Raw genomic sequence first — 143,102 nt, forward strand, 5'->3', positions numbered from 1 at the left:
CTGACCATGTCCTCTTTGAACAATTACTGTGAAACTTCTCACTATCGTCTCCCAAGTTGGGACAGATGATTTTGAGGGCATTAGCTTGCTGAGGCCCCCTTTGCCTGACAAAGCTATTCTTTTCTACTTCACCCAAAACTCTGTCTCCAAGATTCAATTCAGCACTGGTACACAGAGAAGCTCAGCTTTCAGCATCACTGGGTCTGCCTGACTTACCCCTGCCTACTGCCTCCCAGGGCCTTGGGCTCTGGTGGACAGTCACCTGGGCTCTACATTCTCCAGAGTGCCCCCCAACAACAACAATGCCACACACATATGGCCCCCAGGTGGCTGTGTGCTCCCACAGATACTGTGCATCCTTAGGGAACACCCCTTCTCCCAAAGCACTGCTTGCCTGCAGGCCGGTTGCCCCTCTTCTGGCCCTTGTGAGTCAGTCCAGCTCTGCCTGAGGCTTGCTTTCCTGGCTTCCTCTCCTATCATCTCCAGGGTCTCCATCTGGGTTGTGAATCTATTAACAAGCAGTGTCCTGATGGGTCCTTGACAGTCCTCAGGCTGGAGTATGTATGTTCTCCATGTCAAATAAAATAATGATAGCTTTTCCCCAATTAACAGAAAAAGTTCATAAATAGAACTCTCCGTTAAGTCCTGCTGCCATTAAACTTTTGACATCTGTGACCTCAAAAAAAAGAAAGAAAGAATAACACATTTGACATAAAGCATCTAGATTCTAGCATCAGTTTGTCACCCTTAATCTTCACATTAAATTTGCTACTGTTTATTTTCACCCCACTGACACATGTCAGAGTGAAATGGTAGCATGGGGACCCTCCCCACACTGATGCAATGGATTCAGGGGCCCATTCTCTCAGAAGTCATTCAAGAGCATCTCTGCTGTTACCTAACCAGGGATACGCCTGATCTGAGTATCTGGGGAGGCCTGGCCAGGTGGATGCCTGTCCCCAGCACCCTGACTTGGTCCAGAAAGGCCCTCAGCTACCTAGTGCGGCAAGTTGCTAGATTTAATGAGTAAAAATAAAGAGCACACAGTTCAATGTGAATGTCCAGTTAACAATGAATAATTTCTTAGTATAAGTATATCCCATAAGATATTTAGGATATACTTATGCTTAATTAAAAAAAAAAAAACCACATGTTTGCTGGAAATTCAAATTGAACTGGGCATTTGGCATTTCGTCGGAGGACCCTAACCTGGCACCTACATCATGGTGTGTGTGCCAACCAGTGTCAGAGACTCTGCAAGCAGCTTGTAACTGGCAGTCAGAACTGAGCTTGGTCAGTGATCTATGTGTGTGGGCAAGTGGAGGCCTCTCCTGGCATAATGCCCCTCTCTGAGGTTCTAGAAAGCACATACAGCCTCTAGCCAATCTTATGGGTGCCCAGATCCTCAACCCCCCAGAGGTCACTCCAGCACATCAGTTTATGCAGTGGTCACCAAACACGTATGCTCTGGGTTTATGTTTCCATCATCTTTCTCACTTTTCTTTCTCTTTTTTGTGCACTGCTATAGGTTGAATTGAAGAAAGAAATGGCAACCCACTCCAATATTCTTGCCTAGAAAATCCTGTGGACAGAGGAGCCTGGTGGGCTGCTGTCCATAGGGTCGCACAGAGTCAGACACGACTGAAGTGACTTAGCATGCATGCATGCATAGGTTGAATACTGTGCCCCTCAAATTCATATATTGACACCTAACCCTGGCAGTGATGATATTTGGAGGTAGGGCCTTTAGGAGGCAATGAAGTCATGAAGGTGGAGCCCTCAAGAATGGGATTAGTGCCCTTATATGAAGGACCCTAGAGAGTCTCCTTTCCCCTTGTGGGGACACAGTGAGAAGACACTGTCCATGAACCAGGAATCTGCCAATGCTTTGATCTTGGACTTCCAGACTCCAGAAATATGAGAAGTAAATTTCTGTTGCTTATTAGCCACCAGGCTATGGTGTTTTGTTATTGCAACCCAAACATCCTGTGTTATTTTTTTTTTCTGAACACATTTTTACAAAGGAAGAAGGCAGCATGACAAGAGCCCTCAGCTCAACATCATAAACACAACAGACATGGAGATCTTCTCTGTGACTGATTCCCACGTGAGCTCAGAACTGGACATTGTCCAGGTTAACAACACTGCTGTATGTATCTATAAGTGAGATAGACACATTTTCACTATTCATCTTCAGTAGCATTTTCAAACCTTCTTAATAATACTTGTGGATTGCAGATATACAAATGGAATCAACATTTATCAAAAAATATTCAGCATTTGAAACTTAGATAAATTATTCACTTTTCCTGTGAAGAGTCACACTTTAGGCTGGTGTTTACTCATACACTTGTGAAATACTTTGGGATGATTGCTCCAAAAGACAATGTCTGTAGCAAGCTCTGTCCCACGACCTTGCATGGGTTTCTGGGGAGGTGTCCACGCCCTGGTCAGCCCTGGGAGGGGTGGAGGGCTGGGTTCCTGCCCCTCCCCAGCTTCGAGGGGCAGCAGTCACATTTCCCTCGACATCAGTCTGTGCTAAAATTGTTGGCAGGTTGACTCCTATTTCTTTTCGTCATGAGTTCCCTGAAGATGCCAGGTCATGAACTGCGTTGGATGTTGACAGAAGGAGTGGGAGAGAGTGGAGCGGCACTGCCTTTTATTTGTGGAGGCAAAGGGCCAGGATGGGAGGGTGGCAGACCCCGGCCTTGGCTGAGTGGTGAACAGACTTCCTGCTTGCTGTGCTCCGGGGGCTCTGCTCCAACAAGTCACTTAGGCATCTGAGCCCGGAGAGGAAAACCTGGGCTCTGACTTCGGGCCACATGGCCCAGTGGGGCAGCTCAATCCAGTCCCATCCAGCATGCTCCAGGTCTGCCTGGCTGGCCTCGGGGGCAATAGTTATCTGCTAGAGCCACACATGGGGAGTCTTCTTAGGCCAGGGGCTGGGAGTCATACTGCCCAAGGAAGGGACCACATTCGGTGAGATGCACTTGGCATGAGTTTAGCCACATGAACTTTAGCATTTTTGTAAATGGTTATAAATTTCTTTCTAACTCATTCAAAACTAGAAAAATGTGACATCAAACTCACCGGTAATCATTTATGATACTGTGACAGGCCGTAGAATGATTTCTTTAACCTCTGCCACGTTGTCACGTTGTGTGTGTGGCTATTTGATGCAGATGGCTTTGTCTGCCCAGCAACACTGTGACCTCCTTACGGGGAGGGCTGTGTGGTGACAGCTTGATCCATAAGGGGAAGCAGGCATGAAAGAAGCAGAACTGGGCGAGATCTTCCCAACTCTCAGCTCCAAAAAGCAGGGTTATTTTACAAGTTGGCGATCAAATCAGTTCATTAAAAACATCTTTCATCTGCCTTTCAATAAGAGGCACCTGGCTCACATCCCTGACCCTTCTTTATTGTTAGTCCTCATCCGAGGCCCCAGATCTCCTGAGGTCTGAGAATGCGGGGTGCATGGCACGAGGAATCTACAAGGGGAGGAACACCTGCACAGTTGCCAGGAGACACCTGCCCTGGCAGATTCCAGGAGCTGCAGATCTCCAGAGAAGGAGAGGCAGCTTTATGTTCATCTGGGGGGCTGCCATGGGCTCCCTCTGTGGTGTGGCCGCTGGAGGGATGGCTGGGTTGGCTGAGTACACAGGGAGCCGTGGTCAGGGATTTTCATGTGTGTGTTGGTTCCATGTTCCATGTTCCTTGGCAGGATGTAAGAGGATTTGTTTTATGCCCCATCTGAGAACTTTAAAAAGGGAATGATTAAAAGAAACAGGAAAAACTCGGTTTAGATGAGAGCAGCCAGGATCGCGTCAGATTTCTTGGAATGAACAGATTATCCTGGAGTGAACGCATTCATTCACTCAACAAATATTTATTGAGCATCTTTTGAGTGCTAGGCAAGGATCCAGGCACTGTTCCACAGGCTCTAGTAAAGTGTGGCTGTTTTGAGTGACTGAGTCAGATCTGGGTCAACCCCTGGCCTGCCTCAGCGACTTCATACATTCATGAGCACATGCATGCCCGCCCTCCTTACTAGGCAGATGTGATCGGCTCACGCTGCTGTGGGAAACAGGCAGACCCTTGGCAAGGGCCCAAGGTGAAGTTCGTTTATTTAGCCCCTCGGGCAGATGCAGGGCAAAGAGGAAGGAGCCTAGCAGCTCTGAGGCTCAGCCCTGCGGATGACCCTGGCCTCAGTATTAGGCTGTCCTTACGTTCCTATAGCAAGAATATGTGCACTCTGATTCCTCTTCGGGGTCACCTGCCCTGCGTGGAGAGTCCTCTGACTCTCAGCCCAGAAGTGGGTGCTGGGGATGGAGCTCAGGGCGTTAGAGGAAACTGAGGGAGAATTCTGAACGCAATTACTAGATAACATTCTTTAGGTCTCTGCAGAAGTATGCCTTGGTGTGCTCTTAAAACACAGAAGATGGGGCAAAGAGAAAATGCAGTGGAAAAAAGGAAGGTCTGAGTCTGACCCAAGAGCAGGCAGAACACCCCCTGATGGGCATCCCTGCCACTTACCTCCACTTTGAGCACCAATAATGACCTATGTTCTAATGCCTATGTTCTGTTCTCTAGCCATAGCAACAATGACTAGGAATAAGTTGGAAAAATGAGCCAAGAGTCAGTGCAAGCCAATGCCAAAGGCCTCACTGCTGTGAGCTGAGCCCAAGTGGAGCCAGAACCTTCCCCAGCTTGGGTGGCAGGGGCCCACTTTGCGATGAGCCTGCTATATTCACTGAAGGGCTCAGGCCAAGGCTAACTTTACTCTATAAAGCGGTGGTTCTGAAGCGTGGTCTGTGGCCCAGCAGCAGCAGCATCACTCAGGAACTTGTGAAGTGAAGTTGCTCAGTCGTGTCTGACTCTTTGCGACCCCGTGGACTATAGCTTACCAGGCTCCTCCATCCATGGGATTTTCCAGGCAAGAACACTGGAGTGGGTTGCCATTTCTGTCTCCAGGAGATCTTCCCAACCCAGGGGTTGAACATGGGTCTCCTGCATTGTAGGCAGACGCTTTACCATCTGAGCCACCAGGGAAGTCCAGGAACTTGTAAGAGATGCAAATTCTTGGCCCTTCTCAGATCAACTGCATTAGAATTCCCCCTGGGTGTTTAAGGAGTATTTACCATGAGGATGCCAGGAGGGAGCCTAAGAAGCAGTTGAGGTGGGGACAAGGGAAGCAGGAAGGGGTGGTGTGTAGACTAAACTGAGAGCAAATTCCCATGAGCACATGTTCGAGGCTGTGGAGAGCCTGCCAGGATCAGGCATCCAGGGAATAAGTTAACAAGGTCCCTGGTGCTCTTGTCAAGAGCAATCCATTGTGATGGTATAATCCCCAGGCCAGTGTGCAATGGATTGAGGGAAAAATAGAGACAATCTCAGGAAGCTTAACCATAAAAAAGGACAAAAGACAGGGCAGGGGCAAGAGGCAGCCAAGAGGTGGGTGATTGTTCTGTTATTAATGTGGGGAAATATGGAAACATAAGCAAATTTGCTGGAGGAAGAGGTTCAAAAGAGAGAGTTGAGGCTGCAGCAGGGAGGGGAGCAAATTTGAAGGAGCAGATTACTGCCCAAGGGAGCAGAAAGGGATGGACTCAGGGCACAGCCTAAGGGTTGGTCACTCTCGGTCGAGGAGATGGCTAGCCCTTGCTGGAAATTCTCTGGGTTCTAAGCTAGAAGGAAATAGAAGTAGGTGGGGACAGATAAATGGGCGAATTGAAGGTGTTAAGGTGCTGTGTGATGGTGAAGTGTGAGGTCAGCTGCAGTGGGATGTGCCAGCATAGAGTGTGGGCATTCCAGGGGTGCAACAGCGCCCAGTGGAATGAGGCAAGGAAGGGGCCGCTGGGGCCTGGGCTGGGTGTCCGTGCTTACAGAAGGCAGGGCTCAAGGGGCAAAGGCTTGGAAGTGGCCTCAGGGACCCAAGAGAAAACCTCCAGGTGGCCCCACGGCCACCGCCTGGCCTTGAATTTTGGAGAATGAGCAGCTTTTCCCAGGCAGTGGGTCCTGAGGGCAGTCAGTCCCACAAGGTGCAGGCGGAAGGGACAGAGGGGCAGAGGCTGAGGAGGTGGGGAGTGAGGACCTCAGACCCAGGGTTCAAGGTGGGCTAGGCTGGGCTGAAAGGGGTGGGATGGAGGGAGCAGTTGGGTCTAAAAGGAAACAGGAGGGGCTCTTGGAATAGAGGAGGAAGAGGATCTGACTCCAAAGACCTTGAGTTCGGGGCCATGTCCTGGGCCAGGGTGGGAGCATACCTGCTGGACTAGGTGGGCACAGGCTGAACCACAGGGGCCCAGAGGTTGCCAGGGCCAGCCGATGCTCTGCAGGCTCTGAGCCTTAAGGAGGAGGCAGGGACGAGGGGGCCGACATCCCATCCCCTGAGTCCGCAGGACCTGTCCCCACCAGGCTGTGGTGTCGCCTTTGATGGCCTCTTCTCTCACTCTGCCCAGATTAACACATCCCAGTGAAGCTCCCACCTTCTCTACAAGCCCTCCCTGATCACCATGATGTATAGTTTCATGTACACGGACGTACAAACAAGATCATATGCCAATCAAAGAGTTATCGCCTATGTTTTATAAGGATGTCACTATAGAGTATGGGAGTCCCTGGTAGCTCAGTGGTAAAGATTCCATCTGCAAGGCAGGAGACACGGGTTCGATCCCTGGGTGAGGAAAATCCCCTGAAGGAGGGCATGGCAATCCACTCCAGTATTCTTTTTTTTTTTTTTTAATTTTTTTCATTTATTTTTATTAGTTGGAGGCTAATTACTTTACAATATTGTAGTGGTTTTTGCCATACATTGACATGAATCAGCCATGGATTTGCATGTGTTCCCCATCCCGATCCCCCCTCCCACCTCCCACCCATCCCATCCCTCTGGTTCTTCCCAGTGCACCAGCCCCGAGCACTTGTCTCATGCATCCAACCTGGGCTGGCAATCTGTTTCACCCTTGATAGTATACTTGTTTCAATGATATTCTCTCAGAACATCCCACCCTCGCCTTCTCCCACACAGTCCAAAAGCCTGTTCTATATATCTGTGTCTCTTTTTCTGTCCTGCATATAGGGTTATCGTTACCATCTTTTTAAATTCCATATATATGTGTTAGTATACTGTATTGGTCTTTATCTTTCTGGCTTACTTCATTCTGTATAATGGGCTCCAGTTTCATCCATCTCATTAGAATTGATTCAAACATATTCTTTTTAATGGCTAAGTAATGTTCCATTGTGTACATGGACCATAGATAGCTTCCTCATCCATTCGTCTGCTGATGGGCATCTAGGTTGCTGCGATGAACATTGGGGTACACGTGTCTCTTTCAGATCTGGTTTCCTCAGTGTGTATGCCCAGAAGTGGGATTGCTGGGTCATATGGCAGTTCTATTTCCAGTTTTTTAAGGAATCTCCACACTGTTTTCCATAGTGGCTGTACTAGTTTGCATTCCCACCAACAGTGTAAGAGGCTTTCCTTTTCTCCACACCCTCTCCAGCATTTATTGCTTGTAGACTTTTGGATATCGGCCATCCTGCCTGGCGCGCTCCAGCACTGTTACCTGGAGAATCCCATGGACAGAGAAGCCATGTTCTGAAGGGTCACAAAGAGTCGAACACAACTGAGACCCTGAGCACACATGCAGTGTGCAGGATATCATGTTTATTATAAACGCTTAAGAGCGGAAATGAAAAATTATTAGAAAACAGCTACAAATAGAAGGTGTGATGTATTCTGCCTGTTCCTTAAAAGATGACCCAGCACCGCTCAGGCTGCACACATCCCGCTTTGAGACAACAGGGCTACAGTGTGAGCTGCCGGGGTGTGCTGATAACTCAGATTTTCTCCACGTCTCCTTTGTGAATAAGAATTGTGTCATGGGCATAGTAGGTGGTCAGTAAATATTTGTGAAAGAGACAAACAAGTGACCCAGGAAGGCTTTAGAATAGAGGCTGCGTCACATCATGGCCAGCGGTGTGGACTTTGGAATCAGATGGATTGCAGTTCAAGTTCCAGCTCTGCCCAGCCCTGACACTGAGGGCAAATCCTTAGGTCTCCTGGACCTTCATTTTCTCCCCAGCGAAAGGGGCACAATGCTCAGAGCTCCCTGAAGGCTGCTGTGGGCTGGAGCTCACCATGAGGGGGACTACTGCCAAGCAGCGGTGTGATGTGAGTCCCCTGAGTAGCCAAGTTTTCATAGGAGGGCACGGGATGGGTGTGAATTTTGGCCGAGGTCAGTGACTGGAACTTGAGCGTCAGGGGAAAGTGGCCAAGGCAGAACTGGACCAAGAGTAGCTTCCCTGATGCCTTCTCAGACAAAGGATTGGTTTGGTTTCAATTCTGAAAATGGTCCTTATGGAAAACTGCTATGTGACCAAGTGATTTTCTGTTTTTTTCTTTAAATAAAGCTTATTATATTTGCTTCATTATAAAGCAAATTTATCAAGGAAATGAGAAAGATGTAGAAAAAATGAGATGACAAAACTCACATTTCCACCATGGAAAGATCATCTTTTTAACATCTTGCTATATTTTCTTTTAGCCTTAAAAAATTCTATGCCTTTTGAAAGACATAATTGTGAGTATTATATAAATATATATGTGTGTGTGAGCTATAAATTTGTCCTATTTTTTATTTGACATCATGACATAGCCTTTTCCTCATTATTACAGATTCTTTGTGAGCATGAATTTTAGTGACCATGTCCACCCACGGAACTGTTTTACCACGTGTTTCTGGAGCCTCTGCAGCTCGGCTGTCTCCTTCGGTGGTGGGCAGTCCAGCCTCCATCCTCGTGTCTTCAACGTGCAGGGCCTGACTCCAGCATGGCTTTAGGGCTCCGTGGCACGAGACCCAGCAGAAGGATGAGGTCTGTGTTCAGCAGACACAGGTGCCAAACCACACTCACCTCCGACCTTTACTCCTCTACTTCTTCCGAGTAGTAACAACGAGACCTGCCTAGCAAGGCAACTTCGAGTTTATGTGAGATTCTGGCTCTGAGGCCGCGCTCTGAATTGCCTGGTGTTGTCCAAACCTTGGCTTATTGGATTCGTCAGCGTACTTTACCTGTGAGCAACAGGAAGCCAAGATCAACACAACTGCCTCACAGGATGGCAAAGTCCAGATGCTGAGGTCCAGCGGGACCCAGAGCCTGAGGGACACAGTCACAAGCCTCAGTGACCTTTGTCCCACATTCCTGCTCCTTCAGTGGTCACATCCTGGGGCAGATTCTCCCAGAATCTGCGCCCTCCCCCACTCCCGCATCCAGGAAGGCGTCCCCACTGCTGGAAGCCCCCGAAGAAAGCATGCTCTCCCGACTGCTTCAGCAGATGCCTGGGCCCCATGCCCTTTGCCCCAGTGGGGCCCACCCACCTAAACTCATAACCTGAGAGTGGGAAGGGGGGAACCAGGAGATATGGGGAAGGGCCAGCAGGAGATGCCCACTTTGCTGGCCATCGTTCCTGCCACTGTGGCCAGAGTGAGGTTCTCAGAGCACCTCAGTGTCAGGGAGCTGTGGACTCCCCGGGTCTTGGGTTTGAACAGTCTGGGTGGCCCTCCTCCTCCTCCCCCATTGGTTTCACACGGAAGCAATCAACATTCTCTTCCCGAATTCCCAGCAATGGGGCCACACCCCCCTGGCGCTCCCGGCTGGTGACCCATGACCAGGGAGGAGGCCTCACGGAGAGGAGATCACTGGAAAGTGACCTCATCAGGTGACTCAGCACCCGAGGAACAGGGCCCAGGGTGTGTTAGGGACCCCGGCCCAGCTGAAGGGCCCCACAGAGCTCTGGAGGCCCCAAACACCACTGAGAAAGCAGAGCTGTTTCTTCCTGGAAGGGCGGGGGTGGCAGAGGACAGAGTAGGGAACTGTCAGAGGAAGGGTTGGCTGCATCAGGTCAGGTGCCCCAGAAGGCCCAGGTCTGTTTATCTGGGAGGTAAGGTCTGTGTGATGGGGATCCCAGGTGTGGTGGGGGCACTCCGCAGACAGCAGGGCTCCTGTTCAGTCTCCTGGGGCATCCTCCTATCTCTGTGTGTTTGTCCTTGGTCCCTGCCCCGAAAGCTCACAATCCACCTGATATGGGGTCCGTCCAAACAGCGCAGAGGGTGTGTGCCCAGCCAGGTAGGACCCATTCCCTCTCAGAGGAGACAGAAGCAGGCCGCAGAGAACCCTTGGGAGCTATGGTGGGTGGGAGGGAAGGAAAGAGGAAGCCAGAGGCCTTTCCGGTGAGGAGGCCCCAGGCCTGGACAAATCCAGGAGGAGGAGATTTGGGTCAAGAAGCAAGACTGACAAAAGAACCGGACTGCCTTCAGAAGCCAGGTGGGAGCATGAGGCCAGACCTTGACCCAGAGCCTGACGGGGAGCAGAGCAGGATCTGGTGCCCCGGGGGACAATCAAAATTGTTCAGGCTGGGTGGGAACTTTCAGAAATTCGAAAAGTGCTTAGCACACCCTGCGTTGGGGCCCCCTTGGATTGACCCTGCTGTGGACAAGTATGCAGATTCAAGGAGAGGGCGGGGTGAGGAAATGTCTATGTGTCTGGGTTGCAGCCCAGGCCTCCGGCTCCCAGGCAGGGGGGTGGTGAGGGGGTAGAATTCCAGGGCGAGGACTGGGACGCCCAGTCTCTCCTAGTGCACGTGGAGGGGACGAGGGGAGGCTTCAGTGGGGAGAGGGGACCTGGGAGGGTGCCTCACCCTGCAGTGCCCCTCCTGGACCCCCAACTCCATCCCCAGCAGCAGGAGAGGATGGGGCTCCAGTTAAGCCCTTAGGGACAGGCAGGCTGGGCCTGAGGTCAGCCACCTTGGGCCTGGGTGACAGGTGACCACCCCCCAATCCCGCACGCAGCTTCCACAGCGGGGGCTGGATTAAGGGTCTCCCAGTCTCCTCTAAGAAAACATTTCTGGAGAAAGGAGGCCTCCTAAGGAGAAAAGCAGGAAACAGCTGAGGATGGAACAGGGCCTAGGAGGGAGCACTGCTGAGCCTGGAGAAAATAACCACGCTACCAGTGGTGATCATGTCGAGGGCTTGTGAGTCCCGCTCACGCTTCATGGACCTTCATGGAGAGGCCAGTGCTGCGCTGAGAGGTTGAGCGACTTGCCTTAGGTGACACAGCCAGTAAGCTGACAGGGCAGAGAGAACAAGGGGTCCCTCTTTGGACCATACAGGTGCGGATCAGCTCTTTCTGGGAAGGTGCCCACACAAGGTCTGTGACCTACAGTTCTTTCTCCAGAGCTGGGGGAGGGGGAAGGAGTTGCAGATCAAAGCAGTCACATCACCTGGCACCTGTGGATCAGCCTGGAGGTGTCTCTCTCAGTTCTGGGCCTGTGTTTGAGCTGCTGGAGACAAGAAAGACCGTAGGAGGTCCCCAGGACCTGGGTGGACTTTAGAGCAAGTCAGGCCATTTCCCCCAGGGGCCGGCCACCCTCTACAGGGGCCAGGAGGGGTGTCATTGGTGAGGAGAAGAGACCTAAGTGGTAGAAATATAGCAGGAGTCATAATTTTGAGTATCACAGAGAAAAATATCTAGCAGTGTTCAAATGACACTGCTGGCCATCAGTCCTAAGGCCAAGAGTTTTTTTGCAAAAAGTTATTCATCAAGTCCCTGTGTATAAAAGACAAAAGTTAGAGACACCCCCCACATTCAAAAGCAGTGGAAGGCTTAAATAACTCCTGGTTGCCCACACAGCCATTCGAAGAATGGTGACAAGGCCCTCTCAGCATGGAAAAATGCTTATTGTAAAAAGTAGGAGCCAAATGGTACACTGTGATTTTTCTAGGTAAAAACATGCTTGTTGGAAAGAAACAGGAAAAATAGAAAAGTCAGTAAAGGTTTAATAGCGGTGCCAGATGATGGGTGGGGTAGAGTTCAAACACAGTTAAATTATTTTTGAAAGACTATAACCTAAAGATTAACAAACAGTTCAAAAACAAATGCCATGGCAGAGACAAAGCACTAGCTTTCTGGTTACTTGGCAACATCCATAGGACACATGGCTGGATCAGGAGGTTGAAGTGAAGTCCGTGCGCTGCAGGAAGGCTGGCTGGTGATCACACAGGACTGGCTGTGATAACACCGCTTGGGGACAACCTGAACCTGGGTGGATGGAGCACAGAGGATGGGGGCCAGCTGGCGCTCCTTGCCCGGGGGGAGGAGTGCAGAGCCAGGGCTGTGGGGGTCTCTCTTCTTCCTGCCTCTGCTGAATCTCCTGCCATAACTCCTCTCAAAGCAGCAAGTGACCTGCACTGGGTGAGACCCAGAGCTGGAGCAAGACATCAGGCCGTGCGAGGCCCTTCCGGGAAGAAAGCAGACATGTGTGCCCACCCTGAGCAAGCACTGCTGTCCCACAGGTAACATGCAATGCAGCTGGGGTCCCAGGGGTGGGACACTCTGCCCCTCCCGCTCTTTGCTGCATTTTTCCATGGGGAGAAGGGAGCAAGTTCAGCCCCGAGTGAGGCCCAGGTGGCCTGCTGCAAGTGCTGCAGGAGGGAAGGTGCGGGTAGAGAAGAAAGGCGTGGAGGGTCCTCAGAGCTGGATTGAGAAGGATCCCAGTGGCCCCAGGCTGTGCTCAAACCCCCACTCAGGCTGGTGTGCTGCTGGCAGCGGAGGTCCTGAGGGGGCAGGGATGGGTGAGGCCCAAGGTGGGCTTCAGACCGCTGAAGGGCCCTCTGGTGGGAGAGGAAGGAGCAGGGGATGCACTTAGGAGCTCTCTGGAGCTGAGACTCTGCTCTGAGGGTCCAGGGTTTGACTCTTGGCTCTGCCACCTACGAGCTGTGTGGCCCTGAGCAAGTTATTTTAAACTCTCTGAGCCTCAGTTTCTCCAAATATAAAATGGCACTAATAAAAGTGACCCCTCTTATTGGGTTGTTTTGAGGATTAAACGAATCAGCCTTGTGCCAGCATCAGGCAAGGACTGTCAACACGGAGTGTTTGTTCAATAAAAATATAAACTAGTGGCCAGAGCCACTCACAGGGGACGAGGCTGCCACACCAGTGTCATTTGGATGCAGAGATACCCTGCACCTAGTGGGGGGTGTAATCACTGGGGGACCACTGCCCCATCACCTTGGCGCACAAGGAGCTAGGTGAGCAATGAAGTGAAGTGAAAGTCGCTTAGTTGTGTCCAACTCTTTGCAACCCCATGGACTACACAGTGCATGGAATTCTCCAGGCTAGAACACTGGCGTGGGGAGCCATTTCCTTCTCCAGGGGATCTTCCCGGCCCAGGCAGAGTTAGCCCAAAATCATAGCTAAGTCCGAACTGTCATAGGCTTCCATCTGTGGCTGCAGGAGTGGTGGGTGTGGCCCGGGGACTGATAAACACAAGGCTGACTAGGGAGGCTTAGGGTAGGGGGTGGGGACGGCGGAGTAGAAGGGCGGTAGCGGGAGGAGGGAGCCTGGTATGCAAGCAGTAGGGGCGTGGAGGCCTCTGGAGCCATGAGGCCTTCCCCAGTCACTGGGTCTTTCTGGGATTCATTTCAGCTCAATTCCACTTAATGAACATCTTAAAGCTACAGGATATGCTTGGCAAAGAGAATGAACACAGCAGCCTTGTCCCAGAGGGCTCACAAGTGGCTTAGAGGAAGAGACCAACCTCAATCCTGCCAACCATCAGGTGCCCACTGGGCACCAACAACTCCCCCATCAGCACTGGGAACTTGGCACAGCCTCATGCACACTTATAACAGCTGGGAAGGGGCACAGAGGCCCTGAGAGGTGATGCAGGCTTCTTTATTAAAGTAACACAGCTCGCGAGGAGGGGTAGTGGCGTTTATGTGTGACTCGGGGTCTGTGCCCTCAGCAACACACGTATCGTCTCCATTGCTACCTGTGATAATAAAGGCGGGAGGAACACATGGTGTGTGTTAGGGAAGAGCTCCAAGCCTCGGTTTATTCATCTGTGCAATGGGCGTAATGACCTCTAGTTTCCTGGGTGATAGGTTCTATTGTTGTTATGGGAGCCCAGAACAGGTAGCAACAGGAGCCACCCTTGAAGGGTAGAAACCAAGTGCTACAAGGCAGGGGGGAGGAGCATGAGCAAAAGCCTGAGGGGAACGCAACTGCTCCAGTTTCAAGCGGAGAGGAACTTTCAGGGCTCAGTTGAGAAGCTGCTTGGCTCCTTTGTTTTTGTCTCCTCCCCTCTGCACCCCAGAGCAAGTTCTACTGGCCCCTGTTTACCCTTTCTCCCTCTCAGGTCTTCCTCAGGTCAGATAGTCTGGCCTCTGCTCATATCACCCATCGCAAACACTCTTGCCAAGGTCCTATTGCCAGTCCAATGGCCATCCTTGGATCTTATCCCTCCTCAGCATCCCAGGCATGCCCCTGACCTCCTCCTCAGAGCACTGCCCTGGGGCTCTATCCACATGTGGACGTGCATTCTGGGTTTGCTCCTCTCCACGGACGCTTCTCCTCTGTCTCCTTTGCTGGTTGCTGTGGCTGCTCCTGGACCTACTTCTCCAACACATGCTCACCAGGAGACACATCTGTTCTCGAGGCTTACCCACTGCCTCCATATGGATCCCTAGCCCCCGATCTCTAGCCCAGCATACCCTCTGAGCACGGGACCCCTGTGCTAATCTGCCTGCTGGACCTCTTTCCTGCACGTACTCCAGGCAATCTGAACTCAAAAGAGCCTCAGGGACTCACCACATTCCCCCAGTTGCTGCTGCTCCTTCTGGGTCCCCTCTTCAGCATTCAGCATCACCAATGCAGGTTGCCCAAGTCAGACCCTGGGAGTCATCCCTAACATCTCCCTCATTGACACTTGGATGCCTAACATCTTTTGTGCCTTTCCGTCCTCCCCAGAATCATCCCCATTGCTTCAGAGCTCCTGGGATGCCTTCCAGACTGCCCCACTGCACAATGACCCACCCAGCTGCCCCATAGGCCCTTGTAAAATGCAAACCAGCATGGTCACTCTCTGTTCAGAAGCCTTTAAAGGCTCTCCATTATGTTGGGAATAAGACCTGTACTTCATGGCATGCCACTCGGTGTTCCAACTTTTTTTTTTTTCTCTCTTATTTATTTTTATTAATTGGAGGCTAATTACTTCACAACATTTCAGTGGGTTTTGTCATACATTGACATGAATCAGCCATGGAGTTACATGTATTCCCCATCCCGATCCCCCCTCCCACCTCCCTCTCCACCCAATTCCTCTGGGTCTTCCCAGTGTACCAGGCCCGAGCACTTGTCTCATGCATCCCACCTGGGCTGGTGATCTGTTTCACTATAGATAATATACATGTTTCGATGCTGTTCTCTCAAAACATCCCACCCTCACCTTCTCCCACAGAGTCCACAAGTCTGTTCTATACATCTGAGTCTCTTTTTCTGTTTTGCATATAGGGTTATCGTTACCATCTTTCTAAATTCCATATATATGTGTTAGTATGCTGTAATGTTCTTTATCTTTCTGGCTTACTTCACTGTGTATAATGGGCTCCAGTTTCATCCATCTCATTAGAACTGATTCAAATGAATTCTTTTTAATGGCTGAGTAATATTCCATGGTGTATATGTACCACAGCTTCCTTATCCATTCGTCTGCTGATGGGCATCTAGGTTGCTTCCATGTCCTGGCTATTATAAACAGTGCTGCGATGAACATTGGGGTGCATGTGTCTCTTTCAGATCTGGTTTCCTCGGTGTGCATGCCCAGAAGTGGGATTGCTGGGTCATATGGCAGTTCTATTTCCAGTTTTTTAAGAAATCTCCACACTGTTTTTCATAGTGGCTGTACTAGTTTGCATTCCCACCAACAGTGTAAGAGGGTTCCCTTTTCTCCACACCCTCTCCAGCATTTATTGCTTATAGACTTTTGGATAGCAGCCATCCTGACTGGTGTGTAATGGTACCTCATTGTGGTTTTGATTTGCATTTCTCTGATAATGAGTGATGTTGAGCATCTTTTCATGTGTTTGTTAGCCATCTGTATGTCTTCCTTGGAGAAATGTCTGTTTAGTTCTTTGGCCCATTTTTTGATTGGGTCATTTATTTTTCTGGAATTGAGCTTCAGGAGTTGCTTGTATATTTTTGAGATTAATCCTTTGTCTTTTGCTTCGTTTGCTATTATTTTCTCCCAATCTGAGGGCTGTCTTTTCACCTTGCTTATAGTTTCCTTTGTTGTGCAAAAACTTTTAAGTTTCATTAGGTCCCATTTGTTTATTTTTGCTTTTATTTCCAATATTCTGGGAGGTGGGTCATAGAGGATCCTGCTGTGATTTATGTCAGAGAGTGTTTTGCCTATGTTCTCCTCTAGGAGTTTTATAGTTTCTGGTCTTACATTTAGATCTTTAATCCATTTTGAGTTTATTTTTGTGTATGGTGTTAGAAAGTGTTCTAGTTTCATTCTTTTACAAGGTGGTTGACCAGTTTTCCCAGCACCACTTGTTAAAGAGGTTGTGTTTTTTCCATTGTATATCCTTGCCTCTTTTGTCGAAGATAAGGTGTCCATAGGTTCGTGGATTTATCTCTGGGCTTTCTATTCTGTTCCATTGATCTATATTTCTGTCTTTGTGCCAGTACCATACTGTCTTGATGACTGTGGCTTTGTAGTAGAGTCTGAAGTCAGGCAGGTTGATTCCTTCAGTTCCATTCTTCTTTCTCAAGATTGCTTTGGCTATTCGAGGTTTTTTGTATTTCCATACAAATTGTGAAATTATTTGTTCTAGTTCTGTGAAAAATACCATTGGTAGCTTGATAGGGATTGCATTGAATCTATAGATTACTTTGGGTAGAATAGCCATTTTGACAATATTGATTTTTCCAATCCGAGAACACCGTATGTTTCTCCATCTGTTCGTGTCCTCTTTGATTTCTTTCATCAGTGTTTTATAGTTTTCTATGTATAGCTCTTTTGTTTCTTTAGGTAGATATACTCCTAAGTATTTTATTCTTTTTGTTGCAATGGTGAATGGTATTGTTTCCTTAATTTCTCTTTCTGTTTTCTCATTGTTAGTGTATAGGAATGCAAGGGATTTCTGTGTGTTAATTTTATATCCTGCAACTTTACTATATTCATTGATTAGCTCTAGTAATTTTCTGGAAGAGTCCTTAAGGTTTTCTATGTAGAGGAGCATGTCATCTGTAAACAGTGAGAGTTTCACTTCTTCTTTTCCTTTCTGGATTCCTTTTACTTCTTTTTCTGCTCTGATTGCTGTGGCCAAAACTTCCAACACTATGTTGAATAGTAGTGGTGAGAGTGGGCACCCTTGTCTTGTTCCTGATTTCAGGGGAAATGCTTTCAATTTTTCACCATTGAGGGTGATGCTTGCTGTGGGTTTGTCATATACAGCTTTTATTATGTTGAGGTATGTTCCTTCTATTCCTGCTTTCTGGAGAGTTTTAATCATAAATGAGTGTTCAATTTTGTCAAAGGCTTTCTCTGCATCTATTGAGATAATCATCTTTCAATTTGTTAATGTGGTGTATTACATTGATTGATTTGCGGATATTAAAGAATCCTTGCATTCCTGGGATAAAGCCTACTTGGTCATGGTGTTTGATTTTTTTAATATGTTGTTGGATTCTGTTTGCTAGGATTTTGTTAAGGATTTTTGCATCTATGTTCATCAGTGATATTGGCCTGTAGTTTTCTTTTTTTGTGGCATCTTTGTCTGGTTTTGGAATTAGGGAGATGGTGGCCTCATAGAATGAGTTTGGAAGTTTACCTTCTTCTGCAATTTTCTGGAAGAGTTTGAGTAAGATAGGTGTTAGCTCTTCTCTAAATTTTTGGTAGAATTCAGATGTGAAGCCACCTGGTCCTGGGCTTTTGTTTGCTGGAAGATTTCTGATTACAGTTTTGATTTCCTTGCTTGTGATGGGTCTGTTAAGATCTTCTATTTCTTCCTGGTTCAGTTTTGGAAAGTTATACTTTTTTAAGAATTTGTCCGTTTCTTCCAAGTTGTCCATTTTATTGGCATAGAGCTGCTGGTAGTAGTCTCTTATGATCCTTTGTATTTCAGTGTTGTCTGTTGTGATCTCTCCATTTTCAATTCTAATTTTGCTAATTTGGTTCTTCTCTCTTTGTTTCTTAATGAGTCTTGCTAATGATTTGTCAATTTTGTTTATTTTTTCAAAAAACCAGCTTTTAGCTTTGTTGATTTTTACTATGGTCTCTTTAGTTTCTTTTGCGTTTATTTAATTTTTAAGATTTCTTTCCTTCTACTAACCCTGGGGTTCTTCATTTCTTCCTTCTCTAATTGCTTTAGGTGTAGAGTTAGGTTATTTATTTGGCTTTTTTCTTGTTTCTTGATGTAAGCCTGTAATGCTATGAACCTTCCCCTTAGCACTGCTTTTACAGTGTACCATAGGTTTTGGGTTGTTGTGTTTTCATTTTAATTCATTTTAATGCATATTTTTATTTCTTTTTTGATTTCTTCTATGATTTGTTGGTTATTCAGAAGTGTGTTATTTAGCCTCCATATGTTTGAATTTTTAACAATTTTTTTCCTGTAATTGAGATCTAATCTTACTGCACTGTGGTCAGAAAAGATGACTGGGATGATTTCAATTTTTTTGAATTTTCCAAGACCAGATTTATGGCCAAGGATGTGATCTATTCTGGAGAAGGTTCCGTGTGCACTTGAGAAAAAGGTGAAGTTGATTGTTTTGGGGTGAAATGTCCTATAGATATCAATTAGGTCTAGCTGGTCCATTGTGTCATTTAAGGTTTGTGTTTCCTTGTTAATTTTCTGTTTAGTTGATCTATCCATAGTTGTGAGTGGGGTATTAAAGTCTCCCACTATTATTGTGTTACTATTAATTTCCTCTTTCATACTCGTTAGCATTTGCCGTACATATTGCGGTGCTCCTATGTTGGGTGCATATATATTTATAATTGTTATATCTTCTTCTTGGATTGATCCTTTGATCATTATGTAGTGTCCTTCTTTGTCTCTTTTCACATCCTTTATTTGAAAGTCTATTTTATCTGATATGAGTATTGCGACTCCTGCTTTCTTTTGGTCTCCGTTTGCGTGAAATATTTTTTCCAGCCCTTCACTTTTAGTCTGTATGTGTCTCTTATTTTGAGGTGGGTCTCTTGTAGACAACATATATAGGGGTCTTGCTTTTGTATCCATTCAGCCAATCTTTGTCTTTTGGTTGGGGCATTCAACCCATTTACATTTAAGGTAATTATTGATAGGTGTGGTCCCGTTGCCATTTACTTTGTTGTTTGGGGTTCACGTTTATACAACCTTTCTGGATTTCCTGTCTAGAGAAGATCCTTTAGCATTTGTTAAAGAGCTGGTTTGGTGGTGCTGAATTCTCTCAGCTTTTGCTTGTCTGTAAAGCTTTTGAATTCTCCTTCATATCTGAATGAGATCCTTGCTGGGTATAGTAATCTAGGTTGTAGGTTATTCTTCTTCATTACTTGAAGTATGTCCTGCCATTCCCTCCTGGCCTGGAGGGTTTCTATTGATAGATCAGCTGTTATCCTTATGGGAATCCCTTTGTGTGTTATTTGTTGTTTCTCCCTTGCTGCTTTTAATATTTGTTCTTTGTGTTTGATCTTTGTTAATTTGATTAATATGTGTCTTGGGGTGTTTCGCCTTGGGTTTATCCTGTTTGGGACTCTCTGGGTTTCTTGGACGTGGGTGGTTATTTCCTTCCCCATTTTAGGGAAGTTTTCAGCTATTATCTCCTCGAGTATTTTCTCATGGCCTTTCTTTATGTCTTCTTCTTCTGGGACTCCTATGATTCGAATGTTGGGGCGTTTCACATTGTCCCAGAGGTCCCTGAGGTTGTCCTCATTTCTTTTGATTCCTTTTTCTTTTTTCCTCTCTGCTTCATTTATTTCCACCATTTTATCTTCTACCTCACTTATCCTATCTTCTGTCTCTGTTATTCTACTCTTGGTTCCCTCCAGAGAGTTTTTGATCTCATTTATTGCATTATTCATTTTTAATTGACTCTTTTTTATTTCTTCTAGGTCTTTATTAAACATTTCTTGCATTGTTTCAATCTTTGTCTCCAGGTTATTTATTTGTAACTCCATTTTGTTTTCAAGATTTTGGATCATTTTTATTATCATTATTCTAAATTCTTTTTCAGGTAGACTCCCTATCTCCTCCTCTTTTGTTTGACGTGGTGGGCATTTTTCATGTTCCTTAACCTGTTGGGTATTTCTCTGCCTTTTCATCTTGTTTAGATTGCTGTGTCTGGAGTGGGCTTTCTGTATTCTGGAGGTCTGTGGTTCCTTTTTATTGTAGAGGTTTGACCCAGTGGGTGGGGTTGGACGATTGGCTTGTCAAGGTGTCCTGGTTAGGGAAGCTTGCGTCGGTGTTCTGGTGCGTGGAACTTGATTTCTTCTCTCTGGAGTGCAATGGAGTGTCCAGTAATGAGTTTTGAGATGGGTCTATGTGTTAGGTGTGACCTTGGGCAGCCTGTATGTTGATGTTCAGGGCTATGTTCCTGCGTTGCTGGATAATTTGCATGGTATGTCTTCCTCTAAAACTTATTGGCTCTTGGGTGGTGGTTGGTTTCAGTGTAGGTCTGGAGGCTTTTGGATGGTCTCTTATTACTTAAAGTTCCATGTAGTCAGGAGTTTTCTGGTGTTCTTAGGTTTTGTGCTTAAGTCTCCTGCCTCTGGATTTCAGTTTTATTCTTCCAGTAGTCTCAGGACTTCTCCAACTATACAGCACTGATAATAAAACTTCTAGGTTAATGGCAAAAAGATTCTCCCCCATTAGGGACACCCAGAGAGGTTCACAGAGTTACATGAAGAAGAGGAGAGGGAGGAGGGAGATAGAGATGAGCAGGAGGAGAAAAAAGGGGACTCAAGAGGAGAGAGACAGATCTACGCAGTTGTCTGTTCCCAGAGTGTTCTCCGTAGCCCAGACACCCACAAAGATTCACAGAATTGGATTGGGAAGAGAAGGGGAAAGGAGGAAATAGAGGTGTTCTGAGGTAGAAAACGGAGAGTCAAGATTGGGAGAGAATAATCAACACACTCCTGAATAAAAATGGGAACTGAATATTGGATTCTTAAATGTCCACAATTTATATTATATACTGAAAAACAAAGATTAACAGTCTAGAGTAGAGGTTAGACTCTTAAAAATACTATATTAAAAACAAAAACTAAAACACACAAAAAAATTTTAGAAATATATATGAAGTTCGGTTTAAAAATAGGGCTTCTCTCTCTTTTTTTTTGTAAGGTTATAGTGTAATGAAAATGAAAATTAAGGAGTAATAGAGGACTTTAAAAGGAAATAAGAGAAAAAGAAAAATAGAAAATAGAAGAGAAAAACGAAAAAAAAGAAAAAAAAAGCAAGAAAAAAATTTTTCCTAATTAAAAAAATCGTAAAAAATCTATGAAAATGAAAGTTAAGGAGTCATGGGGGAATAATAGGGAATTTTAAAAGAAAATAAAAGAGAAAAAAGAAAAAAATAATTTTTTTTTCTTACTTAAAAAAAAAAGTAAAAATATATCTAGGAATTTCTCTGGAGCTGTTGCGGTCACTGTGGGTTCGGTTCAGTTTCAGATAGCTCCTCGTTCCACCTTACACTTCTCGATATCTACAGGCCCCTTCCGGTGTAGTCGGTGTTATCTACAGTGATTTTAATCTGTTGCACCGGTTCCTTCTGAAGCGGTTCCCTTTGTTTATTTGGCTTCTGTTTGCTGGCATCTTCAGTGCCCAACTTCTGCCCTGACACAGGCGGGCGGAGGCGAACTCTTATTCAGGTTGCTAGTTCCATCACGCTGCGGGGAGAGGCTGGTGCTGCTTTCCCCTCTACGCTGCTCAGGCTCCCATCTGCTCTATATGGAGCGTGACCTGCGCTGCGCGTGGTTCCAGCCCTCGGGTGTTCCACTAAAGCGCGGAAGAAAAAGCTGCGCCTGCTTTTTGTGCCTTCCCCGTCAGAGTGGCTCAGGCAGCCAGGAGCTTGGCGGGCGCACTCTCCCCGGGTGCGGCGCGCCTTCTCCCCTCCGTGGTCCCAGTCTCAGTTTCCGCCCGCGCCTGTCTGTGCCTGTGCCCTGTGTCTTGCCGCAACCCTCCCGGCGGATGTCGACCATCCAGAGTCTCAGGAGGTCTTTGATTAGAAACTGGAGGCCTGTTTGCAGTGCTGTAGGGGATGCGGTCCTTGGGGCCGAGCCTGCCCCTTTCCCCTCCCCCCTGCCTCCAGCCTCTGGAGGGGCTGGGCTGGTCTGAAGCCTGCGAGCTCTTCTCTGGACTTGCTCGGTCCCTTTGTTCTGAGAACAGCCGGCAGTGTGTTTGGGCCGGTTAATTTTCTCTCTCTCTTTTGCTGTCCCACAGTTTAAGTTGGTAACTCACAAAAGCTCCCTCCGATTGTCCTCAGGGCACTCAGGCCCAGTCCTTACCCTAAGCAATGCCGCCGGTTCCTCTCCGTTCCGCCCCCACTTGCTGGTGGCGGATGCCAGCGTCTGGGGTACTTTTCTGCTGGGAGTTGCTTTTAGGCACGTAATCTGTGGGTTTTATCTATTGTTCCCCTCCCAGTCAGGTTGCCCTCTGAGATTCAAAAACTTCCCCCAGACCCGCCAGTGCGAGGGTTTCCTGGTGTTTGGAAAACTTCCTCTATTAAGACTCCCTTCCCGGGACAGATCTCTGTACTCAGTTCTTTTGTCTCTCTTTTTATCTTTTATATTTTGTCCTACCTCCTTTCAAAGACAATGGGTTGCTTTTCTGGGCGCCTGATGACCTCAGCTAGCGATCAGAAGTTGTTTTGTGAAGTTTGCTCTTCGTTCAGTTATTCTTTTGATTAATTTGTAGGAGAGAAAGTGGCCTTCCCGTCCTATTCCTCTGCCATCTTGGCTCCTCCGGTGTTCCAACTTCTTCACTGCACACCTTCTCACTGTCTTCTGGTCTCAGGTCCAGCCAGACTGAAATCATGGAGTAGATTTACCTTCCTTCACTCTAATCCTCCCAATCCTTATAGTCCCTAGGGCTCAGCTTGAAAGTCACCTCCTCCAGGCAGCTTTCTTATTGCCCTTCTTTTGTGTTCCCATAGCCAATGCACACAACAGCTCTTTTGCTACGGCATGCTGATGCTTTCTCTTCTTGCTCCCTACCCTGAGATCCTAGAATCTTTGAAGTCAGGAACTGTCCTTGTGCTTTTTTCTTCTAGTGCTGAGAAGTATTTGCTGAAATCAAAGGATCTGAGTGGAATCTTAGATGCTGAGGGTGTTCTTTTAGGGGAAAGGGGTTACTGTAGGCACTGAACGGAAGCAGTCAGATAGTAACTACAATTCTAAGCCTCCTTCTAATGGGTGACCATGTGATCCAGTTTGGGCCAACAAGATTTAAGGAAAAGTAGTTGAGCATGCACAGGAGAGATCTGCTTCCCTGATGTGATCACAGCCCCTTCCTATTTTCCATCTTCCACCTCCTCCCTGGAATTAGGAGAGGAAGCTGGTAGTGGAGCCAGCCATGAGGACAAGAAAGTGAAAGTGTTAGTCACTTAGCTGAGTCTGATCCTTTGTGACTCCATGGACTGTAGCTCTCTGGGCTCCTCTGTTCCATGGGATTTTTCCAGGCAAGAATACTGGAGTGGGTTGACATTCCCTTCTCCAGGGGATCTTCCCAACAGAGGTATCAAACCCAAGTCTCCTGCATTGCAGGCAGATTCTTTGCCATCTGAGTAATCAGGGAAGCGCACACACTAAAGAATCTTGAAGGGACCTAGGTCATGATTCTGGACCTTCTACTTCTACTAGTTGAAGACCTACTAGTGTCTTCTTGTTATGAAAGACCAACAAAACTCATTGAAGTCCCAACTTCAGTTAGCCCAACTGTTGGGTCTCCACTACATTTAGGTGAACTCCCCCTAGGAAAGGTAGATGATGGCAGATAACCATCTGTGGGCATCTGAATAGACCTTTCCTTTAAAGATGATGCTAGTCCTGAGAATGGGCAGAGGCAAGACTAATGGAGGAGGACAAGGTGGGGTTGGAGAGGCTGACTCTGCCTGGGATTCTATCAGAAGACCACAGCAAGGCTTCACTCAATGTGTGAGGAAGATGCTCTAGTGATGCGGTCCTAACATGACCATAATCTTTTTTTTTTATTTATTTTTATTAGTTGGAGGCTAATTACTTTACAACATTGCAGTGGTTTTTGTCATACATTGACATGAATTAGCCATGGATTTACATGTATTCCCCATCCCGGTCCCCCCTCCCACCTCCCTCTCCACCCGATCCCTCTGGGTCTTCCCAGTGCACCAGGTCCGAGCACTTGTCTCATGCATCCCACCTGGGCTGGTGATCTGTTTCACTATAGATAATATACATGTTTCGATGCTGTTCTCTTGAAACATCCCACCCTCGCCTTCTCCCACAGAGTCCACAAGTCTGTTCTATACATCTGAGTCTCTTTTTCTGTTTTGCATATAGGGTTATCGTTACCATCTTTCTAAATTCCATATATATATATGTTAGTATACTGTAATGGTCTTTATCTTTCTGGCTTACTTCACTCTGTATAATGGGCTCCAGTTTCATCCATCTCATTAGAACTGATTCAAATGAATTCTTTTTAATGGCTGAGTAATATTCCACGGTGTATATGTACCACAGCTTCCTTATCCATTCGTCTGCTGATGGGCATCTAGGTTGCTTCCATGTCCTGGCTATTATAAACAGTGCTGCGATGAACATTGGGGTACACGTGTCTCTTTCAGATCTGGTTTCCTCGGTGTGTATGCCCAGAAGTAGGATTGCTGGGTCATATGGCAGTTCTATTTCCAGCTTTTTAAGAAATCTCCACACTGTTTTCCATAGCGGCTGTACTAGTTTGCATTCCTACCAACAGTGTAAGAGGGTTCCCTTTTCTCCACACCCTCTCCAGCATTTATTGCTTGTAGACTTTTGGATAGCAGCCATCCTGACTGGCGTGTAATGGTACCTCATTGTGGTTTTGATTTGCATTTCTCTGATAATGAGTGATGTTGAGCATCTTTTCATGTGTTTTTTAGCCATCTGTATGTCTTCCTTGGAGAAATGTCTGTTGAGTTCTTTGGCCCATTTTTTGATTGGGTCATTTATTTTTCTGGAGTTGAGCTGGAGGAGTTGCTTGTATATTTTTGAGATTAATCCTTTGTCTTTTGCTTCGTTTGCTATTATTTTCTCCCAATCTGAGGGCTGTCTTTTCACCTTGCTTATAGTTTCCTTTGTTGTGCAAAAGCTTTTAAGTTTCATTAGGTCCCATTTGTTTATTTTTGCTTTTGTTCCTAATATTCTGGGATGTGGGTCATAGAGGATCCTGCTGTGATTTATGTCAGAGAGTGTTTTGCCTATGTTCTCCTCTAGGAGTTTTATAGTTTCTGATGACCATAATCTTGACCTGGGCCTTCTCTGGTAACTGCTTGGTCTCACTTGTGAAATGAGGCTGCTATACTTTTCAAAGGTATAGTGCTATAAGTCTGGGCTTTGGAGTCAGGAAAGCAAGGTCCAGCTTCATGGCTTACAAGCTATATGATTTCCAGGCACTCTTTTTGTTTCACCTCATCATCATCTGTTAAAACCAGACTATAACAGTGCTAATAACTCTTGGGCTAATGCTGGAGTTCTGTAGCATCACATCTGGGAGTGCTAGCAGAATGCTGGTGGAGTCCACCATGGCTGCTAGAGCCCAGTCCCCAGCACATGCTGAGTGCTCTGTAGAGGGCCATTTTTGTGTTTCAAATTCTCCAAGCTAGCTTACTATCCACTGCAGTTTCGTGCCTCCTCTGGATCTGGGCCTGTTGCAGGGCCAGCCTCCCGAAAGCCTCTCTGGTTGACCCTTGATCTGTGGGTGAGCGAACTGGCCCAAAGCCACCTACAGTCCAATGACTTCTCCTCCAGCGCTATGTGCTGTGCTGTCCAGGGTCCTGGGGCTGCAGGTGGAAAGGAGAAGCCCCTGGACACAGACAGCCCAGACCAGGCCCAGAAAAGCATCAACCAAACCTTGGGTAGAAGTAAGAGACCTATGTGTTCCATCTGTCCTGTGGCTCCTGTCTTAGTCAAATCTTCCTGGGAATTGCTGCTGCTGCTGGCAAGTCACTCCAGTCGTGTCTGACTCTGTGTGACCCCATAGACGGCAGCCCACCAGGCTCCTCCATCCCTGGGATTCTCCAGGCAAGAACACTGGAGTGGGTTGCCATTTCCTTCTCCAATGCGTGAAAGTGAAAGTGAAGCTGCTCAGTCCTGTCTGACTCTTCCAGACCCCATGGACTGCAGCCTACCAGGCTCCTCCATCCATGGGATTCTCCACGCAAGAGTACTGGAGTGAGTCACAATTGCCTTCTCCACCTGGGAATTGAGGAACATCTTTTCCTGGGACTAGTGGGAGGGGGGGATGTGTGGGTGGTGGGGTGGCTTGAAGACGTTGGCTTTTCAAGAATGACAGGAATTAAGGAGCTGGAAAAACACCTCCAGAACTAGATCTCTTACTGCAGCTGCTTTGGGCAGAACCTTCTTATCCTTCCCTTGGAAGTCTCACCTTCTTTCTCTTTCCAGCACTGTGTATCCTGGTGGAAAAAAAATTAAGCGTCTGTTCTATACCAGCCCTGAAAAGGAGATCAGTGGGTGTACCCCGTTTGTCCACGGCCCCACTCTCACCGCTCCTCCCAACTCCCACCCTTCTGGCAACTCTCCAGGCCAGAGAGAGCCATGCTGACACTCGACAGCACCTCCAGTTTACCTTGGCTCGGGTCCAGCCCGGGGCGGCCCCCACTTCTCCACCTTTGTTACCCGGCCCCTCTCTAGTGCAAAGAGCAGTTTAAATATAAATCAGTCCTGGACACAAACAGAGCCTCAGCGAGTCTCAGAGCCATCACCGGAACTGAGAGCCCAGGTTTTCGGCGAGTGCAAACACGCAGAGACCGGCTCTGTAAATCTCCAAGACCGCATCGGGAGGGGCGCGGAAGCTCCCCCTCCCTTCACAAACGTCGGCTCCCCTCCAACCACCCTGGCTCCCGTTGGCTCCCTCAGCGCCCCTCGCCCCCGCCTCCTGTCTCCTACCCTCGTAGCCCTGCCCATCCCTTCTCTGGCCCCTTCGAGTCTGCGGGGCCCGCGGCGCCCACCCTGCCCCGCCAGCGCCCCGGGTGCCCCCACGCTCCGCAGCCGGCCGCCTCCCCCTGCAGACCTCCCTCTCCCCGGCCCGCCACCCCCCGCCCCCACGCTCCGGCGGGCGGGACCTTCTCCCGGGGCGGTCGAGCCTTGCGGGTCCCAGCCCCCCAGCTGCGGGAGCAGAGACAACTTCGGCCGGAAAGAGGTCCAGCGCCGGCGGCCACCGCGTCACACCTGTCTGAGGGGGCGGCGGCGGCGGGGCGGGGGCGCGCAGCGCCTTTGACACCGGAGGCAGAGGGAGGAGGGAGTGCGCGTTTCATCATCGGCGGCGGCGGCGGCGGCCACTTATAAAACTTCTAGGCGCACACCCTCGCCCTCAGTCTCCTCCGGCCACCGACACGGCGCCCGCCACCCGCTGGCCGCCCGCCCCAGCCCAGGCGCCCCGGCCCCGCTCGCCCGGCCTCCCGCCCCGTGCTGCCGCCTCCATGGGGCTCCTGTCCAAGCCCGACGCGCGCCAGGGTAGCGCCGCCTCTGAGGGCCGAGCCGGCTGCAAACCCCGCTCTATCTTCAGCAACATTAAGGTGAGCGGAGAAGCGGGGCCGTCGAGCCCGAGCAGCACAGGCGCCTGGGAGGCACTGGGGGTGCGGGAGCCCACCCTCGCAGTCCATCGGTCGGTGCTGCGCTCCCTAACGCGTCCCCGCGGACCCCGCACGGCGGGCAAGGGGGCGCCCTGCCAGGCAAGCCGGTGCTGGTCGTGTGTGCGCGTGTGTGTGCATGTGTGTGTGCATGTGTGTGTGCGCGCGTGTGTGCATGCGTGTGTGTGCATGCGTGTGCATGTGTGTGTGCGTGTGTGCGTGTGTGTGCGCTTACTCACACGCCCTCCTCAGGGTAGGAAACGGAGATGAAAGTTACCTGCTTATCGGGCCAACTCTCTTCAGGTAGTCTTGGCACTAAGGTAGGGAATTGCCCAGTTCTTCGAACAAGAACATCTCCGGGACACATTTTTGGGCTCCTGTGGCAATTACTTTGTTAAGGGCGTGGGCTTGGAAGTGCCTGGTCTGATGCCTTGTAGGGGACAGGCTGTGGTCCCTCTGAGATGAAGATCAGAGCCCATCTCAGCTTGAGTGGGTGGCAGAAGAGCCATTCTCCACTATGCTTTCCTCTTCCCTGAGGGCGGCAGCCAGCGCGTGGGCTCTGCTACCTGAACGCGCTGCTGCCTGCAATGTTAAGAATTCCCCCCAGGCTGGCAACCCACACTGCAGCTCTTGGACCAGCTTTCCAGGTCCGGAAATAGCCCCGGGAAAGCAGCGGCTTTTGGTCTATTCAATAAAGTCTAGGCAGGTGCCTGGCAAGTTATGGGGAGTGGGTGAAGAAAAGCTGGGTGTAGGCAGTGGTGTGGTGAGGTCGCTTTCCTCCACTCACAGGTCCGAGAGGACCGGAATGGTGGAATCCACACTCAGGCTTTTTTGCCTCTTCTGGTAGGGCAGAATGCACCTCATGTGGTGAGGATGTGGGAGGTGGTGGGGCCCAGGTCAGGTTACCTTGGAATCAGGGCAGATGGTGCAGACAGGTTGTTTCTGGCAGTCACACAGTCAGATTCGGGTAGGTAAAGCCTCCAGTGGTACAATTAAGGGGAACCCAGAACACATGAAGGGAGGATAAAGTCTCTCTGGGCTGGTTTTGTGTCCAAAAGAAAGGGATCTGGAGGTCACAGTGGAACCCATATGTGTACTTACGCATATTGTGAGCAATAGAGCTGGGCTCCCCACTCCTGCTGCTCTTCTTTCCCCATACCACACTAGGTTGAATTGATTCCATGGTTGGAAGTAAGTTTAAAATAATCCTCAAATCTCCTCACCTTTGGCCAGACCCTGATGAGAGCACTGTGTGTGGTTTTGGTCCCATCATTTTAAGAAAGTTTAGAAAGGTTTCAGCAGAGAATTGTGGGAAATTTGGTGTTTATAAATTAGGAATTGGGAGGAAAGGGCCAGAGCAATCATCAGGTGGTCTGAAAAGAAAGAGGCCCAGGAGGGAGCAAGACTGAGGCTAAGTCCTCTATTTTCACCACTCTTAGTGTTGGGAGCAGGAGGGAGAGCTCATAGCCAGGGTAACCCCAAATGAGATTGATCTGTTTAGACCCGCCCTGAGTCTCTAAAATAAATGAGTTCATGGCAGCAGTTTCTTTGAAGATCTATTAAAATAAGATAGTTTATCACATGCTGATGATTTAGTCACACGTGCCTGAGGCCTGGACCCAAGCCAATTGGCCTCCTTAAGACTCATACCAGTTGAAAATTTTACTAAACTCTGAAAACCAGATTTTTTTAAACCATTTCCTCCCTTAATCCATAGTAATTCTAAGGCCAGAGTCAGGAGCAACTTCCACTTAGCTTCAGTTATCAGCCTGAAAACAGGTAGGAAATTTGATATCTCAAGGCAAATCTGGGGGCTAGAATTCCATTAAACTCTCTGAAGCCTTTTCTTCCAGGAGACCTTGCTGACTTTTGGGGGCTTTGCTATCTGATGAGAGATTTCCTGCTCCTAATAAGAAGGTTGGTGGCTGCCCTGCTCCTTCCCAGGGGGTATGGACTGTACATGTCTTGTGACATGTGTGATATGGGAGGAACAAGGGACATCCAACCTGAGGACCCATCATTTTTCTAGGTTCCTCATTGTTGGGATAGATTAACCAATAGACTTTAGGTGTGCATGTGTTCAGTCGCTCAGTCATGTCCAACTCTTTGCAACCCCATAGACTTTAGCCCACCAGGCTCTTCTGTCCATGGGATTTCCCAGGCAAGAATACTGGAGTGGGTTTTCCCAGGCAAGAATACTGGCATGGGTTGCCATTTCCTCCTTCAGGGGAACTTCCTGACCCAGGGATCAAATCCTCCTGCATTGGCAGGCAGATTCCTTACCACTGAACCACATGGGAAGCCCAATAGGCTTTATGACATTCCTGCAATACCCCACATACCATATGGTTTGGGAAAAGGCATGAAACAAGGGGACTAAGACCCAAGCCTCAGGCCATTCCCTTACTTAACTAGGTGACACAGGAAGGCATTCCTGAGCCTCAGAGTCCTTAAGTGAAAAAAACTGGGTAATATGAACAATGCCTCCCCTCCAAGGGCTGGGAGGGAGGGCTTCCTAAGGATTATGTGGAAAGAGGCAAGAGGAAACAGCTTTGTAAATCATGCTGGGCTTTCTGGTATTGACACCACTGTGAGGTCAGTTCTTGCCTCAGCAAACAAGACTCAGCATACAAACGTCATTTCGGGTCTGTTATTCCACCAATTATACCTCATTCTGTGAGACACGGTTAATAGTTAAGAGAAACTGCCGTTTATAATAATAATATCCAAAAAATAACAATAGTAGCTAACAGCAACAGATCTGTCTGAATGTATTTGAACTATGGAAATAGTTTACCCATATGCAAGATCCTCATTGCAGCTCTATCAACTGTTATACTGTTACTGTTCCCATTAATGATGAGGAAAACAAGGCTTTGTGAGGCTGGTCTCTTGGGTGTGGATACATAGAAAGGGTGGTGTGTAGAGGAGCCAGGAATGTGAGCCTCTGGAGTCAGAGCCCCAAACCCTAACCCCTGTGTGTCTGGCCCTGTCTATTGCACGGTGTTGCTCTGTATAAGCACATGGAGATACCTCGGATGTACTTATTCCGAGCAGTCGGGGGTTTCTCCAGATTCTGGTGACATATCCCAGTTTGACCGGTGGCTGCAGCTCAGATGTGTATAGGCACTAACAGGTTCAGATCTTTTCATTCTTCCTGGTCTCATTTCAAGAGCCTGGGGACACTCAGGCGTGGGTTGAGTTTTTGGTACCTCCTTCTGCAGGAGTCAATACAATTGTTATTTACTCTGGAGAGTCACTATTGCTTCTGACTTGCGTGCATGCCTGCATAATTGCTCAGTTGTGTCCGACTCTTTTGTGACCCTGTGGACTGCAGCCCACAATTGCTGAACAAAATCTTGGCTTTCTCTGCCCACTGAAGCCGAATAAAAATTACAGAGACAGAGTTTGGAGGATATAAAAAGGTGGCTTTAATCCTCAGCTGGCGGAGAGGGCAACCGAGTAGGCTCATGCCTCAGGAACTGTGCCGTCCCTCCCATGAGGAGTCTCAGTTCAATTCCGTTCAGTCGCTCAGTCGTGTCTGACTCTTTGCGACCCCATGAACCACAGCACGCCAGGCCTCCCTTTCCATCACAAACTCCCGGAGTTTACTCAAGCTCATGCCCATCGCATCGGTGATGCCATCCAGCCTAGGGGTTTATATAAGATGAGCGCTTGTGGTTAGGGATGAGGAACAAAGGTGTTAGGATCTTGTCTTCTTTCTCTTGCATTATTTGAAAAATGTCACAGGCTGGCTTCAGGTAGCCTCTGGCAGTCTGGTGGCCCAGTAGTTGGGTCCATTATGTATTTTTACTTCGGCCTTCTTTCTGATACAGGAAAACTTCTGAGGGTTGATCTGCCAAGAGAGTGCTATAAAGCTGAGCACCAAATACAGGATGTAATTGGCATAGAACCAAAGGATAATAGGTGCAAAATGTAGCTTATGCAGAATTGGGGGCAGAAAACCAAATTTATTTACAGACATGCAGAATTAGGGGGCAGAAAAGCAAGTTTAGTTACAGAGTACAGATTAGGAACAGTTAAAAGTAAAAACTAAGAATGTTTGGGACTGTTCACTGTTCTCTTTATCTTCTTTGTTCTCAGGAAAGGGAAAGAAAAACTCATTCCTCATTTTTCCTTTTCACTGCAATACCAGGCTCCTCTGTCCATGGGAATTCTCTAGGCAAGAATACTGGAGTGGATTGCCTTTCCCTCCTCCAGGGGATCTTCCCAATCTGGGGATCGAACCCACATCTCCTGCATTGACAGACAGATGCTTTAGCACTGAGCCACCTTGCCTATAGCATTCTTCTTTTTTTTAACATGTAATGCTTTTTAGTAACATAAGGCTAATTAGAATGTTATTGAACACAAATTATAAACACATGTTCTTAGAAATAATTACTGTGTGTATTGTATTTTTTAACTCCTTTTTTTATTAAATAATTTTTTAATTAAGAAGTAGAGGACCTGCTCACCAGCTGTTGTCAGGGGGAGCAGTTCAGCATCCAGAATGCCTAAGCTCCAAATTAAAAACAGGTTCAGTGTTTATGGGGCACGAATCGGGGAGGTGAGGGGAAACCTTGGTGGCTAACATATCCTGGCAACCTCAAAGAGATCTGTTTCTTCTTAAAATGAAACTTTTGGAGCCAAACTGGGGTTATCTTACAGAAGGAGTGGTTGATTGGTAATTGCTGCCCACGTTTTGGGAACTTTCACACCCAGGGTCCCAGCCTAGTGAAATAATGGCTGTCCTGTCCTTGGGGGTGGAAGGCGGGGGAAGAACAGTGGGAAGAAGGAGATCTCACAGCTGGGCCTGAGTGGCTCTGGTGACCCCCCACATGAGGGACGGGTGCTTTGTCCTGGCCTGTGTCCATAATGTCCAGAGGCTTCTGACCCCCAGCCGTGGGGAGGCAGCTTGGGCCCAACTTCTCAGTTTCCAGAGGAAAGTGCTACGTCTCCACAGCCTGCAATCCATGCCTGGGGAGACACTGAAGAGAATCCCCTGGGCCAGAGAATGCCCTCATCCACTTATGAGCTGACATGGTCCTTCCTTCCTGGGCTGTTTCTCTGACACAAGGGACAGCATATGTTATGTTCTCCAGGGTGTCTGTCCTGAGAGGCCCACCTTGCTCTGCTTAATATATGTGTGTTGGGGGTCGAGGAGGAGAACTATGGGACTGGGTGGGGTGGAGGTCAGAGGTTATTCAGATCCTTTCCTCCTGTGACTGTGCCTCAAGCCCTTTCCTGGATTTCATTTTGTCTCCTGGTGATGAATTTAACAAGTGGAAAGTGAAAGTGAAAGTCGCTCAGTCGTGTCCGACTCTTTGCGACCCCACAGAGTATACAGTCCACGGAATTGTCCAGGCCAGAATACTGGAGTGGGTAGCTTTTCCCTTCTCCAGCGGATCTTCACAACCCAGGGATCGAACCCAGGTCTTCCGCATTGCAGGAGGATTCTTTACCAGCTGAGCCACAAGGGAGCCCAAGAATACTGGAGTGGGTAGCCTATTTCTTTTCCAGCAGATCTTCCCAACCCAGGAATTGAACCGGGGTCTCCTGCATTGCAGGCAGATTCTTTACCAACTGAGCTATCAGGGAAGCAAGTGGAAGAAGGATTATTTTGAAATAATTACAGATTTATAGGAAAAATGGTGCTGAGAGGACCTATGTACTTTTTACCTGGTTCCTCCCAAGGGTCACGTTACATAGCTGCAATGTAAGACCAAAAACAGGAAAGTGACATTGTAGTAATGTGTGAGTATAGTTCCAGGCCATTCAGTCATGTGTACAGATTTAGGGAACTGCCATCCCTCTGCTTTAAGACTATCCCATTGCCACTGAGATCTCCTTCTGACTACCCTAATACATTCTCTAGTGCTGTAACTTTGTCATTTTGAGACCATTATATAAATGAAATCATGAAATATGTGTGTGACCTTTTGAGATTGCTTTTTTCACTCAGCATAATGCCCTTGAGATCATTCCAAGTTGTTCCATGTATCAACAGTTTGTTTCTCTTTATTGCTGAATACTGTTCCATGGCATGGATGTTATCATGATTTGTCCAGTCATTCACCTACTGAAGGACATTTGGGTTGTTTCCAGTTTGGGGCTATTACAGATAAAGCTGCTATGAACAATCATGTACAGGTTTTTGTGTGGGCATGAATTCTCATTTGGCTGGGGTAAAAACCCTGATGCTGGGAAAGGTTGAAGGAGGAGGAGAAGGGGATGACAGAGAATGAGATGGCTGGACGGCATCACTGACTCGATGGACATGAGTTTGAGCAAGCTCCGGAAGTTGGTGATGGACAGGGAAACTTGGCATGCTGCAGTCCATGGGGCCGTGGAGTTGGACACGACCGGACAACTGAACTGAACTGTAAAGCCCAGGAATGCATTTTTTGGGTCACATGGTAATTTCCTGTTGATTTTTTTTTTCCTTAAAGAAACTGCCAAGCTATTTTCCAGAGTGGGTATAACATTTTACATTTGCACTAGCAAGGTATGAGAAGTTCAGTTCCTCTACTGAATTTGATGTTGTTACTGTTTTTTATTTTAGCTATCCTTTTTTTTTTTTTTTTAAAGAATTCCTCCGCTACAGAAGGGCACTGCCACTGGTGAAAATAAACTGGAGGACCCTATTTCTATACAATAACAGAATTTCAACACTGGCTAGAACCTCCTCCCAATGAAAAATGGGCCCAGAGAGGGGTGGTGACCTCTGCAAGGTCTCAGGGAACCAGGAGTATTTTATCTCTTCGAATTGGTGTGTAGTGTGATCTCAGTGTGGTCTTGATTTGCATGTCCCAGTTTGGCTGGCGCTGTTGAACATCTTTTCATGTGCTCCTTCGCCATGTGTATACCCACTTCAGGCTTCCCTGCTGGCTCAGTTGGTAAAGAATCTGCCCTCAGTGCAGGAGCCCGAGGTTCAACCCCTGGGTTTGGAAGATCCTGTGGAGAAGGAAATTGCAACCCACTCTACTATTCTTGCCTGGAGAATCCCATGGTAGACAGAGGAGCCTGGCAGGCTACAGTCCATGGGGTTGCAAGGAATCGGACACGACTGAGCGACTAAACAGCAACAGCAGCAGCACCCTCTTCCCTGAAATATGTGTTCATATATTTTGTCCCTTTTATTGTTGTATTTTTGAATTATTGTTTTGAGACTTTTTTTTACATATATGAGATAAAAGTCCTTCGTTGGGCATATTGTTTCCGAACATTTCCTACCCGTCTATAGCTTTTCATCCTCTCAGCAGAATCTTTCACAGAGAAAAAGGTTTTGATTCCAATAAAGTCTAATTTATCAATTTTTAAACTTATGGATCCTGCTTTTATTGTTGTCTAAAAACTCTCCACCAAATCCTAACTCATAAAAGAGAAATCCTATGTTTCTTCTAAAAGTTTTATACATTTTTTACATTTCAATCTGTGACCCATTTTGAGTTAATTTTTTGTATAGGTGTGAGGTTTAGGTCAAGGTTTCATTGTTTTGCCTGTGGTTAGGAACAAATAAATGGTTCCTGCACTGTTCGTTGACATGACTGTCCAAACTCTATTGAATTGCCTTTGCGTCTTTGTCTAAGATCAGTTGGCCATACTTGTGTGGGTCCATTCTGGGTTTTCTATCATGCTTCATTGATGTATGTATATATCTCTCTGCCCATACCACCATGTCTTGATTACTGTAGCTAAACAGCAAGTCTTGCTATGAGGTAAAACTTGATTTTCATCCTGCAATGGTATGATTACCAAATCTCACTCAGTTTCCCTTCTCCTTTGCCCTTTAGGAAGAGTTAAGAGCAGATTCAAAGCTTGCTTTTAGTAACTGGATGGAATCTTATGTAGTTACATCCTCCAGCTTTTCTTCTGGCTTGAGCTGAATGCTTGTCTTTTCCCTTGAATTTGATTTTTCAATATATGTTCCTAAACTTTTTCTATTTGTAATAACAGCCCTGCAAGGGAGGTATCAGCATTTCCATTTCATACTTGAAATCTAGGTGCATCCAAGACCACATATCCAGTCAGTGGCAAAGCAGTAATTCCCATCGGTGTCAGCTCATTCCCAGCCCCCTCCTTCCCATGGCCACAGAATGTCTCTCAGTTCCAGATTCTCTTGTCCATGAACATTTGGGTCTGAGCTCAGTGATCTCTTAGGTCCTTTTAGGTTCTCAGATTCCCATTTCATGCTATCAAGTTGCTGATTGAGATGAGACCAGGAGTAGGGCCAGTTGGATCTGAGCTTTGCTGGGAGACCTGCTCTGAAACCTGGCAAAAGAGGAGGGTATGGGCTGGCTGGGTTGTCTGCAATTAATCTCAGCTCTCTTGGTTTAGAGAACCTTGATTCCCTGGAATGGATTAAATTTGATCAGGGGTGATGGATGAAACCAAGGCCCAGAGACTCAGGCTACATTGCGGGCTGGGTGGATGGGATGATGCTGTGCAGTGATCAGCCCTCTCACCCTTTCCCCAGCCTCGTCACCTTGTTGGGTGGAGATGCTACAGAGGCTGTGGCTTGAGCAGAGAGCCCCAGCTGGGGCAGTAACCCCAGGACTGTGGGGCACAGTCACCCCAGTCACCCCAGTGACCTGTGGGACACTCAGTCTGGTCAGCATTGGCACTGACCCCTACAGCATTGACCTCTGCCTCTAGAAATGTGGGAACACTAACCCTTTCTGTAAGATTTAGTGTGTACCCAAGTCCTTTAGGAACCTGAGAGTCCTGATAATGAGCTCTGTTTACCCAAACATCAGCCTTAACTATATATGTTCTGAAGTGTGTCCCATCCAACACCCTTGGGAGATGCTGGCCTGGAGCACAGAAGGCCTCAGTTAAAATGCAGATGGCACCAGGGGAACTTCAGTAAGCTAGTGGCTGGCCCTGAATTCTAAAGGAGTGACCAGATCTCCACACTGGAGAAGGACAAGGGGATGAAGGTGGGCTCTGGAGATGTGGTTTAACTAACAGTGGTTATTACGTTTCTGTGGTAGTTTACATTTTATCCCAGAGTCAAGTGAATTTTATATTTTTCTTCTACAATATATCTGTGTGCTTCCAAATAATATGTTGTGTCTACCCCCAAATGTTGTAGTAACACTGACGCTCCAGGAAGCCACACCATGTTTGGCTCAGGTCTTCCAGGTATGACCCCAGGTAGAGTTTGGGAAATGATACCACAGGCCTCAAGTTAGAACTAGTTTATGTGATTAACTCACTCAGCCAGCTTGTTGGGCATGGAGGAAATGATACATAGGAAATGTCAGTGGGACAGGTATGGGGTGCGGGTGCAGGCCATTCCTGGGCTGAGCCCGTGGGACACCCCAGGAGAGGAGCTGGCTAGGGGATGCAGTGAGGCCCCTATGGGCTTGGGGAGAGGGGGTGCCTGGTTGGGGGCAGACAGCAGGCAGCAAGGGCCACACTGGTCCTGCCCTACTAACTGCCTGAGAGATTGCAGGATGAATTAAACTGTTTTAGAAGTCCTTCCTGCCAGTGTCCAGGCCCTTGTCCTGATTTGCCTTTTATTCACAGTGCATTCGAGGGAAGTGGGGGGAGCTAAACATCACTCGCTCACAAGCCTGTACTGCATGTCTACTGTGGAGGCGCTTCCCCAGACGATACTTGTTGCCCTCAGCTCTCTCAGAGGCCCCCCATGTTTCCAAGAAACAATGATCTGTAGTGCCCTGCCTCTCAGCGTGACCCACGGCTTCAACTTGTATAGGACCAAGGGGGTTCCCAGGATGTAGACTTTCAGTTTCAAAACTGAAGATGTTCTGGGCAGATGGGGATAAGTGGGTCACCCCACTGCCTTCCTTGCTGTGACATTTTACAAGAATGGACTTCCAGCCCCTGACTATAGGGTGGGAGAGGAGACTATGGCAGGTCAGGGATGGTACCCAGGATGGAAATAAACCTCAGAGCAGGAAGGAACTAGAGGCTTCCAGGAGAAGATGGGTGGCAAGGCCCACTTCTCCCTCTTGTTTGTATGTGGAAGTCCTCCATCCAGGCCTTGCCTTCATTGCTCATTATGACTTGTACAACATTTTAAACTTACTGTGTAGAATCCATACAAGTAATGATAAAACTGAGCAATAGAAACACAGTGCTGGAGTGGAGCGGCGCAGTGGCAGAGGTTTCGGTATAACCAGGATGCAGATCCATATCTTGCTAACCGATTGAGTGAGGATCACCCCAGTGCCCAGGTCTCAGGAGTCCCTGTGCTATTCATTCATTCATCGCCCATGTTCACAACCTTATCTGGTGGGGCAGGAATTATGCTCAGCATATCCTCGAAGATAAGAGTGTGCCTTGCAAGAGGCAAAAAATGGAAAAAGATGTCCCAGTGCTGCCCCAAAGCCTGAGAAGAAAGATGGGGTGTCCTTCTGGGCTGAACATGCCAGTGGGAATGCCCTGGTACTTCATCCTCAAGTGAAGAAGACCAGTCCAGGGCTGGTGGGTGAAACATTCTTGTGCCAGCTGAGCTCACATGCTGGGATAGAGCTGGGTCTTAGACTCCAAAATGTAGCTGCAGTGAAGCCAGCCAAATTTCGAATGTGCTGGCATCTACAGAGCTGAAGAAATGGCCTTGATTATGCGTGAGAAGCTTATTCATTTGCAATTTTTGTGCACTGACCAGTTTAAACAACTTCAGCATCTGCTCAAAGAGAAGAAGCAATGTTACTTACACAATTACAAAGTGGAACAAGAAGCTCTAGGTAATAGTCTCCTGAGTGGCCCGGAGAGAGTTCTGGCCAAAGAAGGAGAGAAGTTAAAGCATCTAAAATGTCTTTAGTGGTATGATCGGCGCTCTGGAATGGAAGCCTTACGACACAGGCAAGCTGAAGGAGCGCAGGAAGCTGGCCACACACGGTACTGCCTAAGAGGCCCATACCGCTCGTTCCACTCAGGGGTGCTTGGTCTGTGGATTCCAATGACCAGAGACTGCCTTACTCCTGTTTATTAGGACAACAGATCAGGTTCTCTTCAATGCTGCCAGGGGCGTGAACTGGTACCCTGCAACAAACCAGTTCCTGTCAGCCATTCTGAGGCTCCTTTCTGCTGCCCCCTGCATTTCAAGTTGCCTCAGATGTATGAGCCCGAGCTGTGGGTGATGGTATGCAGTGCCCTCCTTCACCCTTGCTTTTTGACCCTTCACTAACCCTTGAAGATCATCTGGTCAAAGAAATTGCTGAAGGTCCAGCGGACATTTTAAGCCACGTGCAGATGGCTGGAGATGGGTGCTGATCACAGGGATCTCCAAATTCTGAGAAAGCCTCTGCAACCGTTGCCTCAGAGTGGAGTGGCTACTGCACACGGGAAGCCAGAACCCACCCGTGTCAGTTGACCCTGTGATTTGGAAACCAGTTGATCTTGGGGGATTTGTATTTCCCATTCTCTAAGGAAGTATTTCTGACCAACTCTCACTAAAGGACAACCCAGGCCACCTTGTTTTTCTTCTGGATTATTGAACGCTATATAGTCTAACCAAATGTTGGGGGCAGGGACCAATAGTGTCTTTCAGTTGTCATGTTTTCCCACTCCAGGCAAGTAAGACAGTAGGTGATTCCTATCATAGCTGCTGAGATTGGGGCTGTGCCTAAGGGGAGAGGGATTTTTGTAATGCTGTTTTCCAAGTCTTGGGATAGCGATGATCCCAGTGGCTCGTTATCGCTGTCTGCAGCCTATATTTTAGCCTTTCCTCACCTCTTCCCTAACTGAGTAATCTGAAGCTCCTCTCCTCAGTGATCTCTGACCTATAGCCTCTGAGAAAATAGCCCACAGGACTGGGCCCTTCTTAACCATCCATCTTGCTTCTAAACTATGTAAGTGTCTGTAGTGGCTATCTTATGTAAGATGCAATAAAAATATTATATATAGTTTCTATTAAATGTTAAAACATTATAGACATATCAGTTCAGTTCAGTTTGGTCCCTTGGTCGTGTCTGACTCTTTGCTACCCCATGAATCACAGCACGCCAGGCCTCCCTGTCCATTACCAACTCCCGGGGTTTACTCAAACTCATGTCCATCAAGTCGGTGATGCCATCCAGCTGTCTCATCCTCTGTTGTCCCCTTCTCCTCCTGCCCCCAGTCCCTCCCAGCATCAGGGTCTTTTCCAATGAGTCAACTCTTCACATGAGGTGGCCAAAGTATTGGAGCTTCAGCTTCAGCATCAGTCCTCCAATGAACACCCAGGATTGATCTCCTCTAGGATGGACTGGTTGGATCTCCTTGCAGTCTAAGGAACTCTCAAGAGTCTTCTCCAACACCATAGTTCAGAAGCATCATATAAAAGAAACACAGTGCCCTTTGCACTTTTCAGAATTACTGAATTTCAGAATTGAAAGTGATGAGAAAGCTCATATGATCAAAGAGGCTGGAATCTTCTTGACAATGTCCTCGCACAGCCCCAGTGATGGGGATCTTACCATGTCACAAGGCAGGCCTAACAGCTGTGGCCCCACAGGCAGTAGACAGGTCTCTCCTATGTGGGGTCACGTCTGCCCTTCTGCGTCTATCCCATGGAGCCTATCCAGCAGAGCCCCTCTTCCTGGTCACTCTCCTCACTGTGTCTGATAGAAGGGCAGTCTTCCCTCTCCCACAGGTCCCTCTAACTGGGTTGAACCAGAAAGCCCCAGGGGCCTGGGCTACCCTCTTTAAAAGCCTGTTTGGCCCTGAAGGTGGGCCTTGCTGAGGGGCAGATATGGCCCCCAACTGTTGTTGTCCTGGATCACAGAGCTGTGATCAGAACCTCACTAGATCTGGTCATCACTCACAAGGGGGTCTCAGGCCCTGTGGAGGCTGGTGGGCCTGGGGTTTCCTGGAACCAGCAAAAACCTTCCTGTGATGGGCACCCTCACCCCATCAGTCCCTGCCAGTTTGTTATGCCCTCAGGAACCCAAGGCCTACTCAAACGCTGCCTTCTCTCCACCATCTTCTCTCACTTCTCCCCGACTTGGGAGCTCTTATGGAGAATCCTTGCTAAGCATGGAAGAGCCCTGGACAGGTCGTTGGGTTCATTCTCCAGGCTCCAACTGGGCAACATCTCTCTGGAGCAAGTAGACAAGGGGCTCGCTGGGACCACACTCCCTGACTTTATCACCAGGGAGTGGGACAGAGACCCTTATGGAGGGCATCCACCCTAATGCCAGTGGGAACATTCCTGTGGATCCCTGCCTGTACCCCAGACTGCACCCCCCACATCCTACCCACCCATGGCCAAGCCAAAGTAATGTAGAACTGGCCTTGCTAGTGGGCCATCTGCAGCCCTGGACCTTGTCACTGACTTGGACAAGCGAGCCTCGGGGCCGTGGCTGCCGCTTCACATTCAGACTGCTGCTGCTGCTGGGACACTGCCCTTCTGGGCTGGCTGCTGCTCCAGCCTCCCTGTCCCCGGAAAGCTTGGGTCCCATGAGTCGACCTGTAAGTTTAATACACAAACAGGTATATATTGTTCACAAGGAGTGGGGACACACGTTAGTCAAGCCTGTTTTGGTTTACTTAAAGTCACAAGTGTTTAGAATTCCCACCCTCAGCACCAGCACATTTTTAGCAGCGATTATGACTTTCTGAGCTATCACCAGAAAGTCCAAAGTATTTTATTAGGACGCATCTGTGTGATAAAACATGGGGCATATGAATATGTAGTTGTGAATGCCAGTGCATTGGGGGGCACCTGTATGTGCCAAATTTAGTGACATAACAAGGTCAGGTCTTTTCAGAAATGCTCTCTGTGCTGTGGGGTGCATGCTGTCCATGTTGTAGAGTGGAGAAAATTGATGGGCAGCTTGTGGGAACTGCCGCATCACACAGTGACAGATCTGGGGTTCAGGGACCCTGTCTTAAGAGCCGGTTTGTGTCCCACCACAAACCCCGACCAGCCAAGCCAGGCCTTTGCTACTTCAGTCTCCAGACCAACAAACACAGCAGGATGCTTACTTATATTTATTGCTTTATTTTCCCAAGCCAAACTTCACACTGGTGACCCCCAAATTCCGTGTCCCTCAGTTTTCTCTCTTGCTACACCTTCCCTCACCCACAGCACATAAGCATTGACAACAGGATGGCGTGGGGGTGGGGGCAGCAATCAAGTGGCTTAGAAACCCTTCCTGAATGAATAAATGGAAACCCAGTCTGCTGAACAATGCTTAATCATGTAATTCATCTGTTCAGAAACATAGTGAGGAAATGACTTGTGTATCTAGCAATTGGCAAGACAGTAAATAAATCTTGGGACATCTGCCTATGAAATATTTACAAGTCAGGTTTTAAAGATTTATTGTGAACAGTTTTGACTTGGGGGAAGAGTTCGTTCTATAATCTTAAGTAGAGGTGGCAGGGTGGACATTCGTGTGAAGAGATGATCCAGATCCACAAGACCTGAAGAGGATATGCCTGAACAGAGGTAGTTCTCTGGGTGGGAAGCCTATATATGGTTTTGTTCTTCTTCTTTGTGACATTCTGTGTTTTCCATATTTTTATGATAAACGTGTCCCGCATTTATAATTAGAAGAAGCTACCAATTAAAAGCCCTGAAGTTTGTGATGCTACCCCCCACACCCACCTTGGCCTGGTACAGCGAGGTCTGTCACTGTGGTCTGTGAAATGAGATGTGAGGTAGGAGGAGGCTGGTCTCCAGGTCCCTGAGGGTGGACCAAGGATGCGGCCAGGAGGGCAGCCAGGGGATGGGATTGTCTGCAAGGACCATTCCTATGCCAGTCACTGCTGCCACTGCATTTTTTTTTTTGCTTTTTTGGCTGCACTGGGTCTTCGTTGTTGCATGCAGGCTTTCTCTAGTTTCGGTGCTAGGGCTTCTCATTGTCATGACTTCTCTTGTTGCAGAGCACAGGCTCTAGGCTCTCAGGCTTCAGTAATTGTGGCTTTCAGGCTCAATAGTTGTGGCACATGGGCTTAGTTGCCCCATGGCATATGGAATCTACTGAGACCAGGGATTGAACCTCTGTCTCCTTCATTGGCAGACAGATTCTTAACCACTAGACCACCAGGAAAGTCCTGGTACATGCAGTCCACTGCATTTTTTTTTTTTTTTTTTTTAGTTTTATGGCTCCTCAGTGATGGAGGTGAAGTAAGATAATAATACCTTAGTTCTTAAAGAGAGGCAAACCTATGGAACATTTTCTTTTCTGGGAAGATTAAGAAGTGTCTCTGTCCAAGAGGCGTCTCTGCTGTTCTGGTGCCCACTCCCAAAGGCTGGCTTAGAGCTTGGGAATCCAGTCCTAAGGGTTGGCCAAACATCTTACGGAAGTGAATGTACCTGATGGGCTCTGTGCCATTTAGGAAGAGTGGGCCTGAGCGGTGAGGACAGAGGGTGGGACAGCATCTGCTCAGGGGTGCCTGGGATCCAGTGCTGAGTCTGGAGTTTTATACCTGGGAGGATGTGGCGACATCCCTGGGTGGGCTTTCACGCAATTATTTTGGTTAGCCGTGAGTCATTTGATGACCACTGCTTGCAAGTTGGCACTCTACTAATGTCATAAACAGCAGGGGTTTCAGAACTCTGAGGCCAGGAATGGTGTCAGGGCGGCTGCCTGAAATGCAGTCATTCATTCATTTATTCATTGTTGTTCAATTATTCAGTCATGTCTGACTCTTTGAGACCCTATGGACTGCAGCATGCCAGGCTTCCTTGCCCTTCACTATCTCCCAGAGTTTACTCAAACTCATGTCCATTGAGTCAGTGATGCCATCCAACCATAACATCCTCTGTCTCCCCCTTCTCCTCCTGCCCTCAATCTTCCCAGCATCAGGGGCTTTTCCAATGAATCAGCTCTTCACACCAGGTGGCCAAAGTATTGGAGCTTCAGCTTCAGCATCAGTCCTTCCAGTGAATATTCAGGGTTGATCTCCTTAAGAATTGACTGGTTTGATCTCCTTGCTATCCAAGGGACTCTCAAGAGTCTTCTCCAGCACCACAGTTTGAAAGCATCAATTCTTTGGCACTCAGCCTTCTTTATGATCCAACTCTCACATCCATACATGACTACTGGAAAAACCATAGCTTTGACTATATGGACCTTTTTCAGCAAAGTAATGTTTCTGCTTCAAGCAATACGTGATTATTGATCACCTAGTCTCAACCACTGGAGGTACAATGATGAACAAAACAGAGTGGTCCAAGCCCTCCTGAGAGACATAAACAGTGAGCAGATGCACAAATAGACACAAAGTTATGTGTCAAATAAGAGGGAAAAGAATTGGGTTTTGTGAGAAGGAGGAGGTAGAAACAGAGCTAGATTCTGCTCAATACTTCGGGGGTCATGTACTCTGAACTCTAACATGCCACCTTCATGCTTCTGCTATTTAACCTCTGCATGGGGAACATGACCATGAATCAGAGGTGCCTGTCTTCCAAAGGCTCTTGTTAGTTGCAATAAGATGAGAGAACTATAGTGAATTGTGGTTTTCATCAATATGACAGGTTTACATAACATGGGACCCTCCTATTACAAACACTTAGAGTTTCTGGATAAAATAGAATATCATCAAATATTTGAATACAGAGCTGAACTTGGAAGAAAGGAAGTGAAATCTTCAGGGGCAGGAAGTGATGAACAGTGTATCTGCTGACTCTGTAGCAGGGATTGAGGGGAAACTGTGTAAAGAAACTCTCAAGAAACTCCTGATGGAGATTGGGTATTAGTAATCTCACAGGCACCAAATATGACATGGGGTGTTGGCACACAGACTCATGCCTGAAGTTGGGTCCTTGGTGAGAAAGGAACCAGAAAAACTCTGCCCACCGCCTGGTTAGAGGTAAGACGCATATCTCTAACTGGACCTCCAGGTGAAATAATTCTGAGAAATCAAAACCCCAAGTCTGAGCCATGTGAACTTGGAAGCAGAATGTATACTATCCACACAGTATGGAGATCTCTAATCAAAAAATTAGCGTAAGAAATTGGTTCTGGACTGGTGCTAACTCTTTGTTATCTGGTAGACACAGAGGAAAACCACTCTGGAGGGATACTTCTGCAATCCAGACCAAAAGTATCCCAAGAGAAGACTGTGCTCATGGGAAGAGGAGCTTACACTAAACAGTCACACAGGAAATGACCCACAATAAGCCACAGACAGCACATATATCATATATCATTGGGGAAGGCTAGCACCTCAAGATTTTGAGATAATGGTACACTTTGAAAGAGACTATACATGGCTGATTCATGTCAATGTATGGCAAAACCCACTACAATACTGTAAAGTAATTAGCCTCCAACTAATAAAAATAAATGAAAAAAAAATTAAAAAGAAAGAGACTATAAAATTATATTGAGGACTTCCGTGGTGGTCCTGTGGTTAAGAATCCACCATGCAATGCAGGGGACACTGGTTTGATCCCCGATCTGAGAAGATTCCACATGCTAAGGGGCAACTCAGTCTGTGCAACACCACAGCTGCGCCTGGGCTCTAAGAGCCTGGGAGCCACGACTAGTGGGCAGTGTGCAGCGATTACTGAATCCCACATGCCCTAGAGCCCACACGCCACAAGAGAAGCCACCACAAAGAGAAGCCCATACACTGCGCCTAGAAGGAGCCCCACTCCTTGCAACCAGAGAAAGCCCACGTGCAGCAGCGAAGACCCGGTGGAGACAATAAATACGTATAAATATATACTGACATGTTTAAAGACGTGTAAGAAGAAATAGAAAACACCAGGGAAGAGCAAACACTAGGAAAAAGGAACAAGCAGATTTGAGAAACACATAAAAATTCTATAGCTATAGAAAGCAAAAAGTGAATGGTTAGGTAGTAGATTAGATGCAATGACTGGTTAATTAATAGATTAGATAAGTTCCCAATTTGAAGTCCTTAACTTAATGACATCTGCACTAAATGGTAGTAAGTGGAAGATAGGGTTGAAGAGTCACGTGAGTGCAGCATAGAGGAATAAAGAAGTGGAAACTGATACTTTCAGAGGAGAAACCTGGCAAGCACAGCCTTGGCCAAGTGACCAAGTTTAGCATCAAGTTTAGCATTAGTTATCTTGAAAATATGTACCCTTTAACTAATAGGGTGAGAAGAGCAGTTAGTGGTCTTCCTCCCTGAAAAATATAACCCCAGTCTAACCTTGAGAAAATCATCAACAAACCCAATCTGAAGAGCATTTTACAAAATATCTGATCAATAACGCCTCCAAACTAGGAATGTCTGAATGTCTTGTCACAGGAGATCAGACAGCCAAATGTGGTATGGTGTCCTGGCTGGGATTCTGGGACAGAAAAAGGACATAAAAAAAACCCAATGAGATCTGAATAAAGTATAGTTTCATGAGTTAAAAGAAAAAAAGAAGTGAAAACTATAAAAGGCAGTTTAAGAGACATGGAAACAGGAAAAATAAAGTCCAGACTTATAAGTCTGAAATGAGGCCCAAAGAAAAGAACAGAATGAATAGGTAAGATAGACAGTATTGAAAAAAATGACAAAAAAATTCCAGAATTAATAAGACATATAGTACCTCAAAATAAGGACAGCATAGTAACTTCTAACAGGAATTTACAAAAAGAAAGTATCCCTGTACGTATCATGTATAGCTTCCCTGCATCAGCTTGCCTGGTGGCTCAGGGTTAAAGAGTCTGCCTGCAATGCAGGAGACCCTAGCTCGACCCCTTGGTTGGGAAGATCCCCTGGAGAAGGGAATGGCTACCCATACCAGTATTCTTGCCTGGATAATTCCGTGGACAGAAGAACCTGGGGGGCCGCAAAGAGTCAGACACAACTGAGCGACTAACAGGCTGATGTGACTTGGGTCCCTTACTTCTGGCTCCTACCCAGGCTCAAGAAAAGGGAAGTAGCTCACTTCTGGGTTCTTTCTTCAGCATCATGATTTCTCTGACCTGCAGTTACAATTTCCCCCCTGGAGAAAGGAATGGCTACCACTCCAGTATTCTTGCCTCGGGAATCCCGTGGACAGAGGAGCCTGGTGGGTTACCGTCCATGGGGTCACACAGAGTCAGACATGACTGAGCGACTAAGCACAGTGTCAGTACACAGGTGTTGGGTGGCCTTTATTTTGTCTACTGCAGGATTTAATCACACCAGAGCCAATAGCAGATACGAACACACATATGTATGTATTGATATATGCGTTAAAGAGATTTATTTCAAGGAATTGGCCTAGACAATTGTGGGGGCTGAATAAGCAAACCCAGAATTCACAGGGCAAGCAGTCAGGAAAGAATGATCACAGGCATTGGGCCAAAGCTCTTGTTGAGGGGAATCAATCTCTCTCTCCTTCCACTGTGCTTTTAATGTCTTCTGATTATTTAAACCAGGCCCACCCAGGTTATCTAAGATAATCTTCCTGAAAGTCAACTCATTATATATTTTAATTACAGCTGCAAATTTGCTTCCCAGCCAACACCTAGATTAATGTTTGATTGAATAACTGGAGACTGTAGCTTAGCCAAATAGACACAGCAAAAGTGCTGTCACAGGCTCAAAGGACAGTGGAACAGAAAGTGGCAGCAAGGAGGGGAGGTGAGCACCCCTGGGCAATAGGCCTTCAAAAGGAGAGATTTGCAGAAGAGCTTGGCTGACATCACTGATGGCAGGAATGGGTACGTAGGGGTGAGCTTCTGCAAGGGGGCCTGAAATGGGGCATGGCATCTTCTCCTTCCCAAAGTGAAAATCCTGTCATTACTCTGTACTTCCCTCCCCTCCACAGAGCAGACCCACAGTATATCACCAACATCTCGACGACCCTTCCTTCACTGCCCACTAGTGTTTGTCTCTGACCTGCTGCTGAGGTCATAGCCCCCTGGGCTGCGGACATGAGTTGGTCATGATACTGGAAAGGGGGGTGAGCTCACGTCTGCTGCCCCCAAGGCTGTGGCTTCACTTAGCTAATATTTCCCCATCTACAGATGCTTATTGATGATTTCATTCAGGAGTCTTGAAACCTGCTGGAAGAGAGCACAGCCAAACAGACCAGGTGTGGATGATGAAACCACATTCCCTTGCACTTGCCATCAAGAGCTCCAGGCGAGGCAGCAGGGATGTTCCAAGGAGCTGAGAGGCCAATGGAAGTGCGCAGTCAGAGCTAGTTGTGGGGTGCTCCTGGCTGCCACGACAGTGCTGACAGAGCCTTAGCATGCAAACAGACCCCATACCCAGATGGGCAGATGGCCAAGGGGAGGGCAGAGGAAGCAAGGGTGTGCCTCAGTTTTACCCTCATTCCTTTGTAATGGGTTTACACAGAGGTTAGGCCTTGTCTCCAGGAAGGAGATGCTGGAAAGAAGGATTTGGTTTGGAGTTCAGGGGGACCTACTCGAATCTGAGGCGATGGTGTGGTCCCTGTACCAGCGGCATTGGCATCACATGGGAGCTGGTTAGAAACGCGAGTTCTTGTGCCCTATTGCAGATCTACTGAATCCAAAACTGCTGGTGGGGCACACTGCTTTAACAAACTCTCTAGGCCACTCTGCTGTGCCCTGAAGTTCAAGAACCTCCTCTCCGAGGCAAAGCACATATCAGAGCACTGATTCATAAGCAGAGGTCCCTGAGGCGGCTGTGGTAGTCTTGTCCCCATAGTATTCGTTAAAGTGACTGATGGGAAGTAACCGTATTAAATTGAAATGGTTCCCAGGGAGTGTGAATATCTAATGTGGAGTCATAGTTGATGGGAAGAACACTGGGGAACATTCCAGACAGGCCAGTGGAGGCCTCCCAGAGCACCCCATGGAGAAAGGAGGGTGGGGAGGGGAGGGTGGGGTGGACAGAGCCTTCTTGGGCTTGACGAGCATGGTGGCCACATGTTGGAATTGGGAGAATCTCCAGGGGAGCTTGGTGCGAGGCTGAGTTCCATTTTAAACTCTTTTTTCCCACAGGTGGTTTGGAAATGGCACATTTTCTCGGAGGTCAAGATCAGGGGTGTTCTAACTAGTGGTATTTATAGCTTAAAGCTTACTGTAGGTAAACAGGGAATTTGAGAAATTGGCTTGCTTTCCCCCTTGCTCTCGCTCCTGCCCTCACTTCCTATGTTTAGACTGGACATTTCACGTCATAGAAAAGACCTTGACACCCTGGACGACCCCTCTGGACAGCAGGGCAGCAGTAGAAGTCCCTGTGGCCCACTCCCCTGGGCACTCCCTGGGGCCCTGGGCGGCGGAGGTGGGAGGAAGCGGCTGAGGGTGCGGGTACCAGGGAAGGATATTTGATTGCTTTTATCTAATGTACTTTCTGATGGGAAGGAGGCTAGCATGCCTTGCTTGGCCTCCTGCCTTGACCTTTCCTGTAAGAGTTCCTTTCCTCTCTCAGTCCAACCTAGCTCCCGAGGAAACTTTTCCGAGAAAGGTTTTGAGCATTTTCTGCAGTGCTGATGGTCCTCTCCTATCAGCTGAAGGCTGGATCCCATCCAGTGTCTTCTACCTTGCCCTCTCCAGACCCTGCAAATGTTTCTCCCTTTCCCCTGCTCCTTGCTGATCTGAGGAGTAGAGTGGGGAGGAAGGCAGGCAAAGCGGAGGACAAGGAGGGGCACATGGGAGTTCAAGAGGTGAGGCCATGGAAGGGGCGGCCCTCAGTCCAGAAAGGGCCAGAGATAAATTGAAGTGGTGGAGAGAGAGGAGCTGAAATAGAGGCTCCTTTAGGGGCAGAGATGTCCTGGGCCACTGTGCTGGCCAAGGGTGACCAAAGAAGACCAAGCAGATGTGCTGACCACCTGCATTCAGATGTAGCCTTCAGTGACAAAGCTGCCCACCCCTGGAGCAAGGGACCAGACAAGCAGACTCCTACCCATTTAAAGACTAGATGCAAGACTGGACTCGGACCAAATCATCTGTGTTGCTGGAAATCAGTCGCCTCTGTCAGGCACCAGATCCTTTATCTTTCAAGTCAGAATTCCCATGTCCCAGAGAGCCTCATCAAAGATCCATTTTCCCTTCAGATTCTTCTGCAAATTTAGCTAGTGAAGTTCTGTTAGGAGATATCCCTGGGGCTCCACTGCAGGCAAACCTTCCATCTATAGATGGTGTCATGCATCTGTGTGAAGTCTAACAAGGCATGAGGCTCTGCCCTCATGGAACAAAAGGTAACAGAGATAATCGGACAAGACATCTTCCCACAGCTGCCTTCTTGCTCAAAGATTGTCAACATAAAGCCCTAAGGGGACTGATTTTAAGACCCCAAATAGTGGCTACTGAGTCACCATTTTAATTTAGTGATTAATCCCTGGATTCTATATGGTTCTGAAGGGATCTTCTTTCTTCCTGGGTGTGGAGTTAAATAGCTATCAGAAGTGAGGCTCTCTTTCCCTAGGGGCACCTGCCAGCTAGCCTGAAACCAGGGATGGCTCCTTTAATGTCCACTTGGGTCTTTCCCTGCCCCACAGCCCACTTCTGCCTCCCACCACTTACCCTGCTCCCCTTTGTCTCTGGAGCTCCCTGCTTCCCTTTCCTTGGTCTTTGGATGCTTACCACCCCCACCTCTCCTTAGTCATCAGGTCATGACCTTCTCCCTTGCTGATGGCCCCTGGTCTACTGACACACCCTGACTGGAGGCTTCTTCAGCCTTGTCCCCAAATCTTTCATTGGCCTCCCTGCCTCTACTCTGTTACAGCTTGTTGTTTTTCAGTCGCTCAGTGATGTCTGACTTTTTGTGACTCCATGAGCTGCAGCACACCAGGCTTCCCTGTCCTGCACCATCTCCTAGAGTTTGCTCAAACTCATATCCATTGAGCCGATGTTGCCATCCAACCGTCTCATCCTCTGCTGCCCGCTTCTCCTGCCTTCAGTCTTTCCCAGCATAAGGGTTTTTCCAATGAGTCGGCTCTTCATATCAGGTGGCCAAAGTATCGGAGCTTCAGCATCAGTACTTTCAATGAATATTCAGGGTTGATTTCCTGTAGGATTGACTGGTTTGATCTTGCTGTCTAAGGGATTCTCAAGAGTCTTCTCCAGCACCACAGTTTGAAAGCATCAATTCTTCAGTGCTCAGCCTCCTTTACGGTCCAACTCTCACATTTGTATATGACTATGGACTTGATGGACATGAGTTTGAGTAAACTCTGGGAGTTGGTGATGGACAGGGAGGCCTGGTGTGCTGAGATTCATGGGGTCGCAAAGAGTCAGATACAACTGAGCTGAACTGAACTGAACTGAACTGGAAAACCATAGCTTTGACTATATGAAATTTTGTCAGCAGCTTTACTTCCAAGGAGGAAGATCTTTTAATTTCATGGCTGCCGTCACCATCCACAGTGATTTTGGAGCCCAAGAAAATAAAATCTGTCACTGCTTCTACTTTTCCCCCTTCTATTTGCCATGAAGTAATGGGACCAGATGCCATGATCTTAGTTTTTTTTTTTTTAATGTTGAATTTCAAGCCGGCTTTTTCACTCTCTTCTTTCACCCTCATCAAGAGGCTCTTTAGTTCCTCTTCATTTTCTGCCATTAGAGTAGTATCATCTATGCATCTCAGTTTGTTGATAGTTCTCCTGGTGATCTTGATTCCAGCTTGTGATTCATCCAGCCCAGCATTTTGCATGATGTACTCTGCATATAAGTTAAATAAGCAGGGTGACAGTATACAGCCTTGTCATACTCCTTTCCCAATTTTAAACCAGTCAATTATTCCATGTCTGGTCCTAACTTTTGCTTCTTGACATGCCTACAGATTTCTCAGGAAACATGTAAGGTGTTGTGTGTGTGGTGGTGTATGTGTGTACACATACCTCATCTTATTTACAAACTGCTCCAGAGGGGTTGAGCCCTGCTTAACCCATAATAATATTCAATTAACATTTGCTTATCACATTATTTCAAGTGCTCCTTCTGGGAGAAATAAGCAATAATGTACCCCTGTATCCCCTGCCCCCTCTAGCCCCTACTAAGATTTGTTAAAGCAAATAGACCAAGGGAATTGTAGACTGTGTCTGCACCTTTGCCAGAGGGAGGCACCATTTCAGTCTCCATAAGGAGACACAGCATCCCGTGAAGGTTGTCTTGACTTGTGTGTTTTTTGAACTAAGTAAGGTCTTTGGGCGCTGATCCACTGTATAACCATGATGGCCCTGGGATCACAATTGTGATGGTGTCAGAGAGAGAGGTCCATAGTTTCCTAAGGGGATGTGTCAGCAAGGGAGTAGCCTAAATAAGGGAAGCTATGTTCAAACAGAGCTTGAAAAGGGGAGTAAGGCCAGCAAGCAGGCAAGGGAAGGGGTGGGAAAATGTTCTAGGCATAGGGAAGCGTGCACAAGGACTCAGAACCTGGACGAAGAGAACCACATTCAAAGAGTAGATACAAGTTCAGAGTGTCGGGGCTGCTGAGCCAGGAGACCTCTTAAAGGTGTGCAGGCTGCAGGTTCTGGTTTAGAGCAAGCCTAGAAAAGCCAATCAGTCTGGAGTTCTGTCTTTCATACGGTCCAGACAGATTGGTGGGTAGTCGTTTCTGGCCTGTGGAGAAATGCCTGAAGACTGACCCTGCTACTTGTGAGAATTTGCTCTCAGCTAAGACAGCAGGGCACCCTACAGGACAGCTTCGAAAGGCAGGAAGGGAGGCAGTTTCACTTTGTGGAGACAAGGAAGTCCCCTCCATTCCACATGGGCTTCCTGTAACGACTTGGCTCCCACAGAGGAGAGGTCCACACGGTTGCAGAACTTTCTCATGGAACGTGAGTCAGGTCCCTTCAGGAATAGACAGAATGTGGGAGAGCCTGGAGATAAGGAGGAGGCATGCAGGTTAGGGGAGTGGAGCCCAGAGGCAATCAAATCAAGGGTGCGATGGGGAGAAGCAGGAGACAGGAGAGGCATAGAAGGCCTTGGCTGTCATGGTGTTTGCCCACAAAGGACAACCATGAGCAATAGAAGAATTAAGAAAACAGCTGGGTGAATTGGGAGGGACATGGACAGCTAAGAAATAAAGCAACCTACCTTCTCAGTCACCTGAAGAGTGGGTGAGTGCAGACTCTCTGAAGCTGGAGGAGAAAATGTAATGGGCCCAGGAGAGGTGAAGATGGTTTCTAGTAGGGTCAGCTGAGGACATCTGGGCCAGAGGGACAGGATTCTGTCATTGAACAGAATGAAGAGGACCAAGGAGTTACAGGCGTGCTTCTAGTGATTGCCAGAAATCCTTGGCTTGTAGCCACATCACTCCATTCTTCTGCCTCCAGTGTTCTGTGTCTCTGGATCCAAATTTGCTCTTATAAGGGCGCCAATCATTGGATTAAGGCTCACCCTACTCCAGGATGACCTCACCATCACTTGATTATATTTGCAAAGACCCTCTTTCCAATAATGTCACATTCACAAGCCCCAGGGCTTAGGCCTTTGACATATCTCTTTGGAGACACAATTCAGCCTGTAATATCCAGCAAAGAGGCTGGGGACAGCACAGGTCATAGAAAGTGTCCTTAGCAGAGGAAGGGGATGGAGAGAGAGGTAAGATCAGTCATGAGGATCATAACAAAGATGCTGGAGGACCACCTGGGGGACTGGAGGGGAGAGGGGCTTGTGGGGAGGGGAAGTGGAGGTCCACGGGGCATGATGGTGACAGATATTCTGGGTTCCCTGCCAGAGTTATCTGCAGGTAGCATGGTTCCTTTGGGTTCATATCCTTGATATTTTGACTGTCATCAATCGGTAGGGAATGGAGACCACCACCTTCCACGTCCCTCTGGGGACCTCCAGGAGGTCAAGGGTGGGATCTGGATTTGTGCTCAGCACTTACAAAGGACACATCATCCTCCTGATGCATCTGACAAAGCCTTTTCCTCCAGCCATGCCTCCATTAGCAGCCAGGAAAGCAGAAGGAAGTCATGCCACAAAGTGTGGCAATTGTGCTGTGTTGGGGCGTCTGCCCTGAACATCTTGTCCCACTGGCAGGGGCGGGCTGGAGTTTTCAGCGAGCTGCTGTCACTTTCAGATTGATGGGGTCTTGGAAGGAAGTGGGCGTGTGTGAGGATCACTGTGGTTGGAAATGGGCAGGGGAATGCTGGAGTGAGCAGGATGGGGCATGAAGATGCTGCTCTGCAGGACAGTGTTGCTGCCAGGGGCGGCCTGTCGGAGGGGAGCATGCCTTTCTGCTGCTTGAGCCCGGCTCTGGAACACTGCAGCCTCGGGAGGCGCTCTGACATCAGGTCGGTCAGTGAGGTGGACAGTGACAATGAGCAGACCCTGAGTCCTGGCGTCCATGCACACCCATGCCCTGGCCTGCCCTTGTGGGCAGCCGGCCCACCCTTGTCTCAGGCATGTCTGCAGTCTTTGACTCTGTTACAGCTTCTTCAAGCTTGGTTCTCAGATTTCCAGTGACTTTGATTGCGCTGGGCGTGCTATGGTTTATCAGGAACTCTGAGAGGCCTCTGAGAGGGTGAGCACAGGCTTCCAGGCAGGGCTTCCCTGGGCGAGGGTTCCTTCCTCGTCCTGCTGGGGCACCTACCGTTCCCTATAGAAACTCAAACTCCGCATGGGGCAGCCTCCCCCCTTCATGGGACAGACTTGCCCCCCTTCACTGCTCAGTGTGACTCCAGTCTTTCTGTTAAAAAGCCTGGCAGGGCCAAGAGGTGAATATGAGTCCAGGATTTCATTTTTCCAAATGAAGATGTTTGGGAGCTCTGAAATGCAGCTGGTCGTGGGTGTCACTCTGCTGACAGTGAAAGAATTAACAAGGATTTGCAAAGTAATTGATTTATCTCCTTAGGAAATAAATGGGCACAATAGAAGGAAAAAAGGAAAAACCCCTATGTCTTCAAGGAATTCACAATCTGCTTTAATAATTTGACATCTTCCTACTTCTGGCTTACAGGTGCTGATGTAACCAGTGGTTACATTCCTTGAGGTTCATTCTTTCCCGTTGATTTGTTTATCATCAGCTATTTGCCGAGCACATCACCTCTTCCTCATAAAGTAGTAGCCAGCCATGCTTTGCGGTCACTTCCCTCCTCCGCCTGCTGGCTGGCCACGGCTCTGTGCTGGATGCCAGGATTGCTGTAGGGCCCCAAACACTCAAGGTAGTTGTAATTGCAATGTGGGCTCAGGGCCATGAAGGAACAATGGAGAATGTGTAACAGGAGGGATATTCTTCACCATCATATAGATATGTGAGTAGAAGCTAAACAAGGGAGGGGGTGGGAATGAAGAGCCCCCCGCCCCAGACCCTGGTAGACAGAATGGGCCCCACCCCCAGAAGCTCTAAGGTAACACGTCATTCCACACAGGCGATGAGTTTTCCACCCAGCTACAAATTTTACTGCCTCTTACCCCAGACCGTAGCTAGGGTAGTGCCCAAGGAGATGCCTTGGTGATGGGAAGCTCGGTGAAGCCAGAGGTGGATGGGAGCTGGAACAGGGAGGCCCTGCAGGCTGGGGTGCTCTGCTTGATCTTGATCTGAGCTGGTGGAATTCCACTGGAGGGATTTTTCATGGGTCATGAGAGGCTCTGATCTCCATCTTCAGAAGATCACGCTGACACACCATGTGATTGTATTTCTGTAAAGTACAAAAACAGCAAACTACGTGAGCTGCTAGAGGACAGGAGATCACTACCCTGGAGGGGAGGGTGACTGAGAGGGCACCCGAGGCTGTCTGGGAAGCTAGAAATGTTCTGTTTCTTGGTCTGCGTGCTGTCCCTCTGGCACTTTATCAAGCTGTACCCTTTTGACTTGTGCCTTTTTGTGGTGAATGTTATGCATTCTTCAAAGATCACTCTGGCTGCTGGCTAGAGAGTAGATTGGAAGGAGGAAGGAGTGGGCTTCAGGAAAGGATAGACCCACCTGACCAGTAGTGGCCAGGTGGGCCTGCCAGGCTCTGGATGGAAGGCAGCAGGGGAGGCGGAGACACAGCATGGCTTAGAGCCTTGGTTTGGAGGTGAAAGCACCAGGGAGAGAACTGGAATCCGAAGGAGGCAGTGTAGGCTAACATGGTCGTTTGGGGTACGAATTTCAGATACTGGTTGTTGGGAGTAAAGTTGAACTGTGTGGGAAGTAGGGGGTCGAGGTGGGAGGTCTGCAGTCTAGGATGGACTGGAGGCTGTGGCGTGCCACGAGGGTGACCTCTGTGGTGGACGAGCAGGATGCCCATGGGGTGTGTGTGTGCAGAGAGACAGACAAGGGGGCTGAGGATGGAACAGAAAGAGCTCCCACAGGAATTTCTAAGGAGGAACACAGAGACTGCACGAGCTCGGGAAACAATGGCATCAGAGATGGTGAGGGAAACAAGAGTGTCAGAGGCTGCAGGACTTAGGTAAAGCTGTCACTGGAGAGACCGCTGGATTTGGCAGTTAGGTAACCAGCTATCTTGGTGAAGACAACGTCAGTGGTACCTTCTTTGCCCAAACTCTCATGCGATCAGAGTGCTGGGTGGAGCAGAATGATGGTGTCACTTGGCGTACCTCGTTTGCTACCATTTACCAACTGTATGATAAGAGAATTTTGGAAGCTTACCTGAAACTCAGTTCCCTCGTCCATAAACCAACAGAATCATATTTGCCTCTCAGGGGTATGAGGACTCACTGTATGCAGCAGGTATTTATTAAACATCTATTATGTGCCAGATACTCAGCCAGATGCAGAAGATACAGACCAACAAACAAGCAGACAGAAACTAATCATTACACAAACAAGGTGATGTGAGGAAAAGTACCCCTCAGTGCTTCCCTGTGGCCGTGAACCAGCCTTCTTGGGCAGAGGGGTCCCTCCTTCCTGGCCAGCTTCCCAGGGTCCTGGGCTCTTCCAATACATGCCTCCACACCCCACTTTCTCTCTGAAAAACTCATTTCCTCTTCCTTGAGAGCAGGAAGGGAAGGGCTTAATCTGCAAACCCTTCAGGGAAGTGAGGGAAAATATTAACATCCCATCTCACTTTACAAAGAATAGGGAGAATATAAAATAGGTGAAGTTTCTATATTAGTACAGTATGAGTGTTGTTTTCCTGCCACAAATGGATTCAGAGTTTCCCGAATGGCGCTGTATTTCACCTAACAAATTACTCTTGTGCCAACTTCCAAAAAAGGCAAATGGTACTTGTTTTCCATGAAGGAAAGCTTTTCTGACTTAAAAAATAAAAGTGACTTTGGAAATTTCTAAAGAAGAATTTGGACACATACTTACATAAATGTCAATGATAATTTTGTTTCAAAGTTTTTATTTTTCTGGGAACCCTTGAGCACCACGCTTCTAGCTAATCTGATAAAATCATTTAGTCTATGTACTCATGTTTCATCTCTTCCAGAATTTTTTTTAATCTACGATTTCTAAAGCCCATGCCACATATCCTGGTCACCTTGGACCGTCTCTCGCCCTTTGCTCTTTCATCCTCCTTCACAAATGCCACCAGGAGAGTCTAGACATCTGACTTCCTCATCGCTGGGGCTGAACTTCAGACAGTTACCACCAGGGAAAAGCCAAAGGAAAACAACTGCAGCCAAAAGTGTTTGAAGATTACTGGTATCACTGCAGCGTCCCTTCCAACTAGACCGCTGCCACGGAAATCCACATGTTTCTTTACAGATAGTGCTGATTTTTACACATCCAAGGGCTCTCAGGACTCAGTCTTATCAAAGGCCTCTCCTAGTCACAATAAAAACAAAACTACAGAATTATGTGGTTTGGGACTTGCAGTGAGTGTCCTGTTCAATTTTCTCTTACCTAGAGGCCTTTATGGAGAAGGCAATGGCAACCCACTCCAGCACTCTTGCCTGGGAAATCCCATGGACGGAGGAGCCTGGTAGGCTGCAGTCCATGGGGTCACAAAGGGTTGGGCACGCCTGAGCTACTTCACTTTTACTTTTCACTTTCATGTACTGGAGAGGGAAATGGCAACCCCCTCCAGTGTGCTTGCCTGGAGAATCCCAGGGACGGCGGAGCCTGGTGGGCTGCCGTCTGTGGGGTTGCACAGAGTTGGACACGACTGAAGGCGACTTAGCAGCAGCAGCAGCAGAGGCCTTTAGGCGAGATTGTTTTTTCTCAGTGAGTGGACTAGACTAAAAAGTGGCTGAGAGATCCTGGTCTAACCCAATTCCTTGGCGACCTGCATTAGAGTGGTCCTTGGCCCACCTCTCCACCCCCACCAAGAAGTGTGATCTGTGGAAGAGACCACTTAAGTGCTGTGGTCCTCTGGGCTTGTTGTGGTTTCTGGTGGCCTCCCGGCCTCCACTGAGGCTCCAGTCCTCTATAGAGCAGCTCTCACAGACCTCTGATAGCCCTTTTCAGTCACATGAGGGGAACCGGCCAGACGGTAAGGTCACGATGTGGAGAGCAAAAGCTGGCGAGAGGGTGCTGGGCAGAGACGCCTAAGGGGCTCCCAATGGGCAGAATCAGAGTCCCAGCTCTCCAGACTGGCCACTGCCCTCTTAGGGAACAAGGAAGCTGTGAGGGGAATCTGTGTTGTTCTTTGTAGATTGTTCTGATTTTTATACTTCCCAGGGCACCCAGGACCGTGTCTTATCAAAGGCTTTGCCTAGTTTATGAAAATATGACGGACACTACTACAAGTACTCTCTGTGACTACCACCAACTTGGACCCTGGGCTGGCTATTTTGAATCTCTGAGCTTTATCATGTTCAGGCATTCTTCCTACATGGGAACGTCCCTGATTTCCTGAATCACTTCTTAAAAGACACATTCCCAATGTATGACAAAAACCACTACAATATTGTAAAGTAATTAGCCTCCAACTAATAAAAATAAATGAAAAAAAAATTAAAACAAACAAACAAAAGAAGACACATTCCCCTTTGGGGCCACTGAACCATGGTTCGGATCCAAAGCACACCCTGCTGAAGGTATAGGAGGGTAAGCAGGCCGATGGGGCTGAAGGAGGCCTTCACTCCACGACACATCTTCGCTTTGCTTCTCCTCTTGGAAGGACAGGGGCAAGATTCCCCTCTCCCCTCCAGCTCAGAGGAGCCAACCCACAGACCTCCTTTCCTTTCAGATGCTGCCTCTTTGAGGTCATTGGGAAACAGCCGGAAGTCACATTTTCTGAGTTTCCTTCTTTGTCCCTATTGCATTAGGAACTCTTGAGCCTGGAGTCTTACCTCCCAGATCTTATCCATTGGGTGAACTTCCAGCCAGGACTGAGAATGGGCTATGAGAGTAAAGACACTAAAAAAAAATAGAAATATTTAAGTGGAGATGGAGAGACACCCTAAGCCAGCGCCACTCTCCAGCCATGTGACTTCTGTTGGAGATAGACTGGCCACTTTGGAAAATCCTAGTCAAATGAATGAGGTGTCAGGATGCATGGGTGTCCTAGGGGTGATGGAGGGAAAGTTGTGGAGAAGAGCCTGGGTACACTTCTTGGCTTGACTACTTAGGCCCCTGACAAGTACATACTCCTTTTTTTTCCCTTTGAAAAAGTGGAGGCAGAATTATTAATTTGCTTACTGGATTAGCATCAGGAGGTGGATTTGGTTCATAATTCAAGATGGCAGGCTTGGCATGTGTTTGTCTCTGCTCATCTCTAATACCCTTGTTAGGATAAGAGCCATGAATTAAAAATAGTGAAAACTAACAACAGAAAAAAGAAAAGTACAGGAATTATGAGTGGCTGAAACATCCCAATAATTTCAGTAAGATGGAGGGTGGTTGGAAAGTACTGATAGACGAAACAAAGTGGAGGAAAGTGGACTCTGAGTGCGTGCTTGGGGCTGAGAGTAGGCAAGCCCCTGGACTTGGAACTTGGCATAGTCATGGAGTCTGCAGATTCAGAGTGGGCAGGATGGAAGAAAGCAGAGATGACAGCCAGGTGGAGCTGGAGGGGTTCATACAGCGCAGCCCTTTACCTTGGGCTTCTCTCCATGCCATGAGGGACCGTCAGCTGGTGTGGGTGGTCACCCAGGGGGTAAGCCCCACTGCTGGCTCCGGGCTTGCTTGCCACAAAGTGAAGTGATCCAATAAGGACACAAACACTGCTAGAACTATGAAAAGTTGGGGCGAAGAGGGAGAGAGAGGGGACCTGAATAAGTGAGCTAAATCCTCCTCTATCGTGGCACACAGTCAAAAGTGATAAATCAAGAAATTGCAAAACAAGAATATTATTTTGAGATATGTGGATGTAATCAACAGAACCACTAAAAACAGTATGTCCCTGGACTGTAGTACTTGTGGTAGGCTACAGTTGAGCATAGGGCTGGCCTTGTCATTCTTAGTCCTTCCATATGACAATTTTTTTTTTTAAAACATGTGCATGAATTCAAAATAAAAGAAAAAAGTGAAAATAAATGTAAGTGGATTTGTGATTAAGTAGGAGGGATCCCAGCTGACCGTGAAAAGGAGCTTCTGATTGGCAGTGTGGCTCAAACCCAGCTGGGTTGTCACCATGGCTGGGCAGCTCCGGTGCTGCCCAAGAGATGTGCAAGCCTCCAGCTGTTCCTGCCTCCCTGCCCCAGTCCTCTCCAGCCTGGAGAGGAGGACCAACAAGGATTCTGGGGCCAGGTCTTGACCCACAGAGGTTGGAGGAACTAAAGCAAGTGGCATCTCTAAGACTCCTCTCTCACTTAGGAGAACTGCAAGCAGCCATCCTCTGAGCTCTCCTTGCACTGCTGGGCAGGGCAAGATTAAGGTTTCCCTGAGCTCTTCTTTACTCTTTCTTCTCACGCTTCCTCCTTCCTTCTTCCTTCTTTCCTTCCTTCCAAATAGCTCCATTTAGACTACTGGCATCTGCTGTTTAAGGATGGGAACAGTGATCTAAACTGGGAGGTCACAGCCTGTGTCCCAGTCCTGAATGACTTTCTTCCCACTCCTGGTTCCCGTATGTGGGTAAAACTATCTCAGAGACATCACATCCTGGTGAACCTAAGGCATCGGCTGAATTTTCTAGAGTTTTGCTTTCATTGGGATGCATGTGGACAAAACCAGAGTTCGTTGACAGCAGAGTCAGTGATCAGATGGGTAGTAATCCTGTGAGGACCACATTTCAGAAATTCTCCTAGTGTCCCTATAATTCTCATTAGGTGCTTCAGATCATAGTTCTCTGTTTAGTTCAGAAAAGAAGGTCATGAACCTGCATAGCAGAAGAAACTATGGCTGGGCTGGACTTTGACCCTTTCTTGTTCACCCTGAGCTATAAGGGTTTCACTCTTTGTCCTAACGGTTTACCCATATAGTCTGATTATTTACTTACATAGAGCTCTGAAGTTTGGCTGGGGCCTAGAGTCCCACTCTGAACCCCTCGCTTGGTGTCTCAGCATTTTTCAGCCGTTCTTAGCTCTTTGGCAAAAGTGGTGAAAAGAGTCATCTCTATTAGAAGGAAGATCTTCATGACCACTCCAATCTCTCTGCTTCCTTCCTGTCTGAATTTCCTCTCCATGTTTGTTAAGATTGGAAAAAGAATAGAGCTGTGAATGTGAACATTAGACATTTTAGAGCTTCCCGTCCACCACACCCTACAAGAATGTTGTTCCCTTGCATTAACTTTCCCTTCGCACTTCCTTCTACAAGATGTGCCTGAAGACTTGTATAGTTTTAACACACACACACACACACACGAAAAGCTAGATGTTTACATTAACACACACACTTAAATATCTACTTGGATTTTGATTGTTTCAAAGTGGACTCTTTAACAGATTTATTCCAATGACACTGCCAATGCTCATAGGTTTTTGTTTTTTTTTAACTGTTTGTGGAGTTCCCTTCAAAGCCTCAGAAGATTATTTTGAATACCTTCCTGGTTGCAAATCATTTTGAAGTCAGATTTTCCTTAAATCAACTTATTTGAGGTATAGTTTACATATTATAGGGCTTCCTTGGTGGCTCAGATGGTTAAGAATCTGCCTGCAATGCAGGAGACCTGGGTTTGATCCCTGGATTGAGAAGATCCACTCCAGTATTACTGCCTGGAGAATTACGTGGACAGAGGAACCTGGTAGGCTACAATCCATGAGGCCACAAAGAGTCAGACATGACTGAGCGACTAACACTTCATTTCACTTTACATATAATAAAGTGCACAGATTTTAAATGATTGATGAATTGCTTGTTCACTGATTAAAAGCAATGCTGCAGGAGAAATTTATAATGATTGAGGAAAGAGCATTGGAACAAACCTGCAGCTTCTCAAATGGCTCCTCTGATGGACATATATTCTGGAAGAGAGTTCATCAGTTATACTCTTTAAAGACCTATTCATTCACTTGACAATGAATGAGCCCCAATTAAGGACTAGGCATTGTTCCCGACAAGAGGACATGGCATCTTGAAAAACACACATCATTTTTCCTCTGTGAATTCTGGATTTTGGTGGGGGTGATGACCATAAGTGATAAATGTATGATGTAATTTTAGGAAGCAATTCAGTTCACTTCAGTTGCTCAGACATGTCCGACACTTTGTGACCTCGTGGACTGCAGCATGACAGGCTTACCTGTCCATCATCAACTCCCAGAGCTTGCTCAAACTCATGTCCATCAAGTCAGTGATGCCATCCAACCATCTCATCATCTGTTGTTCTCTTTTTCTGCTGCTTTCAATATTTTCTAGCATCAGGGTCTTTTCTAATGAGCCAGTTCTTCGCATCAGGTGGCCAGAAGTATTGGAGCTTCAGCTTCAGCATCAGTCCTTCCAACGAGCATTTAGGGTTGATTTCCTTTAGGATTGACTGGTTTGATCTCCTTGCAGTTCAAGAGACTCTCAAGAGTCTTCTCCAGCACCACAGTTCAAAAGCATCAATTCTTCGGCACTCAGCCTTCTTTATGGTCCAACTCTCAAACCATAGCTTTGACCAGACAGATTTTTGTTGGCAAAGTAATGTCTCTGCTTTTTAATATGCTGTCAAAGTTTATCATAGCTTTTCTTCTGAGGAGCAAGTGTCTTTCAATTGCACGGCTGCAGTCACCATCTGCAGTGGTTTTGGAGCCAAGAAAATAAAGCCTGTCACTGTTTTCATTGTTTCCCCATGTATTTGCCATGAAGTGATGGGGCCAGATGGCATGACCTTAGTTTTTGAATGCTGAGTTTTAAACCAGCTTTTTCACTCTCCTAGGAAGCAATAACTGCTATGAAAATGAAAAAAGTGGAGTGAGGAGACAGAAAATGCTGGTGGGCTATTTTTAAAAAGATAATACAGCCATGTAATATATCTTTATTTTCTTTTCCTTTTGTGAGGAAATCTCAAGACCCAGATTCTACCATAAGCTACTTTTAAAAGGGACATGGAATCCTTCCATAAATTATATTCTGCAGAATGCTAGAGTCTGTAGACATTTCATATATATACAGGGGGTCACATGGCTAAAGAAGCCATGGAGAAAGTTGGGTAAAACAAAGCTAAAAGCCAGTCTTTACTGAAGGTTTTCTTAGAGACTTTAATATGCTAATACAAACTGTAAATATTCACAAGGAAGGATGGTGGCATGCAAAGTTTTCCAAACTTTTTTCTCCTGGGAATTCTTTCAACTTTGATCATCTCAAACAAGTGGTGATCTGCCTAACACATTGTGGGAAATTCTGTCCTAGAGTTTTCATTGCACAGGAGATGGAAAAGCAACAGAGAGGTTCAATTAATTGGGCAGGAGGGAGAGATGGGAGTCTGGGCTTATTAACTATCTCTCCAGAATGTGGAACACACGTTGTGGGTCAAGCAGGTCTCTAGGACTTTAAACACAGACCCTTTTATGCAAGCCTCCCAAGGCAGTGGAAACAGGTATTGTCAAAGCTTCTATTTGCTAGTGGGGAAACTGCTGTCAGAGGGTGAAATACATAGTCAGAGGTCATGCCATTCATTACAGAGTCAGGATGTGAGCTTCGGCTTGTTTGAGTCCCAAACCCCAACTATCAACCCACAACACCATGTTGTCTAAATGGTGGTGGAGGATGGGTTGCAGCCTAATGAGCAAACCTCTCCTTCTCCCACCAGTCCATCTCGTTATGCTCATAAGCCCCACAGTCTCACAAGGGATGGATTTCTATCTGTCCTGCGTGGTGTCAAGTGTTTTCTGCTCATGTCACACTGGTCATGGAGCAGGTACTTGATAAGTTCAAGTAGCCTGAGTCCTGTCCATGTAAGCTCAGTAGTGAAACCAGATGGCTGTGACCTTGAGCAACTCTGGACAGAAATCTACTGGCACCTTCTCTCCACTTCTATCTCTTTACCCAGCATCTTCTCCCCACCTTTCCCTCCCCTGAAGCCACAGATCTCATTCCTCTTCATTTGCTGAGTCCACTGGAACCTGGGGTCTCAGATACACACCAACACTTCTGCTGGGGCACCTGTAAGGGACCCCAACCTGTCAGAGCTGCAGTGGCTGAGAGCTGGCGGTGCAGTAGGCTTTGCTGGGGTGTGAGGTGAGAAAGGCACCCCCTAGCTCTAGGTGGAGTCTTCCACCTCGTGTCTGCAGGGATTTTTGTATTTACTGGAAAGAGAAAGACATATCTTTCAGGAAAAGATCTGAGACAGATATTTTTCCCCAGCGTCCTCACCTTTCTCTCCTGAGACCGCTAGGGAACCAAGCAGATATTGTGTGTGCTTCGTCCCTTAGTCATGTCCGATTCTGAAACCCCATGGACTGTAGCCCACCAGGCTCCTCTGCCCATGGGATTCACCAGGCAAGAATACTGGAGTGGGTTGCCATGCCCTCCTCCAGGGGATCTTCCCAACCCAGGGATTGAACTCAGTTCTTCCGCATTGCAGGCAGATTCTTTACCGTCTGAGCCTCCAATCAGCTGCTCGAGTAGAGACTAGTCACTCCTGTTAATTCATTACTGATTTGGTTAGAGGGAGACTGGTATTTTTGAACTTTATATGCAGTAACTTGGGTGTTCCAAACCTGAACTCCTGTCCCCTCTCTCTATCTGCACTCCTCCTCCTGGGTCCCTGTCTCACGCACAGACTTGACCCCTTCCTGGCCTTCAGGCTGGAAACTCTGCCCCTTTCCTTCCACCTCAAATCAAGGACAAGAGTCTTGTCAACACAACCTCTGCAGGAGCCTCTAAGCTGCCACTACCTGCCTCCCCACTGCCTTGGACATTGGCCCAGCCCTCAATGTCTCTCCTCGGGGTGCTCTGACAGCCCTCAGCCCTCTGCTGGATGCCACCCTGAATGCCAGTCACATGCCAAGCCATCCGCAAGCCTCTGCACAAAAGTCAGCATCAGGTGCCAAGACTTTCGGAAGCTACTTTGAACTGGACACATAGCTGAGTCCTGTGCTGGGCAAGGGAACCACTGAAGGGTTATCCAGACAGAAAGATGATTTTGTGAAGACTGAGCAAAGATGCAGATAGTGAGTATGCGCTCTGGGGTAGTGTGTGACCTTGAAGTTTGAAGGACAAGAGGTTCTAGCTCTAGTGCTACATAACAAAGCAGCCTCAAACTTAGTGCTTAAAACAATGGCAACATTTAGTTTGCTCATGGATCTGCCATCTGTGGAAGGCTTGGTGGGCATAGCTCACCTGGCATTGCAGGCTGGAATCCTGAGCTGGCTGCAGGCTGAAACTTTAACTGGACTGATTGGCTGGAGCATCACCATGGGGATCCCCATGAGTAGGGAAGGGTGGCTTCTTATAATGTGATGTCTGGGGTCTAAGATCCCATGAAAGAGCTGGGGGATTCACTATTAACATTCAGGACTTAGCCACAGAGATCACAGAGCATCACTTCTGCTTCCTTCTCTTTTTTAGAAGCAAATAGGTAAGATTGGCTCATATTGAAAGGAAGAGAACACAGATCCCACTTCTTGATGGATGAATGTCATTGTCACATTGTAAGAGGTGTATGTGGGACAGGAGACATTGGTGTAGCCATCTTTGTAAAATATGATCCATCTAGCAGAATATGGAGCCAACGAGGCAGGCAGAGTCCAGGACTTGTAGCATCTTGGATGATACTCCAAAGGGCATTGGTTTTCATCTTGTGAAAAGTGGGGAGCCAGTGAGAGGTATTAATCTGGGTGTACTTGGCTCACACTGGTGTTTGATAAAGCTCTTCCTGGAGTGATGAGATGGAAGACTGGAAGGCAGGCAGACAGGAGATCTGTGAGAGGCTGTTGAAAGAATCTGGGGGAGATAAAAGAGGGAGGGCCTGAAGCCAGACATAATCTAGAGGTGAGGGCAGGTCAAATGCAAGAGGCGCCAGATGAAATCACAGTGGCACCAAATGTCAGAGGTGAGAACCATGCATCTAGGAGGATTTCCGGTTTCTGACTTAGGGCACTGAGCAAATGTGATGGGGAATGAAGGAAAAACCAAAGAGGCTTGCGGGGGGAGGACATTGGGCCCTATTTAGGAAGCGATTAGTCTGGGGGAGGGGTCTGAGAATGTCCATATGGACATGTCCAGCACAGAGTGTAATGCACTTGAGTTTAAAAACCCTGGGGGACGTTCTGGCGAAGAGTCTGAGATGTGGGTACCACAAATGGGGCTTCCAATGCACATATGCAGAAAGGGCCCTGTGTCCAGAGAAGATGACTACAGACAATCTGAGCGGGCAGGTTGGGGGGGCTTTAACCTTCAGGGGGTGATCAGAAGAAGATAATCTGGTAAGGCCTCCAAGACTAAACTGCCTGTATCCTGGACATAGCAGGTGCTGTGGTCCTAGTGCCAGGCCCTCCAAGTGCCTGGCAGGCCCGGTCCTGGGCCTGCCTCTCACACAACAGAGCAGCCATGGCAGGTTCCTGCCCTCGTGAGCCCTTGGTCTCCCCAGCTCTGAGGCGCTAGGATGCCCCCTCTCTCCCTCTCTGGACTTCTGTTTCCCCATTCATAAGAGAGACTGGATCATTTTCCAAAGTACCTTTATCACAAAATGTTGAGAATTCCAGTGCATGAGAAGAAGCAGAGATGGGCCTCCCTGGGGAGGCAGGGGTGGTGAGTGAACAGGCTTCCTCTTGCTACCCATGAGGCAGATGGCTGTGACTTTGAGCAACTCTGGACAGAAATCTACTGGCACCTTCTCTCCACTTCTATCTCTTTACCCAGTATCTTCTGCCCACCTTTCCTTCCCCTGAAGCCACAGATCTCATTCCTCTTCATCTGCTGAGTCCACTGGAACCTGGGGTCTCAGATACACACCAGCACTTCTGCTGGGGCACCTGTAAGGGACCCCAACCTGTCAGAGCTGCAGTGGCTGAGAGCTGGCGGTGCAGTAGGCTTTGCTGGGGTGTGAGGTGAGAAAGGCACCCCCTAGCTCTAGGTGGAGTCTTCCACCTCGTGTCTGCAGGGATTTTTGTATTTACTGGAAAGAGCAAAGACATATCTTTCAGGAAAAGATCTGAGACAGATTTTTTTCCCCAGCATCCTCACCTTTCTCTCTTGAGACTGCTAGGGAACCAAGCAGATATTGTGTGTGCTTCGTCCCTTAGTCATGTCCGACTCTACAACCCCATGGACTGTAGCCCACCAGGCTCCTCTGCCCATGGGTGTGCTTGCTAGGCAAGAATACTGGAGTGGGTTGCCATGCCCTCCTCCAGGGGATATTCCCAACCCAGGGACTGAACCCAGTTCTTCCGCATTGCAGGCAGATTCTTTACCCACTGAGCCACCAACACTGCTTCTGCCCTCTCTCCCTGGCTTACAGCGTCTCCTAGCTGATCCTGGCTTCTGACCTCTCAGCCTTCTTCCCTCTAACTTTGATTTGCATCACTGAGGGACAGTGTAAATTCCACGAGGCCCACTGTTCTGGGGTAGAGGCCACAGCCTCCCCTTCCCGAGAGCCCAGATGTAGTTAGATCTTCCCTTGACTTAGTGAAATTCAGGCCGACACAAGGACCCTCGCAGGCAGTTTCTGAGATGGGCTGAAAAGAAGGCAGGCTCACGAGGGGAGTGGCAGTGCTTGGACAAGTGTCTGGCTTTGTGCTGTGTTGGCCACCTTGATTTGGATGTATGAGCAGGCAGCTTGGGCTGCACCCTCGGCTTCCAGAGGCTTTACATTGGCAGGTTGGAGAGTCAGTTCTGACCCCAAAGCCTAGAGCGGGGCCCCTGTGGATGGCTGGCTTGGCTTAATAAGGAAATAGAAATGTGGGTGGATCCCTGTTGCTTTCCTGAGATGCCAGCTCTTCCAGTGAGGGAAGAGCTTTGGCAGACTGGGAAACATACTGGCACCCCACCCTTCCCTGAAGGAAAAGTGCTGTCCTCAGAAGGGGCACTTCCAGGGGGTTTGGGACTCTGAGCCTGCTCTTAGCCTGACAGCCAAGAACCCAGGAGCGCTGAGCCTGCAGCCAACTCCAGATGCCACGACCCCTCTCCACCCTTGCCACTGTGTATCTGTCTCCATTAACCATGGAAAGCACATTTGCTTGTCACATTTACTCACACCCACAGGACAAGGTGGGACAGGGTGGGATGCCTTTCCTAGGCCTTTATCTTCATCCAGAGGAGGAGCCAGCATGGTCACAAACACCTCGTACAAGAGGTGGTAACAAGCTGGGCTGGGTGAGAGCCCATCCTGCAGCCTCACTGGGGTATGAGAAAGGAGTCTGGGGGGATGAGTGTTGGTGGGGAAGGGGAATGGAGGCCTGGTCAAGAGGTGTGGAGCAATGTGACTCCCCCGCTTGTTTGTGACATGAATGGGCTGGGAGGGGGGCCCTCAACCTTCATAGGACCCAGGAGGGAGGGCAGAGCTCTCAGAGAGGGTCTGATGAGTCAGACCTTTAAAGATGCTTCTCCAACCCTGTGGTTTCCCTGCCGTGTGACAGGAACGGCTGAAATCATGGGAATCACTGACATGCCTTGACCAAGGTCAGGGGTGAAACGGATCTGAGGATGACGGCATTTCACCCTGGGACCACCTGATGGAGAACGTGTTCCCAATGAACAAGGGAGGGAACGGGCCAGGCTGGTGGGCCTCTGTGCCCCAGAGTGGAGAGCAGAAGTGGGTATCAGGGCTCACTGCCAGTCTCCTCCCAGGTGTTCGTGCTGTGCCATGGCCTCCTGCAGCTCTGCCAGCTCCTGTATAGTGCCTACTTCAAGAGCAGCCTCACCACCATCGAGAAGCGGTTTGGCCTCTCCAGTTCTTCCTCAGGTCTCATCTCCAGCTTGAATGAGGTAAGCAGGATGCTCCAGTCCATTGGAACCCACCCAAGCATCACCGTGCTCACGGGATCCAGGAGGGGGCTCTGGAGGAGCAGATCGGGGCAGGGGGCACGTGAGGGATGGACACAGTCAGATACATTTCCCCTGGCACCAGGCACTGAGCTGAGAGCCTCCGGCGTTACCTGACCTCCTCACCACTCCCCTGCGAGCAGGTGCTCTGCACCTGCTCCAACAGATGAGGGCACCGGGGTTCAACAAGGTCAGTGGCTTGCCCGAGGTGTGCAGGCCTGCTGCCTCCAAACTCCGTGCCTCTGATTGAGTTCTGTGACCACCTACCAGCTGATGTGGCCTCCGTCCAGCCCCACCCAGAGGAAGACGAGCCGCAGGCATGCAGGTAGGGGAGCAGCTCCCAGAGGCCAACTCAATGGCTTTGACTCCCAGACAGGGTCACAGGTCTATGACTTTCTGTCTTTTCTTTCCATGAGGCCCACTGTTCTGGGGTGGAGGCCACAGCCTCCCCCTCCTGGGAGCCCAAGTGCAGTTAGATTTTCTGTTGACTTAGTGAAATTCAGGCCGATGCAGGGGCTCTCACAGGCAGTTTCTGAGATGAGCTGAAAAGAAGGCAGGAGGTCTCCCAGCGGTCCCCAACCACCACCTTCCATCCAGCTCATCCCCCAGCCAGCTCCCTGCTGGAAACGCCCCCTTACCCTTCAGTCCTGCGCGCCCCCAGGCCCACACAGGGGTGCCCCTCAGGAACCCTCCCCACCATGCCAGGGCAGATGCCCCTGCAGTCCTCGCAGGAGGACTGTCTTCACAGTAGTCATGTCTTTTAGGCAGAAAGCCTACCCGATCCTGGTGGCCACACCAGATCAGAGCCCAGGTCTGTCTGACAGCCACCACCCCAGGCCTCCCTCTGATCCCCAAAGCCCCCGCCCTGCCTCTGTCCACCAGCCCTGCTCTGCCCAAAAGCTAGTCCCTGGACACACCGCTGGAATCTCTACTGCTGCCTCTCTCGACGTACACTCCACCTCCACGGACTTCCTCCACTGTGGTGGGCACACCCTTGCACACGTACAACCCTGGGACCCATCACTCATGCCTGCTGGCCTCATGGGCCTCGGATCCTCCTCTGAGCTCCCAGGCACACATGATATTTTCACTGTTTTCTGGATGTCTAATTTCTCTTTCCCAAACTCAGATGAGTTTTTCAACAATCAGGTTGTAGACATCCCTATGGGCATAGTTTGAGGCAAATATAAGAAAGTTAATTCCCTGAACCTAACAATCCTGTGTGTGTGCTTTGTATGAAAATGTGCATCTCTCTGTGTGTATATCTGTTTCTACATGTGTCTGAGTCTGTGTGTGTGTCTGTGTGTATGACTGTGTCTGTCTGTGATCTGTGTGTATATTTGTGTACCTGTCTGTGTGTATTTGTGTATCTGTGTGTGTCTGGATGTGTATCTGTGTGTGTTGAAGGGAAGTGAATGGGTGAATGTGTGGAGTAGGTAGGATAGGAACTCAGCCAAGGGGTCTTCAACAATCCCACTGATTCTTTTTTTTTAAATTTTTTGAAAAATTTAATATTTATTTATTTGGCTGCACCATATCTTAGTTGTTTCATGTGGAATCTTTGATCTTCATTGCAGCATGAGGGCTCTTTAGTTGTGGCATGTGGAATCTAGTTCCCTGATCAAGGATCAAACCTGGGCCCCCTGCATTGGGAGTATATGGAGTCTTAGCCACTGGACCACCAGGGAAGTCCCAATCCTATTGATTCTGACCCCAGCATTTAAAAACAGACTAGGAAAGTAGGGGTCTTACTGGGAGAGCAGAGAGCAGCCAAGTAAGAGGAGCTTCATGGTCAAGCTCGAGGCTCCCAGCTTTTGGGGCGGGCAGTAAGGAACTGGCCTGCCTTCTTGAACAGAGCCAGGGCTGGGTGTATAGTCAGTGAAGATGAACCCTCTGGAAAGCCTGGGAGACACCTGAGGCAGAGGACAGTGCATCCCGAAGTCAGACGGCTAGGAGGCCTTCACTAAGCCAGGCTTGAGCAGCTGGGGGAGAAGAGGGCCCTGGTGATCCTGCAAAGGAAGAAAAGACAGGATTTGGTAGCTGCTTAAGCACAGGATTGAAGGCTAAGTGAAGTGAAAGTTGCTTAGTGTGTCCGACTCTTTGCAACATCATGGACTACACTGTCCATGGACTTCTCCAGGCCAGAATACTGGAGGGGATAGCTTTTTCCTTCTCCAGGGGATCTTCCCAACCCAGGGATTGAACCCAGGTCTCATACATTGCAGGCAGATTCTTTGCCAGCTGAGCCACAAGGGGATTGAAGGCACCACAGACCAAAAGGCAGCTGCCTATCAGAAGCCTGAGGGGTGTGAGAAAGAACAGGCCTGGTGGAGGGGAAGGCGAACCCATCTGATCGCCTGGCGTGTGCAGCCAGCTTCCAGAGGTGGGAGCCTTCATGCTGCAGGCCAGTCTCCAAGCCAGTGGGGCCTAGTGGTGAGGGCAAGGGGAGACAGGGTTGGTCGGACCAGGCCTGCAACAGAGGGAGGGTCTTGGCTGGCAGGGAAGATGTCAGCATCTGCCAGTGAAGCACCAGCTTCACCTACAATAGCCCTTAATGCCCGCTGTGGTCTGCCCTGGGTCCCTTTGTTTTGAGACATGAATGGGCAGGGATGTGTTACAAATGCTCTGACAGGAAGTCCACAGAGCTGTTTGGGGCCAGGTCAGGGCTGAGTGGATGTGGCCTGGGCCGCAGAGCCCCTCTTCTCAGTTAGAACAGCTGCTGCTGCTTCTTTTGTTTTTATATTAAGGAAAGTAATTTTTTTTGAAGGAGCTCCACTGCTGAAGGGAAGATTGGGAACCAAGGGCTTAAGCCAGTCATAAGAGCCACAGTGGCCCAGTTCCCTCCAGGAAGCCGGCCCAGTCTGCTCCCAGTGCTTGGGGCCGGGCGCCCCCAGGCCTTCCTGAGGCTCCCTTTGGGGCCCTCCCCCATTCTTCTCCAAAACCTTGCAAGTCAGCCTCAGTTAGCTTAGCTGATGTGGTCTGACATTTACAATTACTTCCTGCAAAATGATAGGGAAACAAGAAGGGAATAAAATCTAAGAAGCATAACAAAGCTTTGTCTCCAGGCACTGGTTACAGAATGTCCTAGAACCACGTCTGGCCAGGAACTGGCGCGACATCTCAGTCAGGCTAGGCCTCCTCACACCCATCTTTATATTCCCTTTCTCTTTGTGTCATAAACCATTCCTTTTCTTGGCCACACAGGAGGGGTCTCCTGGGTAATCCTTCCTCTTCTTGAAAAAGCCTACCATTTACTCCTTCATTCATTCATTCATTTATTCAACAAACATTTCATGAGCACCAGCTGTGTGTTGAGCACCAGCTGTGTGTCAAACACCATTCTAGGTGCTGGGGAGACAGGAATGAACAGACAGAAAAAAATCTCTGCTCACATAGAATTCTAATGCTAAGTATGACATTTACTTATAGAAATTGGCTTCTAACCCCCCATGAGGGAATTAGAAGCACATACAGAACAAGGAAAGCCGTGGACTGGCTGAGCTCCCAAGACAATAGCCGAGGTGTGGAGACTGAACCTGAGAGTTGACAGATCAGGGAGGCAAGAAGCAACCAGCCAAGGAGACTGAGATGGAGCAGCCAGGGGCAGTAAACTAGAAGATGGTGGTGCCATGGAAACTCAGTGAAAGGAGGGTTACAGGAAGAGAGCAATGATCAACTGAATCAGAAGGTGCTGAGAGATCAAGTGAGAAGAGGATTAGCCAGTGGGCTTGGCAATGAGGAGGTCACTGATGATCGTGGGAAGAGCCACGTGCCAGGCCTCTGGTCTCTATTTCCTGAGACAGGGGCACCTGCTTTAATAGCCGGAAGGAGACTGTGGCGTGGATAGGGCGGGGGCTATGAGTGCTGACATCCAGGACTCCTCTGGCTCAGGTGAACTTACTTTCTGGGGTAGATGACCATCTTGAAGTCAAGGTCAAAAGATCTGCCAGCCCCTCTTTTACCACTGAAGAGCCTGCTCCCCCAAGCTGGAGCCTTTGATTCCCCTCTTTGGTGGGGCTCAGAAAGCATGCCTTCCAGGGAGCACCAGGAGCATGAGTTACTGGTGTTTCCAGTTGGGGAGGGGCTCGGGGCGCTTTAATCCTCATCCCTCATTCACAGAAGTGGAAACCAACCCAGGGAGGGCCAGAGTTGATTAGGAGCAGAGTTTCTGGGGCAGAAACCCACTTCTGCAAGGGGCTGTAGACCAGCGCAGTTAAGACAGGGCACATTAAACTCAGGTCGTCCTGGTTGGGGGGTGGTCGTCATGAGACACTTCTTGACCTCATGGACACAGCAAGTTACTTAATATACTGAGTCCCAATTGTGCCATTGCAAAATGTCTTGCTGCATGTTGAAATGAGATAGGGCATGTTGCTTGGTGGTTATTCTGACTATGATATCAGAGTCCTTAGGGACTTTAGTTAGAGAACATGCACTGTTTCTAGGAGCCAGCCAGAATAGGAGGCTTTCTTGAATTTGGCCCCCAAAAGTTTGGCCCTAAGATGGTTGAACTTTCCATGGTCTCTAGATACTTCCTTTGGTCTGGCCTCGCAGGCTGAGGCTGGGAAGGGTTTCTGACAACAGGGGAAAGCTGAAACTGCATGCTTGGGCCTCCGTAAGAATCACCGGGCAAGCTGTCTTGCCTGTCACACCAGGCAGCTTCTTGCCTCTCTTTTCTGACTGTCAGGTCCACTACGGGTGGGTGAGGACACAGCCTCTGGTCTCACCTGGCTCCTCTGCTCTCTCTGCAGATCAGCAACGCCATCCTCATCATCTTCGTCAGCTACTTCGGCAGCCGGGTGCACCGTCCAAAGCTGATTGGCATTGGGGGTCTTCTGCTAGCTTTGGGGGCCTTTGTCCTCACTCTCCCACACTTCCTTTCAGAGCCTTACCAGTACACCAAGACCATCATGGGTAAGTGGCCTCCCATCACTGCTTCAAGGGAATGAGGGTACATAATTCTGTATGTCCTGACTGTCAGATACACTCTGGGGAGCAAAGCCAAGGAAATTTTCTGGTGGGATAGGACAGCAGAGTTCAGAGTGGTATCCATTGCCCAGAAGCCCCCCCCAACTTTGTAAGACACCCCGTCAATCCTCCTGTGCTTTTGGTGCAAGTTTAAGAATTTTTTGCTACATTCCAGTCAGGAAACACTTCTACCGTGTGTTTTTATAAGTTTCATAGTTTCACATTTACATTTTGAGTTCGTTTTTTATAAGGTTCTTTTTCTTCTTTTTGCATATGGATGTTAAATCCTTTAAGCATCGTTTGTCAAAAGGACTCTCTTTTCTCCATTAAATATTTTTTGCATCATTATAAAAAATCAGTTGGACTTTTTTAAAAATAAAATAAAAGACACATTTTTAAATTTATTTTTCGCTATGCTGGGTTTTCCTTGTTGCATGGGCTTTCTCTAGTTGCAGTGAGCAGCGGGGTGTGGTGTGCAGGCTTCTCATTGCGGTAGCTTTTCTCGTTGCAGAGCATAGGCTCTAGGGTGTGCAGGCTTCAGTAGTTGCGGCATGGAGGCTCAGTAGTTGCGGCTTCTAAGCTTCAGAGCACAGGCTTAGTAGTTGTGGTGCATGGGCTTAGTTTTTCTATGGCATGTGGGATCTTCCCGGACCAGGGTTCAGACTCTTGTCTCCTGCACTGGCAGGCAGATTCTTTACCACTGAGCCACCAGGGAAGCCCTCAATTGAACATATTTGTAAGGGTCTATTTCTAGACTTTGTCTTCTGTTCCATTAGTCTGTGTGTCTATTCCTTTGTCACTGCCACACTCTTGATTACTGTGGCTTTATAAAGAAGTTTGAGAATTGGGTAGTGTGATTCCTCCAACATTATTCTTCTTTTTCAAAATTGCTTCATCTATTCTTATTCATTTGTCATTCCATGTAAATTTTATAATCAGCTTGTCTATATGTTAAAAAAAATCCTTCTGGAAATTTGATTAGACTGGTATTAAATTCATAGGTCACTTTGGGGACAGTTGACATTGAGTCTGCCAGTCTATGAACGCAGTATGCATCACTGTTACCCTTACATTTTAACAATGAACTGTGATTTAGCAAACTCTGCAGCTGATGAATGAGTTTTCCAGGTGGCTCAGTGGTAAAGAATCTGCCTGCCAATGCAGGAGACATGAGCTTGATCCCTGGGTCAAGAAGATCTTCTGGAGAAGGAAATGGCAGCCCACTCCAGTATTCTTGCCTGGAAAATTCCATGGACAGAGGAACCTACCTGATGGGCTACAGTCCATAGGGTCGCTAAGAGTCGGACATGACTTAGCAACTGAACAACAACAAAAACAACTGATGAATATCTCTATTCTCCAACAGAACAAAATAAGGATCCTGTAATGTTTGAATGCCCACCATCCTCCGCCATCTTCCATGTTATTATTGACTAATATTTTAGTTTTGCCTGTCTTTAACTTCCTCCCATTGGTCATTATTACTATAGTTGTTATTTATAAATAATTCAGTACTTATTTCTATTTACCCACAAGGTTACTGGTTTCTTTGCTCATCATTGCTTCTTGCACTTCACCCACCCTTATTGATTTAACTTCGTTTTTCCTGAAGTACATTCTTTAGTATAATTTTCAAATAGTTTTCCAAATTACCTGCCCTGTTTTCATGGTTTCTTGATAATCCCTTATGATTTCTATTTTCATTTTAGTTTCTTCAATTATTTGAAATGTATTTATTTTTATAGCCCCTTTCAGATTGTTTTATTAGCACAGATTTTGAGAATGCTAAACCTCCCACATTCTGTGTCTGCTTGTTCTTGTTCATGGTGGAGTGTTTCCTTTCTGTTATGTAATGTTTGACGGCAGGGTCCTTGATAGTGGGAATTCTTCCCCCTGAGGACATTTTATGTGGTCTAGATAGGAAATTGCCCCAAGAGTGGCTTTATATTTGCATTTACTTGGTATCCTGGGAATGCCACTGCTTTGGAGCTAACTGTGTGATAATGTACTGGCTTGGGATAAATTTGCACTTGTTCTAAGGGGTGTGGTACGTGGCAACGGTTTTGTGAGGAGCAGCCAGTGAGAGGCCCAGTCCCTAAGTGCTCATCCTTGGTCCACTGTATTGGAATTGAGGATGTCTAAGGATAGATTGGCCACCGAGGGGTGCGCTGAAGGGATAACTGATTGCTGTTTGCTTAAATACTAGGCCTATTGTTAGTCAAATGTGCAGATCAGGTCCAAGAGATGAATCACTCTTCATGCCAGGAGGGAATCCCTTGTAGATTGTGAGACTTGAGACCTAGCCTACAGTGTGGGGTGGTAGACTTTGAGACCTGCAGTGGGAAGGTAGGTTGTGAGACCTACAGTGGGGAGGTAGGTGGCTAGAATGGAAAAAATGTGAATCGGGAACAGCCACGTCTAATGATGAAATGTTAGTTGAGTTCTGGCCGTGGTACTCTTCTCCCCACATCCATGGTAGTCACCAGTGAACTAATTATTTCTTATACATTCACTGTGGCCTTGGATCTGTGGACTGTTTAAGCCTGAGTCTTGCTTCAAGTAGGCCCAAGAAGAAGACAGACCCAAGCCTAGGGGTCTAAGCTCTTTCCCCCTCCTTGATCTAGACAAAGGGTCTGAGGCCAGCTCTGAAGGAGAGTCAGGATTTGCTGGCTACTTCGGAAAGCTTTGTGCCATGCCTGCTCCAACGCAAGGTCCCAGCCCTTCCCCATCAGCATGAACAGTGGGGTAATGAAATCAGCAGGGGAGCTCCAGGCGCTGGGGCCAGGCTGCAGGGAGGGCATCCTGCCAGGTGTCACACGGTGGCCTGCCTAGCCTAGGGCGGGTTCCCCCGGCCTGCCCTGGCCTGGGCCGCGTACCAAGGGCATTTGCTCCTCACAGAGCGGCCACTACAGAGGGTGGGTGGAGACGGGCGGGGCTCGGAAAGCAACCCCTCTGCCCATTGTTAGGGATGGTCGGGTGGCTTGGGTCCTTTCCACCACCATCCTCCCTGCTCCTAGGCAAACACTCCAACTTTTAGCTCACCTCCAGGGAGAGAGGAAAGAACAAGACTTGTCTCTCAGCCTGCAGGAAAGAACTGCTGGCCAAGAGAGTGAGGTCGCTGTGTTTTTGTTTGTGTCAATTCTATTTGCAACAATAGGACATACTCCCCCTCTTGCTGGCTGGGATCAGAGCAGCAGCTGGAAGTGCTCAGGGCTGGGCTACCTTCAGGGCATCTTTGTGCTCCCAGGGGCTCGGGCTAAGGAGGACTTTGGCCCAGGAGCCACAGTGTGGGACCTCGCTGAGGCTGTGAGTACCAGTGTAGCAAGGGCATGTACTATGCTAATATGTGCAAACAAAAATATTTATAAAGTTTCACTTCGTGGGAAAAGTTTCAAGTATGATTCTTCAAATGTATTCCTACGGGAACTTCAGTTTTGAACCATGCAAGTCATCAACAACAAATGAATCTCATTAAATGCACCACCCTGAGGGGTGACATGCATCTGGACAGTCCTACGTCCGAAGCTGGGCTTTGAGACCCCTTAACAACATGGCCTTGGGCCACTTCCTTCGCAGCTGAGTCTCAGTTCCTCCCTGTATGAAATGGAGCCTCCCTCACCCGGCTGCAAGGACTGAAGGATGTGTGCTCTAAGTTTAGCCCAGTGGTTGGCACATGCAGCAACCATTCAGTGGTAGACTTTATAACCAGCGGTGGTGGGGACAATACATGTGTTATGCTGGGTAAACTAAGATTCCAAATGAGGAAGCGCCTGCTTCCTATGGAGTGTCTGACAGCTCCCAGCCAATAGGCTGGGCATCCTTGGGCCACCTGACTGCAGCTTCTCCCTGGTCCTCACCGTCCATCTGTCCTCTGCTCTTGCTGGAGCATGGCCCCTCCCTGGGCATAGTCCTTGCCACGCCTTCACATGTGAGGCCATAGGATTTCTCTTTACTGAAGCTTAGGCTGCTGTTCTGATCCGTTTCTAGACCCTTAAGTTGGAGGTACCTGGTAATGGGGAAAGAGAACAGAGACCTTCAAATCCCAGCTCAGCCATGTAGGTGCTAAATCTCCTCAAGAAAGCTGCTGTTCACCTTTCTGAGCCTCAGTTTCCTAATCTGTAAAGTGGGAACAATAATTTCTCCACTTTTCAGCATTTTCTAAAGGCAAAAATTAAAATTAAATTGTGTAGATAAAGTGCTTGGCCCACAGTAGTTGTTCAGCATGTTTCTCTTTGCCTGCCCTTGATGTGGTATTTGAAATCTCTTACTCATCAGCAGTGACCCCTGGACCTCTTATCATGTGTTGCCTGCTGATTCTTTCCCTTTGGAGCAGAGCTGCTCCAGAAATGGACATGGGAAATGAAAAGCGTTTTAGGAAAAACAAATTAGAGATGGAGCCATTGTGGGAATCACAGAGACCTTTAACAACTAATTGCTAATTCTGAAAAGGCCATGCAGACGTTTTTGAATGTTTAGATTTTCTAAATGTCAGTGGGGTCCGGAAATGTGCCTGGCGCCTTTAGAGAAAAGACTAGCCACCCAGCCAAAGCCTCTAAGACCACTTCTGGAATGCGTGGAGAAGTTGGGATAGGTGGGAGACAGGCCAACAGGAGACCCCAGGAGACAGAAGAAGGGTCTTCGGAAACCAGCGTCTGGGAAGAGTAGGTGTAACCTGGGAGAGGTCCTGAGCCAAGGCCAGAGGGAAGTCAGCTCCTCGCAGACAATGGATGCACACGGGAGGGGGTTTCCTGTGGGAACAGTGGGGTTGGGGGAGTCGGTGGTATTTTTGGAGCGGTCTAGAAAAGAAAGGGAAGAGTCGCTTTCTAGTCCTCTGTTTGTGAAGTTGCCAGCCCCTCACCCACGCTTGTTCATCAAAAGTGGCAGGAGGGTGGTGGGAGGCCTGGGGACAGGAGCCTCAGGCCCCAGAGTGACTGAGCCCCTTCTTCACTGGAGGACGCTCGGCCCCAGAGCAGAACCCATGGCACTGAACCCCAGAAGGCCCCAAGGGCCATGCGGCGTGCTTGCACTGAGGGAACTGCTCAGGGACCCTGAGCTCAGGGCTGTTCAAAGGGCAGCATCTGGCCATGGTGTGAGAGGGACACGGTGGGGAAGGAGTGTGTTTGGGGGTGTATGGGAGTGTGCGTGAGGGAGGCCTTTCTCTGTGGTGGTGAGGTGGCTGTAAGTGGAGGAGGTGGGTGCATGAGGGAAGAAGTGCGTGTGTCTACGTGGGGGGTGGGGGGTGGGTGTGTACCAGAGGTGTGGAGAGGGTGGGGGTCTTATGGGTGTGGAGGTGCAGAGAGGGATGGACGTGGGGGAGCAGGCTGGCAGGGGTTGGGGTCCTGCACTTACACAAATATCAGTGTGGTGTTTCGGGGGGTGAGTGGGTGTAAGGTCACATACAGTCCGGCCAGTTGGATCTATTTAACCTGAAAAGGAAGAGAAAACAATGAGGGGGGAGGGGGGAAGTCACAAAACACATGAGTGTTATTAAGTCAACTGAGAGGAAAATATTCCCGAACAGATGAGCACAACTAAGCTAATGAGACTTGATGGGGAACACATTTTCAACGCACACTATAGGAAGGAAGAGAAACGCCTGTGGAGAAATGACAGAAAATGCCAGGCTGCCGTGTTGCCTGTCAGGGGATGGCCAGGGAAGGAGCTGGGGCCCACAGAGAACGGGCCTCTCGGAGACACAGCCCCAGCAGCTGACCTGAGAGTGCTTGCCTCTGTCGTGTGGAAGAGTCACAACCCTCGTTGTTCTGGGTCTCCAGTGCAGGCCCCAGTAGAGACCTGAGCGTCACTCTGCCTCCCCTGGAGGCTTGTTCATCACTTCCCTTGCTCAGGAATGAGGCTGGGGGTGTAGGCCTGCTCGGGTCTGGAGGGCACGGGGTGGCGGGGGGGGGGGGGGCGCCTATGAGCCAGAGCTGCACCCTGCATCCTGGCTCCTCTGGGAAGAGGGCATCTCGGGGACCCATTGTGGACTGTGTGTCTTGGGCCCACCTGAGGCAGGGAGGTGGGTTTCCTGAGGAGAGTCCACACTCAGACTGGAAAGGAAGACTGGTTACTATTCCAGACACTGTGGTCACCCCAGGAAAACTGTCAGGGGGATGACCCCACAGAAGCAGGTTGCCAGCCCCTGTCCCGCAAAGCACTATGGTTTGAAGAAACCATCGATGCTGCCTCTGAGGACCCCCCCCAGGGGACACACGGAGGAGCTCCTGCTCTTTCTCTAAAGGAACAAAAGGACTTTGCAGGACCCAGAGCTTGGACTGGCCTCCGTCAGGGGATGTAAGTAAGGCTCAGAGATCTCAAGGAGGACGCAGCCAAGAGCAGTCAGGTATTTGGAGGCAGGGAGCTCATGGAGGTGGAGCCCCCTGGTGGGGTCCATGCCTCTGTGGAAGAGGCTAGAGAGCTGGCTGGCTCTTTCAGCCCCGTGAGGATGCAACAGGAAGTCAGCAGTCCAGCTCCCCCCAGAACGCCAGCATGCTGGCACCCTGATATTGGGCTCCCTGCCTCCAAACTGTGAGAAACCATTCTGCTGTTTGTAAGCTGCCCAGGCTGTGACCCTTTGGTTACAGCAGCCTCCGTGGACTCCCTTAGATTCAGTCTCTTTGGTTGGAGCCCCTCCTCATAACCTTGGGTCTTAATTTCGAATTTTCAACCCTTGGACTGTCTTAACCATTGATTCCAGCCTCAGGCCATTCACGTCACTCACAAACCTGTCAGCTGTTCTCAGCCATGCCCAGGGCTGAGTTGCACGATGGACCCAAGAGCCACCGTCTTCCAGGTCACCCTGGCCCGTCCGTGCCTGTGCCGGGCACGCTTTGAGTTGTTCTCCCCAGAGGACGCTCAGCCACGCGTCTGCATCTGGTCTGGATATCAGTCAGGATATCATGAGTGGCTTTGTCAAAAGGCTTCCTCCAGTCAAGCAACACCGTGTTACGGCTTCCTGCTGGTCTGGGAGCCCCATTAACAAAGGAAATGAGGTTGGCTTGGCATGACTGGCTCTTGATGAACTCATGTTGGCTCAGCTAATCCCATTTTTTCCCCTTCAAATTGCTCCTCATCAGCCTGTTAATAAATCTGTGAACAATAAATTCTGCTTCACTCCCAATTGGGAGCGTGCAAATTAAGCACGCATTCTCTTTGAATACAAAAATTAGATGGCTCTGAGACTCCCTCCTATTCCTTCAGGTGTGTCTTCTTTCCTTCCTATCCACTAAGAAAGAGTTTTGATGACAAGATGAGCCAGGCAATTCCTCTTTCCTCGGTCTGATGGCAGTTCTTCAGGAGCAGGTGGGTGTGCAGGGGTGGGGGTGACAGGCTGGAGGCAAGCCCTTTGTCAGCCGCCTCACACTGTGCATAGTGGGCTTGCCCTCTCAACCGACCTCACTGGTCATATGGCCTACTCAATACAAGTAGGCATTTCCCCATGGCCCCTTTAGTACTGGAAAGCTGGGTGGGAAAGGGTGTCCAGCCTCAGTCTCAGCCTTGGAAACTCGGTCTTGAGAACAGAGCAAAGGAACCCTCTTCTTCCACTCCCCTAAGCTCACTCTTTTCCTGCCATGGATGTGAATCCTTGCAAGCAACCCACTTGCCCTCAACTCCTTTATTATAGCCATTCATTTCTAGTGACCAGCACTGATCTTACTTGTTTCTAGTTTCTGGACCCACTTCCCAAGTCTTAAAAACCTGGGCAACAATGCCTGTCTCAAGAGTTCTGACATCTCTCTCATCTGTCTGAATTTCCCAAAGTTTCTGGCTTGAAACTTTGAATGAAAATTGATGTTATTGTGTAATCATCATATCCCAGGTTTTGTTACTGTTATTAGTTTTAATCTGAATAAGACTATTACAAAGTCGATGTTAGTATCTATATCTGTTTCAGAGATGAAGAGACTAAGGTTCTGAGAATTCCCATTTGAACCTGGTCTGTCTGGTTTCAAAATATGATTCCTTGCACTACTCAAGCATGTGACTGGCTGTCAACCCCAACTCTGTTCATTTCTGCTGGTGCAGAAGAATGTGTTCTCTTAGATTCCCAAAATGGAAGTCAGAAGGGACATGCCCATAGGAACTGTTGTCTAAGGGGAGGCTTAATCTAGTTGGAAGAGAACACATGTTGTCACAGGGGCATGATGGATTGACAAGGAACCCAACCAGTTCTGCTCTGCAAACAGGTCACTTTATAAATGACTTGGAGATCTCCATCATGAGTTCGGGACAGCCTGTTCCAGGCCTACTGATGGGTGTTGCCAGAGTTTCGGGAAGAACTGTTGAGTAGCCGATTAGGAGGGTGAGGAAATAGGTCCTTCAAAGTGGAACATTCTGAATGGGGTTCCAGGAGTTTGCTGATAGCCCAGCGAGGCTTGGCACATTGGGTGTGCTTCCAGGAAACTCTCCGGAAACACCACTGCCTATCCCCGTTGTACTCTTACGGGCTGCTTCTGAGGTCTTGCTAACCTCCTCCTCCTTTGGCCCTACTCACACCCGCAGTGCCCCCTTCTGAGTGGGGAGGTAATGGGTAGCTCTCAAGGTGCTGCCCTCCTGTTCCCTGGCAGAATTCTCTCTTTCCTCTGCTAGAATGACGAGAAAGATTAGTCAAAGGAAAGCCCGCTCCTGCCACGGCCTTCCTGTGTTTCCTCAACACTTCCAGCATCCTCTCACAGCCTCAGTGCTGGATTTTTGTGCAGAGACCCTTATTTAGACCCTTGATAGCCTGCTACCTCAGCCTGGCCACACCTCGACTATGTGTCCTTGAACACTGAAGAGGCCAGACTTTGCTCTGCCCAGATCTGCCGACCTCTGTGGGGCCTGCTCCAGGAAGGTAGCCCTTCCTGCTACCACGTACTGTCTTTCCAAACTGGAGGAGGCGTTCAGAAATTAGAGCTGAAATTCTATGTATGTAAATTGTGGGATGAGTCAAAGGGTTGACTGGCATGCAACTGGGCTGATACGGGGGTAGCTGAAGAAGGGGAGAGGTCCCGGCCTGTTTCTAGTCATCATCTCGCAGCCCTGTGATAACTGGCACGGCTAGATCTCTGGTGTCTTGTGGGAAGAAGAATGTGCTCTGATAAGCTTGAGCCTTCCAGAAGTGGGCCTCAGGGAAGATGGGAAACAGACTGACAATCAGCTAATGAATACATCTCCCTCCTTCCCTTTCCCAGGCCCCTCAAGGTGGAGGCAGGCAGTCCCTGAGACTGGCTGGAATTGGCGGGCTTTTCTCTGACCTTATCACAGGATCTGATGGTGGGCAGGTCGGAGAAGAAGGAGGGCAGTGAGGTTCTGTAAGTCAGTGGAGAGGACTGGGTGCCCGGCCTTTGCTGGAATGCCCGAGAATCGGAGAGAGGCTGCTCTTTCTTCTTCACATGGGCTGAGCTCCTGAATTCGCTCCAGGGAGGAGGAGGGGATGGGCTGCAGAAAGTTGAGCCCCCAGTTCTGCCAAAGGGTCCTGATACAAGCAAGATCTTTTCACTCCATCACTGTCTTCAAGAGAAGAGCCTAAGGTTCTAACTTCTAAAAGACTGTCCTCACCACAGTGAGCTGGCCATGGCTGCCCACTGCAGGGAGGCCCAGGCATGGGTTCTTGGGAGGCCCACATTCTGATTCTGATGCAAACACCTTCTCCACAATAAGCCAGGAAGCAGTGGTCTCACCCACCACCACACCCTGCTCTACCTGGGTCCAGGGCATCCTGCCCCCAGGACAGACAGCTGCCACTTCCCTTCCTAAGGGTGGTGCTCCCAGGTAGAGGAAATTCTCATTCCCTTTCACCTGTGTCAGAGCCTGGTCAGGGTGGGGTGGCCCCATTTAGGGCTGGCATAAGGAAAAGAAAGTTTGTTGGGAGACCTTGAATCAATTTGGAGTGCAGAAGAGCCCAAGAGGAACTCAGTAGACTTGGATTTAACTGGGGCCAGTTGATTATTTTTGAAAATGCGCATGTTTAATAAAGGCAGTTTCTGACAGGTAATCTAACATTCTAAAAGTTAGTGTAAAACAGTTAAATATCCCCAGAGAATTTTGCCTCCTGGACACTTCATTAGGTGGAATTTCCTGAGGAATTTTGTGGCCTTGGTGAACCATGCAACATACTATGTCAAGGCTTAATAATCCAGTCAACATTTTTGTGAGCTTTGATCACTGTTTAATGGCTCACAGAAAAATAATTTTGCCAGCAACAATGTTCTAATAAATATGACTCTAGTCAAATAATAAGAATCAGCAAAATTAAGAACAAGAACTCTTAAAAGAAGCACTTACTCTCTGGCCCTTCTCCAGCTCCTGCTCCCATACAACCAGCCTGGCCTTGTGTATCTGCTGCACACCCACCTGGGCTGAGCAATCCTGTGCTCACAGCCGTGGATTGGACCAGCAACCCCTGCCTGCCTCTCATGTAGCACGCAGCCTCACCTGTTTTACCATCCAAGTAGCTCTTGGCTGGGTCAATTCTGCTATTTACACATAGGTCTTGAACACAGGTTAATCTCCCCTTCATGATCATGACCCTCTGGGTTCTCATTAGGATGTAATCCAGGCCCCTTTATGGGACACAGCAGCCCTCCAGGGCTGGCCAGGCCTCACCGTAGTGGTGTCTGCACACTGACCCCACTAAACCTCTGCGTTCTTCCCTTCTGTCTCTTCCTATTGAGTCTTCTCAGTGCAGAGCCCATGTCCTCCAGGAATCCAAACCCTCTCCCCAGCAAGACTGGGAGGCATGCTCCCTGGTACACTTTCCTTCCCAACTCAGTGGAGGTGTGTGTGCACGCTAGTCACCTCAGTCGTGTCCGACTCTTTGTGACCTCACGGACTGTAGCCTGCCAGGCTCCTCTGTCCCTGGGATTCTTCAGGCAAGAATACTGGAGTGGGCTGCTGTGCCCTCCTCCAGGGAATATTCCCGACCCAGGGATCAAACCCATATCTCTTACGTCTCTTGCATTGGCAGGTGGGTCCTTTGCCGCTAGTGCTACCTGGGAGCCCAACTCAGTGGATACCAGGCTGTATTTCTTTACTGTGGTAAACTATACATAACATAAAATTTGCCATTTTAACGTGTCCAGTTCAGGGCATTAAACACTTTCATGCTATTGTACAACCATACTTACCATCCATCTCCAGAACGTTTGCATCTTTCCCAATGGAAACTGTACTCCTTAAACACTAACTCCCTCTTCCTCCTCCTCCCAGCCCCTGCCTGGCAACCACCATTCTGCTTTCTGTCTCTGTGAATTTATCTACTCTAGGGTCCTCATGTAAATGGAGTCATGCAATATTTGTACTTTTGTGTCAGGCTTATTTCAGTGAGCTCCTGGGCTTGTCTTGGTCACCCCAGCAGAGGGCCTGCCCCCAATCACTCTCGACCAAGTAACTGAACAACCAAGAGTGAGGCAGGCATCGTCCACTGAAGTTGACAGGCCTGGGTGTGGTCCTTCAGTGGATGCCCCCTTCAGCGGGCAATGCTTTGCACCTCTTTCCCAGTGTGGTCATTTGCCACCCAGCACACAAGGGAGGCCTGCTCCTGCCACCCCATAGCCGATAAGACAACATTGAGAGGGAGCTGTTGTCACACCTAGGCAGGGACAGGCAGCTTAGGCAAGCACATTTGCAAGTGATAACAGCCCATGGGTTTAGGGAACTCCAAACTTTGCCCATTTTCTCGTACAAAATCTACTTGAAATTCATTTGAATCTTCTTAGAACAAATGCCCATTTGAGAACTTGGCGGCAGCTTTTTTATTTATCAGTCCTTTAGACATGCGTCAGCTCAAAATTGGCAGAGGGAGGTGAGCAGGGCGTGTGTACCGATTGACTGACCACACAGCTGCACCTAGCCAGTTGGGTTAGAAGGTGGCCCAGGTCAGGCGGCCTGCTCTGGCCTCATTTCTGAACCTGTCCAAATGGTCTTGAGAAGGGTAGTGGGGTCTTTTTCTAAAGACTAGCACAGCCCACCGTGTGTAAATGCTCATCAGCTGGGGTGTCCCGGTAGCTGCCACATTGAGGACCCAGAGAGAGCAGTGAGGTCACCAGCAGTCACCCACCCTCTGCGGCGCATGGCCCTTTCCCTGGAATCCTCTGAGGCCTTTCAAAGTCAAGGTCACAGATGTAGGGAGTCAGACTCAGGACTAGGACCCAGCTCCCAGGCCCCCAATCCAGCCATTCCAACATCTATGGGTCTTGCCTGTCCACGGCCAACTGGGCCTCCTCCTGGGGGTGGGCATGAGTCTGCCAGCACCACACCTCTGGTTCTGAGTGCTGGACATGGGGCAGTGTTGGTGACAGGGTTCCTGAGCGCAGTGAAGGGTTTTCCTCCTTCTCAGGGGGGAACATTTCACAGTTTGTGCTTCCAGACTAAAGTGAGAGTCAGGCCTTGCAACACTGCTGGGTCACACCAGCCTTCCTACAAGGAGGCCAGCACAGCCGTCAGCCACGCTGACCAGTGGGTCTGACTTTTCATGCCTGCTCCCTTCTGGAACTATTGCCTTCTAGCCCTTTAGTGACCCACAGGAGCTCTCCCTATCTAGCCACATTATGGTCTCTGCCTAAAGGGAAATTGAAGCGCAGAGAGGGTCAGAAACTTGCTTAAGATCACACAGCTACCTAGGGCTAAAACCAATTTTTCTTTCTTTAAAAAAATGCCTTTATTGATATGTGATTGACATGTAAAATGCTGAACATATTAATATATAAAACTTAATGAGTTTAAGTATACACCCATGAAATTGTCACCACCGTCAAAGCATATCCATCATGTCCCAAGTTTCCTTTAATAATAATTATTATTATTGTGTGTGTGTGTTAAGAACACTTAAGATCTACCCTGTAAGTAAATGTTGAGTCTCCAGTGTAGTATTGTTATCTACAGGCACTATGCCATCTAGCAGATCTCTAGAACTTCTCTGACAGAACTGAAACTTCATACTCTTCACCATCACCTCTCCATTTCCCCTTTCCCTGGTCCCTGCAACCACCCTTCTGCTCTCTGCTTCTATGTATTTGACTAATTTAGATTCCATGTATAGGAGCGATCGTACAGTATCTGTCTTTCTGTGTTTGGCTAATTTCACCAAAACCAATTTCTTCACTGTTTATACTCTGCTTGTTCTGTCTCTTTGTCTCGGATTTCAGCAGAACTCCCAGCAGTCAGTCCTTCCCAGGATACCTCTATCTGGGAGGAGGTTCCCAGCCACCTACAGAAATCAGAGGGCTCATGTGCTTGAATGTAACTAGGGAGGAGCAGAGGAATCACCCCAGACCTGCCCTCCCCCATCCCTGCAAAACCTGTGTTGGATCTTTTCAGAGCTGCCATTTCAGACTTGATTTCATTAAGGACTTTGAATCAGGCACACATGGGTTCAAATGCCAGCTCTGCCCCAAAGCAGCCACTTTGATGGGCCAGTAACCTCTAAGCAGGACACAAAGTACGTCACAGCCTTGGCAGTGTCTGCTTGTGCAGTAAATGAAAGTTTAAAAATTCTGGCGCTGGAATTTGGGTCTCTACAATAGAGCATGTAAGTCAGAGAAAAGCCCAGCACTCCACCAAGGAGAGGCATCAGGGAAGATGGGTGTCAGAGAAACTCGGCCCTGGTGTGATGCATACCTCTGCAGGCCCAGGGCAACAGCTCTGGAACCAAGAAACAAGAAGTGGGAATGATTGTTAAATTTTGGCTGTATATTTTTTATGAAAAATATTTTTATTTTAAAAATTTTTACTGTTGCTTTATTTCAAAAGCATCATGTGTTCCTTATGGAAAAATTAGAAAGTACACCGAGGCAAACACACATACATGCAAAGATGCCACAATCCCATCACCCTGGGACAGCCACGGTCTTCCAGTTTTTCTCTGCATATTCAATCAGATCACATAAGTTTTATAAACTAGGGATCATATTCTTCTCCAAACTACTAGGTATTTTTTGAATCGACAAGATGTCATAGCTTCCTTCCCATGTCAGCAAAGCTACATCCCCACTCTAAGAGTCTGTCTTCCACTTACCCTTGTGGTTGGACCGCTCTATCTGAACCCCATACCCTGCACTGAAAGGCGGGATAATGGGTGGGATGGAGGAACACTAACCAAAGTCTGGGGCTGGGCGCTGGCCTGGGTGCACGAACTTCCTTGCACACAGCTACTGTCAGGTCTGGACGACCTTGATCAATGACATCTTGGCCCCTTTGCTTTTACTGAGACACGCCTCCCTTGACTGATGAGGAAACCCCCAGGCTAGCAGTTTTCACACGTGTTCAACACAAACACCAGTGAAGGGGAAGGGAGATGGGGAGGCCTGGTTGGATGAAGCATGTGTGTCTGGTGAAGAGGAGGGGATGATGAGATGAGGATGGCAGACCCCTCCCCAGCCCCGCCATCCAGAGCAGCCAGAGTTGAGGATGATGGACAGATCTTGTCCATAGCCCTCATGTTTCCTCTCCACGGGACTCTGAGGTCCACCCAGCTCAGAGCTCTGTCCTCTCTGCAAGGACCACAAATGAGAGTGAAACTGAACCCCACGGAGCAGGATCAGGGATGTTAGTGGTTTCCACTGGCCTCTTCAAGGCTGGGAAAGAAGGCATCTCATGGAAAGGAGCCCTCAAGGCCTTGGAGAGCTGGCAGTGCTGTCTGTTTAGCGTGGGCTAAACAGCTAAACAAATTGGAAACAGCGGCATGGGAACGGCAGGCCAGCCTGGCCAGGTCCCCAAAGCCACGGGCACTGGTGCCCACAGGCCACGCTGGGGCCTCTGGGGCCCTCACAGTAGGTACAGCCTGGCTCCTCTTGTGGGTGCAGCCTCACCCTTTACCTGTAACAGGAGGTTTTAACCAGAGGGTGTCACAGTCCCTTTAGCACCCCAAATTCTTGGTCCTTGGCCAGACTGGGTAGCACGTTCAAGGCCTGTGGCAGTAGGGCTCCCTAGTGTGACCCAATGTGTGGCTTATCCAAGAGGGAGAATTCTGGGAGTCATGACCCCCGGGAGCCTTCCAGGCTGGAGGTGACACTGTCTTTTGTGGGACAGAATGACTTCTGTCCTGCTAACGAGAAAACACACCTTGGGGGCCTGAAGCCTGAGGCTGCCCACAGGGTCGCTGAAGGCCCACAAGCCTGGATGTTGATCTTGGCTCCCTGTTTCTCCGCTGGGTGGCCTTGCCTCCAGGGCAAAAGCTTTGTGTTACTAACCCCACTCCCCTGCCAGTACCCAGAGAGGAGAAAGAATGGTCCCCCAGAAGAGGAAGATGCCTCTCCCACCTGATGAAGGCTAAGTCCCCTTAGAGCAGGGAGCCCGCCTCTCCCCTCCTCTCACCTTTGTTTCTAGAGCCATTCCAAGAGGGTCTGGGAGAAAGGCCGGGTTTAGAGGCTGCAGCAGGACACCAGGGTGGGGGTGACGGGTGTGTGCTCTCTCGTTGCAGGGAACAGCAGCCACTCCCAGACCGAGCTCTGTCAGAAACCCTGGCAGGGCCCGCCCCCCAGCAAGTGCCACGGCAGCCCCCAGGACTCTCGGAAGGAGACCAGTAGCATGTGGGGCCTGATGGTGATGGCCCAGCTACTGGCAGGCATCGGCACGGTGCCCATCCAGCCATTTGGGATCTCCTACGTGGACGACTTCTCGGAGCCCAACAACTCGCCCCTGTACATATGTGAGTCGGGCTTGAAGAGGGCTTGGGGTGGGGGCGGGTCCTCACCTGGCACAGCCAGGGCATTCAGAGGTTTGGGGACCTGACGTACCTTGTTTGAGTCCCAGCCCAGGCCCCAGCTTCTCCCCAGTTGGGACGGGGCCCACAGTCTCCGTGCGCTGGGGCCGTGGGAGTCCCCGAGGGGATCTGCATGACCCCTTGGTCCCGGGCCAGGAAAAGGGCAGCTCCTTGACCAGCAGTACGTGGTCAAGTACCTGGTCAAGGTACTGGTCAAGAGCAGTACCACTGCTTTCCAGATCAGGCACCAGCCAGCACACGTGTCTTCTGAGCCATCCATAGGACAAGTTGGCCTCATAGAAAAACATTCAAAATAGATAAAGTGAAAGTGACATTGCTCAGTCGTGTCCAACTCTTTGTGACCCCATGGACTGTAGCCTACCAGGTTCCTCCATCCATGGGATTTTCCAGGCAAGAGTACTGGAGTGGGCCGCCATTTCCTTCTCCAGGGGATCTTCCCAACCCAGGGATTGAACCCGGGTCTCCTGCATTGCAGACAGACGCTTTACCATCTGAGCCACCAGGGAAGCCCAAGTAGATAGCAAAATAGATGGCAGATGACCAAATTCTTCCCTTAGAACAAGCCGCACTGAGCATCCTCAGGGCCCAGACCAGACAGGCCACACCCAGAGGCCCTGTGGCCCACAAGCTCCCACCACTGCTGTCACATCATACCCGCAAGGAGCCTTGCCCTCAACCCACGCCTGGGCCTTCATCTGTAAATGCCCAGGAGGCTGCTTCTCTCCCAGCAAGCAGATCGCTCCGGCATCTAGCCAGAGGAGAATCTGCTTGGGTTCCGCACATTCCAGGGTCTTGGGTGGCTCTGGCCTTGTCTGTGGGAAATGCCACAGGTGTGAACTCGTCAGGGCCAGGGGACAGACTGGGGAATGTCTCGGGAGCCCCTGAGTGAGGGGAAGAGCCTGGGTGCCGCCCTCAGTCCGCTCACCCCTTCAGCATCCTTTCTCTCTCCCCTCTCCAGCCATCCTATTTGCCATCGCTGTGTTTGGACCAGCTTTCGGGTACCTGCTGGGCTCGGTCATGCTGCAGATCTTTGTAGACTATGGCAGGGTGGACACAGGTGAGTGTGTGCCAGGACCGCAGCCCCCAGCTAGTCAGGGCAAGGACGAAGCTGAACTTTTAATGCTTATGGCTCCCTCGCCCCCCATTCCCTCCCTCCCACCTGCAGTCTTCAGCCGGCCTCAGATAGTGGAGAGCAAGACAGCATATGCCTCCTCCCTCCAGGGCCAGGCTGAATGATGGAGTGGGGCTTGCTGCTGAAGAAAACACACTTTCTTCCCTAAGAAAACATACTTTCTACAGTGGGAAGCCTTGAGACCTGGGCAGGGCCTCAGGCGTTGCTATCACAGCTGCCTTTTGAGGTCGTGGTGTTAAAAGTAACTCTATAATTCTTTGGTTCTAAGATGGTTTTGATTGTTTAAAAATTTTTGAGAAGACTTCTTTGAGGGAAAGGAAGAAGCAGTATGTGAAATATACAGATGGATTGTGAGTCCCACCCAGAAGAGTGTAACAGAGTTTAACCATGTGGACACAGCAGGGAACCTGTGTCTGATCCTGGTTCCACTTCTAGTGGCTGAATTCTACCACCTCTACTGATCTTGGGCACAAACCTTCATCTTCCTATGCCTCAGTTCCTCATCTGTAAATGGGGCTAATGATAGTGAAATAAAGTTGCTGTGATGTTTAAAAATGGCTGATACATACTGAGGTTGACAGAAGTGAGCTATTAACAAAATGATATGGATTAAGCCTCTCTGTATCTCAGCGTGAGAAAATACAAGCCACAGACAAGAGCACATGTACTGAGTTAACAATTCAGGGAGCCGACCCCAGGATGGATCCTACAAGGGCATATGGCTGTTGTAAGGCTGCCCGACACTCCCCAGCCTCCCGCAAGGCAGAGAGGACCAGCACAGTAAGAGAGGGACAGGCAAAGTGCTTTGGCAGTTCCAAGGCCAGAAAAGTGCTTCTGCGTGAGGTGGTGAGGGAGGGCTTCCCAGGGAGATGATGCATGTCTGCATCCCATGTGGGTGGAAATTCCACAGCTGGTAATGGCAGAGGCCTTCCCAGGTGGAGGGAACCATCTGGACAAAGTCAAGACGGGCAATGCATGGGGAGTGTGTGGGTGGTATGTAAATTCCCGCGGGCCTGATGTGGCTGGAAGGCAGGTCTGCCAGACCCTCAGAAATAACATCCCCAGCCCAGTGCCCGACACTCAGATCAGAGCCTGCCTGTCTCACAAAGAATGTGTGGGCAATCATGCTGCCAGACACCACAGACTCCTGACCTTGGGACTGTCAGACCACAAGGTCACCTGCTCAGTGTTATCCACCTGTACTTCAAATCAAAGGCCAAAGCTGGCACTTCCTGAGCTGGGTCCTAGCTCTTCATTACCCAAAGAGACTAGCACCTGAGCTCCCAGTCCACCAGGGACAGTTTCCGGGACAGTCTTCTCCCCCTTCTCCCTCCCTGCATGCCCGTGTAGTTTCTTTACTTACAAAGAGAAACAACAGCAGACCCTTGGGCGTGGATGGGAGACTGCACAGGAGAAAGCATCTCCTTACCCAAGAGCCTACTCTATTCATGGTGGTTTTGTGAGTTTCTAAGGATTGTGAGGTCTCCTTTTTTAGGGGTTAACAAAAGTGGGAGGCAGAGCATTCAGTTATTAAGAGTGCAGGTTTGGAAACCACAAATACATGGGTTTGAAGCTGGCCGATGAAATGGTGCCTACAGGGCACAGTTAAGCTCACTGATCCTCCCACAGGCCTCGGTTCTCTGGGAAGAGAGAGAGGATGCTGTCTTGACCAAGGTGCCAGTTCCCTTGATGAGTAAAGTGAGATCATGCATTCATCCAACAAATACCTGTGTCCTGTGCTTTCTCTTCAGCTTCTGTTAACTTGAGCCCTGGAGACCCCCGATGGATAGGAGCCTGGTGGCTGGGCCTGCTCATTTCCTCAGCCTGCTTGGTTGTCACCTCTTGCCCCTTCTTTTTCTTTCCTCGAGCGATACCCACAGGAGTAGAGGTAAGCATCTGAGAACCCATAATTCTGCTTATTATAAGAGTTTCCTAAAAGGGGGTATTGTGTTAGTCATTTAGTCATGTCTGACTCTTTGTGACCCCATGGACTACAGCCTGCCACGCTCCTCTGTCCATGGAATTTTCCAGGCAAGAATACTGGAGTGGTTTGCCATTTCCTTCTCCAGGGGCTCTTCCTGACTCAGGGATCGAACCTGGGTCTCCCACATTGCAGGCAGATTCTTTACCATCTGAGCCACCAGGAGGTATGGAGGGGTAGCTAATAAAGCTGAGAAGTTTCAGTAAGTTAATTCTGGGTGAAATCTAATCAAGTTTCATGATGTAGGACTTCTCAGAGGCTTTGAAAGGTGAGCGTGCTGGTGAATTTCCCAAAGATGGGATTTCATCAGTGTTCCCTCACCCTGGTAGCATCTCAGGGATTAGGAGGGCTCCAGGGAATATAGTCTGGGGAAGTTCTGAGTTATTTAAAGTGAAATAAAGAATTAAGAGTCAATAAAAACTGAATATGTGATCTGAAGCAGTTGACTTTTGCATGTAATAGGGCTGGTCATGTCTAATCCTAAAGGACTGAGTAAAAGAGAAATTCCTAGTGCTGAAGAGTGTGAGATTGGGCAGAGAGTGGAGCATACTTTGAGCAGACTGACCTGCATGCATCTTCCAGTCATATCTGTTGGGGAAAGAAATCAGGGAAGGATGAGATTGGAAAACAGTGGGGAGAAGTCTGAGTGGGGGCCTTGACATTAGGCTGAAAGATCTGAAACTTGTTCTGATTTCATGAAGTTCTAAGTGACTGGTGCCCACCTGGGTGACAACTACGTGAGGTTGTGGTTGGGGAGTTGGGAAGGAATGAAGGCTGGAGATGTGATGAGGCCAGTGTAGAGATGATATAGCTGAGGACCAGGGCCGTGGCTGCCAGGCAACTGAGACAGGGCAGTATAGATGTCCGTGGAGGGGTTGCTCAGAAGGACTTAGCCATGAGCGGGTAAAGTTTGTGCCAAGACTTAGAGCCAGAGGCTGAGTTGGATGTTCTGCAAAAAGGTGTGTGAGACTGGGTGAAATCTAGGCCCAGCCAATGGGGAGGGGCAGGGATAGAAGGGCCTCAACTTGTCTTGAAGAAGAATTTCAAAGCCAGGCAGCACATCATCGTGATGCTGGAGTCGGACAAACCTGAGTCTGAATCTAGCTCTGCTACTTCTAAACTAGCTGAGAGATCCTAGGCAAGTTTTCTTGCTCCTAAGTTTCCTCTACTTTAAAATACTGGAGATAGAAACTTCCCTGGTGGTCCCATGACTAAGAATCTGTGCTCTCAATGATTCCTGGTCTAGGGACTAAGATTCGACATGCCGCAACTAAGACCTGGCACAGCCAAATAAGTAAATAAAAATAAATATTAAAGTACTGGAGGTAAGAGTACCTATCTCAGGAGGAGGTTGTGAGGAGTGGGACAATGTATGCAGAATGCTGGGCACGGGGCCCACCATGGAGAAAGCACGGGGTCCGCTTTTAAATGGAAGCGCCTGCACCTGGCGAGGAGTCTGCTGGGGGATCCTAACAGTGTCTGAGCTCAGGTCCTTGCATCTGTTTAGTGGTTCAGAGCTGGGCCTTGGGCTTCAGCTGACAAGTTCAGAAGTGGAAGGCGGGTTCACTGAGGGGGTTTGCACAGAAGGTGCAGGCTAAGAGCCAGGTCAGAGCCTTGCACAGGCTCCAACTTTGGGCCCAAAAGAAAGAAGGGACTCCACAGAGGAGACTGAAAGAGACAGCTGGGAACAGAGGTCATTGTAGGCCAGAGTGTCCTCGAAGCCCGTAGCCCCTGGAATCTGAGGACAAGGAAGAAGTGTAGCCATGACAGACAGACAAAGGCTGACGTTCACTCAGATGCCTTTTGGCATCAGCCAACAGTTAGACATGAAATAATATGCACAGATATGAAATCATATCTGGGAGGCCCTAGCGTGGATGCATTCTGGCCAGTGGCCAAAGCACCAGGCTCAATGACATGCATGTGGTGACTGCTTTGGACACCTTTCCACACACTTCCAGGGTGGCTAAGCACCGCCCTTCCATGAGCCACTAAGACCAGAAGGATCAAGGGCCTGGGAAAAATGGCTGTAAGGAACCTGTTAAAAGTCAAGGAAGCCGTTAACACACCCCCTTTTGCTGCCTTCAGAGGACTCATTCCATGATGGATGAAGCAAGGAAGATGGAAGAGGCCAAGTCAAGAAGCTCCCTGGTGGATTTCATTAAAAGTAACTGAGTGATCCGGCAGTCCTGGGTGGGCTGGCTTGGGGTGGGGGTGGTCGAGGGTCACCTGGCCCATGTGGGACTGGGTGTGGTGAGGGGCAGTAAGAGCAACACTGGCCCATCCCTTCACGAGAGGTTCTGCCAGGAGCCCTGCTGACTGCTGCTTAGCAGAGAGCAGGAGACCCAAAATCAGGCAGAGGCAGCCCCGCCCTCATGGGCTGGCCCACGTTCTCCTCTCTCTTCCCTTCACATGGATGCGGCCATCCTGTGTAATCACCTGCCGCCTGATTTCTTCCAGGCCTGTCCTCATTTCATTTAGCCCATGAGCATGTTGAGTGGATCCTGAGTGGCTGTGTGCCCCCAGCTGGCCACTGAGCAGCTTGGGGCCTGGGTTTCTGTCTGGAGGAAGAGAGGGGAGCTGCCTGGGGGCAGGATGGGCAGCGGTCAGGCTCGTGGACCCCGCTGACCACTGCCTGGAGGCGCAGCCCTGACAGCGGTCTGTCCACAGGGTTCCCCCGCATCTTCCTGAAGCTCCTGATGAACCCACTCTTCATGCTGGTGGTCCTGGCCCAGTGTACCTTCTCCTCCGTCATCGCCGGCCTCTCTACCTTCCTCAACAAGTTCCTGGAGAAGCAGTACGGTGCCTCCGCGGCCTATGCCAACTTCCTCATCGGTGAGTCCCCAGGGCTGCCGCAGCCGGGCCCTCCCCCTGTTCATCCAGGGAGGGTCGCCGCCAGACCCGACAAGGGCAGGAGACAGAGGGTTCTTGCCCAGGAGAAAGGCTTTTAAGGACATTTTTCCTGGTTGGCACTCCAGAATGTTCTTGGCAGATTTCTTGGGCCCCTATCATTCTGGGCAGAAGTGGGTGGAGATTGGGGCCTGCTTCCTCCCTGTCAGAGGGGCTGAAAGCCTGACCATCTCCCAAAGGCCCTGACATCATCAGGGACAAGAGAGGAAAGAGCGCGGATTGAACTGGGGGCTAGGCAAGATGCCGCTGGGTGTTTTTCTTCTCCAAGGGCTTGAAGACATTCACCTGGATAAGGACTGTGGGGCCCAGTGATTCTCAAGCCCCTACACTTTAGGCTCCCCAGGAGAGCTTCAAGAAATACAGATGCCCAGGTCCCACCCTCGAGCAGTGAAAGCAGAGTCTCTGGCAGGGGGGCCAGCATCCAGCACCTGTGTTTTTTGGCAGCTGAGGTTGCAAAATACTGATGTGGTCCCACCAAGTACCCAAGGGAATGATGGGGGCCAATTCACTTGTGATCTTGACCATGTGGATGTGGCAGGGTGGTCAGGGCATGACCCCTGACCTCCTATGTGGCTCTTGGCTGTGACTTCACCCTTCTAGCCTTTGGCCTCTGACTAGCACATCAAACAGGAAGCACCATCAGTGCCTTGCTAACCCCATGTAGTTACAGTGCAATAAAGGGCCAGATAATGAAAGCCTTAATAAGGGCTTCCCAGGTGGCTCAGTGGGTAAAGAATCTGCCTGCAATGCAAGAGGTGCAGGAGACTTGGGTTCAATTCCTGGGTCCAGAAGACCCCCTGGAGGAGGGCATGGCAACCCACTCCAGTGTTACTGCCTGGAGAATATTTTGGAGAGAGGAGCCTGCCTACAGTCCACAGGATCACAAAGAATTGGATGCAACTATGCACGCACAGAGTTATTTAGGCTTCCCTGGTGATTCAGACTATAAAGAATATGCCTGCAATGCAGGAGGTCCAGCTTCTATCCCTGGGTAAGGAAGATCCACTGGAGAAGGGAATGGCTACCCACTCCAGTATTCTTGCCTGGAGAATCCCATGGACAGAGGAGCCTGGTGGGCTACAGGCCATGGGGTCGCAAAGAGTTGGACATGACTGAGGAACTAACACTTTCACTGTCTAATAAATGCATATTCAACCCACATCTCTCGGTTGTAAGGGTCCCACTTCTTTCTTTATTCTTTGCACAGGCAGGGCAATCCTCCATGTCAAGAAAACTCTGTCAGTATGCCTGGCAAACAGTAAATGCTCAATTAATGTCATCTATTACTGTTGCAATTAAACATATCGAATGTCCCTTCAGGAAGCCATGCCCCCTTCTCGGTGGTCCACATAGCACTCCAAGGCCTATGCGCCCAGACCAGCTTCTCTCTGTCTGTAGGTGCTGTGAACCTCCCTGCTGCGGCTTTGGGGATGCTGCTTGGAGGGATCCTCATGAAGCGCTGTGTTTTCTCTCTGCAAACCATTCCCCGTGTGGCTGCCACCATCATCATCATCTCCATGATCCTCTGTGCCCCTCTGTTCTTCATGGGCTGCTCCACCCCGATCGTGGAAGAGGTCTACCCCCCCAGGTAAGGGGAGTGAGGGTGAGGAAATACTCTTTGCTGAGGCCAGAACCTGGAGGTGGCTGCCACATCTTCCTTTCTGCTGCTTCAACTGTCCTCACTCCTTTTCCCTTGTTGATCTGATCTCGCATGTGGCAACTGAGAAAATCAGATCGTAGTGTGCTCAATTATGAGAAGAAATCAGAGAGTGCTAGTGGGCCACTAGCAATCAGGATTAGGGTTCTGTTTTTTAAGAAGCACCAGAAACTAATTTGTTCGGTTTCAAGAAGAATCTGTAGTGCTGTGAGCCTCAGGAACCAGGAAATAGCTATGTTTAGCATCTGCTCTTTACCAGCTAGAATTACAGAGTCTTATTGAACTGCTGAGGAAAGATGAGAGATGGAGAATTGAAAAGATTTGGAGAAGAACAATGAAAGTGATGGCAGACTGAAAAAATTAGGGCAGGTGAGGAAGAGGGCAGGTAAAGGATACCTGTCGGTTTGCATAAAGCAACATGGTTTTAAGTTCTAAGTTTGGCTTCATGTTCAGGAAGGGCTTTGAAGCCAAGGAGGGGATGTGCTTTTTTGCTTTTTTCCTCAGAGCCACGTTTCAACACCTCTTCTTTTAGATTTTGCCCAGTGAGGTTGCAATACTGGAAGAGAGCATACTTTTCAGTTTTGGTGCTTTATCTTTCTCTGTGAAAGGACCTCGCCTGTCTCCAGAGGGGAGTGTTATTCAGGATGGAACTGCCCCTCGCCCCACTCTGGCCCACTCCCAGTTTTTACTGGTCTTCTGGCTGTGGCTGAGAGAGGCCAAGAATGCTTTCACTGGGTGTTTAGCACAGGGCTTTGTCATCAGACCAGGTCCTAGGTCTGGCACTTCTCTTTCCTAGTTGGGGAAAGTTACTTCAGGTTCCTTATCCACAAAGGGAGCATCATTATCAGAACATTTACTGTGATGTCAGGGCATGAAAAGCCCTAAGGCACAGTGCCTGGAGCATGAGAGATGCCCCATTACTGTTAACCACCACTAGAATAATTATTTTAGCTAAGTTCCGAACTGTGGTTTATCAACCCCTAACCCCCACCCTTCTCAGAGGAGATCATGAATATTGGATATGGAGGGTGGAGAGATTGGTGCAATCAACCGGTGAAATCCCTGGGTTAAAGCTCAGGGGGATGCAATAATCTGGGCGATGGCTACATAGACCCAGAGACAGGAGCCACTGAGACCCTCGATGACCTCAAGGGGCCTCAGCCCGAGCCCAGATGAAAGAGAAAGGAAGGGAAATATCACCTGTGACTTTCCCATAGCATCTGCCTTCTCTCTCATCAGAGTCCTGGCAGGTTGTTCGTCTCGACCCCTTCTGCAGTGGGGGATTTGCCAACCAAGCATTCCCGATGACTAGTTGGTAGGTTTGGGCTCCTACTGGCAGAAGCAGCAGAGGTGCCATGAACACCAGCCAAGTTGACCCTTGGCTCCAGTAGACATGATTCAGATCTCGGGGTGGCGCTGGCCCAAGACAAACAGAGACACAAGCATGCTAACCAGGCGGGGAAGTCACGCTGGGCTGGAGTGGCGACGTTTTCCTTTGGTCCTGCTTTGTTTGATTCCCATTTCCTGTTTTGCTGGCAGCACATCAAGTTCTATACGTCCACGACCTCCCTCCTGCCGCCGGGACTGCTCGTGCCCAGATTCTGTCTTCCACCCGGTCTGTGGAGACGATGGGGTTGAATACCTCTCCCCTTGCCACGCTGGCTGCAGTGAAGTCAACTTCAGCTCTATAGCTCTCAAGCAACCGGTAAGGGCCGGAGGGGCCCCGGCTCTCCCCCGAGTGTGTGCTCTGACAGCCTGCTCCTCCACTTGGGATGGGCAGGGCTCCACCCCACTCATTCCCAGCATCCTGGCCTCTGGGCCACACCCACCTTTTCTCCAACCTCCTGTTCCCTAGGGTCATGATCAGATGCTTACAGCCCAAAGTCAATTAAAGACTGGCCAATGTCCAACGAATTCACATTCCTGAAGCCTAACAATGCTCAAAACAGAAACAAGTCAGAGCACTCCTTCCGCTGAAGCCTGCCAGTCTCACCCTGATGGGTCCTTATTGGACACATCAGTGTCCTGCGATCTGGTTGTATTGCAAAGCCATATGGACAGGCCCACATAGATCGAGGGCAGAGGGCCTCTGTGATGTGGACCTGGAAGGTTAGAGCCGGAAGTGGTGATGGAGGCCATTTGGTTCAACCCTTCTGGACACTCTCAGCTCTGGCCGCACAACTGGCTTGAAGGCGGTGGCTATTCAGGGGGAGATCTGGGACTAGAACCCAGGATGCTGCCCCAGCCCGGGGCATGTCTGTGCAAGATCAGGTGTTTCCCAGTCACAGCCTCCCACTCACACAGCTCACATTCACAGTGTTCACTTGGCAAGGTCCTGGCCAGCCCTCAGAGTGCTCCCTGCCTCCCCAGATCAGACAGCAGCAAACCAACTCCAGTCGTCTGTGTGGTTATTCAACAAACACCTAGTGAACACCAGACGTGTACGTGGGTGCTGAGGATTCAGTGGGGAACCCATCAGCCCATGTCCCGGCCCTCATGAACTTGTATTCATCAAATAAAGGCACAAGAGTGTTTTTAGAAGGTAACCCATGCCACGAAGAGACTTAATGAGACAGAGAATATCTAGGGACCTGCCGGAGGAGGTGACATTAGAACTGAACCAGCAGAAGGAGAAAACACTATGAAAACCCGGGAGTGAAGCAAATGCAAGTGCAAGGCCCAAGGGTGTGAATGATCTGGCAAATGGGAAGAGCGAGAAGGCTAGGGCTGGCACAGAGTGTGGAGGCGGGTCATACCCAGCTAGGCCTGGGAGCAGGCAGGGCTCAGGCTTCAGACTTGGACATTCTTTATCCTAAGAGCTGGGAAGTCTGTGCAGCTCCCTAAGGAGAGGATGCAGCCTGTTCCTTTAAGCCTGTGTGGAGGGCATGGGCAAGGCTAGCTATCATCCATGAGAAGACAGGCAAGGCTGCTCCCATGGCCTCCTCTGCCGGCAGAGGAGCGTGGTTCTCAGGAAGTGCAAGGACCAAGAGCTTGGACAAGATGCTTTCTCAGCTGCCTTCTTTTTGAGGGGGAGCCTGTGGTGGCTTCTGTGGTTTTCTTATCTTTACTTACCTCTGACTCATCTACCTCCAGAAATAATCTTGACAAGTTTCCAATAACAGCACAAGCACATCAAGACCAAAATCCATTAGCAGAATATCAAGAAAAATAAATAGCCAATTATAAGGGAAAGTATGTGTAAAAAATCCAGGAAGGTAGCAGGTAAAAGGTAAAAAATGAGGAAGGTAGCAGCAACACTGTATACAACTTAATTATGAGCTTCCCAGCAGCCCAAGTAAAGAAGGTCCATAGTTCCGATCCTTGGTAGAAGGAAGCATACCAGTTCAGTAGTTCCAATCTCTGCCCTCTAACGGCTTTGCCACTTGAAGCAGTTCGACCATAGGCTGGTCCATCAGACGACGTGAGAGGGAAGATGAAGCCATCTGACACAGACAGGGTCCACCTAGGTGAGCTGTACAACCATGTTGAGCTGTATGGATTGATAGACTTGAGACGGAGACCTTTAGAGGCAGGAGGAATTTATCTCAGGCAGAAAGTTCACTGGGTTTCACTGTGTCCCCACTGGTGCTGTGCTGCGCTGCGCTTAGTCGCTCAGTTGTGTCTGGCTCTGTGCGACCTCATGGACTGTAGCCTGCCAGGCTTCTCTGTCCATGGGGATTCTCCAGGCAAGAATACTGAGTGGGTAGCCATCCCCTCCTCCAGGGGATCTTCCCAACCCAGGGATTGAACCTAGGTCTCCCGAACTGCAGGCAGATTCTTTACCAGCTGAACTACCTGGGAAGCCCATTCCCACTGGCATCTCCTCCTATTTTTATCTTCCTTTAATGTCCCTGAAATAAACACACAACAGCAAAAGCAAAACTCAGAAAACCACTACTGCTCGGCAGAGGGTGGCCTGGCCCAGAGGAGGGCCCTCCCACCCCCAGGTCTGCACTGGTGGACCATAGCTGGCAGTGGGATCCTGCAGATCCCCATGCGGTGTAACTGCCGGAGGAGTCCAGCGCACACTGGATGACTGGTTTTGGTGAAACAAACACTGTTTGTTGCCCAGTGATCAGATGCGCGATCCCTGGGGCACCTGAAATCCCCACCTCGTCTCCTCTCCAGTCTCTGCATCTAGCATCACCAGGTCCCCAGGGAGGGCAGACTGTTGGAGCAGGCATTTAAAGTGTGTGGGGAAAAAAAAAAAGAAAAAAAAAAGTGTGTGGAATCGAAATAGTAACAGCAGGTTTCCCCTGTTCCCCTCCGTCTCCTTCCAAGATCTACTTGAACTGCAGCTGCATCAACAGGGTACCTGCTTCAGCGAAGACAGGCCCGTGTCCCATCTCCTGTGCCCACTTCCTGCTCCCGACCACCTTCCTCATCTCCTTCGTGGCGCTCATAGCCTGCATCTCGCACAACCCGCTCTACATGATGGTGCTGCGGTGAGTGCGCCTCTCCTTCCCAATGCTCCGCTCACTTAGCGTCCAGCTGCCCCCTTCTCAGCTCTCCTCCCTCTCCTGGTCCTCCGAGTCCTCGGACATGAGATGTTCTTGGGGTGATACAGGGAGATAATACTAGTGCGCCAGTGCCAGGGCTTTGGTGCCAGCCCGTGCGGAGTCCCACGCTGCAGCCTCACCCGGTGGGTGTCCCTGCCTCTCCATCCTGCATGAGGAGGGAGGAGCCTGGAGAGGAGGCGGGGCCTGGAGAGGAGGCGGGGCCTGGGGAGGAGGCGGAGCCTGCCGGTTGAGCCACGTGACCCTTCCAGGCTGCCAGGCTCCACGCTGGCTCCACACCTGTAGATTCACCTATCTTTAACTCACAAAAGAACTGAGAGGAAGGAGGAGAATTCAGTTGGAGGCATAAAATCAGAGAAGGAAAATGAGGAAGAGACAGAATCAGGAAATGTGGAAAGGATGACGATGAGAAAAGCCCGGTGTCCTAGGAGTCCGGTCAGAAGCGAGGGCAGGACAGGGGGCAGGCCAAGGCAGAGGTCCTGTTACAGTGACACCAGGGTGCCCCTGAGTGCTGACATGGAACGACCTTCCAGTCACCTCACCCTCTGCAAGGGAGAAAACAAGGTTTCAACCAAGTTGGCATGACTTACCCTCTGACTGCCTCCCTCCTGTCCTTATCTGTCTGGCAACAGAGATGGAAAAACAGGATTTGGAAGACCCGGTCCAGGGTCGAAGGCCTAGCTCTACCATAAACTGGCTAAATGTGCTTCGGTGTTGCCAAGTTCACCAAGTCTCAATTTCCTCATGTATGTGTGTGCTTAGTCACTCAGTCGTGTCCAGCTCTGCAACCCCATGGACATAGCCTGCCAGGTTCTTCTATCCAGGGAAGAGTCTGGAGTGGGTTGCCACTTCCTACTCCATGGGATCTTCCCCACTCAAGGATCAAACCCATGTCTCTGTGTCTCCTGCATTGGCAGGCAGATTCTTTATCACTGTATCACCTGGGAAGCCCTTCCTCATGAATGAGAGGGCATTAATGATATTGACCTCAAAGGATTCATGTGAGGGTTGTATGGTAAACTTCTTTGCTCTGCATAATGGTTCATTATCACTATTAACCAAATTATTGAGTTCAGTTCAGTCACTCAGTTGTGTTCGACTTCCTGCAACCCCATGGACTGCAGCACACCAGGCCTCCCTGTCCATCACCAACTCCCGGAGTCCACCCAAACCCATGTCCATCGAGTTGGTGATGCCATCCAACCATCTCATCCTCTGTCGTCCCCTCCTCCTGCCCTCAATCTTTCCCAGCATCAGGGTCTTTTCAAATGAGTCAGTTCTTCACATCAGGTGGCCAAAGTATTGGAGTTTCAGCTTCAGCATCAGTCCTTCCAATGAACACCCAGGACTGATCTCCTTTAGGATGGACTGGTTGGATCATCTTGCAGTCCAAAGGACTCTCAAGAGTCTTCTCCAACACCACAGTTCAAAAGCATCAATTCTTCAGTGCTCAGCTTTCTTTATAGTCCAACTCTCACACCCATACATGACAACTGGAAAAATTATTACCACCAAATTATTATTACTATTCTTATAAACAGCTTCTTATTCCCCAGATGACTAGGAGTTGAGGGGTCTGGAATTTCCTATTTACACGTTAGCTTGCAAACTACCAAGCTCCTGTTTCTGTTACTGTTTCATAAGGATGCTGGCAGAAGCCAGGAGACTCCTAGGTCAAAGGCAAAGGACTTTGTTGCTCACAGGACAGCAAGCAATGTGAAGCTCATGTTGTATCATTTATTTGTGACCCCCATGTCCTACTGGGTGATGTGGAGGCCTTCAGGCATATGTGTCACCTGCAGTGGGTGTAGGTCACCCCTGAGGAGCACTGAGCTTGGGAGAGCCACTGCTTCTATAAACCAAGCCTGCAGCTGGTCTAGAAAATTTTACCTCATGCCTTAAGTCTGTTCACTGCAACCACACCCTTGGGAAATGGCCCAGGAAGCACACGGTCAGACCCTTGCATTCTTAGCATCCTCCACAAGAATGTGTAGGGGTGCTCAGAGCAGGTTGCTTGTGTCAACACTGTCATCACCCTCTCCTCTATCATCCTGCATCTGTGCATTCCAAGTACCCATGCTTTCACTCAAGGCCCCTGTGTGTGGTTCCTTTCTTGTACTCCAGGTCAGATGGACCACAGTGGACCCAGTAATCCTGAGAAAGGTATGTGGGTGGCCATGACGAGAAGAGGGAATAGAATAAGGAAATTTCATAGGGAAGCCCCTGAGCATCGGAGAAGGGCATTGCTGTCAGATTGCCTCCCAGAGGACTGCCAAGCCTCAGGGATGAGGAAGCAGTGAAGGGAAAGCACCATTTGAACCCCAGGGTGGGATTTTTTTTTTAAAAAACTCTCCCTTCCAAGTTTGGTCACAAGCTGGAGTGAAATTGAAGAAGAGGCCCCAGTATCCCAAAATAATTTTGAGATAAATTCCCCTGGGAAAGATGAAAGAATGGATGCTATGTAGTGCAAAGAAGGTGAGGTTTACAGCCAATGTTGTAGGTGACCCAAACCTTATTTGTATCACTCATGGCCCTCAACCAGGCATGGAAATACAGGCTGGGGGTGAAGATGTGCCAAAAATGTATCACAAGACAGAGGTCAGAGAGTCAGTGTTAATTCGGGGCTGAAGCACAAGCTGGAATCAAGATTGCCAGGAGAAATATCAGTAACCTCAGATACGCAGATGACACCACCCTTATGGCAGAAAGTGAAGAAGAACTAAAGAGCCTCTTGATGAAAGTGAAAGAGGAGAGTGAAAAAGTTGGCTTAAAGCTCAGCATTCAGAAAACAAAGATCATGGCATCTGGTCCCATCACTTCATGGCAAATAGATGGGAAAACAGTGGAAACAGTGGCTGACTTTATTTTTCTGGGCTCCAAAATCACTGCAGATGGTGATTGCAGCCATGAAATTAAAAGACGCTTGCTCCTTGGAAGGAAAGTTATGATCAACCTAGACAGCATATTAAAAAGCAGAGACATTACTTTGCCAACAAAGGTCCGTCTAGTCAAGGCTATGGTTTTTCCAGTGGTCATGTATGGATGTAAGAGTTGAACTGTAAAGAAAGCTAAGCACCGAAGAATTGATGCTTTTGAACTGTGATGTTGGAGAAGACTCTTGAGAGTCCCTTGACTGCAAGGAGATCCAACCAGTCCATCCTAAAGGAGATCAGTCCTGGGTGTTCATTGGAAGTACTGATGCTGAAGCTGAAACTCCAATACTTTGGCCACCTGATGTGAAGAACTGACTCATTTGAAAAGACCCTGATGCTGGGAAAGATTGAGGGCAGGAGGAGAAGGGGATGACAGAGGATGAGATGGTTGGATGGCATCATCAACTCGATGGACATGGGTTTGGGTGGACTCCGGGAGTTGTGATGGACAGGGAGGCCTGGCGTGCTGCACTTCAGTATCCTTCAGTATCCTCTGGTTCCATGATGCTCTGTCTTCTGCCTCCTGAAGGGAGCTCTGGGAAGCCCTGAAAATCATAGAGACCAGTGGTTCTCAAACCTGAGTGTGCACAGAATCTCTGGAGGGCTTCTTACAATACAGAGTGCAGGGCCTCACCCCCAGAGTGTCTGCTTCTTCATCTGAGGCGTGACCTGATAATCTGCATTTCTAGTAAGTTCCCAGGGGATGCTGATGCTGTTGATGCAATGATCACGCTTTGAGAACAACCAAGAGGAACAACAGGAGCACAGGGCCCAGGTGAACCCAGGGAGGCCTCATGAGGGCAGGTCTTATGCGCCCTGAGGCTGGCTGCATCAACAGAGGGAAGGCTCAGCCCTGAGTCCTCCCCTTGCTGACTTCCTGTTTACCTTTTCAGTGTGGTGAACCAGGAGGAAAAGTCCTTTGCCATCGGAGTACAGTTCTTGCTGATGCGTCTGCTGGGTAAGTGTCAGAGATGCCCACTTCCTGGTGGCCCCAGATTAAGGGAAATCAGAGGGCTGTGGGGTGTGGGGTGTGGGGTGGGGAGGGGAAAAGCCCCATCTCATCTCTGTCATAAGAAGCTGTACATAATAAGCACAACAGCAAATGCCAAATCCCGTATGGACTGTTTCCGCATCACTTGAGGTTAGGAAAGTTTCCATCTATGGCATTAATTCCAAACGAAACTGTAAGAAGAAGGAAAAGTGGACACAGCTGAGAATGCCTAATAGAACAGAGTGTAGGTATTTTTTTCTCTCTCTCCAAGAGTTCACTGTAGGAACAAAACCTCACATTCCGGCAGAGCCCAGCCCTGGCTTCCCTTCCATTTTGCAAAATCCACTCCTCCTACCTCTATTCAGCAAAGGGGGGCCCTCTGCTGGTAAACCGCAGTCAGAGCCCAAGGAGGAAGGGCGCAGTGCACAGCAATCGGGACTGGCTGGGAACGTGCTGCCTGCAGGCATCTGCTTACACCCAGCTCACCCCAGGTGTGGGGACGCTGTGGGTCCTTTCCCAGACTGCTCATGCTGGAGGATGCCTCCAGGCACTGGATTAAACACAAGGCACTTGTATGGAGACTCTTACAGTGACAGGTACACGAAGTAAAGGGATTGAGGAGGGATTTATTGAGGACCCGGGGGTGCCCACTGCAGTGGGGAATATGCTGACTTCAGTGGAGAGACTTCAGTTGGCATCACAGTGCACTTTCTGACCTTGAATGCTGAAATCCCTGCGGAGCCTGCGATGCACTATTATTCGGGAGTCTGGCTGCAAAACTTCACTCTGTAGCAGCTTCGATGGTCACCCTGGGGTGTGTGGGTGATGTCTCTCCTGGGCCCAACCACTGGGGACCCTCTCCTACCAAAGCTAAGTGTGGGATAAGGAGGAGTGAACCAGTGCTTTCAGTGGAATTTCTTGGTCTCTGGCAACTTGCTGTTAACGCCCCCCTCTTCAGACTCTGCTCCTCTGGCCTATGTTACAAGCACAGCAGACACGAAGCACCAGGGCCACCCTGTCCTGATGGCAGAGGCACTGTTGTCACCACAACGCCTTTCCATTTATAACTGATCATTTACAACTTGCTCTGAAACCTCCACTGGGAAGGAAAGCTTATGTTCCACCCAGTTCAACAGCAGCTAGGATAAGCTCTGGAGCACCCCGCCCTGCTTCTTCCCACCACTGTGAAAACAGCCCCTCCTGTGCTCAAAGCACCTGCTGCCTTTTTTTTTTTTCATTTGAGCTCAGATAACTCAATGTGAGACCACAGATAGACATCGCAGGCTGGAGGGATCCATTCATCCCCCAAGAATGCAATTCCACCCTGGGTAGAAAAAAGGACTTGGCCAGCTTCAAATTACCCACTGAAACTTAGCTGAAAATTTTCCTGGACTTCATTTCTATTTAGGGAACATCATTTACGAAGGTCATTCCTTGTGGTTTTCATCCCCCATTCACCTGGAGATTTGGGAGCAAACAGGTCTGATAGAGAGGCTGGTTCTTTTTTTTTTTTCCCCTACGCCTTAAACATTTTATTTTATTGGCCGGTTCCCCACTTCAGAGCAGAGCCACAAGCAGAAGATTGCCTGTTTCTTTCCCCCAGGAGCAGCTTCTCACAGGGCCCTAAACAGAGTCTGGGAGGCTGTTCTCAGTGGTTCTGAGAATGGGGTGGCCTGACCTGGGTGTGGATCTGGCCAAGCCCTCCCCTGTCTAGACCTGTAGCTAAGGATGCAGGACTGACCTGACTATTCAGCAGCCATAGGGCACAGTCCCTGCTGGACCAGTTCCCAGCACTCAGCTTTGGGGCAGAGGCTCTGAACAGCCAGGGTGTTGAGGGCCTGGGGGTGGTGCTTGCTATCTAAGGGCAGCTTGCCATTGTGGAAGAATATGGGATTCGAAACTCTGAGAACTAAGGTTCCTAGTCCAGCCCTGACCCTGCTTGGCTATGCAAAGGTGAGCCAGCCGAGCCCACCTTCCTCCCCATTAAAATGAAGGCACCCGCCTGTCTCCAGGCTGCCCTGAGGGCCTGAGGAGTTGGTGTCCACAAGAGCCTCCTGCCACCGGGTGAGCCCAGTAGTCCCAAGCATGGGAACGCTGGTACCTGTCTGAGCTGGTACAAGGGGACGCCTGCAGCTCACTGTCCGGGAAGGATGGCTCAGCTTCCTCTTCTTTTCTGAGCCTCCAGTGAAAGAGTAATTCAGGCTTCATGGAAAGCTAGTCTGCTTTCCAAAGTCACTGTGGCTCCCAGGGGTGGGACAGAGATGTTCTCATGCCTGTGGGCCCCGGGCACCTGGCTCCCCACCTGCCCCGGCACCTCTGCTGACAGCTCCATGTGACCTGAGCTCTCTCAACTCTCTTGCTGCTGATCCTAGCCTGGCTGCCGTCTCCAGCCCTCTATGGCCTCACCATCGACTACTCCTGCATCCTGTGGAGCTCGAAGTGCTCGGGGAGGCGAGGGGCCTGTGCCTACTATGACAACGACGCTCTCCGGAACAGGTGAGAGCCTGCACGATGCGCCAGGCCCCAGGCCCGAGCAAAGGGCATTCATCACCCCGGTGGCAATTGTGAGGCTCTCAGGCCTGCGAGGGAGAGCTGGAGGGGAGCTTGCCATGGGCAGGAGTGGGGGCCACCACCGACCAGCAAGTCAAGGCTCACAGAAAGCCATCCAAGTAACCAGACCCGGAGGCTGCTCTGATGTGTTCTGCTCCCCATCCTCAGGCCCCGCTGGCCGCCGAGAGGGACAGCATCACAAAGAGGGTTGTTAAAGGGAGAGAGCTCATGGCTGTGGAACAATGATGCCAGGCTAGCCTCCTATTGCTCAGAAAGGGGTGGCCCATCACAGCTCCTGGCAGACACCAAGGGCAGGTGGGACCAAGCCCAGCTGCAGCACCGCTGAGCTCTGCACCCCTTCAGCCACCTCACCTGCTGCCTTGTCACAAACAAAAGTGGGGAGAGTGGGCTGCAGGGGACAGGACGGGGTCTGGAAATGGTGTGGGAAGGGCATAGAAGTCCAGGAGGAGGGCAGACCAAGAGGGCAGGGAGACGGCACCCCCTCCTGGCTGTGCTGGGACACAGCACCCTCCCAGATGGCTGGTCCTGCAGTGTCTCACTGGCCCTCTGGGGGGCGCCAGGGAGGGTGACAACCAGGAGCCCTGGACTGGGAGTCCCACGCAGCTCCGTCCTACAAGCCTCTCTAGGCTTGTGGACAAAAGGAATGAGGAAGGTGGCTCCCACTCAGGTGGGGACAGATCCTTACACATGACCCCGGGGCCACTGGGACAATGATTCTGCTCTTCTCAGTGGCCCTGGCCACAGAGCCTGCATACCCCTCACGTGTCCTGCCTCCTGCCCCACAGGTATCTGGGCCTGCAGGTGGCCTACAAGGCTCTGGGTGCGGCGCTGCTTATCTTCATCAGCTGGCGGGTGAAGAAGAACAAGGAGTACAATGTGCAGGAGAAGGCTGCCAGCCTCATCTGACCCTCGGCCTCAGCTGCTGCCCTGCTCCTGAGAGGGACCTGCCCCCACACCTGCCCATATTTACTAACGTTAACACGCCGCCTCCTTTCTGTTTCGTAAATGAGAAAGAAAACCCCGTCACTGTTTGCCTTCCCTGTCCCCTCCTCCCAGAGCCCACCCAGGGTGCCCATGGGCCCGGTGGGCATGGAGCTGGAGGGCTGGGTCTCTCCTGGCCCCTTGGGCGAGGCCCCCACAGGCCCAGTCTCGTCCTGCGCGAAGGGGATGCTCACTGAGGCAGCCCCGCCGACCCCTCGCCAGCTCTGTGGTTTCTCTCTGGGGAGGCCTCTGGGTATCTGGCCAGAGGCAGGAGGGAGGGGGGCTGAGTTTTTATTGACCAGGGCCAGGCTAGGGGAGGGGCGGCTGGCTGCAGTCCCTTTTGTATCTGGGTTCAGCCCCAGCACAGAGCCCAAGAAGGGCTGCCTTGCTTCCCCTCCGATCCTCGCTTCCTGCCCAAGAGGCTGCTTTGGAAGCTCTCACGTCAGGAAGTAAGGCCAGTTGGTCCTCTCAGTTACCCACGCTCAGGACCAGAGCTCGGACTAACACCTGAGGACAGGCCATCCAAATGGTGTTCACGTAAACTGTAGACTCGTCTGTACCCGGGTCTGTGTAGGTTTATCTCCATCTTTCCAGGAGTATCTCTCACACTAAGAAAGTCACACGGTGCTGAAGACCTGCGCTGGTTATGGATGGCCATGACACCCAGCCCCCACCCCGCAGTGGGGAGACAGGACACCTCATCTCAGAGTGATGGGAAGACCACCTCCCCTAAGCTGACTTGGGTGCAGACGAGGTGGCTTCACACGGGTTTCCCCGTCTGGACTCTAGCCTGTGGGTCATGGAGTAAAGAGAGGCTGTCGGGGATGTCAGCAATCAGGTTATGAAGTCCAGCAAATGTCAAAAGCCGTCAAGCTGTCTGGCCTCCTGTAGCCCGTAGCATAGAGGCCCGAGAGGTTGACTTTCCTGGCTTTGAACATGCTTGTGCTTATTAGCATTTTCTCAGCCTCTTCTCACTGCCTCCAGAGAGGTGGGTGCCTTCCCCGGGCTTGGGCTGAGAGGTGCTGCTGCCCTGGGTGGAGGTTCAGAGTCAGAAGCCAACAAAGGACTCCTTTCACCCACAAATATTTATTGGAGACCAACTTTGTGCAAGGCAGCACCGGGGCATGGTTCTCCCTGGAGCTTCCCTGCCCTCCATCTACACCAAGGCCTCCTCCCAGAGCAGACTCCCTGGGCAGGGTGGGGGACACACAGCAAGAACCTGGAGATTATCAACAGAACCTTGACTGTCCACGCCCCACCATACTGAGTCTGCTTCTGGGCTTTCCCATATGGGGAGCTGACCTACCATGTCCTCTGGAGCTGCTGGACGTCGGTCGTGGTCACGTGCAGATCTCTTGCGTGCCACTGCTCTTAGAAGACCCTTCCAGAAGCCACCTCTGGAAAGGCCTCATATGACAGAATGTCAGTGGCCACAGTGCCATGGCCTGAAGTCTTTATGGAAGCCACTGTCACAGACAGCCTGATTCCAAAGCCACCAGCTCTGTTTCCACAGATCTCACTCAGGAAGGGAAGCTCCACGCAACCTCAGAAGCCAGTTTCAGCCCTTTCAGTGGTCATGCTTGGAAAATGATTCTCTGCAACTAACCCTGGTTCTTCTCTCTGCAATTTAACCAAATTCTGAAGGCACTGCCTTTAGCTGAGCTCATGAACAATGAATGCCAGCCTTCAGATTCTAGAAGATGGTTGCTATTCCAAGCCTTTTTTCTATTTTGATATTTCTATTAATATAATGTAACTTGGTCATGAATTTGTACTGTCATGTATATTTGCTAGAGAGCAGACAGAACCTATACATTCTGGCCAGAGACTGTCCCTTGCCCAATCCTTGGGGGCCTAAGACCATGGGGATGGGAGGTAATGCTACTCTCAACTTATCATGCTGGTACAGAGAAGCAGCAGGAGCCTCCTGTCCTTTCAGTGAAGTCCTTTCAGTCAAGACCCCACAGTGCTGGGCTCTCAGAATCTCTGATCCCTGCCCTTGAATTTATATGCAGAAGTGGGGTAGGACACAGACAGCTAAGTCCATGATATGAAGTGGAATTAATATCATAATCATCACTGATCACTTGGTCCCAGCCAGTACAACTACCCTACAGCAAATCTGCCTGCAGGACCTGTAATGATGTTACCTTCATTTCCCTTCAGGTGCAAAGCTTAACAAGCTTCCTTGAGTGTTGGAGTCTCATAGGTTGTATTGTTAAAATGCAGATCTCTGGGACTTCCCTGGTGGTCCAATGGCTAAGATTCTGCACTCCCAATGCAGGGGTTTGGGTTTGATCCCTGGTCAGAGAACTAGATCCCACGTGTCGCAACTAAGACCCAGCACAGTGAAGTAAATATTTTTAAGAACTAAATAAAAGTGCAGATTCCCAACCCTCTCCACCCTGCCCCAGAGGCTATTTATAAGGGGCTGAAGGGAAACCAAGAGTGGCATTTTTAACAGGTCCTTTGTGTGAAGCTGATGCGGGTGATTGTCAAACCCTGTGTGGGGAGAGCCTTAGGGATGCCCACTTCTGCTTGGACCACTGAGAAACTGACAATAGGCCTTTGGTCAGCTCCAATGTGAGTGGAGGAATCAGGTGACTCTGATTTCCTGGGTGGCTCCAACCAGGGGCTAGTGGACGTTGAAAACAATGCAAAAGCCCACATTTATATTAGATTCTATCAGTCCTGAGAGTGGAATTCTCCCTCTACAAGCTCAAAAGTGCAAAATGCATCACAGTCATTTCTTTATAATGGCTGTGTCTGACTTCAGGTCCTCATGGTGCTGCCTGGCTGGAAATTCAACATCAATCAGCCTTGGTTTGGCTCTCAGAGCCATCCACATGTCCTTGGGTCCTGCCACTGTGGGTCCTTGGTCCCTTCCTGGTCTGAGGCCCCTAGAAGCCCGGTTTCTTCCCTGAGTCTGGAAACTCTGCAGAGGTTGGACCCCAAGACTAAGGTCCTGTGTACCCCCAGTGATGCCCCTCCACCCCCCTCCAGTCTAGGAAACCCACTCCCCTCCCAGCCCTTCAGGGGCTGAATGAAAAAGCCAGCGAAGGAAGGGTCTGCAGGAACCTTTTTGTCTCACCCTTCCTTGAACCTTCTTGGTGCAGGAGAGGGAAAATGCAATAGAATTAAATACCATATCTCCATAAATTATCTTTTGGCCCAAAGCCCTTTTGGGTGATCTTTGCCATAGCTCCATGTTGGAGGCCAGATTGGTCTTAAGGCTCCATTTGAAGATGAGGAATCTGAGATTCAGAAAGTAACCATGTGATCAACTTTATGCAAATAATAACTGGTTGGTCCTGGACTCCAACCAGGCTGTCCAGCCCTCTCTGCTCCAGCTCCCCTACGGTGTCCGTTCCCATGGAGGTCCACTGGACCACAAGACAGATGTGGGGGAATCTAGTGAGGGCCAGGTAAAGTCGTTAATGGACGTGGAGAGAACAGGTAATATTTCACTTACCCACCTTCTATTCAAGTAACAAGAACATTATAGCTGTTCATTAAGTAGGACCACGTCAGCCCTATAGCAGCACGAGTTTAAAGTCACAGAGAAAAGAGACAAAGAGAAAAAGGCTTTCAAGAGAAAAAGCCTTGGAAGAGCTACAGGCAGACAGACCTTCTAGGAGACACCCCCCACTTGGTGATGAGTCAGCAGGGTTTTGCTTAGGAAACAAAGCCACATTGTGATTTTCCCCAGCTGCTTTCAAAGATGGAGAGATACAATTAATCCAGGGGCTGAATCCAGTCAGTATCAAACCTTTATTAAAATATTATATAACAGATTCCCAGAGATTGACAGGGGCTGTGTGTGTGAGAGAGAGAAAAGAGAAAGAAAACAAACAAAAAACTCCCCTGTGAATCCAACAGAGAAACACTATTTTTTTACAACCATAAGAACCAAATACCTGGGAGAAATGTCCGTCTCCTGCCAACAGCACAGAATTCATTATGACCTTTCATCAGAGATCAAATATGTATACAGGTTGTGGGCAAGCCCTTGGCAAATTATAAGCAAGAGAAAGCTTTTCTCCGACGACACACCCTGCTCACTCATCCACTCCGATCCACCTGCACCCCACCGTGTTGTGGCCACACCACACAGGGGGTCACTGCAGTGTGATGAAGTCCCTGCCCCCCCAGGCACCTGCTACGGCTTGATGATAGTAACTAAAATGTACACAGATCTTTACAGCTCACAACACCATCCACTCATTTAACAAACTGCTTTAACTGGAAACTCAGGATAGGCTTGGGTGTGCTGGGAAACAAACCAACCTCACTAATCGTTGCATGATACTACAGGAGTGCACGCCTAGCTCACCTGAAGTCCACTGTCAGTCTGGGTGACTCGCGGGGCAGTGGCTCAGTACCTCCTTCTCATAACACACTGCCAGATGGATGAAGCAGTGCCAGGAAGTCTCTGAAGGTCTTGCACCGCTAAGTAAACTTCTGGCCCAGAAGTTACACGCTTCCCCTCTGCTTCCAGCCCCTTGGCCAGAGCTAGTCACTGTTGCTGCCTAACTGCCACAGAGATGGGGAAAGATAATCCTTCTGTGAGCTCAGAAGAGACAGAAAGCGGATATGCTGGACAAACGCTCGGCTCCTCCACCACTGGGGCAAACCTGGATGGACACAGGTGCTCACTGCCTCACTTAAGCAAAGTTTGCTAGGTGTTGGGGGAGGGGGTACAGCCAGAAGAAAGTTCTCTGAAGGTGGCGACATGAATATTGGGTCCCCAAAGGCGAGGAGATGATTTTGAGGCAAGGCTGAACCTGCAGGCAGTTTGCAGGAAAAAGAGGCGGTGAGAAGGGAGGTCGGCTCAGAGGAAGAGGATGGTGTAGTGATAGAAGGAGATGTGGGGTTGGGGGAGGGGTCTCCTGGGGTGAGATTTGCTGGGGCAAAGGACCAAAGACTCAGGAAGGCTGAAGAACCAGAGAACGGCCCTAAGGAGGAAGAAAGGGTGACTCGATCCCCAGTGGAGGAATCTCAGCCAGAGCTTCCACCAGCCCTGAAAGGCCAGTATGACTAGTCCTGTCCTTCAAATGGAGAAAACAAGACCCCTCCCAGCTGTCTTGTGCCTTTATTTATTCACTTAGTCCCTGACGTAGATGAGGACAAAAGATGATGCACATATGGTCCCTCACCTCCAAGGTCACATAATTAGAAGCAAGAATTAGGTACAAGGGCTGAGAGTGCATTCAACTGAGAGATGAGAGAAGGGGCTTGATCCATTCTTAGAAGATGGACTAGATTTCAAGAAACCAAAAGGTGCTAAAGAAGACGTTCCAGGAGTTCTGAGAACTCACTGGACATAAGGTACATGAAGGAGAGATGGGGTCACCTCTGGAGAGGCAGTCACTTCAAGATTCCTGGAGGGTTTTAAGGGCAGCCGTGAGTGGTGGGCCCCTTGGTCCTGGCTCCTGGGGCAGTGACCAGGCCCCCCTCTTCCCACTTGGGCCTGCCAGAGGGCCTCTGAGTCTCAGCCAACACTTCCCAGGAAGGTCCTCCTAACTCAGGCCCCCTCCTGGACTCTGTCTACACTGGGAAGGAGCTCGTGAATAGGCCCTTCTAACTTTCCAGGAGTGGTCCTCTTAGCACCCCAGCCACACCAGCCTGCCCACCAGTTCTCAAGAAGTCCCACCTCTGGAGCTTGGAAGAGCTGCCCATTTGCAGCTCCCTTCTTGGCCAGAGTTCCAAGGCTGACCCAGCCCAGGGTGGCATGGAAGCTTCTCTATGCCCTCTCGTCCCCTCTCATCTCCTGTCTCTTCCCACCCAAGCTCTGGAAACTCAGGCTTGGAGCTGGGAGTCAGAAAGGTTGAGTCTCAGGGCACAAAATGGCAGCTAATTTAAAGGAACGTCCATCCGGTCCCCAGTGTGTTGCTACCCGCTTCTCCTCTTTGTGGTCCATGCGTGTGCAATAGGACAGGAATCCTCTTCTACAGACACCAGATCCATAACGTGACCTCAGAGATTCCAGACAGGGCCCAACATTTGTTTAAACCTTGGCCCTCATTACACTTCACTGACATTAGCTTACAGAAGAGGGAGCAGTGAGTCCAGAAGAGGCAGAAGCTCTCCCCTGGGTCCCCAGTGGGTAAGTCCGAGGTGGGTTTCACACTCTTCTCATCTGGCTCCTTGACCTCAGCTTCCTCTTTATTTACTCTGAGATTCCAGAAGGGCTTCTGCAGCCCAGCGTTCAGCAGTTCAGGGCGTTGAGCACCCAGACTTTGCCCTAAGAGCTTCACATAAATTCGCACCATTGTTCATCACCAAAGAGATGCAATTATCATGCCATTTCCCATGACGAACCTGAGGCATAGCCAACTGTGGTCAGTTCAGTTCAGTAACTCAGTCATATCTGACTCTTTGCAACCCCATGGACTGCAACAAGCAAGGCTTCCCTGTCCATCACCAACTCCCGAAGCTGGCTCAAATTCATGTGCACTGAGTCGGTGATGCCATGCAACCATCTCATCCTCTGTCATCCCCTTCTCCTCCTGCCTTTAATCTTTCCCAGCATCAGGGTCTTTTCCAATGGGTCAGTCCTTTGCATCAGGTAGCCAAAGTACTGGAGTTTCAGCTTCAGCATCAGTCCTTCCAATGAATATTTAGGACTGATTTCCTTTAGTTTCCTTTAGTTTAGGACTGGTTTGATCTCCTTGCAATTCGAGGGACTCTCAAGAGTCTTCTCCAACACCACAGTTCAAAAGCGTCAATTCTTCGGCGCTCAGCTTGCTTTATGGTCCAACTCTCATATCCATACATGACTACTGGAAAAACTATAGCCTTGACTAGACGGACCTTTGTGGTAATGTCTCTGCTTTTTAATACGATGTCTAGGTTGGGCATAGCTTTTCTTCCAAGGAGCAAGTGCCTTTTAATTTCATGGCTGCAGTAACCATTTGCAGTGATTTTGGAGCCCCAAAAATAAAGTCTCTCACTGTTTCCACTGTTTCCCCATCTATTTGCCATGAAGTGACGGCACCGAATGCCATGATCTTCGTTTTCTGAATGTTGAGTTTTAAGCCAACTTTTTCACTCTCCTCTTTTACTTTCATCAAGAGGTTCTTTGGTTCTTCTTCACTTTCTGCCATAAGGATGGGGTCATCTGCGTTATCTGAACGACTGTGGTCAGAGCCTCCTGTCTCTCCTTTCCTCCGAAGGCGTCCGGGGCAGGCGCTGGGGTCTGCAGAACTGCACCTCGTGGGTGCCACCAGGGGGCGCCACCCGCCACGCCCGGCCCTGCAGAGGGGCGCAAGGGAGGCCGGATTTGCATCCCGGCCGCGAGCGTACTCAGCGCCCCCGCGCCTCCGCGCCCCGACCCCGCCGCCACCTAGCCCCGCGCTTCCTGCAGCCCAGCGTTCCCGCCCTGACGTCTACTCGCTCACCCCCCACCCTAGCCTACATCCACCGATCCTGGCCACCCCGAATCTGTCCGCAGTCTGAGCCCGCCTGCGCCAGCCTCCGGGGTGTCCTTGAGAAGATGTCCCACCCCTGCCGCGCGATAAAGCACCGGTTGGTCTGTTTATTTGTATTTTTAGCACAAGAGTGTAATAAACACATTCAAGAACGAGGAAGGTAGAGAAAAAAGTACCAGGAAGCCCAAGAGGGTCCGGGAGAACACACGGCTTCCCGAACGCCCTCCGAAGCGCCGTGGGCGGGGAAGGAGGAGTAGGAAGGTGTCATAGCCTTCCCGCGGAGCCGCCGCCTGGGAATCACCGTTCTGTGGCTGCGGGGCACTCAGGTATCCTCCCATCCCTCTTTCCTCCGGCTGGCTCCCGGAGCATCTCGTGGGAAAGCGGGCATCAGAGAGAAACCTGTGTGCAGATCCAGGCCTTGCCCATCTCAGGGAGTGCCGATTGCCCATCCTGTCGCAGACTCTAGCATCGGGCAGGTGCGGGGGGTGGCTGGGGGCGTGGGGAGGCAGTGAACAAGACAAATAGAACCCATTCCCTGGGGGAATTTACAATTTGGAAGGAAGACACACGTAACCAAGAAGGCACACAAATTGTGTGGTTGAGATTAGCTAATAATTCCAGATGCAACAGTGCTATGTAGGAGAGATGCAGACAGATGCCTGCATCAGAATGCAGGGGGGAGGGGTATGTGTGGTGATGTCACAAAGGTGATAGAGGCCAGTTCCCTAGTGCAGTAAGGATCAGGAGCAGGGAGGTGAACGCCAGCTGCATCGTGAAGGATGGCAGCAAGTTTATGAAGCAGGAGCGTTAGAATGAAGGTGTTCTGGGCAGAGGGAACAAATGGCTGGAGGTGGAGTGTAGTGGGAGGCAAGCTCCAGAGGGAGGGTTATTATGTATATACCTCCTTCAGTGGTTGGATGCTGCTATGGATAATGGGGAACCACCAACAGGTTTTTAAGAGGCAAGATGCCACCCAGTTTCTGAGTTTCAAAAGCCACTGGGGCTGCTTCATACTTGGGAAAGGGAGCCTGGCTGGCCCAGGTAGGTTCTTAGGAAGATGGTCTCCTTCTCGTCTTTGTGGCTGCTGGGGGGCTTGGGCACAGGAGGAGATCTGAGCCAAGGGGCTCCGACAGGTCAGAGCGGAGGGCAGGATCAGTGAGCAGCAGAAGCCTCCCAGGCACCTCCCTGGGGCCAGGCTGAGCTGCCCAGAGTACTGGGAGTTAGCGTGAGGGGTGCTGGAGTAGATTCTTGCACCAGAATGTGCCTTGCTAAAGAGCAGATGTTGGGAACTGGCTGTCTGTGGGCCCAACACGTGGCGTCTAATTGGCCCACTTGACACTTAATGTATTCAAATTATCTGCAAACACTGAGAGTTTGAATCTTGGGGTTTTCTTACCTGGACCAGCACTCAAACCCTACAACAAGGCACTGCAGCTGAATAGAGATCACCTTGTGAGGTGGCCCCTGTATTCTTAGGGTTACCGAGGCTCCCCACATCACCTGCTGAGCCCCTTTGGGTATTGAAATTTCCAGACATACCCACACCCTCAAAGAGTCAAGCTAAGCCGTGGAAATCTGGGTGAATGTTGGACAGGGCCAGTCCAGAAGCAAAGGGTTGTGTTTGAGAAATAACAGCCGGGTAGATGACTGTCTGGGAGAAACTGTGAGGGACAATTGACTGCAGGTGCCTGATTTGGGCCCACTAGAGAATGAAGTCCAAACAGAACTCCTGTATTTCTCCTCAGACCTCCTTTCACTGACTTTCGCATCTCACTAAATGGCACTCCAACCTTCTAGAGATTAGACCAAAAACTTGGAGACAATAGAAAATAAGCCTCTCTTAAAAAAAAAAAAAAGTCAACTTTACTGATATATAATTTGCATATAACAAAAAGCACTCATTTTAAGCCTTCTTAAATGAATTATGAATTCATTTAGTGAATTTTGAATCCAGATATATAGTTTCCACAACCTCCAGAAAACTTTTTGATACTCTTCACCAGCAGTACTTCCCTCACCTCCCTACCCCATCCTCCCTTCTCATGCAAATCACCACTGATCTGCTGTATTTCTACAGATAACTTTACTTGTTCTACAATTTCCTATAGTCTTCTGGGTCGGGCTTCTTTTGCTTAGCATAATATTTCAGAGAGTCATTCATGTGGTTGTGAACATGTAATAGTTCCTTCTGTTTATTGCTGGTTAGTATTCTGTTGGATGAGCATACCATAATTTATCCATTCACCTGGGCATTTATGGAGAAGAAATGGCAACCCACTCCAGTTCTTACCTGGAGAATCCCACGGACAGAGGAACTTGGTGGGCTATAGTCCATGGGGTCCCAAAGGGTCAGACAACACTGACGTGACTTCGAATGCATGCATGAACTGGGTATTTAAGTTGTTTTCAGTTTGTTTGTTTGTTTTTTGCAATAAGACTCAGCTCCTTATTGCAAAATTCAGACTTACATTGAAGAAAATAGGGAAAACCACTAGGCCATTCAGGTATAACCTAAATAAAATACCTTATGATTATACCGTGGAGGTGATGAATAGATTCAAGGGATTAGATTTGGTAGACAGAGTGCCTGAATAACTATGGACAGAGGTTTATAACATTGTACAGAAGGTGGTGACCAAAATCATTCCAAAGAAAACTAAATGCAAGAAGGCAAAGTGGTTGTCTCAGGAGGGTTTACAAATAGCTGAGGAAAGAAGAAAAGCAAAAGGCAAATGAGAAAAGGAAAGATATACCCATCTGAATGCAGAGTTCCAGAAAATAGCAAGGAGAAATAAGAAAGGCTTCTTAAGTGAACAATGCAAAGAAATAGAAGAAAACAATAGAATGGGAAAGACTAGAGTTCTCTTCAAGAAAATTGGAGATACCAGGAAAACATTCATACGAAGATAGGCACAATAAACGACAGAAACGGTAGGGACCTCACAGAAGCAGAAGATATTAAGAAGAGGTGGCAAGAATACACAGAAGAACAATACAAAAAAGATCTTAATGACCCAGATATCCACAGTGGTGTAGTCACTCACCCAGAGCCAGACATCCTGGAGTGTGAAGTCAAGTAGTCCTCAGGAATCATTACTGTGAACAAAGCTAGTGGAGTGATGGAATTCCAGCTGAGTTATTTCAGATCCTAAAAGATGATGCTGTAAAAGTGCTGCACTCAATATGCCAGCAAATTTGGAAAACTCAGCAGTGGCCACAGGATTGGAAAAGGTCAGTTTTCTTTCTAATCCCAAAGAAAGGCAATGCCAGAGAAGGTTCAAACTACTGCACAATTGGACTCATCTCACACACTAGCAAAGTAATGCTCAAAATTTTCCAAGCCAGGCTTCAACAGTACATGAGCTGAGAATTTCCAGATGTTCAGGCTCGATTTAGAAAAGACAGAGGAAACACAGATCAAATTGCCAACATCCACTTGTATCTTAGAAAAAGAAAGAGAGTTCCAGAAAAACATCTACTTTTGCTTTATTGACTACACCAAAGTCTTTGACTGGGTGGATCACAGCAAACTGGGGAAAATTTTTCAAGAGATGGGAATACCAATACCAGACCACCTTACCTGCCTCCTGAGAAATCTGTAATGCAGGTCAAGAAGCAACAGTTAGAACTGGACATGGAACAACAGACTGGTTCCTAATCGGGAAGGGAGTACGTCAAGGCTGTATATTGTCACCCTGCTTATTGAACTTATATGCAGAGTACATCATGTGAGATGCCAGGCTGGATGAAGCATAAGCTGGAATCAAGATTGCTGGGAGAAACATCAATAATCTCAGATATGCAGATGACACCACTCTTATGGCAGAAAGTGAAGAGGAACTGAAGAGCCTCTTGATGAAAGGAAAAGAGGAGGGTGAAAAAGTTGGCTTAAAACTCAACATTCAGAAAACGAAGATCATGGCATCCAGTCCCATCACTTCATGGCAAATAGATGGAGAAACAATGGAAACAGTGAGAGACTTTATTTTCTTGGGCTCCAAAATCACTGCAGATGGTGACTGCAGCCATGAAATTAAAAGACGCTTGCTTTTTGGAAGAAAAGCTATGACCAATCTAGACAGAATATTAAAAAGCAGTGACATTACTTGGCCAACAAATATCCATCTAGTCAAAGCTATGGTTTTTCCAGCAGTCATGTATGGGTGTGACAGTTGGACCATGAAGAAAGCTGAGCACCCAAGAATTGATGCTTTTGAACTGTGGTGTTGGAGAATACTCCAGAGAGTCTCTTGGACTGCAAGGAGATCCAACCAGTCCATCCTAAAGGAAATCGGCCCTGAATATTCATTGGAAGGACTGATGCTGAAGCTGTTCCAATTCTTTGGCCACCTGATGCGAAGAACTGACCCATTGGGAAAGACCCTGATGCTGGGAAAGTTTGAAGGTGGGAGGAGAAGGGGACAACAGAGAATGAGATAGTTGGATGGCATCACTGACTCGATAGACATGAATTTGAGCAAGCTCCAGGAGTTGGTGATGGGACAGGGAAGCCTGGCATGCTGCAGTCCATGGGGTCTCCAAGAGTCGGACATGACTGAGCAACTAAACTGAGCTGAATATCATTAGTCACTCAGGAAATAAGAAGTAAAATTTCCAACATGATTCTACTACATCTCCACCAGGATGGCCACAGTTAAAAAGACTGATGATACTAAATGTTGGTAAGAATAGGAATGCTCATATGTTGCTGCTGGGGGTGTAAGTTGGTAGATCATTTTGAACTCATTTTGACATTTTCTACTGAGGTTGAACACATGCATATCATCTGACCCAGAAGCCCCACTCCTAGGTATATATCCACAGAAATACACTGCCTTCGTGTAGAAGACACAGGCAAGTTGTTTCATAATAAAATCATTCATAATAACCCCACCTGGAAACCCTGCCACATATATACAAGAGCACATACATATACAACACATACAGCAACTAATATAGCATCATGGATGAGTTTACAAACATTTCATTGAGTGAAAAACTGAGACTCAAAAGAACTCATACACCGGGCTTCCAGAACTACTCAAATGAAAGTGCCTGTTGTAAGTCGGAAAAGCATTTATGTTTGGGAAGGAAGGAAGGCTTAGTAACTGGGAAAGGAGTGTGGAAAACTGCTGTGACTGTAGCAGTGTCTACTTCTTGAGCTCCTGGTGGATACATTCTTTTGTGATAATTCTTGAGCCATACATTTATGCTTTATGTGCATCTGCATATCATAGTTCACAGTATAAAGTGTCAAAATGGCAGGCATGCATCTCTGTTGGGATCCATCATAACTCCATTGCTGCCCCAGGGATGAAACACAGAATCATCCTTAGGATAAAACTCACACCTAAGATTTGATTTTCCAAGGGTTTATTTAATTATGGCCTTTTGGTATATTTTGGATTAAAATCAACACTCATGGCTTTATTACACAGTAACATATTACTGAAACTCCAATACTTTGGCCACCTGATGTGAAGAACCAATTCATTTGAAAAGACCCTGATGCAGGGAAAGATTGAAGGCGGGAGGAGAAGGGGATGACAGAGGATGAGATGGTTGGATGGCATCACCGACTCAATGGACATGAGTTTGAGTAGACTCTTGGAGTTGGTGAGGGACAGGAAGGCCTGGCGTGCTGCAGTCCATGGGGTTGCGAGGAGTTGGACATGACTGAACAACTGAACTGAACTGAACATGTTACTATCTTTTTAAATAAATAGTATTTGTATTGAAGTGCTTCAAATGGAAAGCATTTCCAACTGTAAAAGTTTCACCAGTTTACCTTTGTATTTACAATTTTTTTAAACGAAGGGCAGTATTATCATGTTACATGGCACCACCTGCTCTGAAACTTATTTTAGACAGAGAAGGTTTGAAGCCAAAAGTCTGCTATTTTTTGTAACTTAAAAAGATGAAGAAAATAAGTGATTTTTTAAATTTCCTGCTTTCTCAGTCTGCACTGTCTGAATGGGGAGAAAACAGATTAGGTGAGAAAAAAATTGAATTATCAGTTTTGACATTCAGCATGAATTATAATAAATTTTAATTTTTATTGTTCAAACTTCATCTGGCACTTATGATGTTCTAATTAATAGCTTTTTACCCCCAAAATATCTGCATACATTTGTTCTCTCAGAGCACAATATTTACTTGTTAGATTGTTTAACAATTTAAATTTGTTAATTGTTAATAATAATTAACTAATAGCTTAATTAACTAATTTTACAAGTTAATAAGGGATCTTAATTGTTAATACATAGTTTATTCTCAAAATCTACGTTTTTCGAGAACAAAGTTTTTATTTTATAAAGTTCAGTTCTCTAACCATGAAGTTTCTTAACTTATTTAATATGCTTGAACACATTTTAGAATTTGAAAATCACACTCTTCCACTGGCCTTTGTATGAGATTGCAAAGGAGGGCAAGGGGGAGGGCAGGGGGACCGAACAGAAAGTTGCATTGAGCCTTAAGGCAACGAGTCAGGAATCTACCAATCACTGTACTGTCTGTCTGAATACCCCTTGAATCCTGTTCCGTGTCTTTGGATGGGTAACCTCAGGACTGTGATGATATGTGCTGAGCAAGGATCCATGGAGACGCACCTTCCTCTCTCCTCCCACCTCACTGTGCTGGGATGTTCATGGCACAAATAATTCACACTTAAAAAAGAACAGAGCTATAACCTTGGTTCAGCTGGATAGCACCAGGAGGCCCTCCCAACCTGCATGGTGCTGCCGGGACTTCGTCAAGTTTGGGTATTTCGTGGGGTGCAAAGAGGACACACATCCAGAGAGAGGCTACAAATCCTGAGACACACACAGCAAGCGTCCCCTTTTCACTGTGGGCCCCATTGTTTCCGTGTGAATGATGCTGCCCCAGAACACCCCAGGGGCAGTTTGGGAAAGGAAAGAGACACACGTGGTCAGACCGGACTCCTGTGGAAACAAGCCCTAAGGTGGCCATTTCTGGATCAACACACAGCTTTCTGCCTTTCTGTCCTCATCCAGGGTCCCGAAGAGCAAACACTCAGACCACCAGCATAGGCGTCTTCTCTGAGTGAGGCTCTATCCTCTCACACAAAGAAACTTCAGGGACGAGAGGCCGGTGGGTGCCAGGGGAGCGCTGAGGAGAGCCAGGCTTCTGCCTTGGTCCAGGGCTGAAATGGAAATCTCCCAGGTCGGGATTTCACAATTCAGATCAGAGTAAATTCACACATTCACAGCTTTTGGATGGAGACCTTAATTTATACAGTGTGAGAAGAGAAAAAACTTTGCTAGCTGTTTCTCCATCTTAGGCTGCGTGGTATGCTAAATGGCCCCACACATCCTCGTCCTAATCCCCCGAGCCTGTGAAGCTTACTTTATATGGCAAAGACTTTGTAGCTGTAATTAAGTATCTTAACACCAGGAGATTATCCTGGATTACCTGGGTGGACCCTAATGCAATCACGAGTGTCCTTTTAAGAGAGGGGAAGAGAAGATTACACACAGAAAAGGAGAAGGCAGTGGAACAAGGAGATAGAGACGGTGCTGCAGATGCCGCGAGTCAGGGGATGCAGGCAGCCACCAGCAGCTGGAAGAGGCAGGGAGTGAATTCTCCCCTCAGCCTCTGGGAGCACTGCCCCAGGCACCCCCTCTTTAACCTCCCACCCCGCCGCCCCAGCCCAGTTATTAGTTTCAGCCGAGTTCTGGGCTCTGAACTGTGAGCATAAATTTCTTTTATCTCTGTTGGTTATAAAAAATTCTGACCAAAGTTGTATCATTTGTTACAGCAGCCAAAGAAAGTTAGTGTACCACAGCTCAGCCAGAACCCTAAATTCTTAAAGAAAACTTCCTCTTGACAGTTTCGGAAATGTTGGTTCTCAACCCATTTAGCTGGTAGGCATTTCCTTTCTGTATATGACTTAGTGGTTATAAAGCATAAGCAGCCACCTCATAGCCTTGAGCTGGTTAGCACCCAGACCTGATGAAGCCCTAGGCTGGGGAGCTGGCGCCATCTGCCCCAACTCCCCATGAATATGTTTTATTTAAAAGTGAATATGCATATGTATTTTTAGAAGAGAAAGCTTACCATTAAATTTCTTATTCTCCATAGACTCTACTTAGTTTATATACTCTCAGGTTAATTATAACAGGGCCAGAGGGGACAGAGTCAATGATTACTTTTCAAGGATTGTGAGCAAATTTATTTTCCTACCTCAAATACAGTTTGCAATAATTTTTATAATAAATATCTTAATAATACTTTTCTCTAACAAACATACAAAGTAAAGTCAGCATAGCATTTCTGCATCCTGAGATTAAAGGTTACATTCCAAAGAGAATTAACAGTAAGCCTAGAGTTAGAAGGTTGCAGGGTGCTCCTTCTAACAAATAAACTACTTAAGGTAATGATGAAACAATTTGAATAAGCAGAGAATTAATTTTTAAAAAATTTTCTTTTATATGAAGGAAAACCAGTATGAGTTTTGTAGAAAGAATGCATATTATTATAAATTATTCAAGCACTGCATAGAGGTTAAAAAAATTAAGTGCCATTGCTCATAAATAATTAGTATTTACATTAGAAGGGTATCATTCTAGACATCATTCCATGTATGTGTTCAAGAAAAGCTAAATAGGTATACTGAAGTATTTTATTGTTTCTCAACCTTTTGGCTAAGATCAAATGTAGATATATTGAAGTATTTTGATAAACGTGATTTTTAAAAAAATATGTTTTTGTAATGTTATTGCATTTCAATTCATTTGTAGTTAAAACTTGAAAAATAAATCGAAATGAACATGAAAGAGTGATAAAATTTCAAATAAATGTTTATTCACTTCAAGAGAATTCTGTAGGGACTTCTCTGGTGGACCTGCTGCTGCTGCTGCTAAGTCACTTCAGTCGTGTCCGACTCTGTGCGACCCCATAGACGGCAGCCCACCAGGCTCTGCCGTCCCTGGGATTCTCCAGGCAAGAACACTGGAGTGGGTTGCCATTTCCTTCTCCAATGCATGAAAGTGAAAAGTGAAAGTGAAGTCGCTTAGTCGTGTCCGACTCTTAGCGACTCCATGGACTGCAGCCTACCAGGCTCCTCCGTCCATGGGATTTTCCAGGCAAGAGTACTGGAGTGGGTTGCTATTGCCTTCTCCGTCTCTGGTGGTCCAGTGGTTAAGAGTCCAGCTGGCAATGCAAGGTTTGATCCTAGTCTGGGAGGATCCCACAGGCTGGGCGCCACAACCACTCAGCCAGAGCTCCAGAGCCTGCGAGCTGCAACTACTGAGACTGCATGCCTCAACCACTGAAGCCCACGTGCCTAGAGCCCATGCAATGCAATAAGAGAAGCCACTGTAATGAAAAGCCCACGCACTGCAAGGAAGACCAATGCAGCCAAAAAATTAAATAAATAAATTAAAAAAATAAAAAGTTTTACAAAAGTGCAAGATGCTTCTGTAATTACAAAAATAGATTTTGGAGGGGGAAAAAATATTGATATGAGGGTAATCATTTTTACAATCCATACTTCAATGTAGGAATTATCATTGGACTCTCTGATGTGAAAAACGAGGTCATCTGATCCAGAGCCTTTTCTCCCCCATGGTGTGATATTAATAATATATGATTATATAAATAGTATTTATATTTTAGTTGTGGGTTTCCCAGGTGGTGCTAATGGATATTTTAGTTTGTAACTATAATTTGTAAAATGTTTTATATGACTATTATTTCATAGTTAAATGTTTCCAAATCTTAGCACAGTTTCTTCACTCATGAAATCATTTTGATTTATAGACATTTAACTTCAAATAAGACCTTAATCCCTCCCTGATATTTATTTCTTGAATGGTTTTATTCTCAAAAGTATTTATTTTCTATAATACTTCCCCTTAAATTTTTCTCTTGTGATTTATTTTTTCTTGAATATTTAAAAATTTCCCAAGGCTTATACACATTAAAATTTTTCACCTAGTATCACACAACTATGATGCAAAGTCAAGATGCAAATACAGGCCTAATTTCAAACTTCACTGCATCCATTATCTGCTGCCCTCATCCACTTATACACTTGCTCATTATCATCATTCCCTGCTATGTAGCTCTGTTCTGTTATTCCCATCCATCCATCAAACACCCATCTATCTACTTCATCAGTCCATTCACATACAATTTACATGCATATATATGTAACATATATGATTCAAACTTACATGCATATATATGTAGCCATTTCTCTATCCCCCTATTTTATCTGTCAGTTTACCCACCATCCTTCCATTCATCTATCTATCCATTTATCTACATTTATTTACTCTAACATCCATCCAAGTACATAGATTCATACATAATTATGTCTACTCTTTCAGACATTCATCTATTCACCCAGAAAGCCACTCATTTAAAAATCAGTCCATTATATCTCTCATGGATCCACTCACCCTTTCTATTAATTCAAATACTCATCCAAACAGGGTATCAATTTATCCAGTCACAGATAGCTCTGAAACCCATACCTTCCACAGAATAGGGAGTAGTATCCTAAAATTCTCTTGTGATCTCATTCCGTTTTCCCATTGTCAAGAGAAGACAGCATTCTATGAGAGCAATAAAAAGGCCAGTGAGCTCATATGCTATGTCTCAGCCATATGAAAATTCTAACAATAGCTACTGTGGATCTTAAGATATACCCTACTAAGCATGGAGCCCCCTGTTAACAATAACTCCCCAATAACTGAACCTTCTAAACTTACAGTACCAAATCTCTTCTTCACAAAGATTACAGCCACAGATCATGAGGCAGAAATTTTGCCCATATTTGGACTGCTTAAGACCTCCTCTGACATTGGCCTGATATTTTTATTGTGGGCAAACCTTTCATAAATCCTCCCACCGCCTAACTCTTTCTTTATAGTCCAACTTTCACATCCATACATAACTACTGGAAAAATCATAGCTTTGACTTAGACAGACCTTTGTTGGCAAAGTAATGTCTCTGCTTTTTAATATGCTGTTTAGGTTTGTCATAGCTTTTCTTACAAGGAGCAAGCATCTTTTAATTTCGGCTGCACTCACCATCTGCGGTGATTTTGGAGCCCAAGAAAATAAAGTCTCTCACTGTTTCCATTGTTTACCCATCTATTTGCCATGAGGTTACTTGCCATAATCTTAGTTTTTTGAATGTTGAATTTTAAGCGAGAGGAAATATACATGTGCATTTGGCACATATATTCATCAAAAAAACACATCTAAGAATTTTCATAACATTGATATGTGTAATAACCAAACTTTGGAAACAATGGAAATGTCCCTTTACAATAAATGGATAGATAAATGGATATATTCACACCCTGGAACACTATACAATCTCGAAAATGAAACAACTGCTACTACATGCAACACCATGGGTGACTCTCTAAAGCCCAATATTTAATGAAAGAAGCCAGAGATGCAGGAGTACATATGAAGTCCACTTCTCCAAAGTTTACATATGGGCAAAACTAATCTTTGCTGAAATATCTGATTAGTTCTTTTCTTTGTGGGAGCAGAATAATGCTTGGGAGGGGCATTACAGAGATCTCTCATATTCCTTTCCTTTTTTTTTTAATTAAGTATAGTTAATTCACAATGTTGGGTTACTTTAAGTGAACAGCAAAGTGATTTAGTTACATATACATACACATATATGTAATGTTCCTTTTCTTCATTTGAGTGGTGGTTTGGTAGGTATGTTCACTCTTCAAAAGTTCATTAAGCTGTACACTTGTGATTTGTTGACTTTTATGCATGCATGATATATTTCAACACAAATTTACATTAAAATGTGTTAGTAGAAAGATGGAATAAACGTACTTTCCTCTATTCCTTCTGCCTAATACAATTGAAAACACTAGATAATTACAAAAAACCCAAATATAAGAAAACTGTAAAAGGTAGAAGAAGGCAGACAAGTTTTGGACCTTGGGACCTGAGGAAGACACAGTGATGCATTCCCTGTGTTTTCTTGTTATCGCATATGTCCTGAATGTGGAGCTGAAGAAACTAGTGACTCAGAAATGCCACTGAGCAGACAAAAATAAAACCCCAACCAAAGTTTGCTCTCTCTAGTCAATAAAACAGGAAAGGAGCAGCCTAGTAATATAGAAAACTTTTAGTTAAACACTGCAGAAAAAAACTGTGAGGTCCTCTGACTTCCAGCTACCAGCCCCAGCAAAGTCCAAGTGGTGAGTATAGACTTCTATCATGGCTAAGCTAGATTGAGGTGTTCAAGATCAAGGTGAGAGCTGGGCTTGTTGTCCCCTCTGGGGGCGCGGAGGGTGGAGTGCCTCTTGCCTGCAGTGTCAACAAAGACTATGTGCGAAGTCCAGATGTTCACCCCTTCCCCAACAGTAACAAAGCCCAACTGATCTTTGACAAAGGGAAAGTGACTCAGTCATGACCAACTCTTTGTGACCCAATGGACTATACAGTCCATAGAATTCTCCAGGCCAGAATACTGGAGGGGATAGCCTTTCCCTTTTCCAGGGGATCTTCCCAACCCAGGGATTGAACCCAGGTCTCCCACATTGCCAGTGGATTCTTTACCAGCTGAGCCAGGAAAGCCCAAGAACACTGGAGTGGGTAGTCTGTTCCTTCTCCAGAGGATCTTCTGGACCCAGAGATTGAACTGGGGTCTCCTGCATTGCAGGTGGATTTTTTACCAACTGGGCTATCAGGGAAGCCCAATCTTTGACAAAGAGACAAAAATTTCAATAGAGGAGCTACAATGGTGCTGAATCAGTTGGACATCATAGATTAAAAAAATCCCACAAATAAGCCTCCAACCTAAGTCTCATGTGCTCAGGCACTCAGTCCAACTCTTTGCGACCCCATGGACTGTAGCCTGTGAGACTACTCTGTCCATGGGATTCTCCCAGGCAAGAATAGTAGAGTGTGTTGCCATTTCCTTTTCATAGTTCACACAAATTTAACTCAAACTGAATCATGGACTGAAATGTAAAACATAAACCTACTTTTAAACTTAAAAATTTTTTTATTTATTTTACTTTATTTGACTGCATTGGGTGTTAGTTGTGGCATGTGGGGTCTTTAGTTGCAGCATCAAACTCTTCACTGAGGCATGTAGGATCTAGTTCCCAGACCAAGGACTGAACCTCAACCCCTGCATTGGGAGCCCAGAATCTTAACCACTGGACTACCAGAGAAGTCTCTGTTTTTAAATGTTTAGAAGAAAACATAGAAAATCTTTGGGGCTCTGGGCTTAGTGAAGAGTTCTTAGTCATGACAGCTAGAGCACAGTCCTTAGAAGAAAAAATTTTAAAATGTGGGCTTCATCAAAATTGAAAACTTTTACTCTGCAAAATATCCTGCTAAGAGGATGAAAAGACAAGCTTCAGACTGGGAGAAAATACTTGCAGGTCATATATCTGACTGCTGCTAAGTCACTTCAGTCGTGTCCGACTCTGTGTGACCCCATAGATGGCAGCCCACCAGGCTCCCCCATCCCTGGTATTCTCCAGGCAAGAACACTGGAGTGGGTTGCCATTTCCTTCTCCAGACAGAGGACCAATATCTAGAATATAGGGAGAACTCTCAAAATGCAACAGTAAAAAACAAACAATCCAATTTAAAAATGGAAAAAAGACAAGAACAGTTATTTCAGAGGATATACAGATGGCAAATAAGCACATGAAAGGATGTTCAACACTACTAACCATTAAGGAAAAGCAGATTAAAACCACAGTGAGGGCTTCTGGCTGAGTAGAAGGATGTGCATCTCCTACAAGAGCAGCAAAATCACAACTAGCTGTTAAATAACCATTGACAGGAGAATTCTGGAACCTATCCAAAAAAAAAAAAAGATACCCCTTGTCCAAAGACACAGAAGAAGCCACGGCAAGATGGCAGGAGGGGTACAATCACAATAAAATCAAGTTCCAAACCCTCCAGGTGAGCAACCCACAAACTGGAGAACCATAATACCAAGGCCAAACTTGCCTGTTACCCCAATTATCTCTTGACTTTCTACTTTTGCATTCCAATCCCCAATGATAAACAGAATATCTTTTTTGGTGTTAGTTCTAGGAGGTCTTCTAGGTCTTCATAGAACTGATCAACTTCAGCTTCCTTGGCTTTGGTGGAAGGGGCATAGACTCGAATTACTATGATGTTGAATGGCTTGCTTTGGAAACAGATCATTCTGTCATTTTTGTACCCAGGTACTGCATCTGTCCCCATTACTTCATGGCAAATAGAAGGGGGATAGGTGGAAGCAGTAACAGTTTTCCTCTTCTTGGGCTCTAAAATCACTGGATGGTGACTGCAGCCATGAAATCAGAAGATGATTGCTTCTGGGCAGGAGTTACTTCAGTCACTCAGTTGTGTCCGAATCTTTGTGACCCCACAGACTGCAGCATGCCAGGCTTCCCTGTCCATCACCAACTCCTGAAGCTTTCTCAAACTCATGTCCATCTAGTCAGTGATGCCATCCAACCATCTCTTCCTCTATCATCTCCTCCTCCTCCTGCCTTCAATCTTTTCCAGCATCAGAGTCTTTTCCAATAAGTCAGTCCTTTGCATCGGGTGGCCAAAGTATTGGAGCTTCAGCTTCAGCATCAGTCCTTCCAATGAATATTCAGGACTGATTTCCTTTAGGATGGACTGGTTGGATCTCCTTGCAGCCCAAGGGACTTTCCAGAGTCCTCTCCAACACCACAGTTCAAAAGCATCAATTCTTTGGCACTCAGCTTTCTTTATAGTTCAACTCTCACATAAGTGACCACTGGAAAAATCATAGCTTTGATTAGACAGACTTTTGTCGGCAAAGTAACGTCTCTGCTTTTTAATATGCTGTCTAGGTTGGTCATAGTCTTTCTTCCAAGGAACAAGCATCTTTTAATTTCATGGCTGCAGTCACCATCGGCAATAATTTTGGAGTCCCCAAAAATAAAGTCTCTCACTGTTTCTATTGTTTCCCCATCTATTTGCCATAAAGTGATGGGACCAGATGCCATGATCTGCGTTTACTAAATGTTGAGTTTTAAGCCAACTTTTTCACTCTCCTCTTTCACTTTCATCAAGTTCTTTTCATCAAGAGCTTTTCATCAAGCTCTTTAGTTCTTCTTTACTTTCTGCCATAAGGATGGGGTCATCTGCATATCTGAGGTTATTGATATTTCTCACAGCAATCTTGATTCCAGCTTGTGCTTCACCTAGCCTGGCATTTTGCATGCATATAAGTTAAACAAACAGGGTGACAATATACAGCCTTGACATACTCCTTTCCCAATTTGGAACCAGTCCATTATTCCATGTCCAGTTCTAACTGTTGCTTCTTGACCTGCATACAGATTTCTCATGAGGCAGATAGATGGTCTGGCATTCCCATCTCTTGAAGAATTTTCCACTGTTTATTGTGATCCACACAGTCAAAGACTTGGCATAGTCAATAAAGCAAAAGTAGATGTTTTTCTGGAACTCTCTTGCTTTTTCTGTGATCCAACAGATGTTGGCAATTTGATCTGTGGTTCCTCTGCCTTTTCTAAATCCAGCTTGAACATCTGGAAGTTCACGGTTCACATGCTGTTGAAGACTGACTTGGAGAATTTTGAGCATTACTTTGCTAGCATGTGAAATGAGTGCAATTGTGGGGTAGTTTGAACATTCTTTGGTATTGCCTTTCTTTGGGATTGGAATGAAAACTGACCTTTTCCAGTCCTGTGGCCACTGCTGAGTTTTCCAAATTTGTTGGCATATTGAGTGAAGCACTTCCACAGCATCATCTTTTAGGATTTGAACTAGCTCAACTGGAATTCCATCCCCTCCACTAGCTTTGTTCTGAGTGATGCTTCCTAAGGCCCACTTGACTTCACATTCCAGGATGTCTGGCTCTAGGTGAGTGATCACACCACCATGGTTATCTGGGTCATTAAGATCTTTTTTGTATAGTTCTTCTGTGTATTCTTGCTACCTCTTCTCAATATCTTCTGCTTCTGTTAGGTCCATACCATTTCTGTCCTTTATTGAGCCCATCTTTGCATGAAATGTTCCCTTGGTATCTCTAATTTTTGAAGAAAACTGTAACAAACCTAGACAGTGTTGAAAAGCAGAGATATTACTCTGCTGACAAAGGTCCATATAGTCAAGGCTGTGGTATTCCTAGTGTTCACATACAATTGTGAGAGCTGGACTGTAAAGAGGGTAGAACACCAAAGAACTGATGACTTCAAGCAGTGGTACTGGTGAAGATTCCTGAGAGCCCCTTGGACAGCGTGATCAAATCAGTCAATCTTCAGGGAAATCAACCCTGAATACTCATTGGAAAGACTGACTTTGAAGATGAAGCTCCAGTATTTTGGTCATCTGATTTGAACAGCCAACTCACTGGAAAAGTCCCTGATGCTGGGAAAGATTGAGGGCAGGAGAAGAGGGCATCAGAGGATGAAATGGCTGGATGGCATCACCCCAATGCAATGGACACAAACTTGAGCAAACTTTGGGAGATGGTGAAGGACATGGAGGCCTGGCATGCTGCTGTCCCTGGGGCAGCAAAGAGTCAGACACGACTGGGCGACTGAACAACAACAACCAAGAATACTCTACCCAGTGAAACTCTCTTTCAGATTTGATGGTGAAATCAAAAGCTTTCCAGATAAATAGAAGTTAACAGAATTCAGCGTCATCAAACCAGCTTTACAACAAATGCTAAAGGAACTTCTCTAGGCAGGAAAGAAGAGAAGGAAAAGACCTACCTACAGAAAATAAGCCCAAAACAATGGAAACAGTAAAAGGATCATACATACAATAATTATCTTAAATATAAATGGCTTAAATGCACCAACTAAAAGACATAGACTAGTTGAGCAGATGAAAATATGTGCATATATGGACTTCTACTTATCACATCACTCTGCTTGACCTCCTCAAACTGTATGTAATTATTTTCTATTGTTAGGTTAATCATGTTCCCATTATGGCTTGCAATTGTAATTATCTTTTGGGGGGGGGTGTCTGGCTATTGATTGTGAAAACTGAATAAACATCTTTCACTACTGTGATTATGTAACTATTACTGACTTAATAACATTGTATCATGACTGGTCAAGAGATAAATAATAGAATTCTATATTACCAAAACTACCATTTAATAGAAAAACCTATAATCACTTTAAAAAATCCAGATGCATATGAGAATTATCTTGGAACTTTTTGGAAAATACAATTGCCCAGGTGTTTTTTTTTTGCCAGAGCTCTGGATATGTTTCTAAAGGGCAGTCATGTTTAAAAACAACTGGACTATATGAGAACCTTTTATTTTCATCTAGTTTATTTCACTTTTTAAATTTCATATTCAGTGCTCCCATTTCATTTAGTTTATATTTTCCAACTTCTCCATATCTCTTCTTCTTGTTTTTTATGTTTTTTCTCAAGCCTTTGTCAAGTGTAGTAGAAAAGCCCTTGTATACACATATACATACAAATAATATGTATAATATATAATTTGGAAAACTCATGAATTTTTGCCTAACTAAAAAGTTTATGACATTTTGTTTCCACTTGTTTGACTTAGTATGAATAGAATGTTAGATTTCTAATTTAAAAAATAGATATGCAATAAGCAACAAAGATTTACTGTATAGCACAGGGAACTATAGTCAGTATCTTGTAATAATCTATAATGGAAAATTTCAAAAACAATGTATGTGTATATGTATAACAATCACAAAAATAAAAAGAATTCTCCTTTTTAAAATGTAGTAATGCTTATCTTTTTGTCAGTTTTTCTAAATGTCCTATGGACATCTAATAACAATGTATGAGATACAACATTTAAATATATTTATGTAGGATATCAGATTAATATAAATGAATGTAACTAGAAATCTATTATATTCAAATTATTATGACATTCAAGATGCTTCTATTAAGGGATATATATATATCTACAGCTTTTTCACGTTGAGGTTTGACAGAAAGCAACAGAATTCTGTAAAGCAATTATCCTTCAATTAAATATAAATAAATTTTAAAAACACATAATTTAAAAAAACACATAATTAATTCACATAAAAATATTTTTGTTTTATTATCTAAAAAATATATTTATAAAGATTATTTTATATAAGAATCTCCAAATGAATATTTTAGTGAATGAATAAAGTCATTCTTTTACTTAAAAAAAAGATGCTTTTATTCTCAATTTTTCTGCACTTGATAAAATATTCTCAAAGAAATATTAATATGTTCCACTATGATTATATATTTTTTCTTCTCCCTGATATTTCTTCTGATTTTTGCTTTACATGTCTTTATTTCTTTGTTGTTAGGTGTCTAATGGTTAATGATGTCTATCTTCTTTGTGAATTGCACCTTCTATCATTAAAAATATTCATCTTTGTTTAACTTTTTAAAATATATTTAACAAAAAGCATGGAGATTAATAATAAAGAATACCCAAATGAGGGGACATCCTGGTGGTCCAGTAGTTAAGAATCCACTTTCCAATGCAGAAGACGTGGGTTCGGTCCTTGGTCAGGAACTAAGATCCCCCATGCCATAATGAAAATCCCGGGTGCCGCAACTAAGATCCAATGTTGCCAAAAATAAATAGTATTTTTTAAAAACACAGTGACATGTCTCTACACATCTCACAGAATAGCTTAAAAAATAGTGATAAAACCAAACGTTGGTAAGGATGTGGAGAGACCTGATCCCTCACATGATGCTGGTAGGAATTTAAAGATGTACCAACTGGAAAACAATGTGGCTGTTCCTTTAAAAGAAAAAAAAACTAAACATGAAGCTACCATATGACCCAGCAATGACACTCCTTGGTATTTATCCCAAAGAAATAAAAACTTAACAGTCACACAAAAACAAGTAAATGGGAAGAAAAAAAAAAAAAGAAACCTATACAGGAATGCTGATAATATCTCTATCTGTGATGGTCCCAAACTGGAAATAACCCAGATGTCCTTACATGGGTGAGCAGGTAAATGAACGGTGGTAATCCCTACTATGGAATATTAGACAGCAGTGGAAGGGAACCAACTGTTGATATACACAACATGGGTGAATCTCCACAGAATTATGGCCAGTGAAAAACACCAATCCCAAAAGTTTACATATTGTATAATATCACTTATATAACATTCTTAAACTGACAAAATTATTGAGACAAAGAACAGTTTAGCAGTTGCCAGAGATTAGGAAAGGGGTGGGCAGGAGAAAGTGAGTGTGGCTATAAAAGGACCTCAAGAAGAACCCTTGCAGGGATGAAAATCTTCTGCACCTTGACTGGACCAAGGTTGAAATCTTGGTTGTGATATGATGCTATAGATTTGCAAAATGTTACCACTGAGGGAATCTAGATAAATGAGACACAGAATTTGTCTTATTTCTTAACAACTGTTGTGAATCTATAATGATCTCAAAATTAAAATTTTAATTTAAAGCACATATAATAATATGCATAACTGAATCACTTTGCTGTACACCTGAAACACTGTAAATCAACCAAACTTCAAATTTTAAAAAGATTTTTAAAATTGCATATAATAGCAAAGAGCTGAAAATGAAAATAGTCCAGACTTTCTCGAAGAAAACGAAAAATATAGTTGAAGGTATAGAGCTATACAAGTTGAGGACTACAGTTGGAAAGCCTAAGTCTTTGACTGTGTGGATCACAACAAACTGCGGAAAATTCGTAAAGAGATGGGAATACCAGACCACTTGACCTGCCTCTTGAGAAATCTGTATGCAGGTCAGGAAGCAACAGTTAGACCCGGACATTGAACTGGTTCCAAATTGGGAAAGGAGTACATCAAGACTGTATTTTGTCACCCTGCTTATTTAACTTATATGCTGAGTACATCATGAGAAACGCTGGGCTGGAGGAAGCACAAGCTGAAATCAAGATGGCCGGGAGAAATATCAAAAACCTCAGCTATGCAGATGACACCACCCTTATGGCAGAAAGCGAAGAAAAACTAAACAGCTTCTTGATGAAAGGGAAAGAGGAGAGTGAAAATGTTGGCTTAAAACTTAACATTCAGAAAACTAAGATCGTGACATCTGGTCCCATAACTTCATGGCAAATAGATGGGGAAACAGTGGAAACAGTAAGAAACTTTATTTTGGGGGGGTTCCAAAATTACTGCAGATGGTGACTGTAGCCATGAAATTTAAAGATGCTTGCTCCTTGGGAGAAAAGTTATGACTGACCTAGACAGCATATTAAAAAGCAGAGACATTACTTTGCCAACAAAGGTCCATCTAGTCAAAGCTATGGTTTTTCCAGTAGTCGTGTATAGATGTGAGAGTTGGACTATAAAGAAAGTTGAGCACCAAAGAATTGATACTTTTGAAACTGTGGTGTTGGAGAAGACTCTTGAGAGTCCCTTGGACAGCAAGGAGATCCAACTAGTCCACCTTAAAGGAAATCAGTCCCGAATATTCATTGGAAGGACTGATGCTGAAGCTGAAACACCAATCCTTTGGCCACCTGATGTGAAGAACTGACTCATTTGAAAAGACCCTGATGCTGGTAAAGACTGAAGGTGGGAGGACAAGGGGACAACAGAGGATGAGATGGTTGGATGGCATCACTGACTCAATGGACATGAGTTTGAATAGACTCCGGAAGTTGGTGATGGACAGGGAGGCTTGGTGTGCTGCAGTCCATGGGATTGCAAACAGTTGGCACGACTGAGCGACTGAACTGACTGAACTGACTGTTGGAAAATAGTTTGGCATAAGGTTAAATACATACTTGGTTCTATACCTCAGTTTATCTACTCAGTACACAGCTCGGAAAAACTTCTCACAGGTGTATCGATAGAGACATGAAGAATGTTCACAGCAGCATTATCGGTAGTAGCCGAAGGAAAATTGGGTGCACTTTTCACTGTTAATTTCTTGGTTTTACTAATGTACTATGGCTATGTAAGATGCTATCATGAATCTAAAAGTATTTCACATTTTAAACTGGACACATTTTACTGAAAATGATTTTAAAATTAGAGCATACAGTGGAATACAAAATCACAGTGAAAATGAAAGGACTTCTGAGATACCTATCAACAGACGAATCATAGGAACATAATGTAAGAAAATTGCAAGTCATAGGAGAAAACTTGTCATTTGACACCTTAGAAAAAGTTCAAGAGATGCAAACAAAAGAAAATATTCCTGAAGGGCACATCAAAATGTGATAAAACTAAAAGAAAAGCCAGCTGGGGTTCTGTATTTCTGTGTAGGGGAAGGAGGAAGAGAACAGAATACAGTGGAGGGAAACAACAGAGGCCTCAAAATATTGTGATGCTTGATTGCTTCAGCTGGGTGGAGGGTAAATGGGCATACCTAATGACTGCCCCCTGAGAAATCTGCATGCAGGTCAAGAAGCAACAGTTAGAACTGGACATGGAACAACAGACTGGTTCCAAATTGGGAAAGGGGTATGTCAAGGCTGTATATTTTGCTGGGCTGGATGAAGCACAAGCTGGAATCAAGATGGCCAGGAGAAATATCAATAACCTCAGATAAGCAGATGATACCACCTTTAAGGCAGAAGTGAAGAAGAACTAAAGAGCCTCTTGATGAAAGTGCAAGAGGAGAGTGAAAAAGTTAGCTTAAAACTCAACATTCAGAAAGCTAAGATCATGGCATCTGGTCCCATCACTTCATGGCAAATAGATGGGAAAACAATGGAAACAGTGACAGACTTTATTTTTTGGGACTCCAAAATCACTGCAGATGGTGACTGCAGCCATGAAATTAAAAGATGCTTGCTCCTTGGAAGAAAAGCTATGACCGACCTAGATAGCATATTAAAAAGTAGAGACATTTCTTCGCTGACAAAGGTCTGTCTAATCAAAGCTATGGTTTTTCCAGTAGTCATGCATAGATGTGAGAGTTGGACTATAAAGAAAACTGAGCACCAAAGATTGATGCTTTTGAACTGTGGTGTTGGAGAAGACTTTTGAGGGTCTTTGGACAGCAAGGAGATCCAACCAGTCCATCCTAAAGGAAATCAGTCCTGAATATTCATTGGAAGGACTGATGCTGAAGCTGAAACTCCAATCTTTTGGCCACCTGATATGAAGAACTGACCCATTGGGAAAGACCCTGGTGCTGGTAAAGATTGAAGGTGGGAGGAGAAGGGGACAACAGAGGATAAGATGGTTGGATGGCATCACCGACTTGATGGACATGAGTTTGAGTAAGCTCTGGGAGCTGGTGATGGACAGGAAAGACTGTCATGCTGCAGTCCATGGAGTCGCAAAGAGTTGGACATGACTGAGAGTCTGAACTGAACTGAACTGAATGACAGGTTTTCTTTTTTTATATTTTATATATTTATGGTCATGCTGGGTCTTCGTTGCTGCTGCATGTGGGCTTTCTTTAGTTGTGGAGAGTAGGGGCTACTCTCTAGTTTCGATACACAGGCTCCTCATTGTGGTACCTTCTCTTGTTGCAGAGCACAGGCTCTGTGAACAGGATTCTTCGGTAATTGTGGCATATGAGCTTAGTTGTTCTGCGGCATGTGGAATCTTCCCCGACCAGGGATCGAACCCATGCCTCCTGCATCGGCAAGCGCATTCTTACCCCATGTACCACCAGGCAAGTCCGACAGGTTTTCTTTACAACTTAGATATACATTTTCAGCCTCAACAGGAAGCTTAACATAATTTTAAAAAATGGACCACAAGGATGCCGTGTGGAAGAAACTTGTTTCAGTGAGATTGCCAAATTGAGTGGAACAACAGCCACACTTCATTTTTTTCTTTTCTTTCTTTCTTTCTTTCTTTTTTTTTTTTTTTTTTGCCACCTGGAAAAAGCCTGTCTGCTCCAGGGCAGGCTAAGGACAAGACTCCAAATAAGGAGTCCCACAGCATGATGACCATGTTCTGTGAGCAACGCCACCGTCTCTTCCTGCTACCTGAGCCAGCCCACATCACTCTGTCTGCTGTAGCTGGAGTCAGGGTTCTGTCACTTAACCGGGAAGAATTCTGACAGAGTCCTATGGTGCATCCTAGCCCACAGTCAGCCTGCTGGGGCTGGTAAGCACCTGAGCTGACGCAGAGGCTTAGAGTGCCCAGAGGGGCCTGTGTTCCCTGCTCCCTCCTCTATTGACACACGATCATGTATGGACTGGACAGTCATGGAAGGATGGACTTGTCCAGGCTTAACTAAAAGGGGGTACTTTTTCCGCCACACTTTGTCTTGCCGCAGATGATTTCCTCAGGACACGATGAGAAAGTATGGAAAGGTATGGTAAGAGAGATGTTAGGAGAAGATGTGGGTGGGAGGAAGCGTGCCCCAGTTGGCTGCCCCTCCTGTGGACAGTGGCTTGGGAGGCTCATCTCCTTCTGGAGCTTCCTTTAACTCCATCTGGATGCCGTCTCCTGAGAGAGCAAAACCCCAGAGCAGAAGTGGGGAAGGGGTTTGGAAATGACCCTGAGCCTGATGCCAGGCACCATAGAGGAGATAACTCAAGGCCTGTATCCCAGACTGTATGCCCTACAGTCCACGGGACTACAAACCAAAGGCCATTCTGAGGAGTAGAACAGTTGTTCTTTTTTTCCCCCAGTGGGAAAAGAATGTATTTTTTATTTTTAAAATTTATTTTTATTTAAAATTTTTATTGAATGAAAGATTCTTTGAGTTCTATAGTGCTTTACAACTTTCAGAAGTTTCAAACAGAAGATTTCATATAATACCATAACAACCCTTTTTTTCTACTACCCTTGTATTGTCCCTTTCCCTTCCCTTTCCACTGGTAATCAGTTTGTTCTCTATATCTGTGAATCTGATTCTTTTTTGTTTTATTCATTAGTTTGTTCCAGTTTTTAGATGCTCCATATCAGTAACATGGTTCAGAATTTATCTTTGTTTGCCTGATATATTTCACTTAATACAATGACCTCCGAGTTTATCCAAGTTGTTGCAAATGGCAAAATTTCATTCTTTTTATGGCTGAGTATTATTCCATTGTATATATACACAACATCTTCTTTATCCATTCATCTGTTGATGGACACTTAGGTTGCTTACATACCTTGGCAATTGTAATAAATGCTGCTATGAACATTGAGGTGCATGTATCTTTTCAAATTAGCTTTTCTTTTTTTCTTGGATATATACCCAGGAGTGGAACTGCTGTGTCATATAGCAGTTCTACTTTTAGTTTTTTGATGAACCTCCATACTGTTTTCCACAGTAGCTGCACCACTTTACATGCACAGCAAAAATGTACAAGGGTTCCCTTTTCTCCACATCCTTGTCAAGATTTGTTATCTGTGGGTTTTTTTTTTTTTTTTTGGATGATGATAGCCATTCTGACAGGTGTAAGTAATATATCATTATGGTTTTGATTTGCATTTTCCTGATGCTTAGTGGTTGAGCATTTTTCATAAGCCTGTTGGCCATCTGCATTTCCTCTTTGGAAAAATGTCTATTCAGTTCTTCTGCTCATTTTAAAAATCAGGTTGTTTGTTCTGTTTTGTTTTGACATTGAGTTGTATGAGCTGTTTAAATATGTTGAATATTAACCTCTTATCAGTCATATCATTTGCAAATACCTTCTCCCATTCAGTAGGTTGCTCTTTCATTTTGTCAATGGTTTCCTTTGCTGTGTGAAAGCTTTTATATTTAACTATGTCCTATTTGTTTGTATTTGCTTTTGCTTTAGAAAATGGATTGAAAAATATTGCTATGATTCATGTCAAAGAGTGTTCTGCCTATGTTTTTCTCAAGGAGTTTTATAGTATCTAGTCTTACATTTAGGTCTTTAATCCATTTTGACTCTATTTTTGTATATGGTATTAGAAAATGTTCTAACTTCATTCTTTTACAAATAGCTGCTTAGTATTCCCAGAGCCATTTATTTAAGAGAACAAGACAATGTCCATTCTTACCACTTTTATTTAGCATAGTTTTGGAAGACCTAACCACAACAATCAGAGGGAAAAAAGAAATAAAAGGAATCCAAATTGGAAAGAAAGAAAGAAGTAAAACTGTCACTGTTTGCAAATGACATGGTACCATTCATAGAAAATCCTAAAGATGCCACCAGAAAACTATTAGAGCTCATCAATGAATTTGGTTAAGTTTCAGGATACAAAATTAATATATGGGAAACTATTACATTTCTATACACCAACCATGAACTATCAGAAAGAGAAATTAGGGAAACAACCCTATTTACCATCACATCAAAAGTAATAAAATACCTACAAATAAGCTTACCTAAGAAGTTTAAACACCTGTACTCAGAAAACTAAAAGATACTGATTAAAGAAATTGGAGATGACAAATAGATGGAAAGATATACCATGTTCTCAGATTAGAAGAATTAATATTGTTCAAATGACCACACTATCCAAGGCAATCTACATATTCAATGCAATCCCTATCAAAATACAAAGGCATTTTTTACAGAAGTAGAACAAATAATTTCAAAATTTGTATGAAAACACAAAAGACCCTGAATAGTCAAAACAATCTTGAGAAAGAACTAGAGGAATCATGCTCCCTGAGTTCAGACTATATTACAAAGCTACAGTAATCAAAACAGCATGCCACTGGCACAAAATCAGACACATAGACCAATGGAATAGAATATAGAACCCCAAAATAAACCCACACACTTACAGTCAATTACTCTATGACAAAGTGGGGCAAAATATACAATGGAGAAAACACAAGTCTCTTCAATAAGTGGAACAGTTGTACTGACTTGGGTTCTAGATATTCATCCAAACATTCAACAATTATTTCCTAAGCTCTAAGTTAGGTCTTTGGGATTCAGCAGTGGAGACTCACCTGCTGATTTCATGGAACTCATCCTACAGTTTTTAATAAGCAATGAGAGAAAAATTCTAAGTAAATCAGCCAGGGGGCCAGACAATCCAAGCCAGCTATGTAAGTCAAAAAGAGAGCAACAAATGTCCCCTAGAAAACTCCAGAGATGAAGGTTGCTTCTCACCTTTCTCTCTCAAATGAAAGACACACACACACACACACACACACACACACACCCCTTGTTCCCTAACATCTGGGGTATAATCCCAAATGAACATTCATTGAACAGCACTAAAAGAACAGCCCGCCTGGCAGCAGAATAGCAGAAGCAGCTTGGGGAAAACTCAATTACCTAGAATGCTAGGACCTGGTTGGGAGAGCTCCTAACGCCTGGCACCAGCTCCTTGTTCTCACCCACTCACAAATTATCTGTGTGCCTAACGGTGAATGCAGAGGCAAATGGAAGGTCTCCCTCCTGTCCTCTGGGAGCTCACTGTCCAGATACACCTAATTGCCAGGGCAAGGAGTGGCATTGTCAGCCCAGAGATCCCAGGGCCCAGGGATCCAGGGATCCATCCTGGAGATGGAGGAGCTGACCATTCAGGGCCTCGTTCCTCTTCTCTCCCACGGGCAGCAGGTTTAGGATAAAGTGATGCTTAGGCTGAAGTAGGGTGCTCCTTTTATCAGTGCTCCTCTCCAGTCGGGCATGTCTGCGGGTGGGTGGTGGGGACACCTATGACTCTACAGAGGCGCCCTAGAGGAGGGATCTGGGGAGAAGAGGGGAGGGAGGGCCAGACACACGCACAAGAGGACAGCAGAGCCGGTCGGCGCCCACACGGCCCACCACACCCGGGCTCACCGACCCCCCGCCCCGACTTCTTTCCTTTTCACCCTCTCGGATGGCTGGGCTGAGTG

General features: G+C 47.6%; 1 protein-coding gene, 2 long non-coding RNA genes and 1 pseudogene across 5 annotated transcripts; 3 read left to right on the forward strand and 1 right to left on the reverse strand.

The window, feature by feature from the left end:
• Positions 1-9,528: 9,528 nt before the first annotated feature.
• On the forward strand, positions 9,529-13,755 carry LOC110125922 (uncharacterized). 2 transcript variants are annotated; one of them, XR_011487358.1, is made up of 3 exons: positions 9,529-9,718; positions 12,230-12,350; positions 13,483-13,755. It is a non-coding gene; the product is annotated as an uncharacterized lncRNA (long non-coding RNA). The 2 variants fall into 2 exon arrangements; XR_011487359.1 differs by having other exon boundaries at positions 9,530-9,718; positions 12,233-12,350.
• A 10,899-nt stretch (positions 13,756-24,654) lies between these two features.
• On the reverse strand, positions 24,655-28,255 carry LOC139034806 (uncharacterized). Of its 2 annotated transcripts, none has more exons than XR_011487361.1 (2): positions 27,929-28,255; positions 24,655-26,475 (listed from the first exon to the last, which is right to left on the reverse strand). It is a non-coding gene; the product is annotated as an uncharacterized lncRNA (long non-coding RNA). The 2 variants fall into 2 exon arrangements; XR_011487360.1 differs by lacking the exon at positions 27,929-28,255 and adding an exon at positions 27,145-27,232.
• SLCO2A1 (solute carrier organic anion transporter family member 2A1) lies at positions 27,402-110,740 on the forward strand. Its single transcript, XM_020875278.2, has 14 exons — positions 27,402-27,597; positions 68,437-68,574; positions 73,383-73,545; positions 88,997-89,224; positions 90,258-90,356; positions 92,183-92,319; positions 94,501-94,579; positions 95,083-95,247; positions 96,721-96,910; positions 98,519-98,684; positions 101,261-101,424; positions 105,323-105,387; positions 107,793-107,916; positions 108,777-110,740. Exons 1-14 carry the CDS (start codon positions 27,502-27,504, stop codon positions 108,895-108,897), a joined length of 1,935 nt encoding a protein of 644 aa, XP_020730937.2. The 5' UTR covers positions 27,402-27,501; the 3' UTR covers positions 108,898-110,740.
• LOC110125923 (KAT8 regulatory NSL complex subunit 2 pseudogene) lies at positions 36,654-39,481 on the forward strand (annotated as a pseudogene).
• Positions 110,741-143,102: the final 32,362 nt, after the last annotated feature.

Source organism: Odocoileus virginianus, chromosome 4 (assembly GCF_023699985.2).
Source record: "Odocoileus virginianus isolate 20LAN1187 ecotype Illinois chromosome 4, Ovbor_1.2, whole genome shotgun sequence".
Lineage (NCBI taxonomy): Eukaryota > Metazoa > Chordata > Mammalia > Artiodactyla > Cervidae > Odocoileus > Odocoileus virginianus.

Bases quoted from the DNA above. Each gene is read 5' to 3' on its own strand.
- SLCO2A1 (XM_020875278.2), top strand. From the start codon at position 27,502: ATGGGGCTCCTGTCCAAGCCCGACGCGCGCCAGGGTAGCGCCGCCTCT. The intron at 27,598-68,436 runs GTGAGCGGAGAA...GTCTCCTCCCAG, and splicing joins CTATCTTCAGCAACATTAAG to GTGTTCGTGCTGTGCCATGG. The intron at 73,546-88,996 runs GTAAGTGGCCTC...CTCTCGTTGCAG, and splicing joins GTACACCAAGACCATCATGG to GGAACAGCAGCCACTCCCAG.